The sequence below is a fragment of the Danio aesculapii genome, chromosome 23 (assembly GCF_903798145.1).
Source record: "Danio aesculapii chromosome 23, fDanAes4.1, whole genome shotgun sequence".
Lineage (NCBI taxonomy): Eukaryota > Metazoa > Chordata > Actinopteri > Cypriniformes > Danionidae > Danio > Danio aesculapii.
In genome coordinates this window covers 37222527-37366705 of record NC_079457.1, presented here as the reverse complement: position 1 = coordinate 37366705, position 144179 = coordinate 37222527, and the positions used below count along the sequence as shown (strand labels likewise).

At 36.4% G+C, this 144179-nt stretch overlaps 4 protein-coding genes across 5 annotated transcripts in view; 2 read left to right on the top strand and 2 right to left on the bottom strand.

The window, feature by feature from the left end:
• Nucleotides 1-31781: 31781 nt before the first annotated feature.
• On the top strand, nt 31782-95658 carry myt1b (myelin transcription factor 1b). Its single transcript, XM_056449316.1, has 22 exons — nt 31782-32043; nt 45524-45624; nt 51549-51603; nt 54472-54502; nt 59848-60119; nt 63264-64169; nt 67578-67712; nt 67912-68002; nt 70157-70276; nt 73444-73658; nt 73848-74038; nt 82532-82795; nt 82879-83033; nt 83123-83185; nt 83369-83437; nt 83704-83766; nt 84436-84519; nt 85414-85635; nt 87045-87136; nt 87229-87332; nt 87641-87784; nt 90708-95658. Exons 3-22 carry the CDS (start codon nt 51549-51551, stop codon nt 90846-90848), a joined length of 3417 nt encoding a protein of 1138 aa, XP_056305291.1. The 5' UTR covers nt 31782-32043; nt 45524-45624; the 3' UTR covers nt 90849-95658.
• Nucleotides 95659-97455: 1797 nt separating this feature from the next.
• LOC130217307 (protein-L-isoaspartate O-methyltransferase domain-containing protein 2) lies at nt 97456-112820 on the top strand. The gene is made up of 6 exons (XM_056449393.1): nt 97456-97610; nt 103855-104216; nt 105589-105691; nt 105781-105952; nt 106896-107019; nt 109650-112820. The coding sequence occupies exons 2-6, from the start codon at nt 103910-103912 to the stop codon at nt 110129-110131; spliced, it is 1188 nt and encodes a 395-aa protein (XP_056305368.1). The 5' UTR covers nt 97456-97610; nt 103855-103909; the 3' UTR covers nt 110132-112820.
• A 4840-nt stretch (nt 112821-117660) lies between these two features.
• kif3b (kinesin family member 3B) lies at nt 117661-138380 on the bottom strand. 2 transcript variants are annotated; one of them, XM_056449096.1, is made up of 9 exons: nt 138205-138380; nt 133084-134607; nt 131530-131631; nt 131035-131157; nt 127738-127856; nt 124994-125110; nt 124783-124891; nt 123045-123262; nt 117661-120818 (listed from the first exon to the last, which is right to left on the bottom strand). In XM_056449096.1, exons 2-9 carry the CDS (start codon nt 134515-134517, stop codon nt 120710-120712), a joined length of 2331 nt encoding a protein of 776 aa, XP_056305071.1. In that variant the 5' UTR covers nt 134518-134607; nt 138205-138380; the 3' UTR covers nt 117661-120709. The 2 variants fall into 2 exon arrangements, with proteins under 2 accessions (XP_056305071.1, XP_056305072.1); XM_056449097.1 differs by having other exon boundaries at nt 124783-124888.
• An 847-nt stretch (nt 138381-139227) lies between these two features.
• pofut1 (protein O-fucosyltransferase 1) overlaps nt 139228-144179 on the bottom strand; it is a 12018-nt gene continuing 7066 nt past the window's right edge. Inside the window, exons 5-7 of the mRNA XM_056449947.1 lie at nt 143386-143578; nt 142039-142281; nt 139228-140306 (exon numbers count right to left, since the gene is read on the bottom strand). Of these exons, the coding sequence (XP_056305922.1) occupies nt 140112-140306; nt 142039-142281; nt 143386-143578 (631 nt within the window). The 3' untranslated portion in view covers nt 139228-140111. The remainder of the gene's footprint in view (nt 140307-142038; nt 142282-143385; nt 143579-144179) is intronic.

The window sequence follows — 144179 nt, the reverse complement described above, 5'->3', positions numbered from 1 at the left end:
TATATAGTCTCATAGACCAGTGGTTCTCAAACTTTTAAACCCGCGACCCCCATTGTAAGATCGTCAAGAACTCGCGACCCCCCCACTACCAAAGCATATACAAACAATAAAAATAGCTTTTTTAAGCTGTTCACAATTTTTTAACTATATTTACTATAGATTACAGGGCTCGAAATTAACATTTTTGCTTGGTAACACTGGTGATTCTAACTTTAAAAATGTAGGTGCACCAGCCAAAATTTAGTGGCTCCCACCAATTATCGCTGTTACTACAAGTTTTATAAACAGATTTATTGCATTTGAAAATCAACACTAATCAAAACTAACAAGCAAAAAAATAAATATGCATGCGTGAGGAAAATATGTCTCAATGAAATCCCGTTATCTCAAGAAAATACATTTTTATAACATAATTGAGTGACCAAAAGATACACGGACGGATATCCCAAAAGATATCCCACAGACTGTACAGTGAATGCTAGTTATTTTCATAGCAGACTTGAAGCCAATGGAGGTCTTTTATCCACTCTTCAATAAGTATAGCTGGTGGATTAACATTCAGCACATGATCAGTAATCAGATGTGCCAATATTTGTAGCTTTAGGTGTTTCTAAGACAAAATCTGTCAGTGTTGTTTTCATTCTCTCGTCTTCAGCGCTTTACATTTTCGCGGTTGTAGCTCCTGTCATCTGAAGACAGGAGGCGTTGACTGAGTGATTGACAGCTGATTTTAACCAATCATTCGTGTTCAGTTCTTAGCGCAGTGGGCCAATAAGAAGAGCGTGAAGGCGGGGCAAGCGTTGAAGGCTTTGTTTACTGCGGCAAGTTGACATGACAACAGTTTTAAACTGTTCCTGAGCGCTGCGTTCCAAGTACAAAGATGCATTCTGCCCGAATGTGTCCTAAATACTTTATGAATCAGTAATATCTTTTTAAAAATCTGAAAATATTAGCTTTCACTTGTAATACTGAAAAATATTTATTATAATCACTGAAAATTACACAATTTTTAAATAACTCTCGCTACCCCTTGAAATTATTCTGCGACCCCCGCAGGGGTCGCGACCCCCAGTTTGGGAACCACTGTCATAGACAACAGTTCATCACTGTGTCACTCATATGTGTGTAACACCATCATGGTATACAGGGACATGGTTTGGTATTGCATGACTAGTGTATAAAGTCCCATAGACACCAGTTTATCACTGTGTCACTCCTATGTGTGTAATGCCATAATAGTATACAGGGACATGGTGTGGTATGGCAGGACTTATGTATGTAGTCCTATAGACGCCAGTTCATCACTGCATCTCCTATGTGTGTAACACCATCATGGTATACAGGGACATGGTTTGGTATAGCATGACTAGTGTATAAAGTCCCATAGATGCTAGTTCATCACTGTGTCACATGTGTGTAACACCATCATGGTATACAGGGACATGGTTTGGTATAGCATGACTAGTGTATAAAGTCCCATAGATGCTAGTTCATCACTGTTTCACATGTGTGTAACACCATCATGGTATACAGGGACATGGTTTGGTATAGCATTACTAGTGTATAAAGTCCCATAGACGCCAGTTCATCACTGCATCTCTCCTATGTGTGTAATACCATCATGGTATACAGGGACATGGTTTGGTGTAGCAAGACTTGTGTATGTAGTTCCATAGACAACAGTTAATCACTGTGTCACTCATATGTGTGTAACACCATCATGGTATACAGGGACATGGTGTGGTATAGCAGGACTTGTGTATGTAGACCCATAGAGACAAGTTCATCACAGTGTTACTCATATGTGTGTAACACCATCATGGTATACAGGGACATGGTTTGGTATAGCATGACTAGTGTATAAAGTCCCATAGACGCCAGTTCATCACTGTGTCACTCATATGTGTGTAACACCATCATGGTATACAGGGACATAATGTGGTTTAACAGGACTTGTGTATGTAGTCCCATAGACACCAGTTCATCACTGTGTCACTCATATGTGTGTAACACCATCATAGTATACAAGGACATGGTGTGGTTTGGCAGGACTTGTGTATGTAGTCCTATAGACACCAGTTCATCACTGTGTCACTCATATGTGTCTAACCACATCATGGTATACAGGGACATGGTTTGGTAGAGCATGACTAGTGTATAAAGTCCCATAAACACTAGTTTATCACTGTGTCACACGTGTGTAACACCATCATGGTATACAGGGACATGGTTTGATATAACAGGAGTTGTGAATAAAGTCCCATAGACACCAGTTCATGACTGTGTCACTCATATGTGTGCAACACCATCATAGTATACAGTGACATGGTGTGGTATGGCAGGACTTGTTTGTAGTCCTATAGACGCCAGTTCATCACTGCATCTCTTCTATGTGTGTAATACCATCATGGTATACAGGGACATGGTTTGGTGCAGCAGGACTTGTGTATGTAGTCCCATAGACAACAGTTCATCACTGTATCACTCATATGTGTGTGTAACACCATCATGGTATACAGGGACATGGTTTGATAGAGCAGGAGTTGTGTATAAAGTCCCATAGACACAAGTTCATCACTATGTCACATGTGTGTAACACCATCATAGTATACAGGGACATGGTGTGGTATAGCAGGACGTGTGTATGCAGTCCCACAGAGGGCAGTTCCTCATGGTGTCACTCATATGTGTGTAACACCATCATGGTATACAGGGACATGGTGTGGTATAGCATGACTAGTGTATAAAGTCCCTTAGACACTAGTTCATCACTGTGTCACATGTGTGTAACACCATCATGGTATACAGGGACATGGTTTGGTATAGCAGGACTTTTGTATATAGTCTCATAGACCAGTGGTTCTCAAACTTTTAAACCCGCGACCCCCATTGTAAGATCGTCAAGAACTCGCGACCCCCCACTACCAAAGCATATACAAACAATAAAAATAGCTTTTTTAAGCTGTTCACAATTTTTTAACTATATTTACTATAGATTACAGGGCTCGAAATTAACATTTTTGCTTGGTAACACTGGTGATTCTAACTTTAAAAATGTAGGTGCACCAGCCAAAATTTAGTGGCTCCCACCAATTATCGCTGTTACTACAAGTTTTATAAACAGATTTATTGCATTTGAAAATCAACACTAATCAAAACTAACAAGCAAAAAAATAAATATGCATGCGTGAGGAAAATATGTCTCAATGAAATCCCGTTATCTCAAGAAATACATTTTTATAACATAATTGAGTGACCAAAAGATACACGGACGGATATCCCAAAAGATATCCCACAGACTGTACAGTGAATGCTAGTTATTTTCATAGCAGACTTGAAGCCAATGGAGGTCTTTTATCCACTCTTCAATAAGTATAGCTGGTGGATTAACATTCAGCACATGATCAGTAATCAGATGTGCCAATATTTGTAGCTTTAGGTGTTTCTAAGACAAAATCTGTCAGTGTTGTTTTCATTCTCTCGTCTTCAGCGCTTTACATTTTCGCGGTTGTAGCTCCTGTCATCTGAAGACAGGAGGCGTTGACTGAGTGATTGACAGCTGATTTTAACCAATCATTCGTGTTCAGTTCTTAGCGCAGTGGGCCAATAAGAAGAGCGTGAAGGCGGGGCAAGCGTTGAAGGCTTTGTTTACTGCGGCAAGTTGACATGACAACAGTTTTAAACTGTTCCTGAGCGCTGCGTTCCAAGTACAAAGATGCATTCTGCCCGAATGTGTCCTAAATACTTTATGAATCAGTAATATCTTTTTAAAAATCTGAAAATATTAGCTTTCACTTGTAATACTGAAAAATATTTATTATAATCACTGAAAATTACACAATTTTTAAATAACTCTCGCTACCCCTTGAAATTATTCTGCGACCCCCGCAGGGGTCGCGACCCCCAGTTTGGGAACCACTGTCATAGACAACAGTTCATCACTGTGTCACTCATATGTGTGTAACACCATCATGGTATACAGGGACATGGTTTGGTATTGCATGACTAGTGTATAAAGTCCCATAGACACCAGTTTATCACTGTGTCACTCCTATGTGTGTAATGCCATAATAGTATACAGGGACATGGTGTGGTATGGCAGGACTTATGTATGTAGTCCTATAGACGCCAGTTCATCACTGCATCTCCTATGTGTGTAACACCATCATGGTATACAGGGACATGGTTTGGTATAGCATGACTAGTGTATAAAGTCCCATAGATGCTAGTTCATCACTGTGTCACATGTGTGTAACACCATCATGGTATACAGGGACATGGTTTGGTATAGCATGACTAGTGTATAAAGTCCCATAGATGCTAGTTCATCACTGTTTCACATGTGTGTAACACCATCATGGTATACAGGGACATGGTTTGGTATAGCATTACTAGTGTATAAAGTCCCATAGACGCCAGTTCATCACTGCATCTCTCCTATGTGTGTAATACCATCATGGTATACAGGGACATGGTTTGGTGTAGCAAGACTTGTGTATGTAGTTCCATAGACAACAGTTAATCACTGTGTCACTCATATGTGTGTAACACCATCATGGTATACAGGGACATGGTGTGGTATAGCAGGACTTGTGTATGTAGACCCATAGAGACAAGTTCATCACAGTGTTACTCATATGTGTGTAACACCATCATGGTATACAGGGACATGGTTTGGTATAGCATGACTAGTGTATAAAGTCCCATAGACGCCAGTTCATCACTGTGTCACTCATATGTGTGTAACACCATCATGGTATACAGGGACATGGTTTGGTAGAGCATGACTAGTGTATAAAGTCCCATAGACACTAGTTCATCACTGGGTCATACGCGTGTATCACCATCATGGTATACAGGGACATGGTTTGGTATTGCAGGACTTGTGTATGTAGTCCCATAGACTCCAGTTAATTACTATGTCACTCATATGTGTGTAACATCATGATGGTGTTCCAAGACAAAGACAAGTTACCAAGACTCTAGTGTGGACCTTTCATTTGAATTTAAGAAAGAACTTACAAACAGCTGGTGCAACCCTACCCAGTTCATCACTGTGTCACCCATATGTGTGTAACACCATAATAGTATACAGGGACATGGTGTGGTATGGCAGGACTTGTGTATGTAGTCCCATAGACACCAGTTTATCACTGTGTCACTCATATGTGTGTAACACCATCATAGTACACAGGGACATGGTTTGGTATAGCATGACTAGTGTATAAAGTCCCATAGACCAGTGGTTCCAGTGGTTGATACGGAGCGTTGGTGGTCGCGGATATAACCCAGCCATGGTTATATGGACGCACCGACCCTGACGATAACGGTGCTGTGTTCTCACAGGTAGTGTCTGATATTGCACAGATGCTTTTGACATATACCTTATTATTTGCATATGTCATTTTAATAGTAATACCGGTCTTTTCATGAGCTGCAATATTAGATTAATCTTAGTGGGTGCAAGCCTGTTTGCAATGGTGTACGTGGTGTTATATTTTACATATAGCTGCCACTTGTACGGCTGACGATTCTGGCGATTAAATGAAGGATTAAACAAAAACTCCTCTGCTTAAATGTGTAGATGTGGCAAACAGTTACCTGAAAATTCCATCTCACAGAATTTACAGTGAATGCTTTAGTTATTTTCAGAGCGGACTTGAAGCCAATGGAAGTCTTTTATCCACTCTTCAATAAGTGTAGATGGTGGATTAACATTCACCACATGATCAGGAATCAGATGTGCTATTATTTTTAGCTTTAGGTGTTTCTAAGACAAAATCTGTCACTGTTGTTTTCATTCTCTCATCTTCAGCGCTTTACATTTTCGCGGTAGTAGCTCCTGTCATCTGAAGACAGGAGGCGTTGACTGAGTGATTGACAGCTGATTTTAGCCAATCCATTCATGTTCAGTTCTTAGAGCAGTGGGTCAATAAGAAGAGCGCAAAGGCGGGGCAAGCGTTGCGGGCTTTGTTTACTGCGGCAAGTTGACATGACATGTACAAAGATGCATTCTGCCTGAATGTGTCCTGAATACTTTATGAATTCATCAGTAATATCTTTTAAAAAATCTGAAAATTTTAGCTTTCACTTGTAATACTGAAAAATATTTATTATAATCACTGAAAATTACACCATTTTTAAATCACTCTCGCGACCCCTTGAAATTATTCTGCGACCCCCACAGGGGTCGCGACCCCCAGTTTGAAAACCACTGCCATAGACACTAGTTCATCACTGTGTCACTCATATGTGTGTAACACCATCATGGTATACACCATCGTGTGCTACAACGACATGTTTCGGTATAGCAAGACTTGTGTATGCAAATCCATAGACACCAGTTCATCACTGTGTTACTCATATGTGTGTAGCACTATCATGGTGTTCAAGGACATGGCTTGGTATAGCAGGACTTGTGTATGTAGTCCAACAGACTCCAGTTCATCACTGTGTCACTCATATGTGTGTAACACCATCTTGGTATACAGGGACATGGTTTGGTATAGCAGGACTTGTGTGTGTAGTCGTATGGACACCAGTTCATCACTGTGTCACGCATATGTGTGTGTAACACCATCATTGTATACAGAGACATGGTTTGATATAGCGGGGCTTGTGTATGTAGTACCATAGACACCAGTTCACCATTGTGTTACTCATATGTGTGCAACACCATCGTGTTCTACAAAGACATGTTTCGGTATAGCAAGACTTGTGTATGTAAATCCATACACACCAGTTCATCACTGTCATTCATATGTGTGTAACACCATCATGGTATGCAGGGACATGGTTTGGTATTGCAGGACTTGTGGATGTAGTCCCATAGACACTAGTTCATCACTGCGTCACTCATATATGTGTAACACTATCATGGTATACAAGGACATGGTGTGGTATAGCAGGACTAGTGTATGTAGTCCCATAGACACCAGTTATTAACAAATTAAGAGTATTAACAAGTAGTTAATTCATAATTTAAGCATTAACTCTACTTTAATATACATTTGTAAGCAGTTTACAAATACCACTGCAAATTTATTGCATTAATTCATTTTTTATATTTAGAATATAACTGAGACTTTAATTGTCACAAAACTACTTGAAGTCGTCAATAAAGCACCGTGAGCATACAGTATCTTGTTACAATTCATTCATTCATTTTCAGCTTACTCCCTTTATTAATCTGGGGTTGCCACAGCGGAATGAACCGCCAACTTATCCAGCATATATTTTATGCAGCGGATGCCCTTTCAGCCGCAACCCATCACCGGGAAACATCCATACACACTCATTCACACACTACAGTCAATTTTAGCATACCCAAATAACCTGTACCACATGTGTTTTGACTGTGGGGGAAACCGGAGCACCCGGAGGAAACCCACACGAACACGGGGACAAAATGCAAATTCCACACAGAAATGCCAACTGGCCCAGCCGAGGCTCGAACCAGCAACTTTCTTGCTATTAGGCGAACGTGCTACCCACTGCGCCACCACATCGCCTTCACGTTGCAATACTTTTTGCATAATTCACTTTCTATTTTAAAATTAAGTACATTCAATTACAAAGCTATTGTGTGGAAATAGGAGAAAAACAATTATATTGTAGATAGGAGAAAGTATTTCTGTAACATTTTTGTGAAAAGTGTTGTGAAATGTTTAGCAAAAATAGATCTTTTGATTTGTTAAAGTATTTTTATTCTTTATTGTAAATGTAAAATGTGCATTTACACAAAAAAGAAACCTTTTTTTTTTAAAAAAACATTGTTTAAAAATGTTTTTGATGTTTGATATTTACTGAAAGTAAGTTGACCCATGATTTTGGATATTGCAAAATGCCTTTAAATAATTCTTGAAGAAACAGATTTGACACTGTTAAAGTACGAAGTGTTTTGTCACTAGTGGTACCTTCATGGATCAGATTTGTACGTTTGATCAAGGTACAATATTGTATCTGCATGTTATAAAAACCAAAGGTACATTTAGTTTTCTCATGGTACAAATCATGTCCTTAAAGGTTCAAACTGCAATGGTACAAATTTGTTTCTTTGTATTAAAATACAATTCTGTTCCATAAAAAGTGCTGCCCCAGTGACAAGGGACAGTACCTTCTTCGGTACAACATTGTACCATTTTTTTCTGAGAGTGCAGGCCAGGGTTACATTTTTCTATTTTACTTTTTTGTCCATTTTGATGACACGATAAGGTACATTGCCCAAAGAGAAGATTTGTCAAGTTTTCAGACACAATTAGTTCTGTAGTCCTACACCCCATTTAAACTAAGGACACCATTTTATCTTTTGAGTTATGATATTCTCTGTCTATTCCAATCTGATATATTGTTTTGTCAAAATAACACTATGATATAGGCAGGTCACAAATAAAGCATTTACTTATTTTATTTTTAAAAATCTTATTTTATAATTTAATAGTTGTTGGTCTTAAGGTTAAACACATTTATTGTTATGATTATAGATTAAAAAAATGTAAATTAAAAACTGATCTTTGACTAAACAAGAGTTGTTTTTGTGCATCTGCTTCTATCGTCTTTGCTCTTGGTCTGACTCAATGGGAATTGTGGGAAAACCAAATCACATTAATATTAATGAGCTCATTACCGTAGGTATTTCGGTAACACTTTATAATAACTACACAATATGAACCATTTATTAAGCATTAGCAAATAGTGAATTCCTTATTTGTTAGGCATTAACTCTACATTAATAAATGTTAGTAAGGAGTGTATAACTGCTGATACAAATGCTGTATTCTTGACTTACAACCACATTCATAATGTGCTTAATACTTGGACTTTCCTACTTTGTTAATGATTTATTTTTCATTACTTAAGTAAGTATTGCATTATTTACAAACCATTTATTTAAGAATAGTTGGTGTTTTTTTAAAGATCATTCAGAATGAGTTAGTAAATGATTAATAAACTATTGAAATCAACATTTATAAATCTTATTATTCAGGCATATACTAACAGTTAATTTATATGTTAATAAATTAATGGCTTCTGTAGCCAAAACAAATTCCTTGTGTGTGTGAAGCACACTTGGCAATAAAACCGATTCTGATTCTGATTCTGATTCTGATATATATATATATATATATATATATATATATATATATATATATATATACACAGTAGTCAGCACTTGAAGTGGATTCAATTGGTTGTCTTAAATTCTTAATTAACTCAATTTTATCCAGTTTTGTGACCTAATCTAAAGTGAGGACTATTCATGCTTTATAAATCCCTTATAAATGACAATTAAAGGCTCAGTGATATTCTAAACAGGAAAAACAAACATAAACAACATTATTCATTCCTATTCATTTAAAGATGAACAAATGAAACTGTATAAAATAAAAAATAAATCTCTGCAACCTTGCGTGAAATAAAATTACTGTACAGTTTAATCATTGCATCTTATTATATTGTTAAATTACTATATTGCTGTTGTTTTATCCAATTTTATGTCGTATTTTGACTCCTGTTATTCAGCAATGTTTAAACTTTACAGTAATTTTACTTTTTAGATAAGTTTGCAATGATGATAGTTCAATTGATACTGAGCCTTTAATTGTCATTCATAAGGGATTTATAAAGCATAAGTAGTCCTCACTTTAGATTAGGTCACAAAGCTGAATGAAGTTGAGTTAATAAAGCATTTATTAATATACAAATTAACCATTACTATATACCTGAATAATAAGATATATAAAAGTTGATTTCAATAGTTTATTAATCATTTACTAACCATCAACTATTCTTAAATACAACTGGTTTGTTAATAATGCAATACTTAATTTAGTAATGAAAAATAAATCATTAAAGTATGAAAGTCCAAGTATTAAGCACATTATAAATGTGGTTGTAAGTCAAGAATAGATCATTTGTAGCTGCAGTTATAAACTGCTTACTAACGTTGGTTAATGTTGAGTTAATGCTTAACAGATAGGGAATTCACTACATGCTAATGCTTAGTAAATGATTCATAGTGTGTAGTTATTATAAAGAGTTACCGGTATTTCTACATGTAAAAATGATATTTCTAGATATCTGCAAGAATAATTTTACTAGTTAAAATATCATTGAAGATATAAGTAATTATATTTTCACTAGTTGTAAAGCTACATTTTGATACTAGTTGAAATGTTAAATCTTGATACTAGTTAGATGTATTTCAACATGTTAATTTGTTATTTCTGATATCTGAAAATGGATTTCTGATATGAATATAAATTATGATATCTAAATTGTCTTTCTTACTAGTAACAATTGCATTTATGATATCAGAAATTTACATTTTCACTAGATCAAATATTACAATTTTTACTAGTAACAATTCAATTGTTGATATCAAGAATAGACATTTGCACTAGTATCCATATGTCAACTGATATCAAAATCAAATGCATTTACAAATAAGAATTATATTTCTGATATGTGAAATTAAATTTTTAACTAGTAAGTAATCAATTCTTGATATCAACAATTAAATATGAATGGCAGTCTATGGTGACATTTAACTAGTGAAAATACAATTACAGATATCAAGAACTATAATTCTTACTAGTTGAAATTCAGTTTCTGATATCAAGAATGAACATTTTAAGGATTAAATGATTGTTGATATCAAGGATTAACATTGTTACTAGTGGAAATGCAATTCCTGATATCAACAATTCATATTCTGGATATTAACAATTAAGACTTCGGATATTTTGATATCAACATTTTAATTCTTGACAGGAACAATTCATATCCGGTGAAACAATAAAAGTAAAAACGGCTTGCCAGAATACTTTTATAAATGCTTTTATTGATAACAGGATATAAATTCAAGAATTAAATTGCTGATATCAAGAATCCGAATTCCTGATATCAACAATTGTATTTCTGCGAATGGTGACATCATTGCTGATATCAAGAATTAATATTGTTACTAGTTGAAATGTAATATTGATATCAAAAATTACCTTATTTGATATCAAGAACTGAATTGTTGATATCAAGAATACATATCCTAAGAATGAATAAAAGTCAAAACAGCTTGTCATACTCCTTGTAGGGAAAAAATCCCTATATTATAGCCAAGAGCACCAAATGTGCCATAGTATGAACATTTTTTTTTTACCAATTTTAGAGCATTTATAATGAAATTAATAATAAATAAAAGTAATAGAGGACTATAGGCAAAGAACCAAGATTACATCATTTAAAACAATGGCAGCATCCATGGTCCAAAGTAAGTGCATATTTCACACAGAGGCATCATTTACATTATATTAAGGCATACATGCCTTGATACCCACGGTTCATTTTAATGTCTAAAGGAAAAGTCTAAAAGATGTCATTTGGACAATTGTACTTAGTCAGAATGTGAACGCTGTGAACAATTTCCACTTTTCTAAATTTAGATTCCTACTTTTTAAACATTTTTAAAATAACAGTTTTAAACTCATTTTAAATGTTATACTATTTCAGTATTTATTGGAGCCCTTTCTATATCTGAGCATATGAAGTTAATTTGAAATGACAAGGGTAAGATTTTTTTTTCCTGCTATTTGTTATTGTTTACAAGGTTTTGTTTTTCATGAGTACATTTTGATTCACTGTTGTAACAGGGTTTTTACTCATGTACGTCAAATGTATGATGTACTTGATGTACTTCAGTTTTAACATTTTTTGCCTTTGCATACTGTTTTTAGTATTCAGTAAGTTTTGTGGCAGCTTGTTTTTATTATTACTTATTATTGTTATAATGTTATTATTACTGCAATTAACTCTTTACTGAGATTACTATGAATTAGCACATTGTGTGTACATGTAAACAGCAAGTATGTGTATCACACGATGTTTATCAACGATGTTTAAGAAACAATTAAAAAACTTATCATTCATTCATAATTTTCTTGAAGTATGCATCTAACCCCAGTCAGTGTTTTTGTTATGTTACTGGTCCTGGTAAACCATGTTTGACCCTTTAAACCACTTTGCTTGTTGTGTATAAATGATTTACACAAGCAGACCCTTTAAACCTGTGTGTCCCAACAAACCATGATACAGATGACCCTATAAGCCTGTGAAAAAACAGATGTAATTTTTCCACAACTCCATTGTCATAGGTGGTTTTTTTAAGTGAGATGTATCTTAATGAGGCCATAACAGATTGTTTGATATATAAATTTCATTTGTAGGTTGTAAGGAAAGGTGTGTCCCCCTAAACCACAGTGGTTACATGCTGTCCCTGTAAACACTATATACCTGTATGTGTGTGCGTGTGCGTGTGTGTTCAAAAGAAGAAAGAAACTCATGAACATTTAAAACCACATGAAAATAAAGGATTTAAGTTTTTTGTTTTGTTTTTGTAACTCACAAAAGCATTAATTTTAATAAATAAAAGTAAAAACTAAAGAAAATAACAACTAAAATGTAAACTAAAGTTCAAATTAAAACACAAAAAGTACAAAAAACAGATCAAATAAGAAAACATCAAACTTAAAAAAAAATCGTGATAAAATTAAAACAAAAGTCAATCTAATAAATATACTAAATAAATTATTTATCAAAAATATTAACAATATTAAGCAATTAAATTGAATATCTTAAATTGAAGTCTTTCAATTGATGTTAGCAAAAATTAAATAAAATGAATATATTTTTGTGTAAACTGTTTTGTTTTATTACTTAGGATGAGGATTAAATGTGAAATGGTTTAACTATCAAAAATAAAACAGTAAATATATTTAATTGAAGTTAAATAAAAATTTAAATAAACAAAACAAACAAACAAACAAACATTTAAATAAGGATATTTTACCCCCAAAAAATCATTCTCTATGAAATATTAGATAATGGATATTTTAAATTTTCAACATAGCAATATAAAAAAAAACAATGAAAGTGAAAATTAATGCAAAACATTTTTACTTTTAAATAAAGAAAAAAGTTTAAAGTAATAAATTAAAATATATATTCAAATAAAATCTACTTATTTTGGGATATTTAATTTAGTAATTTTCAAAAAAATAAGAACTAAAATGTAAACTTAAACTGAAGTCCAAATTAAAAAAGAAAAGGTTCATTTAAAAAACATCAAACCTTTAAAAAAAAGGCTGATAAAAATTAGAAACAAAAGTCAATCAAAAAACATTCTAAATAAATGAACTTAAAAATATTAACAATATTACTCAACTACATGGAACAGCTTCAATTACAAAATTAGGTCTGTCTTTTTTTGAGTTGATATTAGCAAAAAAAATTTTAATTAATACATTTTTGTGTAAAATGTTTTGTTGAATTACTTAGGATTAAATGTGATATGGTTTAACTCATTCATTTTCTTTCCGGCATAGTTCCTTTATTAATCCAGGGTCGCCACAGCGGAATGATTATCCAGCACATGTTTTACGCAGCGGATGCTCTTCCATCTGCAACCCATCTCTCAAAAACATCCACACACACTCATTCACACTCATACACTACGGACAATTTAGCCTACCCAATTCACCTGTATTTGGATTGTGGGGGAAACCGGAGCACCCAGAGGAAACCCAGAAATGCCAACTGACCCAGCCGAGGCTCGAACCAGCGACCTTCTTGCTGTGAGGCGACAGCACTACCTACTGCGTCACTGCATCACCATATGGTTTAACAATCAAAGTAAAACATTACATATTTTATTTAAGTAAACATAATTAATAAAACAAACAAACAAACAAACAAACAAACATTTAAATAAAGATATTTTACCTCCCAAAAAAATAGCCTCTCTTAATTACACTTCATACAGGCTTGGAACAAGTGTAAGAAAAGTAAATGATGAGAGAATTTTGTCGTGGCTCATCATATATTTCAAAGATGAGCAATATTTGTGGAATTTCAAATATTCAACAGCAAAATAAAAATTAAAAAAAAAACATGAAAGTGAAAAATTATGCAAAACATTTTTACTTTAAAATGAAGAAAAAAAGTTTAAACTATTAAATTAAAATGTATATTTTAAATAAAATCTTCTCAACATTTGTTTTTGGGGAATTTAATTTAGTATTTTAGAAATTTAAATGCAACTCTCCGCCTCATTATTAATATTCTTTTAAACATGGGAGAGAGTGTGTGTGGCGTATGTTGATGTCGGGAGTGCAGTGTCCTCCACAGAGAATAATCTTTGATTCGGTGTCTGGACTCATAAAGGACGGCTGTTTTGGGAGGGGGGTCTTTAAAACAAGCCTCCTCCACGGCAGGACATGTGCTAAGCTGATTTAGCAGGGCTTAACAGCGGCCCACCACAATCACGCAGATTAACAAACAACAGCACACATTTCTGCCTTTCACCACCTGCTTTGTGCAGCAGCTCACAAACACAGACTATTGTGTCCCGACATATGAACACCTCAGTATGGCCCGACTCTGACTGTCTGAGCCTCTGAGCCTCATCTGTCACGATGTCTGTCTATATTTGTGAACTTTTTTTCGGGTTATGATTTATATGATTTATAAATAAAAAAAAATATGATTTCATACTTTATTACAAACAAAATTAAGTTATACCAAGACTTTATTACACTGAAACGTCAACCATCAATCATACTTATAAAGTAATAATGATGTAAAAGATGTCAAAATAAATTAATTAATAAAAAATAGAGAATGGCAGTGAATGACACGGTAAAAGTAAGGTAATTTTGTTATGATTTTTTTCTTTTTTAAATGTTTCTTAGTGTACGTATTTTAGTTTTTTGTTACTTAAAATAAACGTGTAATTATATTATATATTATTATAATTGTAACATTATTAAAAATGTATTATTTATTTTACTAATAATAAAATCAAAAGTAAAATAAAATAAATAAAAAATATGAAAAATATCCAATTATATTTACACAAATAAATAGACAAAATAATAAATCATTAAATATTTTTAGATTATCTAGTTTATAGTAACATATGTAGTTTAAATGGATAGCACTGAACTACTTAAAATTAAATGAAGTACTAAATTATTAGAAATGACACATACAATACTGAGCAACATTTCTTTTAAAATCTTATTAAATTGCTTTAATTAAAAGAAAATGTTATTCCAATTATGTTATACTACACATCACATTTTTAGTTTTATACATTTAATGAACATCTCCTTTTGTAATTTTTTATGTGTTTTATGTCCCTTTGTAAACCTTTTGTGTTAATTTATTGCATTATATATATATATATATATATATATATATATATATATATATATATATATATATATATATATATATATATATATATGTAAATGTAAATCTTATTGTGCATTTAAAAAAACAAAAAAAGTTTAAAAAGTAATTATTGTACCAAAAACAAATTAGAAAATTAAAGTAACTTGCTTCCATTTCCAAAAGGATTTCATATTAGCTACTCTTGACAAATTTTGATGTCCAAACCCCTTTTGATATAAGTTTTGTATCCAAACCCCTTTGGGCCCTATATCATACACTTGGCGTGATGTGTTGCTATTTTCAGAGCAGCGCAACAGTAATTTTCCCGTTTTCCACCACGTTGTTTAAATAGCAAATCCATTTGCGCTGCTTTATGGACTCATGGGTGTGCCGGTCTAAAACAGAGGTGTGTTAAGGCGCATTGTTGACGCGTTACTATTTTGAGAAACTGAAAAAGACTGTGCCATTGACCAAGTAAAAGCAGGTCTAAATTCCAGTTACAGAGCGCGTAAGTTAAGTGCCTAAAACACGTACTCATTGCTTAATACACACAGGATGTACAGCAATATGCAAATATCTTTACATATGAAAAAGAATTCAAGGATTAAAATATTACAAAAATAATTCATTTCTTCATAAATATAAAAACCACTGCCTCCATGCCTTTTTCATTGCCTTTTTTTTCAGTTTATTCATGACAATTTGCTTTTATAGAATGTTATTATTATTATTATTAGTAGTAGTAGTAGTATTTATTATATGTATATTTTTATATGTTTGAACAAAAACAAGCTTAGATTTGTCCACCTCTATGGTTTTGGATGGGGCATAGGACGTGTGTTTGGATCAGCCTGATCTCACAAGAAAATGTAAGTATTTTACGTTTTGTGAGTTTAGTGGCTAATTCGTATGAATTCATTTTTACAAATTTACAAATTTGTGCGATTTTTAAAAAGAAGGCATGGCACCTAACCCCACCCCTAAACCCAAACGTCATTGGGGTTTGAGCAAATCATACTAAATTGTATTAATTAGATTGCACAAATTCATACGAATTATCAACTACATCAAAAAGTTATGAATTGCCGTGAGATTGTGTTGGTTTGGATATAATTATATTGTTCATTTATTCATTTGCTGGAAATTAGAACTGAATTTAGAAATAGTTTTGAAACAAACCTTTGTGCTTAAACAAAATTAACTATGTAGGCTAATGGATGTCTGTGCGTACAACACTGTTTCCTTATCCAGGAAAGTAAAGGAGTAAAGTACAGAGTAAAAGAGAAAGTAAAGAGGCCGAATGGAGGAGGCTCATTCTCCATTTACAAATTCCACCATGTAGATAACAAATGTGCCATGGCGTGACGCAACTCACTCCCAAAGGGAATGTGAGATGAGACTCTGATTGGTTTAATGCACATTATTCTCAAAACACACCCATACTCATTAAGAGAATAAGCTAAAACCTGTTAGACCATGCACCATGGTGCAAACCTTATTTTTCCGTCCCTAAAATAGCAAAAGTGGATTCGGACATGCCCTTAATGCTTTTGCTCCATGCGCTTTAGACTTTGTGCCTAGATCATTAAAATAGAGCCCTATGTCTCTTAACACAAAACTTTACATCTGATCTTTTTAACACTGAAGAAGACTGAAGAAGTTCTTCTTCTGAGAGATGTTTGGTTCAGCATGTTCTGCCAAAAAGTTAGTTCAGTCTCAGATCTATAGCGTAATCGAATGTCAAACATTCAGCAAGGAACGTATCATTTGATCCAAACACAGCTCTTCTCTCTCTTTTCTTTTTCTAGTCCATCTAAAAGCTTACCTCAGCAAAAGAGAAAGGAGAAGTGTAAGACTGTGTCATACTTCTGTGTCAACCTGATTTCCAGAGTGCGTTAGGGTATAATGTGATATCATGTCGAGTCATGAATCGATGTTGATGATGATAAGCTCTGGAAAGTTTTACTTATCATTGATCAATCTGAGAGTCAATCACACAGCAGAAATATGCCACAACAGCTAATCACTGTGTGTTTATTCTACCCCATAAAATCAGACACTGGACAGACATAAATAATCTTCCTGGCAAATATAAATAAATAAAATATATATATAAAAAAATAATAATAATAATAACTTTATTTTTTATTAAAAAGAAGTACATATTGTGTGCCCTAGTTACACTGAAAAAAATGATGTCTGCAAAATTGTTTTAAACCATTTATATGTGTTGGATTTAAAGCAATAAACTAAATTTAGTAATCTTCTTAATTTGTTTGTTTAAATTCAGCCCAAATAAATTGTTTACAACTAAAAAAAGAACAAAAAAACGAGTAAATCCAAAGAATAGTCTTTGAATCATTTTTTTAGTGTAGTTTTTTATTTTTATTTTTACAATTTGCACTTTATCTACTTCTTTTAGCGTTAACCAGACACTGTAGACATTGAAAAAACAGGGAAAAACTATTAAAAAAGAATCTTTACAATAGTTTTACGTTTTTACATTTCTCACATTTACTTTCTTTTACATTTTTTTGTCACAGCTTTTAATTTTGAATTAATTTTATTGACTTAACATTTAAGGCCATATGTCTAATCTCTTCTCATTAAGAAATTACACTTTAAAAATGTAATTAGTAAACCCTATTACGTCTGTGGCTTTAGTCATTTAATTGAGATGAATTGTATTCCAAAATAAAAGTTTGTATTTACATAATAAACATCTGTGTACTGTGCATATATAATTAAATACTTGACAATGTTTATATATAAAATATTCATTCATTCATTTTCTTTTCGGGTTAGTCCCTTTTTTAATCTGGGATTGCCACAGTGGAATGAACTGCCATATATAGAATATTTTATATTATAAAACAAATGATAAATAAATATGTATATATTTCTGTTTTCGTATATTTTTGTATGTTTTGTGTTTATTTTAGTGCTGGACGTGATTAATCGCATCCAGAGTAAAAGTTTGTATTGATATAATATACATCTGTGTATTGTGTATATGGTACTTATTTAAATACTTGACTATATTTATATATAAAATATTTCATATTATAAACTAAATGATAAATAATTATGTAAATATTTTAGTTTTTGTATATATTTGTGTGTTTTGTGCTTATTTTAGTGCTGAGAATGATTAATCGCATCCAAAATAAAAGTTTGTAATGACATAATATACATCTGTGTACTGTATATATTTATTTCAATGCTTTACAATTTTTACAGTCATAATTATTAGACCCACTGAATTATTAGCCCCCCTGTTTATTTTTTCCCCAATTTCTGTTTAACGGAGAGAAAAATTTTTTCATCACATTTCTAAACATAATAGTTTTAATAACTCATTTCTAATAACTGATTTATTTGATCTTTGTCATGATGACAGTAAATAATAATTTACTAGATATTTTTGAAGACACTTCTATACAGCTTAACGTGGCATTTAAAGGCTTAACTAGGTTAATTAGATAGGTTAGGGAAAATAGGCAAGTTATTGTTTAATGATGGTTTGTTCTCTTGACTATGGAAAACAAAATTAGCTTAAAGGGGCTAATAATTTTGACCTTAAAATGGCTTTTAAAAATTAAAAACTGCTTTTATTCTAGCCGAAATAAAGCAAATAAGTATTTCTCCAGAAGAAAAAATATTATCAGACATACTGTGAAAATTGGCGACGCAGTGGTGCAGTAGGTAGTGCTGTTGCCTCACAGCAAGAAGGTCGCTGGTTCGAGCCTCAGCTGGGTCAGTTGGTGTTTCTGTGTGGAGTTTGCATGTTCTCCCTGCATTCGCGTGGGTTTCCTCTGGGTGCTCTGGTTTGTCCATAGTGTATGTGTGTGTGAATAAGTGTGTATGTGTTTCCCAGTGATGGGTTGCAGCTGGAAGGGCATCCGCTGCATAAAACAAATACTGGATAAGTTGGCGGTTCATTCCGCTGTGGCGACCCCAGATTTATAAAGGGACTAAGCTGAAAAGAAAATGAATGAATGAATGAATACTGTGAAAATTTCCTTGCTCAGTTAAACATAATTTGGGAAATATTTAAAAAAGAAAAAAATTCAAAGGGGGGCTAATAACTTAAGCTGTATATATAAAATATTTTATATTATAAAACAAATGATAAATAAATAAGTAAATATTTTTGTTTTTGTATATTTTTGTGTGTTATGTGTTTATTTTAGTGCTGGGCATGATTAATCACATACAAAATAAAAGTTTGTTTTGACATAATAGATGTGCTGTTTATATTTATTATGTATATATAAATACACCTATGCATGCGTATATTTGACAAAAAAAAGTTTATTCATATTATTTATATTTATATTATTCATATACATATTATACATAAATTTGAATATCAATCTAACTAAATAGTTTTGTTTTTATGTATGTATATCACATATACATAATAAATATACTGTATATAATACACAGACAAACATTGTGTCAAAACAAACTTTTATTTGGATGTGATTCATTGCGTTTAATCTTTGCCAAGCACTAGTTAATTTATATATATTCAATAAATATACGCACATACAAAATAAATACAAACTTTACTTTGGATGCAGTTATTCACAATTAATAATTTATCAGCACCAATTAAATACATATTGTTATTGATTAATATGGGAGAAAAAAAAGGAGATGGAGATTACATTTTTGCCATATCGCCCAACTCTAGTGTGCCGTGACAGCTGGGCCTGCTCTGTTTCTCTCTCCTTTCACTCTCTTTTCTTCTCCTACACAAAGCCTATTAAGTATGCCAGTCACTTAAAGGCCCCCGAGCCTCCTGCGGCCACAGGCTCCACCCAAAAGTGTGGCAGCCCTTTGTGATTGTAATGAGGCTGCGAGTCGGGCCTGTGTTTACTCATCATCCAGCCATCCGGACAGGGGGGGAATGTGGTGTTTTTTGGGGGTGGTGGAGAAGGACGTGTGATGGAGGAGGGAGGCAGACAGACTGTAGCTCTGTGCCCTCTGGCACCTCTGACCCTCCTCTGACTGGCGCTGGGGTGCAGATTCTGGGAGAGCCCATGACGGTCATGTAGGCTGGCATTCAGAGCGCATTGGGGTTTGTGAGTGTGAATGAATGTGTGTGAGTGAAGGAGGAAGGGGGGATTTTGCAAAGCTTGAGGCGAAAAAAAAAGAAGTCAATTTTAGCCTGTAAGGATTGGATTTGGGGGAAATAGACAATGGTGGACATGGAAGTTAAACAAAGAGTGGACTTGTTTTTTGGAAAGGGCAAGGACTCTGTCTCTTTGTGCATGTGTGTGTATGTGAGCAAACTGAATCATAAATAAGGTTTATATATATATATATATATATATATATATATATATATATATATATATATATATATATATATATAATTTTTTAAAGCAAATATTTCATAACAAATATTGATTCTGAATTTAAAACTATCATGAATCAGAAAAAAAAAACGAATCCCATCATTATTTATTTACAAACATAGTTTAATGATTCTGTTTCCCAAATCCATCATTCCCATAACACCCCCCAACCCCCACTCCCTCTTGACCTATTCCTTTCCAACACTTCACCATCCACTTTGCGTCATTTTGAAAGTTTGAAGTCGTCTTCCTCACATTTTATGTAGTTTAAAGTTGTTGTTTTTAATACAGTTCAGTTTTAAGTCACTTCAGACTGACAATTTTGCTCCCTTCTTAGTGCACTCCAAAAACATTTATGCTATTTTGAACACAGGCATGGCTACGGTGACTTTTCATTTGCAAGCACAATGTGTTACAGCTTGGAATGGTTTTAACATTAAAAGGAGGCCAATCTGTTTTGCATGTAATCTACATTTCTGCAGTCTTTTGAGTATAATGTAAAACGGTAAAAAGTAATCAAAATAAAAGTCATATGTAATTTTATAGACAACAGTTTTTAACATGTCTTTGTTTGCCCATATATTTGATTTGTAGATGAGATTAGAAAGTCTTTTTGTGTTATATTTACAAGAGTACAAAAAAAGTATGGAAAATTCTCAGTATTTGTAAAAAAAAAAAAAATGTATTAAAAAAAGGAAAGAATGGAGGAAAAAAGACCATGGCAAGCAAACAAGCTATTAACAAGCAACTAACTTATATTGGATTAAAAGTAAGTAAATTAAACAATTGTAGAAATGTTTGTTGTTCTCAGATCTCAGACTTGGTTTGAATTATGGATCTCTGACCATTTGAGAAATGCTTATCACTACATAGTTTATTTCCTCTGTATAAGGATATGTATATTGTCTCTGTTAAAATTTTAAAAATGTAATTTTGTGGTCAGAAGTGTTCAGTGGGCATGTGCAAATACTTGAAAACAATGGTGAAACTTTGGAAAGTAACATGATCAATGACTGGCCTGGCATTCAGAACACAGTGTTTTTAGTTTTCATGGATCCGTTTTGAGTTGTCACTTATATACAAAAATACAAATGTAAATCTTTTTTAGTACTGCACTGTTGCCATCATCCAAAACTGAAAACAGGATTTTTTTTTGATGAAGGATTCAAGTCACAGAAAAAAAAACTGTAGCACCATTAAACCCTTATACTGTATTGACTTTGTTCTTCACGTGCTGTACGAGTGGGCGCAGCCATTTGAATCTTTTTGGCTTGAGACTTCTGCACTGTAAAAAATGTTAAGTCCATCCAACAATTTAAAAAAAATCCTTAATTCCTTTTGCTTTTTCTTGTTCACATCAGTTGCAGTGACCTAAATGTCTGAAGTTGAGTGAACAAAAAAAATCTTGTGAAAATTGGTACTAAGAATTAAAACATTATCAGAACAAACAAACATAGTTAAACTAAAAAAAAGGAAGACATGCTTCACATCTGAAGCATTACAAAGCATTTTTCCCTGTTTGTCCTGCCATGTTTTGATCCTTATCTTGTTTACCGCTGTTGTTGTTTTGCCTCCTGTCCTGTTTCTACATCTGTGTCTAATAAATGTTTTGTTAACATTTGTCTGTTTTAGTTTTTTTTTTTTTTTTTCAATTGAACTATGGTTGTTTCTTTTGATCATGTATTATTTCTTAGTACCAATTTCCAAAAGGTTTAGTGGTTAGTGCATCAACACATGGCACTCTGGTGTTCATGGTGACCCGAGTTCACATCCCACCTATGCCAATCCTTCCCTTCTCTCCTCGCCCCACACTTTCCTGTCTATACTCTCTACTGTCCTATCAATTAAAGGTGAAAATAATATTAATAAAATAAATGTTGAGTACACGAGAAAAAAATTAAAGGAAATATGTTTTTTCTTTATTTACTCAACTTCAGGCATTCCAGTTCTGCAGACAAAAAGTGTTCAGTTGGCACAACTTAAAAGGTTTTGTTACAGAGTACAGAGTTTTTTCTTTTTGTATTACTGACAAATAATTTGAGGTCAGTAAAGCTGATGTTTTCAAAAGTTGAGTGAACAAGAAAAAGTGAAAGGAAATAAGGATTTTTTTTGTTGAACTGACTTAAAATTGTTCTCATTTTTAATGTTTAGACAGTAAAAACAGCTCGATCTGCTGTTTTATGTTCAGTCATTCATTCATTTACATTCGGCTTAGTCCCTTTATTCATCAGGAGTCACCACAGCGGAATGAACCGAAACTTATCCAGCATATGTTTTACAAAGCGGATGCCCTTCCAGCTGCAACCCATCACTGGGAAACATCCACACACACTCATTCACACACACTACAGACAGTTTAGTTTATTAAATTCACTTATACTGCATGTCTTTGGACTGTGGAGGAAACCGGAGCACCTTGAGGAAACCCATGCGAACACGGGGAGAACATACAAACTCCACACAGAAATGCCAACTGACCCAGCCGGGATTCGAACCAGCAACTTTCTTGCTGTGAGGCGACCGTGCTACCCACTGCGCCACCGTGCCACCACGTCACCCTACTGACAAAATGCGCATGAAAATCACCTTCAATTAATCTCCAGGCCTAAAATTGATTGATTGGGCCTGTGAATATTACACAATATAACATTCATTCATTTTTGGCTTAGTCCCTTTATTAATGATTTCACCGCGGAATGAACCGCCAACTTATCCAGCACATTTTACGCAGCGGATGCCCTTCCAGCCGCAACCCATCCCTGGGAAACACCCACACACACTCATTCACACTTATACACTACAGACAACTTAGCCTACCCAATTCAACAGGACCGCATGTCTTTGGACTGTGGGGTAACCGGAGGACCCGGAGGAAACCCACGTGATCGCTGGGAGAACATGCAAACTCCACACAGAAACGCCAACTGACCCAGCCGTGGCTCGAACCAGCGACTATCTTACTGTGAGGCGACAGCACTACCTACTGCGCCACCTATAATATAAGATTATTATGTATTTCTACTAAAAATATAGAATTCTAACACCTAATATATGTCTATTTGTTGTATTCAAAACTGCTTTGATGCCAAGCTATGAGATCATTTGAAAAAAAATATTACAATTCCAACAAGAGGTACAGACTTTAACGTGCGCCACAGAATTGTCATGAATTGCAATACAAAAAGCGGTTGAAAACAATCGAAGGGCTTTGCTACCAATTTTTTTTATAACAATGTGTTTTAAACTACTTTTCTTTATCTTTATCTACATTGCAAGAAAAATGTAGTGTTTTCCGCAATAAAATTTCATAAACCCCAATAAAGATCTTCCAGCTCTTCATTTAGGGTCAGATTCATTAGGGTCGGACACTGAAATTCATGAAGACTTTTTAGTTCTGCACTATTGCCATACCCTAAATCTAAGTCTCAAAAAGGGGAAAAGTTTTATTTATTTATTTTTTTTTTTTTTTGGTGAATGATTTAAATGACAGAAAAACCGAAGCACCATTAAACCCATATACTGCATATAGGCAATGTTTAAAATACTCAAACCCGCAGACGCGGTCCCTACGTTTAATTGATCAGTTGTCTCACTGTAGCTCACTGTATCCACACACTCAGCATCAGACTGCAGTTCATCAGCATCATTCTCTGTTGTCAGCCTCAGCAGCTCTGAGTCATCTGTCCAGGCCCGTCACTCGCTCATACTCATGCACTTTCCAGGCTGTTCATGCATACGTTCACTTCTTTCTGCTCTTCTTTTTGTGCTGCCGCAGACAGCTGTAGGGCACATCACGGTTCAGCGGCGGTCTCTCCAACTCTCTCTCATGCGCAGCAATGATGTCGACAGGTCGGTGGGGGTCACAGGCGAAGGGGTGCGCAGACCCTCCAAGCCCGAAAGGAGGGGGTCATGTAACGAATTCATAAGTGAAAGGGGGGGAGGAGGCAGTCATGAAGTTAATAGGTCAATGAGTGTATGCCGTAGTACAGAATACAGCAGGGCGTCTGGTAGTCTGTGATAAAAAGAATCGGGCCTGCTCTTCTCTGCTCTGCCCTGCTCTCTCTTTTTTTTTAAGTGGGAGCCTCTCTTTGTCAGAAGGCAAATTTAATAAGCAGCAAATGCATTACATGTTCTCTGCCGGCCCCCTCGCCATGGCAACACGGAGCCGGGGCATGGAGATGGGCCTAGAGAGGACACGATTATCAGAGGAGCCATCTGCTAAAAGGAGAGCCCAGACCCTGCCAAACCCACTGGGGGACGTCCACACCCTTCACTCGGGCTGCTCATTTCCCTTTCGCTCCATTCAGATGCTGTTTTTCCAGGACGTTTGTTTGTTTTGAGCGAGCGGGTGCTTCACATTTAAAGGAGGTCGGAGAGGTATGCGTTAATGATGTAAGAGAGTGCAAGAAACCAGTCGGCGAATTAGGGAAGGGAGAATTCTTTTTTGGCCCAAAGGAGGAGTTGTAATTCCATTGAAAAACACATAATCCCTGCTCTCGGGCTGCTTTCTGTTTCCCACAGTTTTGCTGTGATTTAAAACATGGCTGTGAATTAACGCTTGGGTTTACTCGCTCTTAATGCCTCGTGAAGATGAAATTCGGTCTGGGAGGGAAACGGGGGGCCACACAGAATAGGCTTTTCCCTAAATGCCGTGCTTAGAAACATTTAGGCTCATTGATGCGGCTGCTTCTGCTTTAAGTTACACTTTTTACTTTCTCATTTCTGTGGTTGTCTACATTGTAAAAAATATCTGCACATTAAGTTTCCGTATTTTTTGTGAGGTGTTTTCCCTGTATTTTACGGTTTGAATTGCATTATAAAGTAGGACCTTGATCTCTGCTCTGTCGACTTTTGATGTTGAACATTCAACTCTACAGTTTAACAAAGTGACTTTTATAGACATTTTAGTAGTTTGAAATAATATAATGTAAGAAATAATATAGAGAGAAATATGATCACACTTTATTTTGATGGTCCGTTTGTTGAATTTAGTTACATTGCATTTACGTGCCAACTAATTGTCATTAGATTATAAGTAGACTGTTAGGCTGGGGTTAGGGTTAGTGTAAGTTGACATGTACTTGCAAAGTTTCTTATAGTCAGTTAAATGTCTGTTGAAGGAGCAGTATCAACTGATATTAAGCAGGCAGTCTACTAATAATCAAATGGACCATCAAAATAAAGTGCTACTGCAATAAGTCTGTAAAAAAAAAAACTGAAAATGTACTGGCAGTTTATAGACCCCTTTCACAAGACTGTTATGACACGTTTAATGGTTATCATAATTTTAAATCCTTGAAAGTTTTTAATTTTTAGATTTTTTTTAAAACGTATGAATGTTTATATGAATATATTATATCATCTTTGCATCAAATTACAAAAAACAAATGATCACTTATGCAAGGTGTTTCTAATGCAGCGTCTATGGGGCATGACAGTAGATGTGACATTATTGTCTCCTCTGGTTGTCGTTATCAGTCTCACACAATTTTTTTTTAAACTTTTTTGAGTCTTGATAACATCATCGTGGAGTTTTTCTTTTATTATTTTAGCAAATAGGATTGTAAAAAAAATATTTGCTGTACTCTCCCATTCACTGCGCTCTAAGTTTGCCCAACCATGACGCCTTTCACAACTGAGAAACTCAAAAATGTGAAAAGGGTCTATTACAAGGTTTTAATACTGTAATATACAACCCAACCCAGACAATTTATCACTTTAAACTATTACAAATGTTAAATGTTAAGTTGCTTTTTCAAACTTTTCAAGGTTAAATGTTGTTAGGAGAAAGGTCAAGATCCCATAATGCAATTCAAAAGCATAAATAAACTAAAATGATGCTAATTTATGGATATTGTTTATCTGTAATAATCCTCTAAAAGTGGATGCATATCAATTGTATTCAATGATGGATTTCCCAAGAGCATTCTTAGCCAATTGTGATGACAGTTTAATAATTAAACACATATTTCAGTTTAATAATTCTGTCAAAATGAATATGTAGGTCTAATGAACATTTGGAGACAGACAGTTTCCTCCTAATATATTCTCCTTTTAAAGAAATATGGACTTACATAGAACCATGAACTTGCCCAAAATATGATGACTAAATTGTACAGTCGTCAACATTTGAAGTGGATCATCGCATTTCACAAAAGTAAAAGACAATTTAGATTTTTTAATTCACTTTGAATGCTGACTACTGTAGTACAATCTACATCTTTCATTCTATACACATTTCAATCTGCCTCTTATTAAATAATAATAATGATAATAATAATAACAATAATAATAAAGAGAAATAACAGAACTGAACCATGAAGCATTGATGTTCTGTTTGTCAAAAATAATTTGATGTTATTTCGATCTTAATCTTTTTTATTTACCACAAATTATTACTCCTGAAATGCCTGAAAGTTGGTCATTTTCACCAAAGTGACATTTTTAGCACCATTCTGAGATTCAACATCATTTTGTTGCTGTTGTTTCATTTATACTAAAATTAGTTTTGCCATTTATTTTTTTATTTATCATTTAATTTAATGAATATAACTTTTTGTGTGTACTTTTTGGCACATTTTGACAATAAAACTATTTGTTTGGCTAATTTAACTTCATTTTTCTTTCTGTCATATATTGTGTTATATTGCATCATATGTTCTTCACTGACATTGTTGTCTCTCTATAATAAATAAGTGCACTAACTTTGATCTTTTTTAACTTTATGATCCCACTGGTGCTCTGGTGTTCAGTCATTTTTGACTGAAAGTGTACAGTTTTACTTTGGAGATGTTTGGTATTGTGCCCTAACAAAAATTGAGATCTTATTTTTTAAGATGTCAATTTTAAATATGACAATTGTTTAGATTTATAGCTTTCACGTGTTTTGGAAAATATATAAAAGTTTGAAAGCTATTTCACTTTCTTCACTTTTTTTCAGCAATAATCTTTCAAGCATCTTCTTAAAAAGGAGACGTAAAAAGCAATCAAGGTTTACAATAGTTTAAGTTCAATCTCATCTTCAGGTCTACTCAAACAGATCATAAATGGATTAATTAATGCATAAATATAATTTAGCACCATAAAGATATTAATTAAAATACATGATTAAACTAAAATGCACTTAACTGAAATAAAACTAATAATTAAAATGGATTTAATTTTGAGCATTTTGAAAAATGTACATTAATCATTTTAATCTGTTAAAATTTTATAAAAAAATATTGTTTTGTGTTTTTATGATGGACTCTCCTGGTGTTAGACAGAAATACAGTGGTACTGAACCGAATTAGGAAATAAATAAAAAAAGTATGTTTTAATGTGACTTTTATAATCATAAAAACATGTTGTTGAGGAAGTTTTCTTCAAATGTATTCACTCAATACACTGCTTGTTTTTAATTTTTAAATGCACTGTTTATTTCTTGTACTATAATGTGCAATTTCTTAAATAATGCTTTTCCAGACAAGGTTGTAGAGTAATTGTTTGAATGTTTTACGTTGTTAAATGTCAGATTAAATGTCATCCACAGATGAATGGAGAATGCTTAAAACTATTAATGTCGTGAGGGAGACATTTGTTGTGTGTGCGTGTGCGTGTGTGTGTGTGTTAGTGTGTGTGCTTTTGAGTGAGAGTGAGTGTATGCGATTGACAGTGAAGCTATTTATTTTCTTTGAAGCATTAAATTAGCTATATATTATTACTGAAGACTTTACAACATAAATAAAATGAAACATTTATATAGAATAAAAAATAGTATGAGTTTTAAATATGCACATGCATTAATTTATTGCAGAAAAATTCACCAGAATGAGTCTACTTTAAAGCTTTGATATAGTGTGCATGTTTTTGTTTTGTTTTTTCCTTCTTTTCCTTCAGCATTGTTTGGAAACCTGCTGAAAGCGCCCAGCTGCCTGTAGTTTTTCTGTTGGCATTCTACATGCTTTGTTGTAGAGAACTGAAGACAATTGTTTCGATTGGCCGAGACTTTTGCAGCGGTAGGGTAGAGTTACCCTCATGCTGCCCTCTGATTGGCTGGCCGTGATTGTGACGTCAGAATGCACCCCTCCTTCGCTTCTTTCAAAGAGAAGTTGTAGTAATTTTCTCCTCAACTTTTCCACTCAAGTTTACTTTCTCAGGACTTGCCAGACGCTTATGGGAAACTCGGAGCAGCAACTATGAAGCTGTGTGGCACCTTTTTAGGTCAGTTAAACCAATTTGACTATTTACCTGCACGACGAAAACGAATTAACAGGTGTTTTAAAAAGTTGTGTAGACTGTTTAATAGTACTTTATTAGACGCTGTTTTCGTATTTATTACGCATATATGAGCCGTGTGTTTTCGTAACAAAAATCTATCAGTATTTAAAACAAAAAGCCTTGAAACTAAATCTCATATCATAGTGTGTATCCTGTTTATAGGGATACCGATCAGATTGCGCTTTGTTGTTGCAAGGCTACACTGTTCTGTCGCTTGAGGCTTGTGTTGAAAGCGTGTAGTATTAAAATCTCTATATAGCACGTCAACACAAATCATGGGTTCCGTCTAGACCTTTTCTAAACTTCAGAGCTGTTGAAGTGTTTTTAGACAAAGGGTGGTTTGTTCCCCCGGGGACTGTGGCGGACACAATACCAGCCCAGAGGCGCTTTCAAACTTTCTTTCTGTTGTCGTCTGTCAGCTTGTTCCATCTGTCAAGGCCATTCGCAGAGTTTGGGGCCCCTCGGGCCCGCTCTCTCAGCTGACTCCCTTATTCAATATTTATGTTATATTATATATGTGTTTCAGAAAGACATTGCTGTAAAGAATGTGTAGGTTTTTTTAAGCTGATCTGCAGCGCGAATATGCGGTTATAACAGATGACGTTATTAAAGCAGATGACACTAAACAATTTAGGTGAGTTTTGAATGTTTTAATATTATTTTACACAACTGGCTTACATATATTTATGATGCATATTTACATTAACTAGGCTGTGGTTACCGTTATAAACACTCACGTGTATACCTCTTTTAAACTAAGCTACACTGATGCCTTACATTTTGAATTAAAAGTGCTCACATCGTTGTAGTCTGCAACACTTTTTCTACCACTTTGAAATGACTACATTAATTATGAAACTATGCAGAAATGAGTGTCACGTGAAATCAATGCAGGCATAGTGCACATGAAAACATTTTTCTAAGTACTTGGAACTGCTGACAACTTTCTATAATTGTCAACCGTCGGCTCTTTATTGGCATTGAAGGATCTATGAATATCATTTCAAACGTTTTCATTTATAAATTAAATTGATTCATTAATGAATTTTTATTTATTTAATTATTCATTTACTTATTTATTCAATGAGGGGGCTGGGGGGAGATGGTTCTCCTTTGGAACTTTTATTTAAGTGTGTTTAAAAGTTAAGGATAATTGAATCCTGATAAAATATTTGCACAGGTTTCTTGCAACTCGACTATTATTTCAGTTATTACTACAACTACTATAACCAACTACAATTTGAATATATTATTATTATAAAAAAAATACGTCACGACCGTAAAGTTCCTTATAAAAGTTTCGAGAGAGGGAGGCAGAGGTTGAGAGAGATGAAAGGTGTCTTTTCCTCCAGGTTGCTGTCCATGGTACTGAGCCAAAGCGCTGTCTGGGGTCCTGAAGCTCAGTCTAGCGGAAATGTTACTCTGTTTACTCTCACTATTTACTCTCAAAGTTCGCAATGAGACTACTGAAGAAACAATCACGCGTGTCCCATTCTCGCTATTGTGAATCTCATTTGAGTGCTTCTGGCAAGGAAGTGTAACTTATTTTTTAGGTGTGTATGGTTTCTCTTCTGTCTTTTGTTTATTGGATTGTGTCTCGGTTAGTGAGGCAACTCAAATCATATTGATGCAGCGTGGACACTTCGTGATTGATTTCAGCTCCAATGCATAACAATAGGACAGCAAAAAAAGAGCCTGCCGCAAAGAGATAAGAACTTAATAGAATTTCTGAAAGGCGAAGGTTGGCTTTTTGAAAATTCCCCCCGTGCGCAGCATGGAGACAGCAGATAAAGAGTGGCATTTGTGGAGAATATTCTCAAATGGCTTGTAATGAATGGTTGTCATTTTCACTAATGGTTACAAAACAACAAAGCACAACAGCGGTGTGTGCAACATTTAGGAGTCATTCCAAGTTACATTCGTCTGTGTTGAGCGAAGAAGACAGAACAGTGTTAAAATCCCTTTATTTTCTTTTGATTTCAAAGGGTGTGTGTTTATAAAATAAACCTCACAGTGGACCAACGCAAATGACCCCACGATAAAAATAACAGACTATGTTAAAAGCAAAACTTTGTGTCCATTGTTGTAGCGTGTTGTCCTAACCCATACCTTGCCAAAAGTATAATACATTATATAATTTTCACCAGTGAAGTATTGCTGTAAGTGTGTTGTGTGAATCACTGGACAGTACCATTCAGGGAAAGTCGGGAGGGAGGGTTCAAATAACACCAGCGACATATGCATGCTTTTGTGCAATATTAAAGATTAATCACTGGGCGTAAAATAAGCAGCTTACGCTATTTGAATTTAAAGTAACAGCGACCCCGACGCGCACTCTTAACTCTAAGATGTATTTGATGTTTTAAACACGCATGTGATACTTATCCGCCAGCGTTTTAGTGACAATCTTGAAAATAAAGCAATAGAGGAACTTTTAATTTTGTATTTCTTCTGAAAAGCGTTTATACTAGTAAGCCTCTGTTATATCATGAATGTTTTCAATCAACAACATAACTAACTCAGTAACCATATAGAGCAAGCCACTGAGGAACCTTTTTGATTATCTTGTTTCTGGCACAAAGGAGAACTTGTATAAATCCCCTGTATGTGCGTGGGTGTGGGTGTTTGAGAGAGGGAGAGGGCGAGCTATCATGTGTGTGTGTGCGCGCGCGCGCGCGCGTGTGTGTGTGTGTGCACTGAGAAAGACAGAGTATGAAATAGAGTGTGCATGGCTGTACACATGCCCGCTGAGTTATTGCGGGGGGATATTCAAAGCCCAGCCCATCGATGTTGTAGGTTTTACTACAGCTTTCGTGATGTCATGGCAAAGGGCGGAGGGAGGAGGTGGGGGACAATGGCTCATGAGGGAAAGGTAAGTCAATATTACGTTTTCTCGCTGACAAAGGCAAATGAAGCCATGTTTTTGCTTACAAACAAGTAGCGTTCATACCGCCCCGTTCTGGATCCTCGTTCGTCCGTAGCAGCACCAGCCGAACAGCCGATCCTCATCCCCGCTTGTCACCGAATCTATCGGGATACTACTGAAGAAGTAGAGTTTAGTTTTCTTTTAGAAATAATCTATAAATGGGATATTTTACCCCAAACTGTCTCACAGCGTACTGAAAAGACGACGAAGACGAGTGAAGCGCCTGCAGAAGAAGCTTTCGGGATTATTGTTGTTTTCACTCAGGTAATCACGATTCGTTTGGATTTGTATAGGTTGTTAATATAAACAGTTTTGATTGTTTTTGTTTATTATCATGATATGTTGATCTATGAGCTGCGATGCTAATCTTTAGATTTAGAGTCATGATTTGAGTTGTTGGAAGGTTTAATGAATGTTTCATGTTGTGTTATTGTAATACTGAAAGATCTGTATCTAGATCTTCCCGTTTTGAGATGCCCTAGAGATCAAGGTTAATGGGTTTTACGGTAAAGGGTGTCGGTTTTATTTTCGTTTTCACTTCTCATCGCGGTTGGTGATTGATTTTGGTAGTCTTTGGAGTATGAGGTTTGCTGGACTGTTTCGGAGAGGATAGTTCGAGTGTGTGCCCATGCTTGATTGCTAGAAGAAGCTCCAGCGGAGAGTGTGTGGAGTTGACATGGAAAAAGTGATGGAGAAAAGAGTCAGATATGGCGCTCTTGTAGCTACGAACGCAGCGGTGCCTTATTTATCTTCTCACTTTGGCACGGAAATCATGCGTGCGTTTGATCCCCGAGATGAATCGGGAACGCCGTATCAATATTCCTACGCTGCCTTCTCATTCTCGCGCATAAAATGCTGATTAATGCGCGCGGCGTGCGTTAGTCAAAACTGTTTATTTCCTAATCCACTTCATCGCTTTTATTCGCGTATGATGTGTGCTTGTGTGTTTACAACTCATCCGTTTGTTGGACTCGGCTCTGTGAGGGCTCACTGTCATGTAGTTGTATAAAATCTCCATCTTTTGGCACACATACGGAGTTGCATCCATATGGCTCTGTGTAATTAAGGTCGAACAATGGGCGTAGCGCAGGACTCCCGGCCGAGTGCACGAATGGCGTGGAAGAAGAAGAAGGAGGGGTGGCCATTTGATTTTCTGCAGCAGAAAACAGAGTGGAGAGATGCTCTCTTTAAATGTCAACCGCCCCTGGTGAGATGCGCAGAAGAAAAGTCATGAGAGTTGAAGCAATAACGCCCATCCTCTGCATTCGTCCCCCCGCCCCTGTTCATATCTAATGAGTGATTAGTCCGTACGTGTGTCATATTGCTCAGTATTCCGAAGCTAATGTGTTAGACATCTACTATTGTATGAAGTATAATATCAAAGCACCTGCAACCAAGATGGTGGACGAAGTGAACGTGAATGTGTTTTATCTGAGAGCCAGTGATCGTGTAATCACAGTCAATCTAAATATTAAGATATTCATTCGAATTGCAGTGCTATTGTTGTTGTTAATTATTAGTATTGTTTTACATAAATGTTTTTAAGATAAGTGTTGAACCTCTTTGAGACAAATGCCTCATGCTATTGGAAAAGTAAGTGGAGTTTGTGAGCTTTAAGTGTGACTAACTTCTCACAGTCTGAGTCTTCTGGCACTGTAGCAGCCAGCGCTTCCACTATCAGTGGTGTAGAGGAGAGCTGAAGCGCTGTAACACAGGGTGAGGTGTAACTCCATCAGTTCAAACCATTAAAAAATAGTTACTGGGGTAAAATCGCCAATGTACATGAGCATCACTATCATGAGGCGATTAATATAGAACATATTCTCCAGGCAAAAATATAAAGAAGTTACAAGATTAAAAAATAAATAAAGATTTTGTTAGTCGAAGTGTTGGTATCACAGAAGATGACAAGTTATTCTGTTTACTTTGGCATTGCTCAAAAATAACATGGCAGAGCAAACTTGGAGGCTTGGAACTCTTTCCATCATATAATGAACCTAAAAAGATGAGACAACGTATTGGCCACACATGGAGAGTGACTATCACCCAATTTTACGCATTCCTATATTTGTTTTCAGTTTAATTTGAAATTGTAATCAAATATTTTCCACTGTGAATTAACATGTTTATAACGAAATGAGGTGTCATTAAAAAGTTTATTTTGCTTTAAACTTTAAACATTTTAAAAGCATTAGTTTTGTTAGTGCTGCGACGTGGCTTGGTGCTTGACATAAGTTTTATGACTATAGCAAAAAAAAAAAGGGTGGAAAATATATAGCTTAATAGTGTGATGTACATAGCATGAATGGTAACACCACTTCTCAGTCCCACCACACATTGCAGATAAATATTGCTGCTAATGTTGTGTCGGCTGCCTACCGCGTTTTAGCGACATCCACTTGTCATGATATTCAGCACTGCGTACAGTGAAGGTCACCTGAGCGCAACATTGATTCATGGAGTCGTTTATTTTATCTCGCTCGCCTAGGAACTGGTTTTGGTAATAACTTCACAAGATCCTATCTATCTGTTTGCGGAAATTGCGCAGAATTGCGCAGTCGTCAGGAACCTCCAGAGTTTAATAAAAGAAGATGCTGCTGCTATCTGTGCGATGAGGGGAATCCTTGCAAGTTTTTCCAATTATTTCTGAGCCGTGTTAATATATAACCGAACAATGTGCTCAGTCTTATACTCAAATGAGACTATAGAGGATCATCTGGTGCATGCAGACGCTCTTTTCACCCGACTCATGAAATCTGGGTCTTTACAGATCGCCGTTTAATCTTATCCGAGGATTAATTCCTATCATATTCAAGCAGGGTTGTTTGCAATATACTAACGTCAACGTTCATTTTGCTTGTCCAATGGCGCTAAACGCTCGCTTGTTTATCGCTCAGTCCATAGGACAGGAAACTAGTGATAGAAAGGTGGGGGGAAATAAATAAAGATGCAGCGCTGCAGCAGGTGCCGCGGGTTCGCCGGAGAGGAGAGAGTAATAAACATGTGGAATGGAGCAGCTGGGCCAAATTGCGCTCTTCTCATTCAAAGCACAGCAGAAAGCCACGCCACCAGGGCTGAGGGTCAGGGTCGCCCCTATCATTAGTGAAGAAAGGTGCCATTTAGAGCAGCCTTTAAGCCTTGAAACACTGAATTGCAGGCAGTTGAATTGATCGGTGATTTAAAATGCATGTTTGTAATGTTTTAGAAGTGCGCTACAAGCGCGCTACTGTTTGTTTACCCGGAGTTTTATTCGTTGTAGCTGTTTTCTTCGGCGTTTTAAGGACAGTTCTAAGTTAAAAAATTTAGTTCACTTGAGTTTTTTTTTTTTTTCAAAAGCATAACACATTTCCTACTTTTATATACTCTTATTGAGTCGTGCACTGCAAAGGCGCCTGGTGGCGGTGTTTCGTTCGGTGTTTTAAACAAACCTTTTAATAATAATTATCTGCACTCTGCGCTGATTCACATTGATTCACTTAAGGTTTTCACTTTTGAAACAAGTCACGTTCTTCATTTTAAAGAAGTCATGACATTGATTTAAAAAAAATCATTTTAATGTGTTCCTTAATGTTCACTTATAATGCTAAAACGATTAAGTCATAGTCAGTGACACTCGTCGGTCACCCTTAAAGTGATAGTTCACCCAAAAATGAAAGTCTACTCACAATTTACTCTGATTATAATTCTTTGTGTTTTATTCTTCTGTTTAGCACAAAAAGATATTCTGAAGAAAAAATAAATAAATAAAATAAACTACTAAAAACATGTAACCATCAACAACAAAAAAAAACAAGTCCTATAGTAATCAAGGATTACATGTTTCAGCTTTCTGCAAAATATCTTATTTTGTGTTCAACAGAAGAAAGAAAATCAAACAAGTTTGGAAAAAGTGAATGGAGAGTAAATGATGACAACTTTCGTTTTTTTAAAGGGTGTTCTATCCTTTTATGTGGTTACAATTATAAGTTTCCATCTTCTGGTGAACTCAAACATAGATATTTAGAAGAAGGTTAATAATAGGCAGCCAATTACATCTAGAGTAGGAAAAAAATACAAAAGTCAGTGGCTAGTGGTCTCCAGCATTGTTCAAAGTATATTTTTTTGTGTTGGTCAAAAGAAAGAAACTTAAACAAGTTTAGAATAAGTGTTTTTATTATTATTTTGAACAATCTTTTTAATCAGTAAATGGCTTTTGAATTGACTTCCTAATGTCATTTCTTAGCTAATTGTAACAACACCTTGCTTTTGCACAAGTTTTGACAGCATTATCTATTCATTCATTTTCTTTTCAGCACAGTCCCTTTATTAATCCGGGGTCACCATAGTGGAATGAACCGCCAACCCATCTCTGGGAAACATCCATACACTCTCATTCACACTCATACACTACGGACAATTTAGCCTTTCTAATTCACCTGTACCCCATGTCTTTGGACTGTGGGGGAAACCGGAGCACTCGTAGGAAACCCACGCGAACGCAGGGAGAACATGCAAACTCCACACAGAAATGCCAACTGACCCAGCCGAGGCTCGAACCAGCGACATTCTTGCTGTGAGGCGACAGCACTACCACTGCGCCGACATCATTATCTATATAAAACGTTAGTTCATATAGTTTCTAAATTGATTATTTACTATTTGAGATCTTGCCATTACACTGTGGCTCATTTCTTTCAATCTGCAGTCAAATTTGCTGAAAAACAAACAACATATAATCTTCTTCCATATAATTGCCAATATATGCCTTTGTGATGTCAATTTAAGAGCTTGTCTGTTTTGAAAGCTTGATAAAATAAATGCTTGCTTTATAAATAGGAAGATGTTTAAAGCTTTGACATTTTCAGGATGTTTTATTGGTACAAAGAGCTCTTATATGTCAAAATATATGATTTCTGATCATGATCCCTTTAAAGTATTAAAGTATGGTGCTTAATCTTTTTGAGTCTTGTGCTCCAGCCATCATTGTTTGTTTGTAAGGTTTTTTGGATGGCGGTGGTTTGGTTTGGTGTTTTAAAAAGAAACTTGCAAAATAATTCCCCTTCCCCTATGTGTGCTGATTTACATTTAGCCTCCTTTTGCAAAATCCCAATGGATTTCCTTCTTTTAAAGTTGAGTGTTTGGACTAATCTTGTACGATTTTTTTCTCGTTCTCACCTATTTCTTGACTTATATTAAGAACTTTAAAGATTCTCTTTTTTGAAGCACTTAAACGATTTTCTAGTTTGACTTGGAAAGGCAAAAAAGATGGATGGAATATCCTAAACAAACACAAGTCTTTTTTGAGTCTGACTGCACTAGCATACCTTCAATTCGTTACTCGTGTGACTTGAGCTAATTATGTTTAAACACTTTATAGTAGACTTGTAAACATTTTATAATTGTAAGACTCATTAACAAATTTTGTTCCTTTTCTTTTTTCATCTGTTGCATGAATCATTGACGGATGCACTCATTTAAAGTTTGTTGCCATCTACTGGCGTAAATATGAATCTAGAAGCGCAGTCATTCAGATCAAGTTCGACTCAAGTTGCTGTAATGAATCTGCTTTCGCATAACGGCATAAGTACATCTTAACAGGTGTTTCTATACAGCACTTTTGAGCAGGAAATTTGAACATTGATAGTCAACCTCTTAACTTGTCCATAACCTTGAGAGTGTTTCAGTCTATTTAAGAATGCCAGACAAAAGCAGATTCTGCCATTGCTCCTTTAACGCGGAGTCACTCTCGAGTGGGCCTCTGTCTGCTGCTCATGGTTGTCATGGCGTTTTCCGAGGTGCGTCATAAAGAAAAACAGAGTGCCTGTAGCTCTCAAAGGCACTTTGACTTGTTTTGACATAAAAGAGAGTCTAATTTTATTACTGGCTGCTGATTTTTAGGCACAAGTCAAGGTTTATACAATAATAATACAATGCACCACAAATGTTAAAAGGATAGTTCACCCCAAAATAAACATTGACTTACCATTTACTTGCCTTCAAGCGGTTTCAGAACATTTTTTATTTCTGCTGAAGATATTTTAAAGTTAGTTGGAAACTGGTAGGCTTTGAAATCCATAGTAGAGGGGTTTCCAACATGCTTCAAAATACTTTTTTACTGTTCAGCAGGAGAAAGAAACCTAAAGGAACACTGTCTTTCACACAACTCTGTCAGAGTTCAATAGTTAAGTTTCACCATTTTTTAAACCATTCAGCCGATCTATGGATCTGGCAGGAACACTTTTAGCTTAGCTTAGCTTTTAATATCCAGAAAATAGCAACTTTTTCATTTAGAGTCTGTCTTAGTACACAATGTAACTACAGAGGAGTCAAGCTTTAAATAGGAAAATTACCAAAACTCTTCTGATCCGATTCAGTGATTTATAAGCTTAGCTAAAAGTGCTCCAATCAGAACCAGAGATTGACTGAATGGATTTAGAAATGGTAAAACTCAACTGTTTAACATAGGAGAGTTGTGAAATGAGCCTATTTTAATACAGGGTATATGCAAGTATCCTAAAGGTAATTTCAACACCATTTTAGGACTTTTTAAAGACCCTCTCAGAATATTTTAAGACCTCATTGCCACTTTAAGTTCTAATCAGTATCAAACCTTAATAAACAATTGTAGTTAAATAGATTTACGGAGCACAACCATGCAACAAAACTCAGATAAGCTCGGAAGAAACAAATCTTGAAATAATAAATTATGCGGTTGTTTTCAGCAACAGGCTTCAGCCACTGTTTAAACTCGTCTTTCTCCAATCAGGAGTTTGCAAACTTACATTTTCCCATTTTGCTGTCTGTTTCTCTCTATGGTTTTGCTCTATCGTCGCAAATTACGTGACATCACCCGAATGGAGGAGCTTGGCTGGACGCTCTCTGGCCCAAACCAATCGCGTGGATTGAGCACGCCGTTGTTAACATTAGGAGGAAAATAAATATATTTTTGGAGTCAAACACTTTGAACAACACTTGAACAGAATTTAAGACCTGGTAAAAACGTGATTAAGACTTTTTAATACCTTTTAAGGGCCTTCATTTTCTCATAATTGATTTATCAATTTTTAATACTTTTTAAGACACCGCGGACACCATGTAGTATGATTGGAACAAGTGGAGGGTGAGTAAATTTGTGGGTGAACTGTCCCTTTAAACATAATTCGGTATTAATGTTTTATATATACAGTTGAAGTCAGAAGTATTAGCCCCCCATCTTTTCTCTTTTAAATATTTCCCAAATGATGTTTAACAGAGCAAGGAAATTTTCACAGTATGCCTGATAATATTTTTTCTTCTGGAGAAAGTCTTATTTGTTTTATTTTGGCTAGAATAAAAGCAGTATTTAATTTTTAAAAAAACATTTTATGGTCAAAATTATTAGCCCCTTTAAGCTATATTTTTTTGATAGTCTATAGAACAAACCATTGGTATACATTAACTTGCCTAATTACCCTAACCTGCCTAGTTAACCTAATTACTCTAGTTAAGCCTTTAAATGTCACTTTAAGCTGTATAGAAGTGTCTTGAAAAATATCTAGTCAAATATTATTTACTGTCATCATGACAAAGACAAAATAAATCAGTTTTTAGAGATGAGTTATTAAAACTATTATGTTTAGAAATGTGTTGAACAAAATCTTCTCTCTGTTAAACAGAAATTGGGGAAAAAAATAAACAGGGGGGGCTAATAATTTTGACTTCAACTGTATAAATAATAATAGTAATTACTTTTGCGCACGTCTCGCCAGCCAGCATCATTCTTTCACCTTTGCTCTTGTTAAGAGCTTTCCGTTTGTTCTCTAATCACAAAGTTGAAGTGAAATCCAGCTTAACTGGAGCTGAGAGTGCAGATGTGTCACCCGTGGATTACGGTGAAGGCATCCATCGCTATTTAATCTAAACTATGGATTTACGTCTGTCTCAAAAGCATCACTATGATGGATTTCAGCCACATGACATGATTTTCTTGATTTGTTTACACTCATCTCCATCTCCTTTGACAGTCTGGCTGTAGCAGAACTATCACAGATCATTCAGTAATCTCTTGTTCCTCTTGCGGTGTAACACTTTAAAGCAAACAGTCTCTCTAACCTGTGTGTAAATGATGAGCTGTTGGGCTTTATGAATGTTCAGAATGAGTGGCACCTGAGCCGGCGAGGTATTACAGAGCCCAGAGGATGGATTAATGGGGCCGTGGCATTTCAGAAGGCCCCGAAAATGTGGAGTCGGCTCTACGGCCCCGGTTTATGGTGAGATTTTAAAGAGCCCTTTGCGCCTCGCAGTTCTGTTTATTTGGCTTGAAATTTGTAGAATGAGAGAAAGCGAGAGCGTTGAGGGGGGAAGGATGCACAGTAGTGCTGTTGTAGTCACTTTTTAGAAGAGGCCTGAAAGTTGATAAATAAGCGTTTTGTTCGTGTCTGCGTGGGAGTGTGTGTGTGTGCGTGTGTGTGTGTGTGTGTGTGTGTAAGGGGCATTGGAAATGCTTTTACTGACAATGCCCTACAGCTTTCTAACTCTGATGACTGGCATCCTGCCTGTCTTTTTCTGGGTTATTGCTGCTGCACGGAGTTTTAGGAGGCAAATCAGATCTGCCTGCTTTGTTTATTTTGTGCTTGCTAAGAGAGAAGGGCAGATGTTAGAGCGGGAAATGAGAGAGAGAGAGAGAGAGACATGTTTAAAGGCTCTTCTTTTACTGACAGCAAACTCTTTCTCTTTCGCTCTCCTGCTCTTTAACTCTCTCTGAGAGCACGAGGTGAGTTTTCCTGGCCTAAAAGAACAGATGGAAGCCTCCCTTAAAGGAAGAAAACGCCAGATTGAGATGAAGGTAAAGGAAATAAAATAAAAATGAGGACATGAAAGAGGGGAGAAGAGGCAAAATGAGGAAGGCATACGTATGGAGTCAATCTACGGCAAAATAAAAGAACGTTTTGCAAAAACTACTAATAAATAAATGCAAATCTCCAAAAATCGCAAAGCGAAAATTTATTTTTGAGAAATAAAAATTTATTTTGCTGACAAAAATAAAGAATTACAAAGGGGAAATTAAGTTTTAAGAAATAAAAATGAAATTTGCAAACAAAAATAAACTGCACATAAAAATCAAGCAGTGCAAAAAAACTAAAACATTGCAATTAAAAAAACTATATATATTTGCAAAACATTTTTATAGCATTACCTTTACAAAACCCGTCTAGTCAATTGCCATGCTCATTTTGATTTGCTTTTTTGTCAACCATGAGTTTGCACTGCTGTTTTCACTTTGCGCTTCACTTTACTGCACGTTTCACTTTGTGGCCATGATTTGACAATGGGGCGGAGTCAAGGGAACTTGGGCATTTACGGCAGGCCCGGACCTACTGGGCAAGACCACCTCGGTGATACTGTGTCTCCAGGTGATGACGTCGCTTAAATGGAGGCATGTCCGGGCCTGTCTTAAATGCCCAAGTTCCCTTGACTCCGTCCCCTTGTCAAATCACTGTCACAAAGTAAAAGGCTAAAAAGCAAATTGACTGGACGGGTTTTGGTAAGGCAATGCTATAAAAATGTTTTGCTACTGTATAAACTTGATTTTTATTTGCAGTTCTTTTTTTGTTTGCAAATTTCTTTTTTATTTCTCAAAACCTAATTTTCCCTTTGCTGTTCTTTATTTTTTTAGCAAAATAAATTTTTATTTCTCAAAAACAAATTTGCGCATTGCGATTTTTGGAGATTTGCATTTATTTATTTATTTATTTTTTGCTCAATACTTTATTTTTTGTTTGCAAAACTTTCTTTTAATTTGCAAGTATATATGGCCCTAGATTGACTCCATACATATGTTTCTTATACCAAAATAAAACAACATATCAAAACATAAATTTCTTATGGAGTTTTCATGATCAAGGAAGTGGAGATGAAAGGTACTGTATAATGGCATTTGTTTTGTAAGTGTTTTGGATTATGGTTAGATGGCAACATGAACAAATTTTTGATGGCAGAAAATAAATAAATAAATAAATAAATAAATAAATAAGATAAAATAAATACAGATAGCTTCTAAAAATAAAAAGTTTGTGTATACATTAGTACTGGAAAAATGACAAAACATGTATTATAAAACCTTATTTGACAATTATTTATAAATTTTATATAATATTTCAGCATATCGTCGTGCTGAAAAAGTAAACTAAAGTACCAAACTAAAAATAAAGTCAACTAAATAAACGTACATATAATATAACACTATAGTTATAAAACATAATAGTTATAATATATAATTCTATAATATTTAATTACTGTAAATATAAAAACTACACTATCAAATATAACTATTCCTTTTTTAAAACTTAATATAGGAATATAAGAATATAAGAATATGTACATAGTCTGTGACCAGGGCTGGACCGATAAACGATATTATATCGAATCGCTATAAAATTTATGCCAATAACAATGATAAGCTCTGGACTTTTTTACTCTATATTGATCTAAGAGCCAATCACACAGCAGAAATGTGCAACAATAGTGTGTTGATATTAAGAGAAATTTTTCCACCGAAAATATGTTATGCCATTTAATGGACCCTCTAATTTTTGTGGCGTCAGTTATTGTTGGGGTACTCTTTTAAATCTGGAAGCATTAACAACTTATATCAAAATATATGTCGTTATCGTTCAATATGGAAAATATTTATCGAGATAGCATTTTTGCCATATCGCCCAGGCCTATACATTGTGGTATTGTTGACTTAAACACAAGTCTCAGCTGTGAGATTTCACAAACAATGGCTGATCTGTGCTTGCTGATGAATGTAACGATTAGTTTAATACACCCTACGCTTGATAGCACCGGGAGAATTTATTCTATATTTTTTTGCATTAAATTTTATTGGGATCCTCTTTTATCATTTTATCACACACGTCTATCACATGTGTGCTGGAGGGGGGAGGTGAGAGGTGGGATGGAGAATGGCTTTATGGAGAGATGGACTATTACCCTGATGAAAAAAAAAAAGAAAGAGGAGGGAGAAAAAAAATCTGATTTATGGTTGATTCATTATTTACTGACCAAATTCCCTCCCCCAACACACTCTTGTCTTTGTGACCCCTCCTCTCTCCTGCACTCCTGCCTGCTAAAAGCTCAATAAAAATGCACAAATGTGATTGATTCTAATAGCAGACTGACAGAGCTTCCAGCTGGGGTGCTTTAGCATGCATATGTATGCACGTATGTGCGAATGTGAGTTTTTTCGAGTTCTCTCTTCTCTCTTTAATTAGAAGTGCAGGGGTCACATGTGTAAAAGGCACAGCCCCCATCATGACCTGTCAAACTGTCACTTCACGCATACCACTCTGCACACCTTTCAGTCAACACATAAACACACCGTATATGTGCTGTCAGTATGTTCTATTAGTTAATGCATTTAAGCTCAAAGATAAATGTCACTTTTTATTTATTTATTTTATTTATTTTTGGTGTATATGTGGGTCAGTGACACTTTTTGCTAATTAATTTGACTAAAATATGTTTAGAACTTGAATTTGTTTTGTCGCTTGAATTTTGTAGGTCATGAAGACAGAAAATATTAGGTAATCTGTTTTGTTAGCATAATGATACATTTTTAATTAGCTGTTTAGCATCTTTTATTATTACTTTTTCAAATAAGTATACATATTTGTGTATTGTGGTGTATGAAAGAAATTAAGACACCTCTTGCAAATTATCTTACTGTATTTAGGCAATCTTACTGTAATCTTTTTTTTATTCAGTAATGAAATTTCTTACTAATTTCAAACTAAACAGTGTAATCTGGGCAGAAATTGAGAATTGGTCAAAATAATAAATGTTTTCATTTCCTGTCATTAAATAAAATGTTTATTCCACCTAATATATGTTTTCTTAACTCAAAGTTAACTGAAGTTAAAAATTGGTATTCCATTCTCTAAAAATGAAAATAGAAGTCCTTAAGTTTTGTTTATTTTTTGCTTAAACTTCCCTTCAAAATTATATTAAAACTAGGGAATGCACCGATATGGACTTTTGGGCCGATATCGATAACTGATAACTCTTTAGATTTGGAGGCCGATAACCGATATATAGGCCGATAAATATAAATATTTCAAAATTGTATATTTTTATAGCATAAACAACTGATTTTATTTTAAAAACTTCATAAAAGTCTAAACTGATCTTAGAATATCCTACTCGCAAGGTGATTATATAGACCTGGCGATGCAGTGGCGCAGTAGGTAGTGCTGTCGCCTCACAGCAAGAAGGTCAAGCCTCGGCTGGGTCAGTTGGTGTTTCTGTGTGAAGTTTGCATGTTCTCCCTGCGTTCGCGTGGATTTTCTCTGGGTGCTCCGGTAGTGTATGAGTCTGAATGAGTGCGTATGGATGTTTCCCAGAGATGGGTTGCAGCTGGAAGGGCATCCGCTGCATAAAACATGTGCTGGATAAGTTGGTGGTTCATTCCCCTGTGGCGACCCCAGATTAATAAAGGGACTAAGCTGAAAAGAAAATGAATGAATGAATTTCACATAAATCAGCATGCCAAAAAATAATACATACCAAATTAACATGCAACTGGAGTGTTGCATAAAAATAATAGGTTAAATAAAAAAACAGGATTTAATTAACAAACAATTTAAATAATTATATTTTAAATAAAATGAAAACGAAAACTAAAAACTGAAACCAGCTCAAATGTTGTCTAATAAAATGTGTTACAGTAATGTACAATTGTTTGTCGCTGGGTCATATGACACTTTGATTACCACACGCCCACAAGATTTTCTCATGCTTACACAAAGTTATCTTTCATTTATACACATGTAATATTTTTCCTATGGCAATTTAAACCAAAATACACGATGACTCTCTACCAAACATTTCTATAATGATAAGGAATATGGCTACTTACGAAGTTATTAACGAACAGCAATACCACACAAACTTTCTGGGAATAGACTTATAGTGCACTAGACAAGTGTGACTCACGCATGCGTGAGGCAGGCAGTGCAATACGTAATCTATAGGCTTAAAGATATCTGCCTAGTTTTGATATCAGACTGATAAATATAACATTAAAATTAGCATTCATCGGCCGATATAGATATGGCCACAGATATATCGTGCATTCCTAATTAAAACAAATATAAAAACATACAGTACTTTCTTCATCCATTTTCTTTTAGGCTTAATACCTTTATTAATCAGGGGTCGCCACAGCAGAATGAACCGCCAACTTATCCAGCATATGTTTTACGAAGCAGATGCCCTTCCAGCCACAACCCATCACTGGGAAACTCAGTCACTCCCATTCACACTCATAAACTACAGACAATTTAGCCTTTTAGAAATGCCAACTGACCCAGCCGAGGCTCGATCCAGCGACCTTCTTGGTGTGAGGCGATCCACTGCACCACCGTGACGCCTCACTACTTTCTCTTTTTTTTTTCATTTAAAATACTTTGTTTTTCTTTACTATTACTGTACTTTTACATCATTGCCCCATGCAGGTGTGTGTTTGTCTGGTTGTGCACTTGTGAGTGTGTGTGTCGCTGTTGGGATGTTTGTTGTGCTGAGGCTGCTGTATTCAGATGCAGGTGGACAGGTGATGAGATGATCTGGCCATTTCACTGCTGAATCAGTGCGTTACAGCGTCCTAACCCAACGCTTCTTTTACCCTCACTCCGCAAAACTCCTCCAACTGCCAGCTTGGATGCTGACATGACATGTCTTTTTCCTTCATTTTCATTTTCTCTTTCTTTCTTTCTCTCTCAAACAGAAAATGAGTACCGGGGGAAACTCCTGAACCAGCGCTGGACGCGAGGAGACAAGATCAGCCGCTGCCGGCCCTCCCTCAGACTGCAGAGCCGACCAATCAAAGTGAGTCTCACCAGCCAATCGGCACGCACAAACACGGGCTTCAAGCCAAGCTGGCACAATTAGGGGCAAAAGAGGACTATACGTTTATGACATTCATCAGTTCTGTCTGTCAGCACACTGTGAAAGGAAGTCGGCGTTGTATTACCGCAATGTGCGCAGTTCATGCCAGCTTGACCTAGAATGGGTTTTTGGCAGAGCAAGCTAAGCCCCCTCTGAATGAGCTGAGGTTTTTAAAGTGTCCTGCGTCCTGTAATTATGAAGAATCGGGCTGTTGGGCTCAACCTAATTTCATTTTTAGAGCTTTCTTGCATTATTTAGGAAAAACTGGAGAGGTTTGAAAGCGGGGATGTCCTTGAGCTGCTTTTGTTTGCTATCTTTCATCAACATAAAAGAAAGTCTCTCTCTTTATCCCTCTCTCTCGTGCACTTTCCTCCCCCCTTTGCTTTTTTCTGCTTAGGTGTATGTTTTTGCCTTTAAGTGGATGCATCCCTTTTTCTCCTCATTCACTCTTTCTTCTCCATGCTTTTTATTTGGAACGGGCCACGTTTTCCACCCATCTATCTCTTTCACTTTTGCATTGGGAAATTCATTGGAAGAGATTTCTAATGGGGGCGCCGGGAAAGAGAGAGGGAGAGGAAAAAAAAAGCGAGAGAGTCTTCGCTCTCTCCCGGGGACCCATAAATGTAGTTTTTTTCACTCTGATGGAAAGAGTTCATCTGAAGCGATTGATTTATCGATCTAATTTGAAATGTTTAAAGGGTTGCAGTTGCAGGCAGCGCTTTTAAGAGCATCCAATTAGATAATACCAAACTCCGACTGATCAGCGTCATCCAACTGTGTGCAAAGGAATCAGAGCCGAGCGGCTTATTCTCATGCTACCACATGCTCTTAAAAGAAAACACACACACACAAGAGAGAGAGAGACATGAGCATCGCGCACAAATATAAACCTCTCTCGCTTGTCAGTCAGGCTGTTAACTCCACTCTCCAGATGGATGGCTCAGATCTCCTTGGTGACCGGATCGGCCTTCTTTAATTGGCCGATGTTTTCCGCAGGTAATTTTGGAGATGTCAGTAGTCCTGTCACTCCAGTGACGGTTGCCACGCCAGGCCTGCTTGCGTCCTTTTCTTGTAAATGTGAAAATGAATAAAAGCCTCATTTATGCGCACCGGAGGAGGAGGGGTGACCTTCTTTGTGAAGTCATTGCCCCCAGCCTGCAATTTACATAGAGCTGTCAGAAGAGCACGAAGGAGCGACTCCGTCCGCTTGTATGGAGAAGAGAGGGACACAATTAATAATGTAGCACACGGCCCGAAGGGATGCGTGGACGCTCTCGCTCTCTAAGCCGTAAAATAAAAAAAATATATGTAAATAAAAAAATAAAGAAATGTTGGCTTTATCTTAGCACTCTCATTTTCCTGCCAATTTCTTCCTGTTCATTTCGATGTCCCTGTGCTCTTTTTCCAGTTCTCCCTCCTTCTCGCAATCGCTCACTCGTTTCTCCGCCAAGCACCGTAATTAAAAACGCCGGGGAAGGACAGGTTTGAAAACATTAAAAGGCCTTTTGAACGCTATTACGAAAGAAAGATGACACCGTCTTGCTCGTCACAAACACCTTCGCGTGCAGATTTAATGAGGCGGAATTTGAAATAAAAAAAAGAAATGTGCTCACCTATTGGAAAGAGATGCGTAGCTATGGTTACACAAACATGAAAGCGGTGCGGGCTCCCTTACGGCCTGTTTGATTCATGTGTTGACACTGAGGAGATGCCAGTGAAAGACTAGGGGAAGCTACAGTGGGGAAAGAATAAAACGGCACGCATCTGCCCCTGGCTTTTGTGCCTTGGGGTCAGAGTGGTCACGAAGCTAGTTTGGGAGATACAGAGAGGGCATAGAAGGCTAGCAGATGGGCCAACCCGTACAAACACAACGCTCAGTGTTTGTGTCCGCCGTCTCCCAGGGGCTTTTTGATCATCTCTGTGAGAAAACTTTTCTCTCAGGGTTGAGCTTGGAGTATCGGCTCGCATAAAGCAGGCTTGTTGCTTGAACTTGTGTGTGCTTACGATCAAAACACCCCTGGGAGAGGAAGAGAGACTGTCTGTGCACCTGTCTGTCCGGATACACACACACACATACAGCCAACTTCCATCGGCAAACTCCCTCAAATCAAACACAACACACTCATTATCCACCCGTGCTGAAAAGTCGGCAATCAACAGGAAGTGGCACTGCCAGAGAGTGTGCAGGGATAGAAAAGCAAGAGAAAAGGAGCGTGTGAAAGAGAAACTCCTCTGTGGAAGTGCAGTGTGCCCTTGCCAGCTCCAGCGCTGTATTAAAGGCAGCAGCTGGGAGCAGGGTGAGCAGCACTCGCAGAGGGTCAAAAGGAGAGAGTTTCGTGGATTTTCAAGGATTCCGTTCCATTTAAATCGCAGTAAAGTAATCAAAGCTAATGGCACCATTGTGCCGCCAGAAAAGATCCAATGGCTTTACAGTGAGCAGACTTCCCTGCGTCTCTCTCTCTGTGTGTCTGTGTGTGTGAACGAGATTGAGAGGGATTGACACCTGCTCCTTTTGTGCCAGAAAGCGCAGCAAGCGTAGCGATTGGGGACTCTGTGCGGGAGGAATTACAGTGATTTTGAGTGCCCGTGTTTGTATTATTTCTATCGCTGTGGTTAATATTGCTATTGTAATTACCACTCGAGCTTGCCATGAGGCCGTGAACGCAAATGGGCTCCTCCGGCAGATGCCATGCACTGCTGTTTCACTCTGTGTCCGTCCAATCAGATTTATTGTTTAGAGCCTGTAAATTAAAGCTGATGAGGGGGAAGAAGTCACTCCAGAATGTGCTGGTTTCACGGTTATTTTTATTTATATCTTCAGGAAATTTCTCTCTATCTATCCGTTTGTCTGTCACTTCGTCTGTTCTCCTTTTATATATCTGTACCATTGAGTATGTTTACATGGACACCAATAATCGGATTTTAATATGATTAAGACAATACTCTGATTAAGAGTCCAACATGTAAACAGCGATTTTTGAATAATTTATTCCGATTAAGGTCATAATCGAACTAAAGAGAAATCGAATAAAAACATGTGGAGTATGCCGATTTTAGTCGCATGAAGTGCAGTACAGGCATGTAAACACAGCAAACAAACTATTACCGTCACGTAGGATTTTCGCCACATTTTGTGACAGGACATTCCATACACACTAGGGATGCAACGGTTCTCAGAAAAAAAATGTAACGTCCTGTTGTTCTCCCATGGTTTGGTGCGCCCTGTGATCTGCAGTTCAGAATATGCATTATTATTATTGGTTTGTTAATAAAAACAACTGCAACTACGCTTCCGATTACCTGGACACAAAAACATAACAAATGGCGTTTTTTGTTGTTGTTGCAAAAATAGCCTAGATCAATGGTCACTAACAGGTGGATCGAGGTCCGTGTCCAAAGCCAGAAGCGTCCCATACAGACGCGGACATTCAACAGGCCTGTTACTTCAGTCCTGCTCCTTCTGGGTGTTCTACCGCATCAGGTGTGCATCTGATCACTCCTGCTATTCACTCTGTTTTCCCGCTATCTGCTAAGTTTTCTTAGCAGTTTTCTTTAGTTTTCTTCTCGACTGACTGTTCCCGCTAAAGCCGAACACTCTCTCTTTGCAAGTTTCATTCACTAGGATAGTGCAAAGTGTAACGGAGCTCTCTGGAATCATAATAAACTCATAAAGAAATTATAAATAAAAAAGCATTGTTGCCTTTGTTAAAGCAAGCATAATGTACAAAGAAGTAATCAATATTTTAAAAGTCATCAATTATTTATCTGTATTATCTGCATAATTGGTTGAGACTGTTGAGTCAAGATGTAATAGAAAAAGGGGAAATTTAAGCTTATTTTCTTTTTGAACATACAATTTTCTTACCCTATAAATATGTTTATTGTTCTATGAATTGTTTTGTTGGCATTTTTTTCTAAGCAAAGCACAGACCATACTGAAACCGTGACCCTAAAACCGAGAAACAAACCAAACTGTAAGTAGATTGAAGCGTTGCACTCCTAATACACACATGGCTGTTTGACAGTATTCTCTGCACCTACAGAGTCAGTGAAGCACCACAGACAACTGCATCATGAAATGCGGATGTTTTTTTTCCCATTTAGCGTGCGGTATCAAATTCCATTAAAACAACATTCTTCCAGCAGTTCATACTCGCATCCAATATCTCGTTTGTCATGGGGGCATGCATGAAATGTTCTTGAACTAAACAGAACGAGCCAAACTGCAGTTAAAGTCAACAAATTAAAAAGGAAACACCTGAAATTACAAGAAACTCCGGAGGAAATGTGAATAGCGTGGTGACTAGGCTTGGGCGGTATCCAAATTTTGATACTGTCAAACCTCCTCCCAATTTTACCTCGGTATCCGGTATTACCGTGCATAAAAAAAATGATGTATGGCGCAGACAACGACACCAAACTGTTGGCTTGTGCCTAAACCATTCAGAAGCTGAATACTGTACATGCGACCTTAGGTTCGAAGTAACCTTTTTGTATTGCTCGTATTAGAGATCTGCATGGGATGCTCTCTCTCATTCACACACATACACACACACAGACAGCACCAAGCAACGCACAGCATCACACACACTCTTTCCCTCTCATTCACACACACACACACACACACACACACACACACACACAGAGAGAGAGAGAGAGCACGAAGCGATACACAGCATCATGCTCTCTCTCTCACACACACACACACACACACAGAAACAGCATGTACGCGGATGCAGTCATGCTCGCTCGCTCCCGTTCAAATTACACCAGAGTTAGCGACCGCTCCCGCACTTTATTTGGAAATTTATTCCTGCACCGCAAGAAATCTGGTCGGGTTCTGCAGCTCCCGCAGTACAGCAGCGGGAATGCAGACCTCTAGTTCGTATTTCCCACGTCTCCCTTCTCGTTCGGTCGAAACCGGAAATTCTGCCAAACTGCAGAGGTTGTGTTCTTTTACGAGACACTTGGTGAACACCTCGCCATCTTACCTGACCTCTCTCTCTCTCCTCCACACTGTCCCGTGATGACAATCACGCATACGCATTTTAGGCATTAAATAAATAAAATTTATAATTTAATACTAGTCTCCTATATAAGTGCATTGATTTTTATGACGTTATAACATATAATATATATGTTATAATATAACAACGTTGCTATTTTTAGATCCCGCAGTATACAATATTACCATATTCCCGTCCAACCCTAGTTGAGACGCAATGACTATAATCAAATTATGTGCTATAACATGTAAAACGGGATCATGAAAGGAACATTCGAAAAAGTCATGTAAATGTACTCATGTAAACATCTTAATCATATTATTGTCTTATTCAAATTAAAGCAAATAATTTGATTACAAATGTCCATGTAAACATAGTCAGTGCCTGCTTATCCACCCCAGTATTCACAAGAAAACTTAACTATTTTATGTGCTGTCATAAAAGTAGCAAATATTTGTATGAATTAATACAATTTGCATGAAAATGTACGATATTTGAAAGGAGACATGCTCAAACCAAACCCCTACCCATATCCCTCACTGGGCGATGAGCAAACTGTACTAAAACATAGGAATGAGGTTGTAGAAATTCATACGAATTGGCTACTAAATCAAAGAGTTACAAATTGCATTGGTTTCTCCATCTCTCTGTTCATCTATCATTCTATCATAGCGTTTGCAGTATAAAAGGAAAGATGATCTCAGTGAGTATTTACATGAATGTGTGCTTTTTATATATTATTCATGACTTCTCATTAACCTGAATGTATGGTGAGTATGTGTGACCCTGAGTTAGCTTGTGTGTGAGTTTCTCCTCTATATCGCTGTAGTCTTAACTCTCTCCATTTCTCCCTGACAGATGAGTTTGGATACTGATGACAAGCGCACTCGCACGCGGTCCAAAGCAGGAAGAGGTTAGTGAACCTCAGCTCTCTCTCTCAGCTCTTTCTCTTCTTCTCTCACCTCTAAAACTCATTTCTTTCACTGGTCAGCTGAGCATGTCTTATATGTTCGCTCTAGGCATATCTAATATTTTAGCTTCTCTGAAATAATCCTACTCTTGAAGTCTCTGGAGGTCCTTTTGCAAGAAAATCCTTTTCGCTATGTAGCCATCAGTGAGTTCAAACAGAGCTTTTTTGAGAGAGAGCAAACGCAGTGTCGAAAGTTAAAGAAATGCTTTGAAATGGTACAGTTTTATATGCATGAGCAGATTAAGCAAGGGTTTGTTTTTAGAGGAATGATTTGGGTTCAGTTAAAGTTCAGCTTTGTGGACACACTGTCAGTTATCACCATCAGCAATTCTGACTCATCCCTCAGCTTGTAAAAAATGTTAATAATATTACACATGCAATGAAAGTCTACAGGTTAAGGCATCCAGGAGGTTTAAAGCCATTTGATTTATTTCTGCCATACAAAATGGTGTTTTATTTGAGTTGTTAAGCTGTCTGAACCGTCCTTTTAGCAGAAGGGCTTCTGTAGTCAGATGGATATCTGGTTATCAATTATTAATTTATGCAGGTGGAGTTTTGATGCAAAATACAAAAGTCCTGTATAATAGTGTTTTGAGAATGGGATGTATTATGCTTTATAGCAGAGATGCCCAAAGTAGGGTCTGCAGGTAGACCTGTCACGATAAGGAATTTTTTGTGCAATATAATGTCACAGAAATCATTACGATAAGCAATATTATTGTCATTTTGAGATCATTTTATGCCACTGATTATATAACAGCGTAGTAATGCAAATAGCCATAAGCACTTTAAAATATTTATCATTCTTAAGGTTATTTAGATTCTATAACTTGATGTTAAAAAAGGTAAATGTCTATTAAAATGTAATATTAAATGTCCTATTAGGGAAATTTCCAATTATAAACTTTGACACCGGTGAGGTAGAATGTAAATGTCATTGTAAAATGGCTTTAACATTATCTGTAAATTTGTAAATGTATTATGTGACAGCAAAAAATATTGAGGCCATCTCCAATTGTCTCACAATAAGTCAATATATTGATTATTGTGACAGGCCTACCTGCAGGCCAAAGTTGGCCCATTCTTTGATTTGGCCCACCATCCCATCTGAGAAGAGAGTGAGGAGGAAAGAGAGGGTTGGGGCGAATGTCTTTAAAAGAGATCATTATTTCTAATTTGACGTTACCTTATTTTTTTTGGTTTGTTTTATTCAAGCACACTGAAATGAAAATTTCAATTAAATGTTGTAAATAAATCAGATTTTTTAAAAAATGTAAATAGTGTCACTTGACGGATAGAAGACTATGCATAAGACATTGAGCAAATCAAGTCAAAAGTAGTGTAACACCATGCTGTTATAAATTAAATGTTTTTTTTTTTTTGTTTTTACTTTAATAAGTTCATAATAAAAATGTAAATATGTAAAAAAAAAAGAATAATTATGCCATATTAGTTAATGTTTTCTAGTTATTTTTAAATATTCTTAAATAAATTAGTAAATTACTCATGCAACTATATTTACCTTCGATACACTAGCCTCAATCAAGATTTTTGGCCCTTCATAGTACTGGGCGATCAATCAAAAAGTAATCGAAATCGACATTCAGAACCTATAATCGATTCATTTTTTCCAGGTCAATTTTTTCAGTTATTTTCCCTACTGCATATTTTCCCTACACGTGACCTCGCACTGTTAGGTATGATTTATACTACACGTCGAGTGCATGCGTATGGTCCGGTGCAGGCTTTGTGCGATTGTAAACCTGTTTACCTTTCAAAAAATGTAACTACACGTCACACGTTTGCACTACATTGCCGATGATTGGAAGCTGCGCCCAAGATGCCTTGAGATGGCATATTTTCCATTACATTAAAGTTATTATTTACATGAACATATTTGTTAACAGAGGATGCAAGAAATGCACTGTTTAAAATATTATTACAGGATATATAAAAGTATTTAGAAGAGATACTGCTTACTTTCTACTTTTAACCTCCGCTTCAGTTGCCTATGGGAGAAATGACTAGGAATAATAAACGTCAGAAAACGGTCAAACTACTTGCTCTACAAACAGGTGTTTGCATGAAAGCACAATAATATAATATGAAAATATTAGTTTGCAACTTCAAGCAGTTCAAACAAGCTGTTTTTAACGTCTAAAAATGAATGACGTCTATATATATTCATATTTAACGTCTAAGAATGAATGAAGCAAATGAGACCGGAAGTCTCGAGCCAAAAATATTCAAATGGCTGCACCCACTCGTACGCGAACAATAAGGTGAATAGTATCCTATCCTGGTACAAATAATTTAAAAGCACTTTAAAGTTATATTTATGCTTTTATTTAATCAGTTATTTTAGTTTAAACGCATTAAATGCAGGCCATTCTTTTAAGGTAGCATATTTGCACTCATTTCTTCGTTGCTTTGACCGCTTTTATTGTTCTGAAATAAATTGATTAGAGAGAGCTTGTTTTTTTCTTAAACGTTTGCAGTTTTGCTCTGATTCCACCACTAAACTCAACTGGGACAATTAATCATATTTTCGTGCTGATTCGTGCATATTGTACTTTTTTTCCATCATCAAGGCTTGATGCTTTGGCTGACTCAGGTGTTTATGTGTATGTATGTATATGTACTCTGCGTGTGTGTGTGTGTGTGTGTGTTCTTGGTAATGCAGTCATGAATGTTACTGCATACGGCCTCCTGGGGTCTTCATGTATTTGTGATTTATTGATTGTGGTTCTATGCAATTATTTTGCGGCTGTAGATTTATTTTTCAGCACCTGATTGTCTCTCTTTCTGCAGTTCCCTCTGAGATTGTTGGACAGGAGCTGAGGTAAAATGAATTCTGTATTTTCGTCTGCAGCGTTTTTTTGTTCTTTACGTTTTAAATCCATGTTTGATCATGTTCTTGGCTTTATTTGGTGCACAATGCATGTGCTTTACGAACAACTCATTTAATGTTACAATCAAACTCATTTTCAATACTTATCAACATAATGACTGACGTCAACACAAATCTACTAACTGTTAAGAGGCCACGGGTCTTTTATGCATGATCATTTGGTCTTTTGAGTAATTGGTTCAGAACTCCAGTATTTAGACCCAAGTCTGTGTGTGAAGGATTTGAAAGCATCATATCATCAGCTGGTGAACTTATTCTCCGCATTCTCCTCTCATGGTCAAGTGCGCTATGAAGTTTACAAGAGTGGTATTTATAACAGCATCAAACACACTCTCTAGTCGTCAGGGTCACTGAAGCTGTTCACGGCCGTTTTCTGTCACAGATCTTAAACAGAGCTCTCCTCAATAGACTGCTGCGAAAGACGCTTTTATACTTGAGCAGAACAGAATTATAAATGCTTCAAGGCATGATATGACATGGACCTAGTTTTATATTTGCTATTGATATTCTTTGTTTTTGTAGTTGTATAGGCTAAAAGCAGAAATGGTTTTTAAGAATCAAAACTGTTTTTAAACCATAGATTAAATGAAATGCGTGATCAAATTTTTATCTATTTTTATACTATCATACTATATCATACTTTTTACCATTATATACTGAAGACATTGATTATAATGTAATTCAGTGTAACGGTAGTTCTTATAGCAATAACTGGTCAGCAGTGTTGGGTGTAATTGTTTGCAAAGTAACTAATTGTGATATTTAGATTACTTTTCTGCAGAAAACTAAGTAAGGTATTACCTTTCATTTTTAGGTAATTTAACTAATAGTTACTTATAATGTACTTGTCTTAGATACTGTTAATAAATTCAACAGTTCTGGATAAAACATTTCAGAGACAACAGATTAATTGTTTTTATATTATATTTTTCAGCTAAAGCAGGTTTCATTTATCAAGATGATTAATTATGCTTAAGAACAATCAATTGAGTCAGACATTTATGTCAATATATCATAAGGGGGAAGTAGTGTGTCATTGCATTGAAATGTTCTGTGTTTTGATGCATATAATGCTTATTATTCTTTGTTATATTTCTTAATAAAGCTAAATGATCCTGTTTGGCTCAGATTTAAAGAATTAAACATTTTTGTAGTAGTGTTAAGCAATTAAAGGCTCTATTTTAACAATCTAGGCCAGGGGTCACCAAACTTGTTCCTGGAGGGCCGGTGTGCTGCAGATTTTAGCTCCAACCCTAATCAAACACACCTGAACAAGCTAATCAAGGTCTTACTAGGTATACTTGAAACACCCAGCCAGGTGTGTTGAGGCAAGTTGGAGCTAAAACCTGCAGGGACACCGGCCCTTCAGGACCGAGATTGGTGACCCCTGATCTAGGAGCAAAGTCTAAAGCGCATGACGCAAAAGCACTAAGAAGGTGTCCAAAACTATTTCTAAATTCAGCTTTAATTTCCAGCAAACGAATAAATGAACAATAATAACGAACAAGTTATATCCAAACACATGTCCTAGTTTTATGCCCCATATGGTGATGCATAAACCCGATCCAAAAGGTGGACAAATCTAAACTTGTTTTTATTAAAACAAATATAAATATGCATATAATAAATAATACTGCTAATAATGGGCATGAAGGTATGCGTGTATTAAGCATTTGAACCTGCATAGGCGCATAACTAATGTGCTCTGCGCTAGACTTTAGACTAGCTTTTAGTTGGTCAATGGCGCGGTCTATTTCAGTTTCTCCAAATAGCAACTCGCCAACAATGCGCCTTAACACACCTCTATTTTAGACCAGAACACCCATGAGTCCACAAAGTGGCGCAAATGAATTTGCCATTTAAACAACTCAGTGCAAAATGTGAAAATTAAGGTTGCGCTGGTCTGAAAATAGCAATAAATCGCACCAAACACGTCTTGCGCCTTATTGCGCCGGGTGTATGATAGGGCCCTAAGTCTCTTTTCAGACACAGTAATTAAAAAATTAATTTAAATGCAAATTTAATTATGCAATTACTAATTAATTACTTTCTGAAGTAACCCAATACTACTTAAAATGGTGAAGAGCTACCACACACTTACCGCTAGCTGAAAGCATCATCAAATGAGCCATTTGTGTGGAAGTTTGTGAATGATCATTACTCCAGTGCATATGCATGTCCACAAGAACCATACATCATGATGTATACACATCAGCCAACTACACGCGCACAAATAAATCAAATTTGAACACCTGTGAGCTTGAAGATAAGATTTGGTTCAAATCTCAACTCCATTTGCAGGTAACAAACAAGAATGTCAATGAAACAAATTGACAAAATACCAGGGATTGTTGCAAAATGCGGAAGGGATTTCATGAAACGAAAGGAGGGCCGCAGCAGGAAACGAAAATCGATCACAGCTCTATCGTATTGACGAAGCAATTATTTAGCTAAATTTGAAAATCTATGTTTGTTTGTTTTATGCTGGCCGTAGAAAAGCAGCTTCTGATGAACTATTTAGCAAACAAGCACAACAAAACTCGCAAATGAAACAAAAGCATCTCTAATTTGACCCCCCTCTATCTGTCCAGCTGCCCCACTCCAGGATGCAATGGCACAGGCCATATCAGTGGCAAATATGCCCGACACAGAAGGTACGACAGATGACATGCCCGTGTGGTGCTCCGTAGCCCTTGATTCACCTCCCTCTGCGGACACGTAGCCTTTCCTGATCCCGACCGCCGTAGACTAGATCATCTTAATCTTCATCTCTTTCTCTGATAATGACAACCTCTCTCTCTCTTTCTGACTCTCTCTCTGCCTAATAGAGGTCTTTAGGCAGAGTATTGATTATTGGAAAGATATTACAGTTATGTTTATTTACACGTGTATACATTCAGGAAGCCATTTGAGAAGCTTCATGTTTATAGATCTATCTCCGCTGCCCCGTGCGATAGCGAGGCTTTCTAGGTGAAGGCTTTATTGAATTCCAGCCTCCACTGCTCCCTCCCTTCTCTCGCTCTCTCTGTTTCTTATTTTATTGTGGTATAATTAAGTGTTCCAGTCAACTGGCTTTGATTTATAAAGGCTTTTAGCCAGCACACTGCCCTCTACAGGTCAATATCCAACATCATTCCAGTCCTCATCTCAGTTTCCATACACTCATCCCTCTTAAAAATAAAGGTTCCTCATTGGCATTCATGGTTCATGAAGAGTCTTTAACATCTGCAGAACTTTACGTTTCACAAAATGTTGTTTAGATCAGGGTTACTCAACCACATTCCTTGAGGCACACCAACACTGCATATGTTAGATGTCTCCTTTCACTGTTACACCCATTACAGGTCTTTCAGTCTCTGCTAAGGAGGTGATGATCTGAATCAGTTGTGTTGGTTAAGGAGGCATGGTAAATGTGCAGAGCTGGTGGTCATCCAGGAACATGGTTGAGAAACACTGGTTTAGATCATTAAATTGTTCTTCACTCTGAAAAATAAATGGTTCATTCAAGAATTGTGGGCTTCTGTATTACTTTGGGGTACCACAACTGTGAACTTGGACCACAAAACCAAAAGTCTCATTTTGGAATAACCAGAAATACAGTATACTGTTTGGTCAAAATTATCGATTTGACTTTTATGCCAAAAATCATTAGGATATTAGGAGAAAACCATGTTCCATGAAGATATTGTGTAACTTTCTTACCATGAATATATAAAAGTACATTTTTGATTAGTAATGTGCTTTGGTAAGAACTTTTGAACGTGATTTTCTCCGTATTTAAATTTTTTTGAACCTTCAGATTGCAAATATTCTTCTCAGCCATATAATATCATACCCTAACAAAGTTTAGATCAGGGGTCTCAAACTCAAATTGGCGGGCGGCCATTTTAGTGACTGACAATTCAAAGGAGGGCTGTTTTAACATTCAAGCACACAAAAAAAGTGGAAACCTGACATAATTGATGCATCTTATGACAACAAATATGAGGTTTATATTTCAAGTATTACCTATCATCAGTGATAATGCAAATCAGCATGTTTATCGTGTCACACATCAGCTGTTGAAATATATCTGTGATTGTTGTGTGTATGGCCAAGCGTTAGACACACACTCAGTCACTCTTCCACAGAGTATATGCAGTCAAAACTCTAGCTTTTTGTTTCTTGTTGTACATATTAAAGAGGTAGTTTAAACTGCTATGAAAATATTACAAATAATAAGCATAATTATTATTATTCTGTCCCAACCAATTGTATTGCCCCTATAGCGTAGGAACAGCAGAAAGCAGATTGGGTAACTTAAGTGACTTTACTACCAATTGCTCTTCTCAATATCTTTCTCTTTTTTTTGTTAAACTACAACAAAGAGTGGAAAAGTATGTACATATTCACATTTACTTTAACAAGTTCAATTCAACTAGCACTACAATTTTACCAATATACATAGTTTTTATGCAAATGTTAATTAGCATATGATGAAAATCTATTAAATGAGACCATTTGAATCGAATATTAGCAAAATTATCATATTTGTTACACCACCAGCATAACATGTAAGCCATGAAGAAGTGTTTGTACAACAAAAAACAAGTGGAATAAAACTGATAATAATCAAACAATGCTTGAATATTTACAAAAATAGAGCTTTAGCAAAAATAGAGCACTTACGGACATATATTTTAATTTTTAAATCAGCCACAGAATTAACATGCATGTGTGTCACTCTTGACCATACACTGAGAGAAAATGAAAGTAAAACTAATCTGAATGCAGTACTTTAAATGTCGACTAGGTGGTGGGTCAAAACCACAAGTGGCTAGACGCGGCTGCACAATTTTTTCTTTCTTTTTTAAATATTTCCCAAATGATGTTTAACAGAACATGGGGCTAATAATTCAGACTTCAACTGTATATGTTTTGGCAAGCCGAATTTCGTTATATTTTTGACGTCAGTTGCTGGCTGGAGGGAGGAGTAGGCCGGTCTGTAAATGGCTGGCAGTTTGAGACCCGTAGTTTAGATCAATGGAAAGCTTATTTATTTAGCTTTTATATAATACTTTTATCTAAAATTCCAAAAATTGTCACAAATGGCTCTTCTATGGCATTACTGAAAAAAATCCCTCTTTTGGAACCTTTATCTTTATGAGTGTTTAGCATGCTTGGCTTGCATGTGTGTAGTTTGCATGCATTCATTATTGTTCCACTTATACTACAATAGTCCCTCATCTTGTATTTCACATCACATTTTCTCATGTCATCTCCTCTTTCTCACACAGTGCTCTGAGTTGCCCATTGGCCAGGAAAAGGCGTCTACAGGAAGCAGAGTCAGAGCAACCCTCCTCCAAGAGGAAGTCTCATCCGCTGAAGCTGGCCATGGATGAAGGTTTCAATGCAGAGAGTGAAGGAAGCGGAGAGGAAACTGAGTTAAGGGAGGAAGAGGAGGAGGAGGATGAAGAATGTACACAGCAGAAGCTTGAAGATCAAGAGGAAGAGCAGCAAGCAAAGCAGAACACAGAGAGCACCAATACAGAGGAAGAGGGTGATGAGGGTAAGGATTAAAACTGACCAAAAAGAATGTAATGTGTATATATCGTGTATGGCCATACACCCAAATCACTGGGGACCACCACCACCAGTGTGCAGCATCCACTTGGATGATGTGAAGGCAGCCACAGGACAATGGCACCAGTGCACTTACCAAACTCCAGCTTATAAGGTGGAGTGAAGAGACAGTGATAGAGCCAATACAGTGGATGGGGATGATTGGGAGGCCATGATCGGCAAGGGCAGAGGGAGCGAATTTGTCCAGGATACTGGGGTTACACCCCTACTCTTCACGAGAAGATTTTTAATGAACACAGGGAGTCAGGACCTCGGTTTAACGTATCATCTGAAAAACGGTGCCCACTGACAGTATAGTGTCCCCTTCACTATACTCGGGCATTAGGACTCACAGACCACAGTTTTGAGCACCCCTGCTGACCTTACTAACACCACCTCAACAGCAACCTAGTTTTCACATGTGTTCTCCCATCTAGGTACTGACCAGGCTCAGCCCTGCTTAGCTTCAGTGAGTAACCGCTCTTGGGCTGCAGGGTGATATGGCTGTGGCATAAAATATACATGGCTGTTCATTGATACACTGACAGAATTTGTATGCAGCGGTATATAGTAACATATTATTATTACTTTGCCTAAGCTTATGCATTTTATTACAGTATTTTTATTTTGAGAAATTTTACTTAAAAACTTACTTTACATTCCAAAACGAAGTGTCATATTGTTTCATTGCATTAAAATATTGTTTCTTTAATTCATCTCTCTGAGATATGACAGCTGTGTCTGTTTTGTGAATGAGCCTTTTTGCTCTAATTGCATGTTTTTGAGTGAACAGCTTACAAAAGTTCCAGTCAGAATGGGTGTCCAGTTTCGATTTACTGATTTAAATGATAGTCAGAGCAGATACAGTCAGCAACAAACTGGTTTTATACTTCGTACTTTTAGACTTTGACTGATTTAATGTTTTGCTGTAATCGTCTTTGTGTAATATTTTGGTATACTTCATCCAACACTGTTAATTTGTGCTGTCTTGAACTGCAATCACATTACTGACATATGTATGACAAGTGCTGTGTACTCGCTAGGTAATTTTGCTGTCAGTTGCTATAGTCACTCTCTCAGTTGTCTATAAATGCCAGAAAATAAGGTATTGTGTAGTAAGAAAGTGAGACTTCTCCTGTCAAATGTTGAAGGAATGGAAGAAAAAAAAACCCGGAGAGTATTTATTGATTACCGGAGAGTATAAAAGCTACAGAACAGTTTAGAATATGACAATAAATATTTGTTTTATGGACCTAGAAATATCTAAGACATCAAAATATCTTCTTTTGTGTTCCACACAACAAAATAAAACATACTGGCTTACTATGATAGTGGGAAGTCAATTATGACTAGTCCCACACAGAATCCCGCAAGTTTTTTGGCAAATAATTGAGTCTATTTATATACGTATGTAAATGTGTGTACATTCATATTTATTCAGTTTTTTTATTAATTTTTAGTAATATTATTGAGTAATATGAAAATATTCATTGGATTTATTTACAATACAGTTTATAAAATAATAGTTTCTGTCTTCTAGTAGATGTATCATATGATAGACTTGCTTTGTTTACCAAATAAGTGGATCTAATTGGAATTGTAAACATTAAATAAAAGTTAAAAAGGTATTATTTTTTATTTCAAATATTAAGTTTTAGGTTACAATACTCCCAAAATAATTCCACATAAATCTGCAGAATTTTTACAAAATTCTGCGCAGAAATAGCAAAAGATGTCCGCAGATTCAGTTTGGCCATAACTATGACCATGTTCAATTATGGGTTAACTGATCATTAATTCATCCTGCTTTCTATATGCATAGTACTATATGCAATAAAGAAAGACTAGCATTTTTTCTGGTGCTCAAAGACACTCTTCATTCTGAAAGTTAGTCGCTAGTTCCAACTTTTTTATGACACCACCCATACTGTTAAATACTGTACAAGCTATGAATGTTGGATAGGTTTCCAGTACATGAAGAACTTTGCATCCAATTCTCGAACAATGACAATCATAACTAGGGTTGGGTCAATAGCAGATGCACTCGTCCATCGGCGATTTCGATAGACATCACGATGTGAGCCGGCATCGCAATCCTCCGCCCCGTCGCAGCAGCAACCCGCTCGTAAAAAAGAAACAGTTAGGCCCTGTTTAAACTAATACGTCTTAGTTTTAATGCCATTTTAGAGCAAAAATGATTCACGTCCATACTGGCATTTCACCTAGCATTTCTGAGAAGCCCTCCTTCCGCTAAAAACGCACATCATGTGACTACACACACAAACACACCCACATACACTCTGGCATGCACTCCAGCAGTCAGCAGGTGCTTTGAGCACAAAACCCAAGAGAACAGTGCACGTCAGACAGTTTATCAGGGATGTACTGCTGAATCGCGTCTCGCTATAGTTGTTAAACGTGATATTTAATTAATCTTGTCTCCATCTAACGACTCTTTGGTCTTTTGAATCTATCAGGTAACGTGTCTCAACGTCAGTACTCCGATTCAATCCTTCGCTTTCGCTTGTACTTAGTCATTTTAGCAAAAACCTCAGACACTGTTGGTTGGTTCAGCACCTTGTTGGTTGTGCACCTTTTTTACCAACCAAGTTTGTCGAGGCTATTATAACGATACAGATCACTCTGCTTATTCATGCCAGAGACGCGTGGAAAAAGTAATTGACATGTGGTAATTTGTGTGTAAATAATCTTTATTTATTTATGATTTGGTTATTGGTAAAACAAAGACCATGTGGGTCAGGTAGTTAAAACGGTAGGCTACGAATAATTAATTCGTTATGAATTCATGAATTATTTATAAATAATGAATTCACCGCTGCCTACGACGACAATGTCATCGTCTATCGCAATGTTTCACATTAGACATCGTACCAACCCTAATCATGACAGACAATAGTATTGTGCAGTCTGAACCCAGAGCTGTAACAGGTGTTACTTGGATACTTGTCCACAGAATTCAGTCCAATTTAGTTTGCTGTATTAAGCTCAGGACTATATGAAAGTCGAATCTGAATGCGTCCTTGGAAAATGACACATTTTAAAAACTATTTTCTTTTTTTCTATCCCACAGAGGAGTGTATCATCATTGAGTCATCCAGCACAGAAAAGCCCAAGCCTTCACCTTCTGAGGATCTCTCCAACTATCAGCACATAGTGGCCAACTCAATGACACACCTCAACAACCACAACAATGGTGCCATGTCACCCCAACAACCGCCTGTCATCATGGAAACACAAGAAAAAAGTCCTTTTAGAGAAACAGAGGAAGAGAAATATGAAACAGAGGAAACAAGAAGCCAAGTAAGAGTTGTGGTTTGTAAAGAGAATGGAGTGAAGCTGGAAGAAGAAGAAGAAGAAGAGGATAGTGAGAGCCAGAAAGAGTCAGACCACCAGTATTTCACTGAGGAGATGCAGACACAACAGGATGATGAAGAAGAAGAAGATGATGATGATGATGAGGGGTTGAGGTCTGAGATGCAAAAAGAGGAGACGTACCACAAGGAGTTTAATGAAATTAAGTGCGAAGAAGAGGAAGAAGAGGAGAGAGAAACCGTCCGTTCGGTTATCACTGCCACTCAGGGATCCCACATAAGGGAAGATTATATTTCCCACAAACTCGCATTGCCACAAAGCTACAGCTCCAATAAGGCCTCCACAGCATCAGCTATGCTTATTGATGTCCAGTCTGAGGGGTCGGAGAGGGACGCTGATGTGGATGTTGATGATGATGATGATGATGATGATGATGGGGATGACGACAGCTTGTCTCAACGATCAACGGTGGCAGATGAGTCTGAGATGTTCGACATCATGCGGGGGAACCTGGGGTTGCTGGAGCAGGCCATTGCTTTAAAAGCTCAACAGGTTAAAGCTCACCGTGAGCTCAGTCGCATTCCTGAACACCACCGTTTCTTTGCTCTCGACGACCGGGCCGGCAAACACATGGAACATATCCGCAAGAGCTGCTTCGGAAAAGGTAAGCGCTACCAAACGTGTATGATTTTGGTGTTGTTTAAGAAATGTAGCCAATGCAAATGTTTTAGTAATCATTTTGCTATAAAGACCATTTAGACATGCATGCTATTGCAGTTCATTCAAAATTATTGACAGCTATGTTGAGACAAAACTTGTTAACAAATCATTTGGTTTCAAACTGTTTTTGAGCTCATATGTACTAACCCAGTGGTAGGGAACCTATGGTTTCCTATGATTTCCATCACTAGAAATCAGTTTCCTAATGAAAATATAATTACAATTCCCAATTTTTAAATGCAAAATTTATAAAAAACTCAGTTTACAATAAAAGGAAGTTCGACTAATGCACGCATGCATTGCTGTAAATAAACTTGAACTATTGGTTACAATAGAAACGCAAGTTGTTTGCCCTTTATTTTCTCAATAATAGTAAAATATGAATTTTGTTCTTTAAAAGTAGCCAAAATTAAAATTGCTGTATATTTTGTTTTGAACTATTTAAAGTAACTACATGTTTATAGTAGTAAAATGTTTGTTTATTTTAAATTGTGTTGCTTTTTTATTTATCAGGAATTGAAATAAATTGTCCTTTCTTCCTTTTGTCCTTTCTTCCTTTTGTCCTTTCTTCCTTTTGTCCTTTCTTCATTGATGTTTATTTTTGAGTTGCACATAAACATAAACAAAGGTTTTGTTTAAACCTGTATTTTATTTTAAGTATAGTATAGTATTTATCTGTATTTTATTTATAGTATAGTGTTTATCTGTATTTTATTTATAGTATATACAGTTGAAGTCAGAATTATTAGCCCCCCTGTTTATTTTTTCCCCAATTTCTGTTCAACAGAGATTTTTTCAACACATTTCTAAACATAATAGTTTTAATAACTCATCTCTAAAAACTGATTTATTTCATCTTTGCCATGATGACAGTAAATAATAATTGACTAGATATTTTTTAAGACACTTCTATACAGCTTAAAGTGACATTTAAAGGTATAACTAGGTTAGTTAGGTTAACTAGGCAGGATAGGGTAATTAGGCAAGTTATTGTATTCACCTTATTCTTTGTGTACGAGTGGGCGCAGCCATTTGAATCTTTTTAGCTTGAGACTTCTGGTCTCATTCACTTCCATTCATTTTTTGACGTTAAAAACAGTTCGTTACACTGCTTGATGTTGCAAAACGATATTTTCTTATTATATTATTCTGCTTTGTCTGTATAGTCATGGACACACTTGTTTGCAGAACGAGTAGTTTGCCCGTTTTCTGTGGTTTATTTTTTCTAGTCATTTTCTCCATAAGGAGCTGAATTCAAAATGTTCTAAAACAAATCGCAAACATGAGCCCACTTCTGCATTTAAGAAAAAGGTCAATAACTATGGTTTGTTCTGTAGACCATCAAAAAAAGTATAGCTTAAATGGGCTAATAATTTTGACCATAAAATGTTTTTTAAAAAATTAAAAACTGCTTTTATTCTAGCCGAAATAAAACAAATATGACTTTCTCCAGAAGAAAAAAATATTATCAGACATACTGTGAAAATTTCCTTGCTCTGTTAAACATCATTTGGAAAAAAAAAAAAAAAAAAAAATGAGGGGTTAATAATAAAAAAAAGGGGGGTTAATAATTCTGACTTTAGCTATATATATATATATATATATATATATATATATATATATATATATATATATATATATATATATATATATATATATATATATATATATATATATGAAATGGCTGTTTGGTAAAAAAAAAAAGGCCCCTGTACAGTTTGACCTGTGAGTTCAGTACTGCAATAGTAATTCTTACATAATTTCCTGCAATTCATATTTTAAGAGGAAGACATACTTGTATTATGTAGATTGTTGAATCAGTGCAAAATATTTTTTTTAATATTTTTGTTAATTGTTGCAAAACGCAGATGATACAATTCATATAAGGATGATTTCATGCAAAAACTACAGATTGTTGCACATCCTCCACTCCATTAGACAGACAACAAAATGTATTCACACATAAATGGATTTACCCAAATCTGTTAAGACGTAACTATGTACACAGTATTTTAGGCAAATCATACTCAGCTTATATAAGAATGCAGAATGCAGCTTGAAAAAATAAAACTGTTGCATTAAAATGACAATTTACATTATGGTTATATGAATTACATTGCTGTTTGTTGTATATTGTTGATTTATTGACCTCACAAAGTCCATATATGGTCTCTAAACCATTTCTTCTCATTAGTTGTCACATCTATGTGAAACTGTACATAACTGTTGAACATTCGGAAATACTTCCCACTCTCGATTAAAGACTTGAATATATATATACACACTCCAATGCAAGAAGCCATTTCCTAAGTGCACTCAAAGTGCTATTTAAACATTGCACATATGCAGTTTTCAACCCACCCTACACAAGTGCTCAAATATCAACAAATTCTCATAAATAAACACCCACACATGATTAATCAGAAAGAAGATTAAAATGGCAAGCTCTCGCTCAGGCAAAGAACTGCAAGATTAATAATGGGGGAAGCAATCTGGAGAGTATAAATGGGTCAAATGAATTGGTTTCCATAGATAAACTCCAGCCTTAGTCTATAATTACTGAAGCACTTAGAAAGAGAGAGAGAGTGGGAGAGAGTTGAAGGGGAGAGAGGGTGTGTGTAATTAGATTGGTTTGGCACGTGTTTATTTGTTTATTGGTTTTGTTTGTGGTGTTGTTCTGCTCTCGGTTGGCACTGTGCCCGGTCCGTGTGGCGCTGGATTCAGCCGAGCGCTCGGTAGGGCTCCACACCCCCTCTATAACTGGCCTCCTCACGCTCCGACCAGTTTTAATTAGGAGGTGCATGTCTCGTTAACATTTCAACATTTAATTAAGGAGCCACTGAAGCGCACATGCAAGCTCTTTCTCTCTTAACGTCTCTCACTTTCTCTCTCTCTCTCTCACTCTCTCTCTCCTGTCTTTTTTTTCATGTTTTTTTCCAGTTTTGCCTTTGTCCTTGTGCCTTCTTTCATTTACCTTGGACCCCACACACTCTTTCTCACTTTGTCCTCCTGTATAATATGGAGATGTGCTTTGCCAATGGTGAAGTCTGTTTAATGAGCTCCATTTTTCAGTAGATAGTCCAATAAACCCCAGCGCACCCTCACCGAAGATAATAATCCGTTATGGAAACATCCACCTGCCCGCACGCATAATGACCATAATTATCACCATAAATGTGTCCTCTCACGGGTCCAGAGGCAACTTTAACAACTTCCAGAGAGCATGAAACTGGAGAGCGTGTTTGTGTCTAATGTGTGTGGTAATATGCACGTCTTTTGTACGTTTCTGTCCTGACAGAAGTGATAATGTCTTCAGATAAGGCTTGACTGACAGGTGTTTTGTTGCCTACAGAGAGTTCTAGATCAGAGAAGCGAGAGATCAAATGCCCAACCCCTGGGTGTGATGGAACGGGTCACGTGACCGGACTCTATCCCCACCACCGCAGTCTGTCAGGCTGCCCACACAAAGATCGGATCCCTCCTGAGAGTGAGTCAACATCAAACTACAGACACATCTTTTGATTGTGTGATCATTCGCAGCAGAAAAGACAAACCGTGCCTTCGACATGTACTTTAGATGTGTATTATTATGTATTTCCTTTCATAAAACGGGTGGCTTTTTGGGGTCATAAAGATATTCCATTGGCTGACGCATTGCTTTCTGTTCGTTCTTGGTTTGTACTCAGTTTTGGCCATGCATGAAAATGTCTTGAAGTGCCCAACGCCGGGATGCACTGGTCAGGGTCATGTCAACAGCAACCGCAACACACACCGCAGGTACAGTCTCTTTTTTTAAGAGTACCTTTCCTTTTGTTAACCACATGGTAGATCCCCAAATCTTTCTTGGTGCATAAGGTCTACACGATGACTATTCTTCACACTTAGGGGGTGTAACGGATCAACATATGGATCACAACCCACAGTTTGGAACACACGTGACCCGCAGTTTAATAACTTTTTTGGAACTTGTAGTCAATCCAACATTTATAACAATTGCATAAGGGATCGCCTCCCACATCATTCAAATCACCTGTATGAAAGCATTTTGGCTTCCCTGTGAAATATTATCATGATGGAAAAAGGTATGGTGGGACCTAAATGCTTGCTTAGATTATTAATTAAAGGTGTTTTTTTTGTCACTGTTTGTTTAGCCTGAATTAATGCATTCAGTGTAAAGCTGTACAGTTAAACATTAAAAGATTGTGATCTCAATTCAAACCCGCGCAATGAAAATGATTTGCATTTGTTTATTAATCCTTTGAATCGTTTGATCGAGAGAGATTCAGTTTTTACACTTTTTTCAGTTAGTTACAAACAAATAAATCACACAGAAGTACAGGGAGAACAGTTTATAGTTCAGATATAAACACTGATGTTTATGGTAAAGATTAAAATCGCTGTTTAATGGAACTTGAGCTGGTGAAAGTTGTATCAATTGTTTAACCAATAGGTAGCGATAAACAACCATCAAAATGATGTCACTGAATAGGTTTTCAAAAATGATCCACCTGTAATGAAACATGAAGTTTTATGTGTGAATTGTTGAATCATTAATTAGGGTTTCTGCAGGTTTCACCCGGTCAAATTTAAGAATTTTTAAAACCATCAAGAATTAAATTTTAGACATATATAGTGATAAACACTAATGATTTTTTTTACTCACCCCATCAAAAACTAATTCTAATTAGTTATTTTTAGCCACGTATTTTAAATAATGAGTCAAGACCCTAGTTGTACACATACTAATAAAAAAATATTTAAACATAAAACCTTTAATAAACTAAATGTAGGCACAACAGACTGTTATAATATTAGACATAAAAAGAGGATTGCTAAGCGTTTTATTAAGATATATTGTTGGAGATTGGATATTTGTTGAATCAATTGAGTAGCTTTACATAAACAAGTGAAAACTAAGATCTGTTTAAAATGATTTAAAAAGACCTACAGGACAATATTTCAGTAAATGTAACACTTTTTAAGTCCTGATATTTAAGACATTTTAAGACTTTTTAAGACCCTGCGGATAGCCTGTTAATTGAAAATAAATGATATGTTGTACAAGATTTCCATATTTAGCATTATCAGCAACATTCCCAAAGATCATTTTTGGTATCGAATATTTTCCTTTTTCAGGTGGTTCTTTCTTATTTTTATTAAAATTAAAATTACTGGTTTTAAGTTATGTTTGTTAAAACCAATGGTTTTTGCAATAATATTATTGTATAAATTGAAAGCAAATGACATTTGTCTCCTCCCTTTTTTGCTGATCCGACCAATAATCCGTGACTCAAAAATCATAGCGTGATCCAAACCGCAAGATTTGTGATCCGTTACACCACTAAAAGTTCTGAAGGGATTTTCATAGCTTTGCTATTGATTAAAAATTGCGGCTACCCAAATATCTTTTGTTATTTTCTTACTATGGGGGCGTCACGGTGGCACAGTGGGTAGCACGATCGCATCACAGCTAGAAGGTCGCTGGTTCAAGCCCCGGCTGGGTCAGTTAGCATTTCTGTCTGGAGTTTGCATGTTCTCCTCGTGTTCATGTGGGTTTCCTCTGCGAGCTCCTGTTTCCCCCACAGTCCAAAGACATGTGGTATAGATAAATTGAATAAGCTAAATTGGCCGTAATGCATGTGTGTGAAAGAGTGTGTATGGGTGTTTACCAGAGTTGGAAGGGCATGCGCTGCATAAAAACATGTGCTGAAGAAGTTGGCGGTTCATTCCGCTGTGGCAACCTCTGATTAATAAAGGGACTAAGCTGAAAAGAAAATGAATAAATGAATGGATTTTCTTACTGTGAAGAATAGTTCAGTCATCTGTAGAACCTTTTCCCCACTATAAAGAACCTTGTAAATGTTCAACAGAAGCATTAAGAATTACAAATATTTTCCTCAATCATTCTGTGATGTTTTTTTCCTCTATTAGTTTGTCCGGATGTCCCATCGCTGCTGCTGAAAAGCTCTCAAAGGGCCATGACAAGCAACATCTGCCCCAGCCCATGGGCGAGCACATCAAGGGCAGCCCAAACTCTGACCGTGTACTCAGGTGAGCTCTAAACCCTCAACAAACAAACCCTGGAACTGAAAACATCAGCGTTTATCCCTATTTATCCCAGCAACAGCAAACTTGCCCCGCGCTCGGTCTCCTCCTGTCCTTCAGCTTCTATGTCAGCAGTATGTGTCCATCAAATGTACCTGCTGTGGTTGGTTAGCACAGCTGTCAGTCACCGCAGGACTAAACTCACTTACCGCAGCATGATTGGTCAGGCTCTTCAGCATGTCGGCCCTTCCATTCCTTTGCCCTTCTAATAGAGCACAGCCTGCCATTTCATGCTGGGATCGGGCCTCAAACCTGCTAGTCTAATTACGCCACTGATAAGCTAATTATGGGACTTACAGGGCATGGAGTATTGGAAAAATAATTACTTTCCTTCAGGAAGCATGTCTGTGGTCAGACAAAGCAATGCGGATTATGAAAATAATAAGCAGTCCTCTCTTATTAGTGTTATTCTGATTTAAATGAGCGTCAGTTCGTTGAGAAAGCCCATTAAGGGAAGATGTCGACAATGAGAAGTCACCAGAGAGACCTCTGGCAGCTCCGCATGTCACCCTTGCTAATGGGATGCAGTGACTAATGAAGAGACAGGAAGCAGAGGCTAATATACTTTACATGCCATTGTCACGCAGATCATAACACACGTAGGTGTGTGCGTGCATGTTTTCCTTCAAACGCGTTCTGCTTTACGCCTGAAATCTGCTAATGATGTTAAATACAGAACACAGTGTCATAGTCCACAATGGCACACACCCACGTGCTAGCATTTTTTAGCTTGTTTCCAAATCCTAGCTAGCAGCCTACTGCCTGCTTCTAAAAGTTCATAACCATTAATGAATTCATTTATGACAGCAAACACACAACATACTTGACTTGCAATTGATTTTAGTGGAGATTGTCCAAGAAAAGTTCACTCAATGAACTCATTGCCAAAAATTGCAATGCCCCAGGCCAGCTACTACAGTTATGTTTAAAGAAAATCAGTAAACAAAATAATTAAAACTGTTTGTTGGACTTACATTTCATATCAGCAACAGTTTGGTGGTTTGGGCAATCCCACAAATGTAGTCTTCTTAAAGAGAAATAGTATTCAGTGTTTCTCCTAGGCTTACAGTTTAGGGGGGGGGGGGGGACGTATCTGAAGAGCGGGGAGGAATGCGGGACAGATTTGAGGACCGGGCCGTAGATGCGCTATTTCTGGGAGATTATCATATGTTTGCGGGCATCCAGGAGTCTCTATGCATCTGCTGGAGACTCTTGGAATTTCCGGGAGACTTCGCATGTCTGCATCTGTATATATTTTAGCTGCTGTGACGCGAGCGCAGAACAGAAATGACATGCTGTTGTGTAAATAAGATATTACACACAGTTGTTTAGCTTGTTTATTAAAAGAATTTGTGATCTGGCGCTATATAGATATTATATTATAGAATTAACGTGCCTTCAGGGGGGCGGGTAGCCGTTGGGAGGGCGGGGTGCCCCCCTTATATAATGGTAGGGGAAACACTGGTATTAAACATGCTTATTTCATGTTGATCCAGTCAATGTTTATGTGCGATCCCAAGCACCCATCTAAACTACTGTTTCGGTTATTCAGTTACGCAATGACCAGTGGCTGACTGGTTCTTTAAGGCTGCATTTACACTGCATGGTTCAAGTGACCAAATTCAGATTTATTTTCTCCTATGTGGCACAGATGGGATTTGGCCCATGTACGTGTAAGCAGGAAAAAATCACATGGATTCCGATTTAGTCAAATCAGATTCAGGCCTTGTTCGTATGTGGAAATTTATCCGATATGAATCGGATTCGCACCCTTGTGTCTGCAGGTAAATCGGATTTTTACTTGTCAATGCGAGTCACGCATCATTAAAAACCATAGCGAATGACGTCAAGTCTGATGCTTTCCTTTCAGAACAGACTTTAGCACTGAGTCGCAAGCCTTAAATCTCTTAAATCTCATACTCAACAAAGCTTTTATATTGTCATATAGCACAAGTATGTAAACATGTTAACGAGAGAGAGAGCGCAACATCCGCCACGTAACCAATATAAACTGAAATAAAAACTATCATGTGCTATGGACATGACATTAAAATGCCTACTGGTTTAAAAAGGCCTAGATTAAAAGAAGATGGCCAAATGAGAACTTTTCTGTCATAAACTATAGTAAAACAACTTGTCAAAAAGAATTTAAAAAATGAAACCCTGCAAACAGATTAAATACAGGAATAAAGAAAATGGCGCTCTTTTATTATCAGCTGTCAGTCAGCACCCGCTCTTTTTTTCTGGTCATTGCGTTTTTGCCGTGTGCTGTGTAAATGCAGACAATCGGATACGAATCACTTTTAAAAGATGGTGTAAGCCAATCGGATACTGTGCAGCCTTATAGTTGCTGTGTTCTATTTCAAGAAAAATTGGTGAACCAGTAAAAGAGCAGCATTCTAATAAACAACAACTACACAGAACACACAAACACTAAGTACTCTAACATTTCATGCTATTTCTCACCATTGTAATGCATTCTGGGATTGCTTTTTTCTGTGAAAGATCAGCAAAGCACCTTAGTATCAGACTGTAATGTGATATTTTGAGCTGTGTAATTAAGTTGACTTCTTTTTTAAGACATCAGAAGCATCTACAACACATTAAAATGCTGCTTTAGTAGGTTCTGGAATATGCCAAATGTCTTTTCAGAGTTTTTCTTCAGAACAGAGAAAGGGCCGCAAGGGCTCACGGTTCTTGAGGAAAAGGAGTCGGTTTTAGGGCTTCAATTCCATGCTATATGATATGCTAATGTGCTCAGTGCTGATAAGACACTATTTAATCCTCTTCTCCTTCAGTCACCCTGCTTTAAAACCTCTCTTTCTCACTCTCTCTCCCTTTCCCATTTACTCTTTTACTGGCTATTTATCTGTGGGACTTTTCCTTCCTTTTTCTTTTTCACTGTATCTCTGGCTCATTGTCAGTCTTTCAATTCCGCTTCTCTTCTGCTGTCTAATTCCAGCCCACTCTTTCACTCTTGATCTTTTATGCTCACTTACACTTATCCTTTTATGCTTCTTTTTTTCTTCACTGCAGGGATATTGATTCTTTTGTAGAGGAAAAATGACGGAACCTTCTCTCTCTCCCGCTCTCCCTTGCTACCCTTTTTTTAGGCCCATGTGTTTTGTGAAGCAGTTGGAGATTCCGCCGCATGGCAGCTACAGGCCCAGCCTCGTCCCCGCCACGCCACGCGCTAATCTGGCCAAGGAGCTGGAGAAGTACTCCAAGGTGTCCTTCGATTATGCAAGCTTCGACGTGCAGGTGTTCGGCAAGCGCATGCTCGCCCCAAAGATGCACACCAGCGAAACTTCACCCAAAGCCTTCAAATGTGAGCCGGATTAGTCACGCTTTTTGAACGCTATGTATAATACACTCCTAGCAGTGCAAACTTGTGTATAAATGGTGAGCTTTGTGAACAGTTCAGCAAAGGTTCACCACTCTTTATTGTCATACAGCAATGTTAACGGTAAGTGAGTGCAGGGTCTTTAGTATTAACTCTATTCTCTTTTGCCCACAGCCAAACCTCCATTCCCCAGAGTCTCCCCCCCAAGTCCCAGCCTGCACGGTGTTTATGGAAAAAGCTCCTCCAGTGGCTATGATTATTCTCATGATGCCGAAGCTGCCCACATGGCTGCCACTGCGATCCTTAACCTGTCCACACGCTGCTGGGAGAGACCAGAGAACCTCAGCATCAGACACCAAGATAAGGTACAGTCAGAGCTGGTTCACACAACACAAGTTGCAGAGAGCCCCCTTGGCCTCAAGGTTTATATACTGTATAGGTATATAAAGGTAAATATTATAAATTATTATAATTATTATAAATTATTAGCCCTCCTTGAATATTTTTTCTTTTTTAAATGTTACCCAAATGGGCGACGCAGTGGCGCAGTAGGTAGTGCTGTCGTCTCACAGCAAGAAGATCGCTGGTTCGAGACTCGAGGTCGCTGGGTCAGTTGGCGTTTCTGTGTGGAGTTTGCATGTTCTCCCTGCGTGCGCGTGGGTTTCCTCTGGGTGCTCTAGTTTCCCCCACAGTCCAAAGACATGTGGTACAGGTGAATTGGGTAGGCTAAATTGTCCATAGTGTATTAGTGTGAGTGAGTGTGTATTGATGTTTCCCAGAGATGGGTTGCGGCTGCGTAAAACATGTGCTGGATAGGTTGGCGGTTCATTCCACTGTGGTGACCCCGGATTAATAAAGGGACTAAGCCGAAAAGAAATGAATGAATGAATATTTCCCAAATTATGTTTAACAGAGCAAAGAAATTTTCACAGTATGTCTGATAATATTTTTTCTTCTGGAGAAAGTCTTCTTTGTTTTATTTAGGCTAAAATAAAAGCAGTTTTAAAATGTTTAAAACCCATTTTAAGGTCAAAATTATTAGCCCCATATAAGCATTTTTTTTGGGGGGGGGGGGGGTGTAGTCTATAGAACAAACCATCATTATACAATAACTTGCCTAATTACCATAACCTGCCTAGTAAACCTTATTAGCCTAGTTAAGCCTTTAACTGTCACTTTAAGCTGTTTAGAAGTGTCTTGAAAATATCTAGTTAAATATTATTTACTGTCATCATGGCAAAAATAAAAGAAACCAGTCATTAGAAATGAGTTATTAAAACTCTTATGTTTAGAAATGTGTTGAATAAATCTCTCTGTTAAACAGAAATTGGGGAAAAAAATAAACGGGGGGTAATAATTCAGGGGAGCTAATAATTCTGACTTCAACTGTATATGTTGTTCTTCCTATATAAACTCCAAAACACCATGTAACGTCAATATGGTTGTCAAACCTGCTCGATACTGATAAAGAAATGCTGTTGCCCTGATACTGATAAAGAAATGCCCTGATTGGCTGTATATGCGATGTGAGAAGGAGACAAGTATGGGCAACTTTGGGCTTTTGGTGTGTACTTAAATGCATAAAAAATGTCAAAATGTCTAAAAATTCTTGTTAGTATATACAGTGCTCAGCATAATTGAGTACACCCAAATTTAAAAATGAATATTTTTTATCCATTTCTCAGTGAATATAGGCTATGTATTTTGGTGCATTTAAACAAAACAGATTTATTAAACAGATATATTTATTAAAATAATATCTTAGTCACAGAAGATTCTTAGAAATGGAAAGATAATACAATTTAAATGAATTAAAATTCATGCAAAATATTGGAAAACTACAACCTTTCAACAAAATTATAAATATTTTTAGTTTTTCTTGATTTTTGCTATTTTTGAAATGTTATTTAATATTTTTCCCTAACATATACATTTGGGCTACTAATTTTTGAACCATTACTGTATGTTATATTGTTAGATAAGCTCCAGATTTAAATATACTGAGCACTTTATCTGTGCATTTGGTCTTGAAGTATCATCTAATATCAAACAAACAAGAGAATAAAAAAAAAAATCAAAGAGAATTATTAAAAAAGAGAGAATCATTCACTACTCATCACTTTAATAAAAAAAAAATCTGTGTATATCTGTATACTTACTGTGAAGTGTGATAACACTTTACAATCTAACTTTTTATATTTTTACATTTTAAACTGTTATATTATGGTAATATTTTGGTTTAATGTTAATATTGTTAATAAACCATGTTTTTTAGTCACAGTTCATTATATTATATGTCATGCTTTTATAGCTTTAGGTCTATAGTACATTAAAAATCTACATTGTGTGTGTTACTACAGTCAATCATGGTAGAATGAACTGTTTCAGATCAGCTGGTTTGTGACAAGTATTGTTTACTTCTTCTGATACTTGTTTGCTGACTAACTTGTTTAATTACAAAAGGCATATTGTACCAATACAAAACTGGCAAATATTAGCATGCACAAAGCTACGGCCAATAAGTCTATTGTTGCCAACTAAAATATTCATTCATTTATTTTCCTTCAGCTTAGTCCCTTATTTATCAGGGGTGGCCACAGCGGAATGAACTACCAACTATTCCAGCATATGTTTTACGCAGCGGATTCCCTTCCAGCCACAACCCAGTACTAGGAAACACCCATACACTTTCACATTCACACACATATACACTACGACCAATTTAGTTAATACAATTCACCTACAGTACAGCGCATGTCTTTGGACTCTGGGGGAAACCGGAGCACTGGAGAAAACCCACACGAACATGGGGAGCAACTAAAATATTGATGCTGATAACTGAATAAACACATATGTAGCTTATCTGTTTTCATAATAGAGCAGCTATTAGCTAACAAGATAACTTTTCTGACTTAATATTGGATAACTTAAACATGACTTGCAAACAAACTAGCAATAATCATACATGTTCTCTAACGAGGCTAAGAATTTTTTTTTTAACAATTTGGATCATTTGGATGTTTCGTTGCAACGAACCGACTCGTATGACAACTCATAAATTCATCTTTGATCTGAGTCTTTGATCAAAAGTGTTCTCAGAAGTCCCTATAAAGAATTTCACATCTTTCTGTAGTGAAATCAAATGCAGCAAATGATTTATTTATTTAAATGAGGGTGTTTTATAGTTTTATTATCTAAATTTGGTCACTCAAGCCACATTGTTTCTGTTGTGTCGCAATGAATGCTGCTCTGATCTACTATATATTATTTAGCATAAATAGATTAGCAAGCTTGGCTTTTAAATGTTTCCACAGCATTGCTAAACACACACACACACACACACCATACAGAGATGTTCAGTAGCAAATAATAGCAGTTTGCAATGATAAACATCCATTAACTGAAGAAAGTCTGTCTGCGCACAGTTGATCTTCAGCAGAGTTTTTATCAGATGAATGTAGCGATAGTGTGAATGCGTTTGCTTGCTGTTGAGATCTTATTGCGTCATCTCCCCTCCCTTTCATCTGTCCCTCCGTTCGTTTCATCCTTGTCTCCTCTTCATGTTGTTATTGCATTAAGTTGATAGTGAGCTCCCTAGATAGGGCAGGACCAGGTGCTCTGTGTTTTTTTATTTAATATTTCCATGGCTAACGCTAATGAGGGCATTTCTCTCTCGTTTCCATTCACCCAGTTTCCCCTCTTTACTTTTATTTTCATTCTTTTCACTCCTTGTCCCTGCTCACTCCCAAAAATACAATCTAACCGCCTTCTGCCCCCCTTCTCCATCTGAGAACTCTGGGGTCTCGACTGTAATTGGAGAAGCTCTGTCCTCGATATTGTGATTTTTTTTAAAAAAGCTTTCTCCTCAGCCCAGGGAGTGACTACTTCATCATTTTTCGATTTCCTGACATGTTTTTAGCAGGAGGGGATAAAAGGGGAAGATTAATGGGCAGAAAGGCCCAATGGCTCAACACTAATCAGACTGGGACTGCTCTGGGATCAGTGCCTACTGTGTGTGCACATCTCCAATTTCATATGCACGTACTGTACATACAACTTGATCAAACTGGTACTAATCCATGCATCATCTATTAGCACACATCTGCATACACAGTGTGTTACAATAGAATGTAATGAAAGTGTTTTAATATAGGGATTTGTTGTTAGATGTTTATTAGATAATAACTTCACAACAGAACCTTAGCAACTACACACAACATCCTACCAATGTGCTGAAGCAAAAAATTACATAACACCACGACAAAGCATTGGCAATCATTTTCAAGACCCTAGCAGCAACAAAACAATGTGCTACATAAAAACATACATCGCGGATCCTGTATTAATGCTTCGACAACTACTCACAACATCTTATGCTGAGTTCAGACTATGCCCGATTTTGACTTGCCGACAGGTTTTGAGAAATAACAGACAAAAGCCTGAAGTCACAGGCAAATCGGTGCTGTAGTAGCAATCACGCAGTGTGAACTATCAAAGACGCAATCTGAGAGAATCGCTGATGAATAGCCGACACCCGTAAGATATTTGGCAAGCTAAATATCTGGACCTGTCGGAGATTCAAAATCATGCCGTGTGAAATGTGTTCTGTTTGAAAATAACATCTGCGATTACCTACAGCCAATGAGAGCAGCATCCACTAGTATATGCACTAGTATATCCACTAGTATGGCCTGGTATCTGCAGGCCAGCGGGAGGTTGAGGAAGATGTGCTTCTTTTCAGTCTATTTGGACCCAAGAAATGAAAAAAAAACGAGTGTAAATTTGGCTGTCAATTTAGATTTTTCCTTTTGTAATGTCATGCAGTGTGAAACCCCCTGTCGCCAATCCATCTTGCAGTGTTAACAAAGACGAAACGCTAGCCCAGAACTTAAAAGTCATGCAGTGTGAAAACACCTGTGATTCGACTACTTTAAAAATCGTGCAGTCAGAACTCGCCATTAGCAATGTTCATACACTGAAAACAATGATGTCTGCGAAACTGTTGCAATCAACTTATTTGTGTTGAATTTAAACAAACAAATGAAATTTAGAAATGTTCAACTTAGTTTGTTTGTTTAAATGCAGCCCAAATAAATTGTTTACAACCACTTAACTTAAAAAAATTGAGTAAATCCAAGGAATCATCTTTGAATCAATTTTTTCCATGTACAAGACTTCTGTAAAAAGAAAATATATATTTAATAAAAGTTTTTTTTTTTTCTTCCTGTAATTATATGCATTTCATCACATCTTCACCCACTACACCCAAGCAACCACACAGCAACACATTGGCATTGTAAACAGTTGGCAGTGTACAGATCGTTCTGTAGTTATCACTGTTGGGAAGGTTATTTTGGAAATGTAATAAGTAGAGATGCTCCGATCGATCATCCAGAGATCGGTATATCAGCCGATAATCACATCTCATGACTCGATCAGTACTCGCTTATCTGACCGATCTTTTGAACCATTCAAAATAGTTTGTTTACGAGTTTACAAGCAGATGACATATGTCTTTTCAACAATATTGCAAGTTCATTAAAACCTGGCTGGAAATATTTAGGAAAAAATATATTCATTTTTAACTGGAATATTAAATATAACTTATCGCAATATACTCATTGCGATAAACAGTAGTTTACGGACCTATTTCCTTTTAGTAAAGAAGTAATGGATTTATAGGTGTGCATTTTAACTTCTTATGCATCAAATATGCGCTCCAAACTTCTTTGAGACAAATGATGAATTCTTCTTCCATCATTTGCAGTGTTTCCAAATTGCTTTGTTAGTGATGTCTTTTACCAATTTTTTAAATCTGTTTTATCTATTATTTTCTGTAAACCTGCTTCTGACCATTACATGTCCACACTAAATGGTTATAAGAGATATGTCCACTTAAAGGGCACCTATGGTAAAAAATCTACTTTTCAAGCTGTTTGGACAGACATATGTGCATGTATGGTGTATAGACCGTCATATTAGGGTGATATAAACACACCCAGTGCTTTTTTTTTTCAATTTACCAACATAAAAAACGGTGGACCAATTGGAGCTGTTTTCAAATCGACCACTACTTGACGTAGGAGAGCGGTCCCCCCGCCGACCAATATTGATTGACAGGCGCGTCATCATATCCTCAGTTTGTTAATTCACGTCCGCCATTTTCAGCGTGAGTCGAAGCAATATCACTAAAGGAACACCCTAGCTCTATTTTTAGATGCAAGGCTCATTGGGCTCAACACAAGAGCAATATTCTCCACATTATCGCTCTAATCGGAATTATTGGTTGTATCTTTAGGTAGGTTTGCAAACTTGTGTACTTCTCATTGAGTCTACCTTATACTTTAGCTGTTTGCATTTCTCGCGATCCCAGAAGCTCCCTGTGATCTTAACTAGCATGCGTTTTAGAATTCTAAACATAGGTTTCTATCAGGGTACACTCAAGTCGACGGCTGGGCGCCGCGGACCGCTGCAGAAACCTGTTTAGAATTCAAAAATGCGTGGCGCGACGATTCGGGACACTTCATGCTTCTGGTGCGCCACAGAGAGTGTCTGGTGTGCCGTGACACATGACACATGACACTTTTTAACACATTATAATAAAAAAATCTGAATTATGTTTTGAACTGAACCTAAACTGGCACACTCAGAACAACCATAATATTAATATTCAATCATAAAAAAGAGGTAAACTATGTGCCCTTTAAGTAACATACTCAAGGAGGGAAAATGTGCTTTATGCATTATAAAGCTTAAAGCATCAGAATTGGTACTTGGTATCGACCGATCACCATGACAAGGAATTGACACTCGATATCGGCTGCAAAAATTCTGAGCATCCCTAGTAATAAGTTACAAATTGCATGCTATCATAATTTAAATAGTGACATTAATTACATTTTAAATATGACTTTAACTTGAATTATATAAATGTAAAATTATAAAAATGTAAAAATGATTCCTAAATTTCTAAAGTGTTGTCAATTGTTGATCGTTTTCAACCGTTTTAATTGTTTTTAGGATTTAAACAAGGCCAAGTATGTATCGCTGCAGCCCAGAAACCTCTGTGTTGAAGGAACTTAAGGTTAGATGGGGTTTCAGTTAAGGTTAGATTGAATACAGCTGTGGCTAACGAACATGCGCACAGTAATATAGGATCAATTTTGTTATACTTTTCAACAATAATTATTGTTTTTGCATTATTGTAGGGACTAGGTTTAGGTTTGGAGTAGATGTTCATAAAACACAATAGGTTAATGTAAGGGGTAGGTTAAAGGTTGGGGTGTAGATGTTCTTTAAATGAAATAGGATCGACTCTATGTCAGGTATAAGACATTATATACAATTATACAATGCATGTATGTTTACTAGGGGTGTGACACAACGCTTACTCCACAAGACGAGACATGAGATTGGGTTCACGAGAATGAGATGAGATGAGATTTTTACACTATGTTTAAGAGATCTTCAATGATGAAATACATGAATGGAAAATATTTTATTCAACTGAAAAAAAAAATCGCTAATTGAAAAACTATTTAGGTGCTTTTTTAAATTAACTTGTAATTAATGTTATATAACTTCTATTTTAATGAATTCTGTACAGTAAATGACATGTAAACACTGCAAACTATTTTGCTAATAGCCTACATGAATGGAAAATTGTCTATTTATATAGAATTTAAATATTAGCCAAATATTTGCTAATATATGAATGGAAAATTGATTTTTATTTAACTAAAAAAAACATGCAAAACTATTTTAATGAACTTTCTATTTTAATGAACTCTATGCAGAAAAGGGCATACGAGATCTTGTCACATCCCTATTGTTTACATATACATATTAGGGTTGCACAATATATCGTTTTAGCATTGAAATCGCAATGTGCGCATTGGCAATAGTCACATCGCAGGATATGCAATGTTGAGTCTATTATAGTTGACCAGGAGCCACAGAACACATGGGGTTTGTAGAGTCACTGCTAAGTTTAACCAAGAAGTAGTGAAAGTTTGTTCTTCACATGTGTTTTTAGCCTTTGACTACGCATTTCAAGAAAGTTTGGGCACAGAAAATATTATATTTGGTGGTGTAACAAAGATTAATTGTATTTAATTATTTTTATCATTTATGCAAAATCATTAGTTTTGTTTCAAGTCCAAATATCTACATTTCAAACTGAAAAACAAATCATTTTACTTACTCCACTGGCAGATATTTTAGATTGTTTTAAGGAAAAACAAAACAATTCTTGAGCTACAATAATTTGTTGATATCTGTAAAAGAAACTAGACAAAGCAAAGTAGGAAAAGCATTTTTGCATTGTGATTATTCAATTTCTGTACTTGTATACTGTTACCCAGAACAAATGTCAAACAGAGCTATACAAGATCTGATTTTTCCAATATCGCACACCCGTAATACATATATATTATACAATACATGTATAAGACATTAAATGCAATCAAGAAGAATGTTCAACCCACTTGGAACTCAAGTGCCAGCCATTTGGTGTTGACCTACCCAACTCCGCCAGGCCAGGTTAACATTACAGTAACACTCAACACTGAGTACTGTCAGACTTTCCAAATCTTTTATCACTTCAATTAAGATTATATTTATTGCATTTTAAAGCACACCCACCGATGAGTCTGACTATAGCACCTCTTTATAGGTTAAATACAGATTTAGAAGTAGCAGCTACGATACAGTATTTCGAAATCAATTGTTTGCATAGCTATTCCAACCAGCAATAGCTTACCATTTTGGCGAAATGTTAAGTTCTGTAACACATCATTGTGATTATCAGCCCATTTTTTGAATTATAAATGCAACATTTTTTGTTTTTTTCATTGAAGAGTATGGAAATTGAGGTTGATGAGAATGGCACCTTGGATTTAAGCATGAAAAAGCCTATAAAGAGAGAAGTGGGCATGTCATGCACCAGCCCTGAAGTGCGTTCCCCCGATCTGTCTTCATCATCTTCGTCATCATCCACATCTCTTCACCATGGCAACAGCAGCATCTCGCCTCATTCTTTGCACACCTATAAACAAGAGGAATGGGAGGGGCCTTTGGACTACACTAAACCCAATCGGCAGAGAGAGGAGGAGCTAGAAGAGGTAGACCATTTGCCATGTCCTGTTACATTAGGAAATGCAGATGCTGTGCCAACTGATTTAATATACTTTCCATCTTTGAACAGATGGACCACAGTGCTCCGTCTTTTGCCTCCTCTGACCCTGAAGACTGCGACATGATGCAAGATGGCCTGGAGGACAGGAAGTACCCTGGAGAGGTCACAACCCCCAGCTTTAAGGTCAGGTTCCAGCCCAAGGACAACAAGAAAGACCTCCTAATGTAAGTTCGGATGCATTTCTGTGCACGTATTGATATTCAGCAAAATGCAATGGTTTCACTCAGTCAGGCTTTTGTTTTGTCCTATGCAGGTGTCCCACCCCGGGCTGTGACGGCAGCGGACATATTACCGGAAACTATGCATCCCATCGCAGGTACATTGTGTTCATGGGTCAGAGGGGAAGCATGAAATAAAACAAGACATCGCATAGATGCTATCTTGCTCTTGCTTAACTCTCGCCTGCTCTTTGCTTGTTACACTTCTGGGGATGTTCTGGGATCTTTCGCTTTATCTTCTGCTTTCTCTTTCCCCCCTTGTTTCTTCTCAACATTTTTAGCCTGTCTGGGTGTCCTCTTGCTGATAAGAGTCTTCGGTCCCTCATGGCAGCACACACAGCTGAACTCAAGTATGTCTGCTCTATTTCTGCTCCTGTTCTTTATTCTTGTTCACTTGGGTCTGCCTTGCTAAACGCTGCCTGTACTCTATTCTTTGGATGTTCTCTACCATTTTCTTTAAAAAGAAAATGTTCAGCATTTCCTTAATGCCTTCCATGTATGATATTGCTTGGTCAAGCAAATATATACTATGGGTCAAAAGTTTAGGGTTATTTTTTAAAGGCATCGTATCGGTATTATAACCCATAACATTTAACATTTGACTACACTTTCCTAGATGTCCAACTCCAGGATGTGATGGTTCAGGTCATATCACTGGCAACTACTCGTCTCACAGAAGGTATGGCCCATCGAACCACATCTCCATATCATACATATCAAAAACATACACAGGACAGAGAAGTTTAGTGATAGCTGTATATTAGACACACACATGTATCTCACACTTCATTTATTAACCGTCCCCATTACTGAACAATATTTTAGATAGGAAACAGACCCCAGATCTTGTGCAGTTTTCTTAATGCACATAATGGCAGCATCTATCTTTATCTAAAAGCTTGCTAAGGTCACAGTTTCCTAACCAGGCATGAGACATCAATCTGAAACGTCTTCCATGTAAGTTAGTGCCAAAAGATATTTCATAGATTCTATTTTTGACATTGCATTGAGTACCTCACTCTCTCATTGGTCCAAAAACTTTTACTGTTGACAGATTTGGGTAAATGGGCCACATTTTGTAATCAATGAAAAATGTGCTAAATTACCCAAGTTCAGCTTGTATTATACATCAAATATGTTCCAATTGGCTATGATTTAGTCACTTTCAGTAAAAATTGTTGAAAACCCATTGCATCGTGCCTGGTTAGGATATGGTGTATGCTTGCATCTTTATTAATAGTTTTTGAGTTTGGTTTCTCCTACATTGCTTTGGGTCAGTTGTGCTGGATCCTTATTGTTCTGCGTTTCTGGCGCCTCTGATCATGAGCTGCATACTCTCTATTTTCAGTTTGTCTGGGTGTCCACGGGCCAAGAAAGGTGGAATAAAAACAACTCCAATCAAGGACGACAAGGAGGACTCCGAGCTCTTAAAGTTCGTAATGCATAGAAAGCCAAAGGCTTTTCCCCCTTTTCCTTTACGCTAAGAAAACTCACATTTTAGGCGGGAATATTGTAGGGGAATAATCAAATGTTGGGTAATAGTTTTGTCCAACCACACTCATTTAACAACAGTGTAAAGCAGTTTAGAATTCCCCTCTTCATTCAGGTGAAAGTGATTTAATCAAGCATTGTGATAAGAACCACTTGTGATCTCAGATACTGCTTGTGTTCTACTTTGTTAAATATCACCTTGGCAACTATCCAAATAACTAGCTCATACATGAGATTATGAGTCAGTGCATTAAGAACCACATGGCCATTTACTGCTAGTACTGCTAGTCAAATTTCTTTGGGGAAAGGCCTTGTGTGTTTATCCTATTGTACAACTTCTAAAAGCAAGAAAACAAAAACGCCGTGTTACACTGCTGAGGATATAAAAACTGTGAACAATATATTACAGCACAGATGGCTCATGGGGTATTAAAATATTGTGCATGTTTTCTTAGTAAGTCATCTGCAGTGCAATGTGTGGGTTTTTGTCTTCTTGTTTTCTGTGACTGCCAAGCGCAGGAGCTTTTTATCCACATAATTCCACTCCAGTCAATGAGCAGCCGGCATATGGCGGCACTCAAGCTCCCCAATGTGTAAAAATCTCCCTTTTCAGCTTATTTCAATGTTGTAATATTCACAGTCACTGTTGGGCAAAGTATGTAGCTAAATATGGTCCTCATTACAAAACTGAATAGAGACTTGAGTGAGACAGAGTAAACAGATGGGAACTGAAGTAAAAAAAAAAAACAAGGTGATATTTCTAATGGGATAAATGCTCTTATGAAGTCTAACCAAACTCATCGGTTTTACTATCATCTCTTACTTTGCCTCACAGATGCCCAGTGCCAGGTTGTGACAGCCTGGGCCACATCAGTGGAAAGTATGCTACTCACCGCAGTGCATATGGATGCCCGCTGGCTGCCAGGCGGCAGAAGGAAGGTTTGTTGAATGGCTCTCCATTCTCTTGGAAGGCGTTTAAGACAGAAGGCCCCACCTGTCCCACACCGGGATGTGATGGATCGGGACATGCCAACGGCAGCTTCCTCACCCATCGCAGGTACTTTAAAAGAGGAAATGTAGGTTTGTTTGCTGCATGAATTTTGAAAATAGTGGCACAAGTTTGAGGTGGAAAACCTGTTTGCAAACAGTGATTTTTTTTTTAATTCATGCATTCGCGCTAATTTTTTGTAGAGGGCATCAGTAGTGTAGCAATGCAGCATGGTGAAGTACTGAGCTCAATTTCAAATATACTATTGAATGCAACAAATTCCTGTGTTCCTAGTTCAACAAACTGACAATTTTTGGCCACACTTGTCGCTTGCACGAAACTGATGCATCCAACACAGGCTCATTCTAAAAAACGTAGCCCTATATACATTTCTGGCGAATTATGTAGCCAGAAGTACGTATGGCTGCATATCACCTTTAAAAACAAATGCTATGGGGCGGTATGTCACCGTTCCTTTTCATAATTAGCAGCTGACCGCTTTCATCCGTGTGGATCGCTTTTCAGCTGTTACTAGTTTGTCCCGTTAGCTTGCCACATACGTCGGTGGACTTGAGATGCAGAGAGGAGCTGACCACGATGATGGGGTTCGAGTTTGGCGAATAATGGTTCCAGAAAGTGGGTAAGACAAAAACAGAAGCCAAAAAACAAAATAAACAAGTAAATACCAAGGTGAGAATGTGGTAAAATCTGAAAATGTGATAAAAATCATACAGGGGCTTTTCTTTTTCTGGATTGCTATTTAAATCTGTCGGTTGGGTTTAGGAAAGTGGGTGGGAGGGTGGGTGAGTCGATCGGTCAGTCAGTCAGACAGTCAATGTTTCAGTCAGTCAGTCGACAGTGGCCTCTGGTGGATTTACATGAAAACAGCAGGCGAGAATGGCACTCCTGAGAGAAATTTGCGATCTCAAAAAGAGCATACAGCGACCTCTGGTGGATTTGCTAAAACAAAAACTGCAAAGAAACATACTCCTGGAATGTATTTGGCGCTCTCCAGAAATGTATAGCGGTACATTATTAGAATGAGCCAGGGTTGGATGCATTTATACATTTTGCAGGTTACATTTTAAAAAATTGATTTGGCCAAAAATTTAATTGCCATCATTGTGCATCAATTGCCTCTTGTGTTATTCCAGTCATTTTAGATTACCTTCCAAACACAAATTAGGATATTTGTATCAACATGAAGCACATCACATATGATAAACATGAAAAATGTATGATAAAGCTTGAAAAATAAAAAGTAAACACTGAAACTTAAACATTGGTTACCATGTGATCATACCTCTTCACAAGACTTGTTTAGGAGGGCTATGCTCTCAATAGCAAAGATATGACATAATTTACGTCTAGGTTTAATGTTATTTGCCAAGTCCGAGTCATTATGGGACTGCTCATGAAGCAAATGTGCTGTTGAGTTTTGTGATGATTGATGATGAATCGATTGTGTTTGGCCCCAGTCTCTCTGGCTGCCCCAGAGCCTCCCTCAACAAGAAGAAAGCCAAGTTCCCTGGAGAAGAGTATCTCAGCACTAAGTTCAGAGCCAGTGACGGTGAGACAATCGCACACTTTCCCTCCATCATCTTTTCTAATCTCATGATCTGTGAACACTTAAGATGACAACTTTTCTCTTTCTCTTTGCAGTGTTAGACAATGATGAAGATATCAAGCAACTCAACAAAGAAATAAATGAGCTCAATGAATCCAACAATGAGATGGAGGCTGATATGGTGAATCTTCAAACACAGGTTAGCCACACGTGCCTTCTAAAATTGACGTTTTGTTATAAGAATAAATATATAAAATGTATTTTAAAAAACACAGCCTTGAAAAGTATAAGATCTTGTTACTCCAGTTGTTTTAGACCCTAAATTTTTGCTTAGATGTTCCAAGTGATACCATGGTGCGACAAAATGTCTTTAGTGTATCAGTTCAATTAGCTGACTAGCTATCAAATTTTTATCTACACTGGACAAAAAGATGTTTAGCCAGTTGAAACATGCATTGTCAAAAAAAGTGCCTAGTTAGAATCATCTGTTTTTGGGGCTTTTTTTAGATCACATCCATGGAGAAGAACCTGAAGAACATAGAGCAGGAGAATAAGATGATTGAAGAACAGAATGAGGCATTGTTTATGGAGCTTTCTGGACTCAGTCAAGCTCTGATACGAAGCCTGGCCAACATCCGCCTGCCTCACATGGTGAGTTAAACAGCAGCTCCCATAACTTTACTCAGTACCATTTCTAAGCATAGCCAAACTAGGCAGTCACTAATGAGGACGCTAAAGACCACAGCCTCTAGCATCTGACATGAGAACAGAGAAAGCTAGACAACTTCAAGCTGTTGTGGTCACGCTGTGACACCAGTCAAGTCAATTGTAGACACTACAATTTGTCAAGCAGGTAATGATATTATTGCTAACAAAGCGCCCTCACCGAAAAATACAATTGCATCATCTGTATTAAATAAAAAAAATAATCACTTCCTCTGATGTTAAAGTGAATAAAATACCCTTAAAAGCAGCCTTTGTTCTCATAAAGCAAACACAAAGCAATATCTGTGGGAGGGGGGCCTCAGAACATTTTTTTTAAATTTTCATCTTTGCCCCATCTGAATTTGTTGGTTTAATATTACATGATTATTGAAATAATTAAACATTGTCAATTACAATGTGCTTTTTTCTGTTTTTTTTTTTTTTTTTTTTTTTTGGCAGGGTTGGGGGGCAGGGCTGCACGATTCCAGCTAAAATGAGAATCATAATTTTTTTTCCTAAAATCAAGATCAAAATCTACGATTCTATAGATTTAAAATAAAGGTTAATATGAGTAGGCTTTTATTATTTCTCAAACATACAGTAAAACAACAATAATTAGGCTTATGTGTAGGTCTACAGTTGGTTAAAATGCTTAATTTTGTATAGACTTGGAATGGTGACTTGAACAGAGTTTAAATATGTCTTGTTTGTTAATGCACAGTAAAGTGATGACATCAGAATACAACCATTCACAATTCTAAAGTTGAATATTTATGTTTGATATATATATATGCTTGTCATTTGTCATTGACAACATTATTAGACCATTTTTTCACTGGTAAAATAAAACATTTGTCATTATCAGATTCCCACTTGCATTTTATTCAACATTCTATTGGCCAGAGTAGTTATAGGCTACGTTCACACTGCCAGGCTTAGTGCTCAAATCTGATTTTTTTTTCAGATCTGATTTCTTTTTGCATGGCTGTTCACAGTGAAGTGTGAACAGATCATGGTCCTAAACTGACCCGCATGCGCAAAAGTACAGTTACAGACAGCACAAAATGTCTAATTATGCACATGTGATACTGTATGAAGTAAGTACGTTGTCAGATCATGCTTATATGATTATTGCCCTTTTCACAGACAACCGTGGTGTATTTCATCCAGTGTAAAGGATTCTTCTGCTACTACTAATATGTATTTCAGCATTTGAAATCTAAAACTAGTCACTTGTGATCGAAAACACTGATCATTTGTGATTTATGACAACCACGGTTCGCGTTTATTTGACCACCGATGTAGTGAACTCATCAAGGGTTAATGAGCAGCCGCAGACTGAACTGTGAAGGCGGAATTGCTTCATCTCTGTTTGCAGAGTTATTTCATTTTACTTCGTTATAAACAGCAGACACGTACAGAAGGGGGTTTGGGTGCTCGAGCACCTGTCCTTTTTTTTCTCGGAGAAAAAGTTCTCCCTCGTTTGCACACGGATCCCCTATCCGCAACACGCACGAGGCTCTTCACCTTTGTGATCAACCCGTGCCTCAATTGTTAACAAGCACCAGTTTAGCCTCCAAAATCTTTTTCAAAATGAACAACCAACTTTCTGTGGTAAAGTAATTGCCATGTGTGCTATTCTACTATGATGCTGAGGAGTAGAGGATGTTTGCAGCACAGAATGATGACGCATGTCGCTCGAAGATTATGTAAAAGTCACATGAAATCCGACATAACCGTTCACACTGCAGTCGCATTGCAAAACATCAGATCTGTGTCTGATTTAAGACTACATATGAAAGTCAGATTCAGGCCACATTTGGCTGCAGTGTGAACGTAGCCATAGTGACCCAGTGAACATTTAATTTTATGCACAGCACTTTGTGTTTACTATGAAAGAAAAAACATATCAAGTGCTTGTCATAATCATAACTCTAAAATGGGATATGATCATTTAAATGATGTACGTGCTTTCTGTTTCAGTTTCACTGCCGAGTGCGCTCATGTCATGGCTGTCGTCACTTTGAGAAAAAAAACATATATGCAAATCATACTTCTCACGCGACTCCCAAACAATCGCTCAGTGCAACAAACTGAACATTATTTACAACTTGTTATCCACAGCTTATACAGGTTCTGTTCACTAAAGCAGACATCATTGGCAGGCACACGTGCCCTCTCGATAGTAAATAAACAGTGCGTCAGCTCATGACTGATTTTGCGGCCGCTAAAACATCATTGCATTAAGACAGTAATTACATTTTTGGGTGAATTATACCTTATAAATACAGTATGTGACACTTTTTTTAAGGCCATTTGGAGGTGTCCTTGTTGCTGAGCAGCATATATAATACAATGTGAAGACTTGTGCAACCGTCTTTACGCTTCTCTCCTGAACTTGAAAATATATTTTTAGAAAAGGTTAATTAAGATACCTGCCAACACTCCCGTTTTTCCCGGGAGTCTTCCGTATTTCAGACCCATCTCCCGCCACCCTCCTGTTTTGTTATTTCTCCCGGAAAGCTCCCGTAATTTCACCACCCCGGTCCTCAGCTTTTTGTTACAGTCTGTATTACCCGCGGTTGGTATAGTACTTTGGTATAGTATCTGATCGCAGCTGCCACCTAAAACCCTGTACATAGTATAGTTACTTACACCACAGTACAGTTACTAACCCGGTTCTCAACAGTGTTATTTAGACACTAAATGTAGACAGAGGGTCCAATCAAGATCGTAATCTTTTTCCGATTAATTGTGCAGCCCTACCTCAGAGATACAGAGATACTTACCTTGGCAGGGGGTGGAGGGTGATGGGGTCCTAAAAAGTCTAGCAACAACTCTTACTTAACTTTTATTTGCATTGCAGCAGGAGCCAATCACAGAGCAGAATTTCGAGAGCTACGTGAGCACCCTGACTGACATGTACACCAATAAGGACTGCTACCAGAATCCAGAGAACAAGGCCCTTCTGGAGACCATCAACAAGGCGGTGAAAGGCATCAAGGTCTGACTAAGCCAAAAGACAAGGATGAGGAACAGAAGTGTGGAAGAGAAATAGAAACATGAAGCCGTGGGAAGAGATACAAAAGACACACAATAAGGGCATTCAGGTTTTTTTTGAACAACAATCGAAACCTTCATCCCAGGGAGCATTCTGTGAGTTCAAAAAGAGGTATATAATATATATTACTATAAGGACCAAAATCCACAAAAGCTGCTGGATTGAAAGGTCAGGATGGAACCAAATCCTTAATTTACAAAGAAGAGGAGAGTCGCAAACCTAGTTTTCTTTACAGTTTCTGTTGGTTTTATATTCAAATGGTGAAATGTTTTGGAAGAAGAAGAAGCTTGGAGTGGAACTTCCAGAAGATGTGCAGCCCTGGCTTTAGGTGAAAGAGAGTGAGGACGCTCCGAAACAACACGTGATGCTCCAAATACAAGTGATCCCTACGTGAGCCCTGGAAGAACAGACATATGCAGTATTTTCTCATCTCTCCCCGAAGAAAATGAAAGAGTTTTTGAGTCGTGGGGAAAGAGAGGATGTTGTACTAGCATACAAAGTGAGCGAAATGCGTGTGCAACTTTATCAGTGCCATGCGGTTGACTCTGTAAATTTCACCTGTTGAAACACTAGTTTATCTGTTGGTTGGTTTTCTTTTAGAGCTTCACACAGGAGCATTAGCTCACTCTCCCTCATTTGTAGTAGTTACACTGTAGGTATATTTACCCAGCATAGTCATATCTATTACATATGAACAATGAGTTGCACTTCATTTCAGTCCATTCAACATCAGACAAGATGTTGGTTTGTCACTGATCTATTAATTATAGGAAAATGTCCAGACGCTACTGTAATTTATTTATATTTTGCTATAATTTAATCTTAACTGTATTATTTATTTGAATTCAGCTATTTGAAGATTTAAAACCCTTTTTTGTTTATTCAAATGTCACAAGAAACTTGCCACATCGATATTTGGAAAGAGTGAAAACAAAGTATACCACTAATTTTTATAAATTCTTTTCTTTTAAAGATAGAGTTTTTAAACATTTTTAAGTGCAAATATTTTTAACCAACAATGTTTTGATAATTTTGTACATTTTCGTTCTCTTTCTCTCTACCTGTACTCTGTCTCTAGCAGTTTCGTTGAATTTATTTATTGGTTTTGAATTTCAAACACAGCTGAAGGAGAAATATCATCTCTATTTATTATTTATTTAATATTTATGACAAAATTATGAACTGTGATACGGTTGTAATGTATATTTATTTTGTAACGTCTCTGTGTGTTTGTGAAGTCTTAGTAGTCTTGAAGAAGAACCTTTGGAGATATAAAAATAAAGACAAAAAAACATGTTTTGGACTACAGAATAAAATATTATCGAGGGTTTTCCTTATACCAGCATTACTTCCAATAGGAATGTAAAGAGAAAAGAAAGCAATTCCAGTACTGTGGAAACCTACAGCTTTGACTCTTGCCCCGTCTGTCTCGACAGGAAGAAGACGTTCCTCTGGATTTCTTGTGCTTGTTTTTTTTGTTTTTTATACCTCCTCAAGCTCAGTAGTGGCCAAAAACTGTTCCCCTGAACAATCCTAATGAATTGCAAATGGATTATTTTTGCTTTCTTGCTAATCCTATCTTTATTGGACAATGGGAATTGGGCGGGCGGGCGTTATTGCAGCGCGGGCACAGGAGACGAATACCAACCATCCTAACGAAAACTCTTAAACCACAATGTCCTTACTCAACTAGTATCAAACAAGCATACACCCGTGTAGCCTTATACTAGATTTTTATTTCTTCGATGCACAAAGTGCCACTGACCTGTGCTTTCGTTACCAACTCCGCCCATTCAGCAACCACACTACCCTCGGGTCATGTGACCGGGAAATAAGTGGGGATTGTTACAGATGCCTTTATTCCTTTGCCGTAATGGCCATACCTACACAATATATTCATTCTGTATTTAAAAAGAAAAAAGAAGACAAAAAACTATATATAGTATATAAACATACATATATTTTTACAGTGTAATTGTTAACTCTTTTTCTCTAATAATAGCTAAACAGAAACAATATCTTTCCAAAAGCTGTGAGTACTACTATCCATAGAAGAATAAAAAATATAAAAAAGACAGACCCAGTTTACTGTGGTTGCAATGTGTTTTATAATATGTAAACGTACATTTCTAAAGCAAAGATTACGAGGGTGTTTGTAGAGTTTTTTCCTATTTTCTGGTCCAAACTCACTGGGCCTCTGTGTGTATGTCAGCCGCATTAATGGGACAATGGTTAGCAGATTAGTCTTAGGCTGTAATCGTTTAGACACATTGTAGTGTGCTGAAAGTTCTCCTCGGTGGATCTGTCTGTAGTGTTGTACGGTGTTGTGCAGTTCTAGTGGGACACGCCAACCCGATCTCACAGGAAAATGTAACTATTTGCCGAATTAGTGACTAATTTGGACAAGATCATTTGTCGAGGATTTTTTAGAAAAAGTAAACATATCACTGAACAAACTAGACACTAATCCACAAGAACACGAATAGTTATGATATGAGATTGTGTTGGACACGCCACACTGATGATACGTGTGTAAAATGCCAATCATCGCAATGACATCTGTATGACTCATAATAGCGAGTTGTGAAATGAACATTGTGCCTCTATTCAGCCGGTCATTTCGTTAAATAGTACACAGCGGTCATGTTGTTCATTTGCTATTATGGCAGCAATATTGTGATGGACAGAACATTTGTGCACTTTTCAAAAATCTTGAATGCCAACTAATGACCTTTCAACTAAAAGGTTTTTCTTCATGTGCGAGCAAGTGAGTGTGTGTATGGGTGAGTGTTAGCGGAAATTTTTTTTTGGAGATTTTGAAAAAAGAGGTACTATTCATTGCACCAACAGCATTGGGATAAAATATCGCAAATGTCTTTGACTTGTTTGTTGTTGTTTAATGTGAATCTGTATCCTGTCTGAAATGTCGAATGCCCTTTGACTGAAGTTATTCTGACATGTTTTTGCCTTGTCACTGATATGAAAGCCCTTATACGTTCAAAATATCAGCTCTGTTTGCTGTTGGCTACAAGCCCTTCGTTAAAACTGGGGAAAAAAACAACGATGTGAAATGTGTCTGAGCGTTTGCACCTGAGATTGTCATTGGCGTGCCCTCACACACAGAGAAATGAAGGAGACGCTAGTTGCATAAATCTTTGTCCATTTCCACAGAATGTCAGATCCTCTGCCGGCCACATTCCCCTCGTTCTGTGTAACCTTTCCGCAGGAAAGATGTGTGCGTTGCATTTCAATACCACAGCATTTGGTTTTGCTTTAAGAGGACCTTGTCTATCTGTAACGGCAGAATTTTCATTAGAGTTCTTCCTTCTATTAAATTGTGTAGAGGGAACACTCACTACAGATGTCATATTGTCTTATTACGATGGGAGAAACATTTCTATCTGCTTATTACTACTGACATGAGATAGCCTAAAGCATGTGTGAATTATTCTTCCTCGGTGCATGCTTCTTAAACGCCTGCTGTCGGTGATGATGAGCAGCTATGAATGTTGCGCGGTGAAGTTGAGGAGTGAATCTGCCTAATAATGTAGCATGTTCTCTGAAGCAGTGTAGCATCTGCAAATGCAAGTTAGTATATGTACCCCTCCCCCCACCCGTGGAACCAAATAAGTGTTTGTACCTGTAGGGTAACCGACTGATTTAGCACCTTGTACTTGAGAGTCCGGCCTTTCCGAGGTGTGTGCCAACTGTAGGTCAACTAAAATGGGTTCCTATGTCATTCCATGAGAAACGATAACAGCTAAAAAGTCGCCACTGTTTGTCCCATTAAGCTGATAAAACCAAAACGGCCCTCATTCTGTAGGTACTGTAGCTTACAGCTCTGTGGTTTTCTCATGTGTGCCTTTTCTCGCTTCTGTTCGCTGCAGGAAAGGGTGTGTTTACATTTAAGGACTGGGTTCAAATCCCACTCAGGACGCCAACTTTTTTCTCCTTTCTGTCTTTCCTTCCTTGTTCTTTGGGGAGGAGAGCTCATAGAAATTCAGCAAAGTGGTGAACACCAAGAACAGATTGAATTCGATATTCAGCGAATCGTTTCGAAATGAAATAAATCACTAATGTAACACTATTCTTCCCAAAACTGTGATTCTGATTCAGGTATGAAATTGTGTGGTGGGTCATTTCATCCAGTCTGAAATAATCATGGGATGTATCACAGATGAAGCGTTTATGCACAGGGCATTATTCTGACAACAATGGGATTCTGTACATTTGTAATAAAGGACAGTGTTGTTGTATTAAAGAATATTTCCAAGTAAATAACAAACAAAAAACAAAAAGAAAAATCTTGTATTTTAACCCACGGCCAAGGCTTGTCCTCTTGCGTCCTTTTTACAGAGATCAGCTATTTTTACTGGTGATTTTGTAGCCACTAAATGTTTCTCCTTTAGAAAACGACAAAAAAAAAAGTTGTACTTCCAAAAAAATAACAACAATAATAAGCACTTCCACAGTGATAGATACATATTTTAGTCACTTTTGTAGCACTGGTAGTTTCCTTGCTGAGGTTTTTATTTCTGTAGAGCAGGACAAGCTATGGCTGTGCGTGATTCGAGGTAACTTTGGAAATGAAGTGTGTAGTTGGTTTTGGACTGTGACCGTGTTTGTGTATCCTTGTACCTGTGCTCATTGGTATCAGTGTTAAAAGAGAACAATAATGTCTGTTTTGTGGAGGTATCGTTCATTTCAGTGTTATATATGGAAAACATAAATAAAGTCAATAATGTGATCTTTCTGAGTATACACTTTCTACATGTGTGTTTGTTTTTTTGCTTGTTAAAGTTACATGTTCGCGTACATTTCGTTCATTATATGATTCAGTCTGGCATCGCGGTGGTGCAGTGTGTAGCACGATCGCTTCACAGCAAGAAGGTCGCTGGTTCGAGCCCCAGCTGGGTTAGTTGGCATTTCTGTGTGGAGTTTGCATGTTCTCCCCGCGTTCTCGTGGGTTTCCTGCGAGTGCTCCGGTTTCCCCCGCAAGTCCAAAGACATGCGTTACAGGTGAATCGGGTAAGCTAAAATTGTCCGTAGTGTATGTGTGTGAATTAGAGTGTATGGGTGTTTCCCAGTGATGGGTTGCAGCTGGAAGGGCATTCGCTGCTTAAAACATATGCTGGATAAGTTAGTGGTTCATTCCGCTGTGGCGACCCCAGGTTAATAAAGGGACTAAGCTGAAAAAAAAATGAATGAATGATTCAGTCTGTTATTGATGTATTTGATTACTAATATAGAATTAATATACAGAATTTGTAAAGAATTAAGTCTTAACTTTCATTAAAGTATTTTATCTTTGTCAGCATTACAATCCTACAGCTGTGATTAGAGATTTGTAGTCTTTTTTTAGAGAGAATTACAGCTGTGTGACTGACAACAAACAGCAGCGTTTGCTACTATTTCCAAATGAAACCTTTTTACATACTGACCTCTGCTGGAGAAAATAAGACACTGCCATACGAAACCACGGTGATGGAGGGGAAAAATACTTAAATTTATAGTTTGCTGGAAGCATACATTTGAGCTAGGATGAAAAAAACGTTAATTAACAAGAAAAAGTAGCAAATAGGATCATAAGAACTGAGTGCTTATAATTACTAACGTTAAATCATGATCGAAGGATTTTCAACTTTGGAGATTTACGTTAAAACGTGAGCAAAACTCATGTTATACAGTTGATTAATCTTTTTAGCCACCCAATATGCATAAATAATGTGTTTTTGACTGTTCTCATGTTTTCTTACCTTCAGCAGAGAGTGTGAACTTCGTGAAGTCGATGAATCTGCGTTGGACTGAAATAAAGTTGTAGGGACTGGCGGGAATTCCTCGAACAATTGCTGTCTGTGCCGACGCGGACTGAACGAGTCGCAAGTTCATCACGTCACGTCAATCTGACAACGAGAAAATATACTATATTATTATTATTATTATTATTATTATTATTATTATTATTATTATTATTATTATTATTATTATTATTAATAATAATAATTCATTAACAAAAGCGAAGTTGTAAAAAAGCTAAATCACCATTCACAATTTCAATTATTAGTACTTTTTATTATTTACACCGATGTTGTCTTGCTTTAGAAACAGAGGAAACTATATTTCAAAAAAGAAAACCATAAATCATATATAAATCTTTGATGATTTGTGTTGATTAAACATAATTTGGTGTGACTTTCATTAGTACAGTTAAGTTTGTGTTGACAACGTTTAGGGAAAAGGGGTCTGCGTCCACGTACAAAGTGGTGTAGCTCTACTAAAATATAACGAAACAAAACTACAAGTGTAAACCACCCTTAAAAAGTCTCCCAATAGGGTTGTAAAATATAATAAAATATTAAGAAACGAAAGTTGAATTTATATTTTAATGTAATTTAGTTAATTTAATTTAGTTTAACTTAGTTTACTTTCATTTTAATTTAAAGCATGAATGAATGATTCATTCAAGTGAATCTTTTTTTCTGTGAAAAGACTCAAAAGCTCCGCGACACGAATCGAATCTCAACAAATCTTTTGACGTCGATGTGCGTGTGACGTCAGCGCGTCAGCTGGTTTATGTTTACATCGCATCTAATATTCGCAGTCAAGTTAGGCGTTATTGTGCTCGGATCCAAACACACGACATACGCTTTAATGTGATCGATGGACATTGTTAGTTTGTACGAGACAACCGCCGAGGCCCGCAATCACACGGTAAGATGCTGACTGCGCAGCGGGAATGAATGCGCTCAGTGTGACCGGAGACTCTTTTGTTTATGTCGGTGGTTGAGCAAAGCTTGCCCTCGTGCACAGACAGACTGCAATTTACTGTTGTTATAGATGTGACCTAAATATGACGGTTACTCGGTTACAACATGTAGAAAGCGCGCGTCCACATTCCTCTCTGCTTTGTTCTCTAACGTTACAGATGTTTGTTTGCGCGATCGGGTTGATTCTGTTGACTGAATGTGATGTTCGGTACTGTGTGTCGCACCGTGCACGGTTGTTTGTTTGTTATAAATAGTTGATGGATGCCATCACGTCATTAGTAGTTCAATACTGTAAGATTAAAATGCAAAGTGATCGAGTCTGTTATATAATGTGCAGTATATTGAGAGTTTATTTTTCTATTTGGTACGTAAAAGTTGACGAGCTACCTATTTCTGTATTCCTGATATCTCAGTCTGTTGTATTTTTTATGATTTTGTTAGCCTGGTGAAAGGGATGGTTCACTCAAACTGAAAATTCTGTCATCATATACTTGCCCTTCACTAGTTCCAAACTTGTTTTTCTGTTGAACACAGAAGAAGATATTTTGAAGAAAGTTGGATACCTGTAACCAATGACAACTTTTTTCTACTATGGAAGTCACTGGTTACTGGTCACAGGTGTTAAGCTTTCTTCAAAATAGTGTTTAATAGAATAAAGTAATCATAAATGTTTGTCACCATTAAGGGTGATTAAATAGTAAATGTTCAGCTTTTGGTGAACTATCCCTTTAGGTTTGTTTATTAGTTAGACTATGTGGCTAGTTCAACATGCTGTGATTTTGTTTCAAAGAAAAGTAATTATGTTGTTGTGCGTTTATCTTTTATGATTCTCTTTGATTAGTCCATCGAATCATGCCATGATTTAAAAATAATAGTCAGTCTGACTATATGTTGTATTTCTGGTCAAATGTGTTAATGGTTGGAAACTGTCAGGTGTAATTAGTAACAAAGTATTAAGTAGTTCTGTATTTAGATTACCTTTCTGCAGAATCAATTTTTAGGTAAATTAATTACAGTTATTTTTAATGTATTTGATTTTGACAGTAATACAATTTCAGAGAAACAGAGTATTTGTGGTTTTTGTTATATAAATATATTTTGCATAATAACTCTATTTTTTCATTGCTTTGAAATATGTTGTTTTTGCATATATTGTTTGTTTATTACTCTTTGTGTTATAATCTTTAATTATCTTTGAAAACTGTAAAAACAAAAGTTTAGTGTCATAAAAACGGCATTAAATAGAAATGATTCAACAAGGATGCATTTAATTGATCAGAAGTGACTGTATGTCACTGTATATACTGTAAAAAAGATAGGAAAAATTATTTTTTAAGGTACTTTATGACATATTGCCATATGGCAACAACATCCAACAATGGATCCTACTTGGAGATTTCTAATTTAGAACTTTCCTTATAATTAATAATTGTGTTGTTTAAAATGATTTAATTGGTGTTGCAGTATTATAAGCTTTAATACACAACTTATAATTGACACCTTATACATATTTTCCAACAACTCATATTCCAACAGCTTTCATTTATTCCATTCTTTTTTGCTGAACATTACTAAAAACATTCATAATGTTGTATTATCATGTATACTACATAAAGTGGATATAAATATTTTCTACAGTAAATATAACAAATAAATAACAAGTCTAGTATATCCAGATGCTTCAGAATTATGTAGCTACTAGCTAACAATGTTTATATTCTATATACTATACTACGCCAGTCTTATCTGCCTCTGAGCTAACTTACCTGAACTGTCTCTGTCAATTGTGCAGTCTGCATCATTGTCATGGTCACTAAAACCCATCCCTTCCTTACTTTCATCTGCAGGAAGAGTCAGTTCTGTCCTTTCCTTCTTTCACTTACCATAGAAAATGGTGGTGCTTGCTAATACAGTGTTCTTTGTATTATATTCAAAAGTAGTATTGCCATTAAAACTAGATTTTATCCATAATGCAAATTCCATTAACATACAACTAATCAATATTTTATTACTAGCATTCATGTTGTTATTGTTACAACCTAAAAGTTAACAGCTGACCTTGCTAGCTAGCTAACCCATTGCAATATTGCACGTTCCACTGTTGCAGAGTGTTGCCATTTGGCAGCACATACATTTTATCGATTTACAAAAAGTAATTTGATAAAAAAAAAAAAATTGAGTAGTGAATATGTCATCATAAATCACTGGAAGTGACGTTTCAGATTTTTTTTGTGGATCTGACATCATTTGATCCTTTGTTTATATTGACGTTTACATTTGCATGCAGCATCCACTCACAATAAACATCAGTTTGTCAGAAATCACGCTACAGAAAAACACAGCATGTCATGTGGCTTAACCAAAGCACATCTTTGGCTACACTAAGGTCTTCTCTTTCCAACAAAATAAATTAAATGTTGGTCTTAAAGAAACAGTGGCAGGGAAATGTATATAAATATCATGTTGCCATATGGTAACACCATGCGGTAGAGGTTTAAGGGTGTAAATCATGTATAAAAATAATAATAAATAGTAAGCAAAAATACTTAAAGTCAAATAAACAGTGCTAAATGTTTTTCCAGAAAGTCAGTGGCATGTGGTACCCCTCTCACTTCTCTTACACTTCTAGCCCATCAATAACTACGCCAGTGCGGAGAGTCAAACAGTATTCAGGTAAAGAAATTGAATAATAAAATGTAACATAACACTGTATTAATTCAGTAAATTTCTCAGTACTGGGTTGTGGCTGGAAGGGCATTCGCTGCGTAAAACATATGCCGGAATAGTTGGTGGTTCATTCCACTATGGCGACCCCTGACAAAAAAGGGACTAAGCCTGAGGAAAATGAATGAATGAATGAATAATTCAGTAAAAGAATTCCTCATTAAAGTTACAAATGTGCTTTTTTTGTGCCTAAATACTTTAAATGCCTTTAAAACATGCACATGATAATTTTTCGCTAGTTATGGTTATACTTTGCAATGACTCCACAAATCTCATGTATGCTCAACTATTGTGCTGATTAATTAAAATCTCAACTCAAAATTGGCAGTCAATGGTTATATTTTCAGCTTTCTTCAAACCATCTTTGTGTGTGTGTGTGTGTGTGTGTGTGCGTGCGTGCGTGTTCAACAGAAGAACCTCATAAAGGTTTATAACCACATGAGGGAGAGTAAATACTTAAGCTTATATTTAAATGTGTCTCCACTATACCCCTGTGCCTGGCATCCGCTTGCCAGACTGACATTTTAACAATACTCTGTGCCAACAGTTGAAGTCGGGACACAACAGCATGCCACTTTTTTTTTTACTTGGCATTGTCTGACCTCTAAAAATAGAGAGTGAGAAGTATATTATTGTCAGGTTTGTTGACATGTCTGTTCAGCTCAGATTTCTATCATGCTGCTGTGTCTCATTAAAGATTTAGCAGTCTTAAAGATCATTCGTTGCTTTCTTGCCACCTGCTAGACCGCAAACCGTTGGAGGTGTCATTTACAACTAAATAAAAACTCATTTTAAAACCACTGCTATAGATTCATTGTCTTTACACATTGTATGATAACTAGCCTAAACTTCATATTGATGTTCTAAACACAGATTTCATAAATTATGTATGATTTATGATTATAAATAATTAAGAAACGACAGTAACTCGTTCACTTTAATTTTTTTGTGCTGTTGATTTCGGAAGTCACTTTTCCCCTAATAGAAAAATAATGTCTGATCAATTCAAAAGTCATGAAATAAATAACTAACTGCATGGTAATTACAAACTTTGATTTTAAGCAGGGAAGATGGGAAAATCAGAAAAAAAAAATAATATGCAAGGCTGTGTAATAGTTCATTAGTAGCTTTATTTAGGGAAACTAGAATACAGTACAATTCCATGAAACACTGTAAGCAGCATTATATCAAATTTAATATGAAATGTAGCATATCACATATACAAAAAATATATTTTAAAAGACGTTTATTTTTAAGTTGAAATGAGCTAATTAAATTACAAAATAAAAGTATTTTGAAAGTTTCTTAGCATGCAGTTAAATGCGCATTGTTCCTTGCAGAGCTAATTTGCTTGCGACTGTCTGATTTGTGCCTTTTTTTTTGCACTTCATTATAATGTAGGCTAGTTTATCACCACAAGTTTAGCTGTGAAATATTTTATGCTAAGCTAAGTTAACATATGTTAAATGTATACCTTGGATGGAACGATCGGCCTCTTTAAAGGAATAGTTCACTCGAAATTGAAAACAATACCATCATTTACCCTCAAGCCATGCTAGGTATATATGCCTTTCTTTTAATATGATGAACACAATTGGGGTTATAAAATATTCTGCCCCTTTCTAGCATTTCAATGGCAGTAAATGGTGCCCGAGATTTAAAAGCTTCAAAAAGCATATCCTTCCAACATAAAAACAATCCACTGGGTTAACAATTGCTTTCTGAAGTGATTTGAAGGGTCCAAAAAGTAACTCAGGGTTATACAAAGAGTGGCTAACACAAAATCCATACATTCCATCTACAGTAATATTTCACACTCAATACTCTACAATTGCTATGGTATAAATTCAACACTACAATATACAAGAGAGAGAGATCGACTCAGAAAGTCATTTACCAGTTTAATAATGATTTGATCAGCTGTAATTAGAAATTACGCTGTTTTAAACTTCTAAAGGATTATTATGCGGTCTCTGTCGCATAATAATAAACAATTACATTCTTGACTAAAAAAGCCTCAAAAGTACATTATGTTGTCCAACAGCAGCAATATTTGTCAAACTGTAGATATATATTTCAGAAGACATTCATTAATCCACTGGATTCAAATGGATTTAGGGCTGCATGATATTAGAAAAATGTAACATTGTGATATTTTTTTATTCTCCGATATGAATACAATTTTACTATTTGGAAAGAAATTATGATTTTAAAATAGCTTGGGATGATTCTGTGCAGTTCATCTGCATAAAATATAATAAGCAATCTACAAACAGATAAATTCAGTAAAGAAGAAGATACTAATTAAATAAACAGTGTTTTACTGTTTACCAAGAAAACTAACTGTATTCAGTCCAATAGTTACTGTATTCAGTTATAAAGCTTTCCGTTTAACTGTATTCAGGTAGTACTTGAATAATCAAATGTAAAATGTCTTTGTTGAATAAGCAATAAAATTAATTATTATTATATCTCCAAACAGTACAATTTCTTACGCATGACTGCTTAAAAAATGATCAGTTATAATCCAGACTCATATTCTGTGATGTGATTATTGCCAATGATCAAATTGCGATATTGATGCTGAAACAATATATTGTGCAGCCCTATATGGATTGCTTTTGTGCTTAATGGATGCGTTTTGGAGGCTTCAAAAACTTGAGCACCGTTCACTGCCATTATAAAGCTAGAAAAGCCAGGGTATAACATCATTTAATCTATCAGAAACAAGAAAGACATCTACAAATGAAGAGTTCAGATGCAAAAGCCTCTAAATGTCATCTGAAAATTTTCTCAGGCACCTGTGTGAAGGTTCAGTTGTTTGACATTTATGGTGATTATTAATAGATTTTTGCATTGCTTTTAAAATGAATACCTCAAATAAACATATTTTAGAGCAGTGGTTCTCAAACTGGCTTTATTCTAGTGGTACGCGGAGAAATCGCTGAATAAATAACTTTTAAAAGCACATTTTAATTTAAACGTTGATGTTTTATTTATCTTTTTTTTTTTCACCTGTATGCACAGTGCAGTGTTAATGATCAAACTTTTTATAATGTTTAAAGTGGCTGACAATAATAAATATTCATAATAATAAGAATAAATCTGCCTGGTTTTTGAACCATGTAGAGCTGTAGCTGCTTAATTAGGCCTACTCCCCTACTGTATTTCAATACCGGTCATTATGGTGGTACTTGGAGAGACAATTATTTTCTGAGGTGGTACTTAGTGAAAAAAGTTTGAGAACCACTGTTTTAGAGGAACAGTTCAGATGGCACTTAGAGGGTTTTCCATCTAAACTTCTCACATGTCATATCTTGAGGGTGAGTCAATTCTAATATTATTTTGATTGAACTATCCTGGTAAAAACTTAAAATTAATACACAATAAACTAATCGCACTTTAACAATAATTCTCTACTATTTCAGATGTTCTGCATTGAGATGTTTTGCTCTTCTCTCCAGACAGTGATCGGCTCTCCTCCTCAGGACTGTCCTTAAAGGCTCTTCTGCGTTGATCATGGGTGGAGCTGTGAGCGCGGGTGAGGACAACGATGAGCTGATTGACAACCTGAAGGAGGCCCATTACATCCGCTCCGATCTGGTGGAGAGGGCCTTCCGAGCCATCGACAGAGCCGACTATTACCTGGAGGAGTACCGTGACAGTGCTTATAAAGACCTGGCCTGGAGGCACGGAAACCTCCATCTGTCTGCTCCATGTATCTACTCAGAGGTGATGGAGGCTTTGGATCTGCAACCTGGCTTGTCTTTTCTCAACTTGGGCAGCGGGACGGGTTATTTGAGCACTATGGTGGGCCTTATACTGGGTGAGTGTAGTTATACTTAAAAAAAAATAATGATAATGAGTTAGTTCACCCTGAAAGGAATATGCTATCCTTGTTTATGATTTATATAAGGGTGAATAAATGATAACAATTTTCATTTAGGCATAAACTAACTATATCTATACATACTAAATATTATTAATCTGCGTTTTCCCATGCTTCACCATGAAAATGGCCAAAACCCCTCTAAAACCAGGCTGGTCAACCAGCCAACCAGCTTAGGCTGGTTTAATCTGTTTTTTTCAGTAGAGATTTTTTGGCGGTTCAATCCGTTGTGGCGACCCCGGATTAATAAAAGGACTAAGCCAAAAAGAAAATGAATGAAGGAATGAAAACAGTGGGTTTAGCTTGTTTTTTTTTCTACTGCGAGCGGATTGGATGTAGTAAAATAGGCATTTCATTCAGCAAATCAAGAGAGTTCTTACATCCTAACAGACATTTCCTCCTCACCATTTCTGTTTGTTGACATAGTGCTGCCAAAATTGACAGTTAAAGAGGCATGGTATGTTAAGTAAGTATGTTAGCCACGCCCAATACATCAGACAGAAGTAATCGGAGAACTTAACTGAAAACAGGAAATGCATTTTCAGATTTTAGTTACAGATTACAAGGGCAAACATTTTTTTTCCTTAATGGCATGCACGGATCAATTGTTTGCCACAAAACTACCAACATTCATTCATTCATTCATTTTCTTTTCAGCTTTGTCCCTTTATTAATCCGAGGTCGCCGCAGGGGAATGAACCGCCAACTTATCCAGCACATGTTTTGCGCAGCGGATGCCCTTCCAGCTGCAACCCATCTGTGGGAAACATCCATTGACACTCATTCACACTCATACACTACGGACAATTTAGCCTACCCAATCCACCTGTACCGCATGTCTTTGGACTGTGGGGGAAACCCACGCGAACGCAGGGAGACCATGCAAACTACACAGAAACACCAACTGACCCAGCCGAGGCTCAAACCAGTGACCTTCTTTGCTGTGAGGCGACAGCACTACCTACTGCGTCGCCCAACTACCAACATGAGCTAACAAAATCCAAAAAGTTTTGATGTTAATTTTGAGCGCAATCTGACTGTGGAAAAAAATGATATATTTAAGAATTATTTTCTGAGAATTAGAATGTTTTTTTTAATACTGTATTTATTTGAAATCAGAGTCTTTTTTTATTACATTTTCCTGTCATTTTAGTCAGATTAGTTTATGCTTGCTGAATAGAAGTATTAATTTCTTTACAAACGGGAAGAAAAATAGCTATTTTGTGTTCTTCCAAGCCTAGATTTACATTTAAAGTGAAAGTGCATCTGAAAATGGACATTTAATATAAATATATGGATTTGTTATCAGGTCCGTTTGGTGTGAATCACGGTGTGGAACTACACACAGATGTGGTTGATTATGCCTATCAGAAACTCGACTACTTTATCAAAAACAGCGACAGCTTTGACAAGTGAGTCATTTCCTGCGCAACTGCTTTAACACTTTCATTGTCAGACTTTTCTTTCTCAATGAATAGGTTTAACAGTTTGAGTTTTGCAGGTTTGAGTTCTGTGAGCCGACCTTTGTTGTGGGGAACTGTCTGGAGATTCCTCCGGAGAGCCGGCAGTACGACAGGGTTTACTGCGGTGCAGGAGTTCAGAAAGAGTATGAGAACTACATGAAGAACCTGCTGAAAGTTGGCGGGATATTAGTTCTCCCCCTGGAGGAGAAGGTAGGTCATGCTTATTCAAGCAAATCATACTGGTATTGCACAGTAGGTTTTAAAGACCACTTGAATATGTTTGATAAGTGTAGTTTTAGTATTTAATTGATTTTAATTGCAGTAAGTGTGTGACAAAACCGCCAGGCAGCTAGCTCTCTGCAACTTTCACATGGTTTCCCACTGAAGCTAAGCAGGGCTGCACCTGGTCAGTACCTGGATGGGAGACCACATGGGAAAGCTAGGTTGTTGGCGTAAGTGGTGTTAATGAGGCCAGCAGGCGGCGCTCAACCTGCGGTCTGTGTGGGTTCTAATGCCCCGGTATAATGATGGGGACTCCATACTCCTCAGTGAGCGCGGTCTTTCAGATGAGACATTAAACCGAGGTCCTGACTCTCTGTGGTCGTTAAAATCCCAGGATGTCCTTCGAAAAATAGAAGGGGTTTAACCTTAAATGTGTCTATTGGCCTCCTAACCATCCCCATATCATAATTGGCTTCATCACTCTGTCTCCTCTCCACCAATCAGCTGATGTGTGGTCTGGTGCAATATGGCTGCCGTTGCGTCATCCAGGTGGGTGCTGCACACTGCTGGTGGATAGGGAGATTCCCCCCTAATATGTAAAGCGCTTATATTACTTTTAAAAGTAACATTAACCAACACTGTAAATCTTATATGTGTGTATGTTTGTTAAAATATACTACCTCAAAATATATTACATTGAAGCTATCAAATTCAATGAAGAAATAAAGGAAATAAGAACAATTCCTGGGGTCCTAAAGAGGATTTTGAGAGCTAAATTAAAATGATTTAATATTTAAACATGTAATTAAAAATGTAAATTAATCAGACAGAATCCGTGTACTTGCTCACAGGAAATTAGTATTCCCATAAGATGATGTATAATTAGTGTAGTAATTATTGTCTTGAAGGCTCATTAGATGCTGTTTTGCAGTTGACCAAGATCACCCGCACAGGTCAGAGTTCCTGGGAGACCAAGAAAATCATCGCTGTGACCTTTGCTCCGCTCGTCCAGCCCAAACAGAATGTCAATGGCAGACCTAGAAGTGTTCCTTTACGTGAGTACACTGGGGAATCATCTGGCCACTGTACTATTGATATTTCAACTATTTAAACGTATGAGTTTCATTTAAATAAGTGAAAATGTTAAAGTTGTAATTTAAATTAAAGGGATAATTTATCCTCGAGCAAGATATATATGACTTTTTTTTCTGAACAGAACAACAATTTTAAAAAGTGTTAAAAGGGTTAGTTCACCCAAAAATGAAAATTCCGTTATTAATTACTCACCCTCATGTCATTCCAAAATCCTGAGACCTTCATTCATCTTCAGAACAGAAATTCAGACATTTTAGATGAAATCTGAGAGTCCCCTCATCCTGCATAGACTGTAACTGTCCTGACTTGTTTAAAAATACTAAAAAAAAAAATCTCAAAACAGTCCATATGCCTTCATCTGTTCAATTGTATTATTATGAAGCTAGCTATGAGAATGTTTTGTGCACACCTAAAATAAAAAACATTTTCCAGCAGTTTTTGGCCTCCTCTGTGTCAGTATAGGGTGCGCATTCACAAGAGTTACACAATGCGTGTCGTGCTCAGTCAAGCTGCTGACTTACACCTTGGATGCGCCTGTGCTTTGTTTTAATCAGAGGAAGTCACAAACTGGCATACAGGGTATACATCAGTGCCTCATGCTCATAAACACGCAACCTACACTGACAATAGGGAGAAGAAACCGTTGAATAAAGTCATTATTTTTGTTTTATGTGAGCACAAAAGTAAATTTTGTCTTCATATTATTCCGTTTAAACCACTAAAGGCATATAGTCTTTTTCTATTTGATGGTTTTTGGTACCTTTTTTCTGAACTAGTCTGGACTAGTTATTGCTGTCTATGGAGGATGAGGGAGCTTTAACATTTAATCCAAAATATCTTAATTTGTCTTTTGAAGATAACCAAAGGTCTCAGGAGATTGGAGCAATGTGAGGGTAAGTAATTAATAACCGAATTTTCATTTTTGGGTGAACTAACCTTTAACTGTGATTAAAAAGCAAAGTCAACAGCTACTTGTACTTGCCAAAAACAAAAATATTACAGGCAAAGCATATTTTATAACCGTGGCTCCTGAATGATATATAGAAGTTGTATTAAGTGAAAAAAATTGTCTATGCATGATAATGGATATTATTGAAACCATCAAATAAATAATAACATAACTGATAGCATTATAACTGTGATGGTTACATCAGAGGAATTATGTTGCTGGAATAATGTTTAGAATATTTTTTGCAAACTAATGAACAGTTAATAATAATATTTACAACCAAAGATTTTTCAGTTCTTATAATATACATATAAAACAACTAGTGAGTGTTTTCACCAGTGCATGCTTGTAATAAACAATAAACAAATAGTGCATGCTTATAATAAGCAGAATGCTTATTTTACAATGATGTGGACGCTGATGTAGTCACCGAAGTTTATACACTACCTGACAAAAGTCTTGTCATCAACCCCAGTTGCAAGAGCAGGGGTGGGCAAACTCGGTCCTGGAGGGCCGGTGTCCTGCATAGTTTAGCTGCAACACTAATCAAACACACATGAACATGCTTATCAGTGTCTTTAAGATCACTAGAAATCTACAAGCAGGTGTGTGTGATTAAAGTTGGAGCTAAACTGTGCAGGACACCGGCCCTCCAGGACCGAGTTTGCCCACCCCTGTGCAAAAGCAACAAATAATAACTTGACTTCTAGTTGATCATTTGGAAAAGTGGCAGAAGGTTGATTTTTCTGTTGAACTGCATCTCAATCATCACAAATACTGTAGAAGACCTACTGGAACCAGCATGAACCCAAGATTCTCATAGATATCAGTCAAGTTGGGTGAAGGAAAAATCATGGTTTGGGGTTACATTCAGTAAGGAGGCGTGCAACAGATCTGCAGAGTGGATGGCAACTTCAACAGCCTGAGGTATCGAGACATTTGTGCTGCTCATTACATTACAAAGCACAGGAGAGGGCAAATTCTTGAGCAGGATAGCACCCCTTCTTCAGTTCCTGAAAGCAAAGAAGGTCAAGGTGCTCCATTATTGGCCCGTCCAATCACCTGACATAAACATTATTGAGCATGTATGAGGTAAGATGGAGGCGGCAATGAAGATGAATCCAAAGATTCTTGATGAACTCTGACAGTCCTGCAAGAACACTTTCTTTGCCATTCTAGATGACTTTATTAATAAGTTATTTGAGTCACTGCAGTCATACACAATATTAATTCTTTTTCCACTGCACCATGACTTTATATTTTATACTGTACATTATTTCTGTTAAGTGACGCGACTTTTGTCTCATCAAAGTCAGACCTTACTGTCCTAATTAAATAATTCAAAATCAAGGCATGATCATATTTTATTTGGGTAAAATAAGCGTAATCTAGAGGCCTTTTCCTTCCATATAAGCCACTTCTGATACTAAATGATCAACTAGAAGTCATTGTTATTTGTTGTTCCTAAAACTTGGATAGGTGACAAGACTTTTGTCTGGTAGTGTTGTATAGTTTTGCATCTAAATAAATGGAAGTTTGCAGCACTAGCTAATAGAACAACAAAGTAAAACCAGACATAAAATCAGCAAGTTAATAAAGTTAGCATCTTCTTTCCTCTCCTACTTGTGTTCTGATTTGCAGCCATTTTTGAGGTGCGGACATTGCAGGACTTGTCACGGATTGCCATCCGCCACACTCTGCGGCAGCCTATAGCAATGGGTGAAGGACGCACAAAGAGACGGGTGTCTTTCCCAGGGGCCCGGGCCATGCACCGCTATGGGCCCCGCTTCGAACGGCGCCGCTTCTGCCGCCGCTTCTACCGCCAATGCGTCAACTCTGTGGTTCTCCACGACTCCATGATTCCCACAGCCATGGACGATTGCAACTACCCTGGAGGAGTGGAAGAGGAAGAGGAGGAAGTGGAAGAGGAAGAAGAAAGGGGCTGCCGGCGAGTGAGAGAAGACCTGCCTGAGGAGGACGAGGAGGGTTCTGGTGAAGAGGAGAAAAGCAAAGGCGGCTGCGCTCGTGTGGAGCCTCCTGTTAATATTCTGAGGGAGAAGATCCTCAGACTGCCATTACCTGAACCCCTGAAGATGTATCTGCTGTATTACAGGGAGAAATGAGACGTGGTCGGAGATCAGACGTGCGGCGTAGCGCTAAGACGATTAGACATGAAGAAAAGCCTTCCTCCTCCACCTCTTCTCAAACTGGATTAGCATGACAATTAAGTCCTCAATTAATGGCATCACGATATCCATGTCTCTTTGAGAAGCAAAGCTCCTTGATTGGGGATGCACAGAAAGGGAACTGAAGGACTGAGCTGGCTTCCAGAATAATCAATGTCGCTTGGGTTTATCCGGCTCTTTTTGTAATTCGGTATTCCCCTCGATTGAGATGATCAAACGTCAACATCACCTACGACACATTGTCCCTGTGGGAATTGCTTGTTGCTGTGCTCTTTTAGAGTAGCGCTGCTTTGGGATGTGGCTTAGTTTGATTTGGTGGATTGAGTATTTTTCAATAGCTTTAAGGTGTGGTCACGTTTTCCGTTGCTTGGCGAAATCCAGTACTTTGGTTAGAATATGAGCAACTGGAAGTTTGACTTGACGAAATGTTCTTCACTCAGATTTTGCTCATGTTCAGGCTGCTCACATGAATTTAACTATTTGAAGCTTTGCTTGGGAGTGACTTCTGTGTAATTGGTGCTTCATGGTTTTGTGAGAATATGAAAATGTGATTCACGCAAATTTGATTTGGGCTGCACTATAAATCACATGCGATTGTTGTGTATATTTGTCAGTAAAGCCCACTCTAGTAATCAACTGTAAATCTCCATGTTACAACCTCCTGGCTCAAGAAAGTAGCAACAAAACCAAATAAAGATCCACTTCAGAAAATCAAATCAACTTAAATATATTTAATAAAAAATTAAGTGAAATGATGCATAAATATAAACTCCAGAGCTGAAGAGGGAAGGATGAACACCCACAGTCCTGTTCTCTTGGTCTTTATCCAAACGCACATCAGAGGTAACACTCCGCACCTGGTCCAAACGCAATCACGGCAAAACATTGCACCTGTTCAACACTCCAGAAGAATACCAGATCATGGAACACCTCCATCTAGTGGACACTGGTTAACAGAACCTTACGACCGTCACACTCTAGCATATGGGAACAGATAAAGCAGTGTTTACTGTATAGAGCCATATGCTTATTTCACGCGGCCGCTATTTTAAAGAACCAAAGCGAGGCTGCGGTGGGAAGAAACCCGGAAGTATAGGATCAGCACTGTACACATTGCAACAACATGCTATGGACTACAAATTTCCAGCTGTTGCTGCGATTTCAAAATGCAGAAATGGTGTAAACATCACTTTAATATAATTCAGTTCAGTTTAATTTAAACAATTAAAAGCATATTAGACATCAAACAACATCACAATCTCTTTAAGAGTGTCCTCCTAGGCTTCAGTTCATGGCACCAGGTAAACACTGAGGAAGCTTCTCTGCTTTAGCCTATAGTAACCCAGTGAACAATTAAAACAATGCAGTCCTCTGTAGCACTAATAGTTTTGTCCCGGTGCTGAAGTTTTAAAAGCGTCCATTTCCTGCTAACATTTAAGCGCTACTGAGCGCGTTCTTAAACAGCTGATTTGCCATAGTATTCACTGCTCTTCACAGATTGCAAACACTGATATACACGGACACTGAAGCGTTTTAAAGCCGTGAAGATCAGACGATTCATCAAGCGGATCGCTTGTTTGCACTCGGTAAACATCAGTGAAGTACGATTAAACTGATGACCTTCACGGCCAGTCACAATCATTTCTGTTGAGCACGTGAACACAATGGCAAATCAGTGCTGTTTAAGAACGCCATCAACAGTGCCTCAAATGTTAACAGGAAATGGACGTTTTTTTTTAAAATTTCAGTACCTAAATTTTGTATCGTGACATGTCTAACATAGTAAAAGAATCAGTTCATTAACTTGAGTTTGATGAATGGCATCTAAAACGTGTGTTTGGCAAAGAAAATGTTAGCTAACTAGAGCCATTTCCCTTAACTTAGCTGAAAACGAGGTCCGATATCCTTTTTTGTTTTCACTATTCATTCAGAACAGACCTTCGGGTCACTCGGGAGGTGGTAAAGGTATAAATTTGTGTCACTTTCTCTGATAACTGATTATACAGCCAGGTACACAACATCCTGTGTGACTCAAACGATACTTCGAGGTTTCTTCCCACCGCAGCCTCGATTTCGCCGTTTAAAATGGCAGCCGTGTGAAATCAGTCTATAGTTTGCTGTCAGGCTACGCTAAATACCACATCAAATTAGGCATGACACGATAACCCGTTTCAAGGTTTACTGCGGTTTGGAAAAGTCAAAGTTTTAAAACCTCTAAAATTTTCTTCTATACCGTTCCTACAGCATACTTTTTATTTATGTGTTTTTATGATTGTTTTATTTAATTTTTTTAGGGCAAAGCTATTGGTCAGGCCACGATTCAGAATCGTGAACAAATCACTTATAAAACAACATCCAAGTATGCTATAGAGCTGTACAGTGCAGTGGCTTTATTTTATATCCAAAGAAAAGAAAGATCTCCAAAGATAGAAGATAGAAACTAATGAATTGGCAGAAGTCAACGATTTAGTTGAATTTAGAGGATGTACCGACTATATTTTTTGCGGCGCGGGAATAAATTTCCAAATAAAACGCGGTAGAGGTCGGTAACTCTGGTGTAATTTGAACGGTAGCGGGTGGTCTGACAATATAGTGCTCCTGATAATATATGATTTGATATATGAAACACAATCAGTAGTTGGGAAATATATTGAGTGAGTATATGTTTGTAATTCTGAATTTGAAAGAGCCTTACCAGCCACAAACCTTACCACACGTCACGCAGCACTTATGTCTCATCACAAAGGGGCAAACAAAACTGACATTTAGCCTCCAGTCCTTGCACAACCTACACTTTTATCTGTTATCTCTCTCTTTTTGTGACCAATTTTAATGCGAGATTTTGGAAACCAGATCTAAATTTAGCAGGAATGGTCGGGTCAGGTAGAAAACGAGGCAGGTCGGGCAGCAGGTGAACAAAGACTGAATATACAGCGGGAGCGGTCAGGTGCGGAATAAAACCTGGCGGGACTATAAATTCAATCCCACACAGATCTCTAGTTGAATTATTTAGTCTGACATATTTACTCTTCCAGAATATTTTAAATGTTTATTAAAATAAAATATGTTGTGTTTAATGGGGGGAAAAGTTGTTGTTTTTTACCCCAACATTTAAAATGAAACATATTTTAGAGCAGTAATCACAATACTGTCATACCGTGAATCCGTGATATTTTAATCCAAGGTTATTTATAGCTGTTTGCGTACTTAGTGAACTACAGTGCTTAGTAAATGTTGCTAATGTTAGACCTGAAAGGACTTGTAAATATCACATCACACATGACATTATCACACTAAACTCACATAACTTCAATCGAGCGTTTGAAATATATCCTTCAGTGAAATGATGTGGTGATATTTCTATAGTATTCTAAGCAGTGTCAAAGGCATCATTGCATACTTTATCTGAGTTCTTATTATACATTTCCTGATAATAAACCAAGGCTGTGTCCGAAACCGCCTACTACTCAGTAGGTAGTGCATTTGAATTTAAACATACTACTTGGCCGTTAGAAAAGTATGTTCTATACAGTATGAGCAATATGAATTCGGACGTACTATATCCGCCATTTTGTCATGGTCACATGACCTACCCGTCTCAGTTGCGTCGCTTAACTCCCATTCATGAATTCTCTCTATCATGGGATAGCGTAGCGTGCATGGGATACGCACTTCAGAATCTCGCAGTAGTCGAAGTAGTAGGTCATCCTGGTACTTCTTTCATGCTGATTTTGGAATTCTATGAATTCGGACATACTACTTGGCTCGCATATACTATAGTATGGAAGTATGCGGTTACGGACGCAGCCCATATGTTTGTTCTCTGTGGAAATCACTGTAGCTTTCTCACATGATGTGCAAGACAATCGTAGCATTTGCTAAATCATAAATGTCGATTTTTTTTTTTTCATGTCGATTTATCGTTCAGCCCTAGTTGGTGCAAATTTCGGTGTGAATACGAATTAAGCTCCTAAAACCAGTTATACAACAGGAAGCTGGTTGGTTTGACTTGCATTTGTATTGTATCTTTTTGCTGGCAAAAATCGGCTAAAGTGACCTCACCTTTACACAAGACCCCAAAGTCGGCCCTCCACTGTTGAACTTTATTTTTTCTGGCCTCTGCGGTGTTCCCCAAAAAACAGTAACGTCTGCATGTGTACTGGCGTAGTGCACCCACTTTTTGTCAATATTGGAGTTTGTGGTGGTATGATGCGCACTTGACATCACGTTAACTGAACTACCATTGCTGGCAGCATTATATATTTGATGTGGCTTATGCATTACATTTGTACTCAGAAGTCAGAAATTCACAGTTTTTGAAAGGATTTTAGGATTCTTTGGAATTCCGACTGGGAAACCACAACAAACGGCTCCTTCGTGCACTGACAGACGTGGAAAAAGTAGTGTATTTTAGTATTTCTATTGTGTCTCTTAAACACAGTAATGCATTTCCAACCTCTGAAGTCATACTTCACTGCAATATACAGGTTTTTTTTAATCCACTGGTGTTGCTATCAATGGATGTGGATATTTTGGTTTTCTGACTTGTGTAGTGGAACGCAGTTAACACGCATGTGACGTCAACTTCATTCTCTTCGTTCTGCGACTTCAGAGGCAAATGGAACACAACATTATTCTGTACTTGTATGAAAATAGACATCGTTTTTTGCATCCAGTTACCAGCGAATCATGATCTGGCAGGATGATACAGTGATTTATGTTTTCATTATGTCATATTGCAAGCTTTTGAAAATAGGGAAATGTAAAATGATATTTATTGGAAACTGCCAAATTTAGTTCCCATCAGGTACATGAAGCACTTGGGTATTTCTTTTTTAGAATCTGTAACGAACACACTCAGAATTTTTGGCCCTACTCAGGAATACTTTAGGATTTGATGTTATTTTTAAACTCCTTCACACTGATGCTCAGAGATCAAGACCAAAACAATATAGGACCTTTCTATTTTTTTGACCAAAAATACTGAAAAGGATCTTTTGCTTTTTGTATATCACAGTGATGGTAACACAACCTCTGTACAGGAAGACTATTCTGAGCATCCCAGGTCTGATTTCCACACATTTCACTTTAGTTCTCCTTGATGAGACGAATGCTTAGATAGCCCTTCAAATCCAGGATATTATAAGAAAAGCCTTTTATTCCTCTGATGTACAAGCATATCGAACAAGTTTTGCTCAAAACGACTGTGTGCTTGTAGGTAACAGAACTTTCAATAAAGTTTGAGTTTGCAAAGTGGAAAGACATTTTTGTTTTTCATTTTTCCGTCTTGTGCGTGTGTGCGTGTGTTGTGCACACAATGTGTAATGCATTTCAAAATCCTTCGATTTAAATAGTAATTTGAATGATTGCAATTAAAGTTGTTGTTTTTTTTAGGTATGAAAACTAAGAATTGGGACGTTTAGCTAAAGAACTACGCACAAATCCTTTGACCTAGTGATCTTTATTTTTCAGCTCTATTATTAGGCTATATGATGGACATAACATTTATTTTTGCTACCATATAATGTGCACATTAATAATTATATATATATATATATAATTATTTATATAATTGTGTTGCTTTAAATATATATAATGTCTAGTTCTCGAATCTGATTGGCTGATAGCCATGCGATATTCCCGTAATAACCGCATTCGTACAGCCTCCTCACGCTTCTGTTTTACTCCGCCCACATAGAGTGACAGCAGATCAATAAACTCTCAACAGTTTGACAAATTTTGCAGCTGTTGGACAACATAATGTACTTTTGAGTCTTTTTACTTGAGATTGTAGTTGTTTAGATTACAATTATGCAATTTATTTTTAAGGATAGTGCCCGTTTTAGGTATTTCTAATTTCTGAGAGACAGCAAGTCGATATTCATCAGCCTGTCATTGAGTAGAGCAAAGACGGTTGATGTTGTCCATCCACAAGATGGCGACAGACTGCATAATAAGCCCTTAGAGGAGAAAAGATCGGCGTATTTTCAAACTACAGTTTATCAAAACATTAAAAAATTGGTAAGTGACATTTAGGTCAACCCCTCTCTTTGTATGTTGCAGTGCTGTATTTAAACCAAAGTAATTGTAGTTGTATTGAATGTGAGATGGTACTCTCATATCAGGAATGTATGTATTTTGTGTTGGCCACTCTTTGTATATCCCGGAGTTATTTTCAGTTGGCCATCTGTTTGTTTCTAATGAGTCTCCTGTTTTGGTTACTGCAGAGTAGTCTAAAACGAAAGAAGAAATGCTCGCCTGTTTCGCAGTAATCTGGTAGTGATTGCGTCGCTTTGGCTTTTTCAGGGTTAATTATTGTGATCTCCTGATTGCAACAGAGAAATACTGGGAAATCTCTGTAGACTGATGGCATTTCATGTCGTTCAGCCATATAATCTTAATGTCAGCAACATCACCCATTTTGTCATCACTTTAGACATTACGCTAGAGAATCATTCAAATACTAGCTCTAAAGTGATGTTTGCAAAGTAGCAATGGTTTCTGCTGTTCTGACGTTAACTGCAGATGTGAAGGAATGGTGGAAGAAAGTAGTTCCTCATACAAAAGGGTTTGTAGACTCTCGTGTTTGATTTTATTTTTAATATACATGATTATGTCGTCATGTTGTATAAACGCAATATCACACTTGTAGCAGTGCGATATGGCTGTATATCGTCACGGTCATTCAATATATTCAACTTATTTTATTTGAATAAGTACTTTAAATCACTGGTTTGTAAGATAAATTAATGAAATATGGTAGTTTACCATATAAATTAAAATTATTTTACAGTTTCTAACGTATTTTATAGTAAAGTTCATGGAATTTTTGTGTGTATGCATGCAATGACCTTTAAATTTAGGATATTCTGTTCTCCAATTTTGATCTCAACATTTGTAACTTCTGAAAGAAGGTCTGCAATATTGGGAAATTGAGTTTATCACTTTGATTATTACTTAAGCAAGTAATTTTCTGAAGATATTTTGTGTGATACTAGTACAGATTTTTCTTGTTGCATGGGTATACTTTTGGCCAAAGGTAATTTTTTTTGATAAAGATCGTAATCTATGGCGTTTTCTAAATTTCTTAATGTAAAGGTATGAAAACCCAATTGTTGATCAGTAACATGCATTGCTAAGAACGTCATTCAAACATGAACAAAGGTGATTTTCCTCATTTTTTAACCTTCACATTCTTAAAATAATTGTATCTCTGCCAAATATTGTCTTATACTAACAAACCATTCATCAGTGGATATTAGGTCAACTTTTATAAGATGTAAAAATCTTAATTTCCAAATACTTTTTTGTGATCCAGAGTGACATTTTGGCCTAAAAGTAAAAATAATTAAATCAACTCAAACAGATAATCATCATCCTTTAATTAAAAGATGGTTAAACATTGAAGACATCCGCATACTAAACTCACAGATTTGAAAACATTTTAGTAGAAAAAAAAAACAACATCTGTGTGAACTTTAAAAGTGTGTTTTCAGCGTGAATGTTTATCAGCACTAAAATCATGCATGACATGGGAAGATGATAACCGTGTAGAATTAGACTGCAGACATAGTTCCGTTGAGTCTTTAAATGCTTTAGATGTTTAATGTCATGCTAAAACTAAAAAAAATAATAGCGACTAGAGGTGTATGCAATAATAACATTGACATGAATATTGATTAGATGATGCACATTTAAATGAGGAAAAACTTCAATGGGAATACCAGCATTAGGATTTACAGTACACATTCTGACAATCCAAAAGCTGTACATTTACCGATTGGCGTAACAGTGACTTGAGTGAAAATGATATTTAAATCTCATCTGCAAAAATAAATTTGTACACAACTTTAAATAATACATATTCAAAAAAATAAACCATATAAATCTAAGCAAAGAAAATAAGACCGTTATAAACTATCTACAATTGTTTTAATATAAAACCGACTAGTATGGTAATAAGTTAAGCATCTTAAATGTTCCTATAAGACTGCATTTACTATTATTTTAATACAACTGCAATGATAATGCAGATTTATTTACTAACATGTCTCTCATAAACCATATGCTATGTCACGAGGGCTAACAGAACCCTACAGTAGCAGCAGGCAATGGTTCACTAGCTCAAGGAGGGGTAGTCAAGTTCAACAGACAGAAATAAGACTTTAGTCAAACCCGTTTACTATGAAAGCACATTTCCACCATAGAACAGCAAAAAAGATAACTGTGAGTTTGCAGAGAATCACAATTCTCAAATTGTCCCTTCAGTACAGCAAAAACAAATATTCTTTCTTGTGATTTTTGACATGTAAAAAGCCAAATTTTCCCTCAATCCAGCTGAAAAAAATATATAATTTCTCAACATTTTTGAGAGCCTAGATTGTGAGAATTTGCAAGAAAAATATTTGTGGAACTCTAAGGGGAAAAAATTTTCAGAATTCTTCATTTTAAGCCTTTTCAAGATTTAATATTTACCTTTTTTGACTTTGAGTTTTGACTTTATATTTTTAAACTGCATAAAGCAAAATAGTGATTAATTGATTAGTCCTGCCAACATATGTTTTTAATTCATTGTAACTTATTAAACTAAGTTAATCATGTTCTAACTTAATTTTTTAAGTTGTGCAATCTGTTTTAAGTCAGTTTACCATAATATAAAGTTCTCTGGACTCATAAAGTTAATTTGATTCATCTTAAAAATTTAAGGCAACCAGGTAATTCAGAATAAAAAGACGGAATAGAAAGTTGTAAATTAAAAGTTCTTAATCTAGCAATTCTGAATATTGCTACTTGCAAGCTACTGCTTGTAATTCTCAGCTAATATCTTCCAATTCCACTTTTTTTTTTCACTGAATTGCAAGTTTTTATCTCTAACCTGCCAAATATAATCTCTCAATCTTAAGTTAAAAAAAAATAAATAAAAAATTACTTTTTAGATGAACTTATAAGATAAAACATCACAATTACCATTTTTCTGTGTCTATTCAATGGTAGAAACAAGCATCCACAGCTTACAGGTCTGCGTGTCACATTTGAACATTAAACACGAGCCTGACCAACATAACACATTCAGCGTATGTTGCGCTGCTTTAAAAGAACATTCAACTTTTGGGGAAATAGGCAAATTTTATCATTTTATTCAGTCCCCTGGAGTTAAACAGTTGAGTTTTACCATGTTTGAATCCATTCCACCGATCTCCAGATCTTTCAGGAGAACTTTTAGCTTAGCTTAGCATTGATCATTGAATCCAATTAGACCATTAGCATCACACTCAAAAATGTTTGGATTATTTTCCTGTTTAAAAGATGACTTGACTCTTGTGTTCTAGATTGACGGAAAATTTAAAGATGCCATTTTCTAGGTCAATATGATATTAAACAGCACCTGAAAAGTCCCCAGTTAGGCAACTAGGTAACAGCACTGCGTTATTGTCATTGTGCCAGTTATGACAGCAAAGTTTCTTGATTGTTACTCCAAAATGTCAGTACAGTTCCTAGCCCTATTCACTTAGAATATAGCACTTAATTTCCTTTCTGTCTTTGTACTGCAGAAGAGTCAAGCTTAAAATAGAATAATTATTGAAACTTGTTTTGTTTTTGTGCTAGATGCTAATGGTCTAATCCGATTCAATGATTTATGCTAAGCTATGGTAAAAATGCTACCACCAGACCAGGCTAAATGGATGCAAAAATGTTCAAACTTAGCTGTTTAACTCTAGAGACATAAATGAGCCTATTTCCAAACAAAGCGAAGTGTTCCTTTCAGAAAACATCAACAGGAGCTTTGACGTGGAATTCTGGATCCAGTAATCAGGTCAAGGGACTCTCAGACCAGCATGAAACCCACTTCAACACTCGATGAGAATCTAAGGCACCTTGGAATCCTGATATTCTTAATGTGTGATGACTTTTAAACCCCTCTACTGAATACAGCGCTGAAAATGATGTTCAAGAACCTGTTTTTAGCCAAAGAGACTCAGAGATTCTTCCGGAAAGGCTTACAGGCTGTTTTGGGTCATGGCCAATGACGTAATGTGCTTACTCACTCTAGTCAAACAATACAGTGCTTTTGTGGCCCGAACCAGCATAAATCTCAACCTCAGCTATCTCCGTGTAAGAAATTTGTTAATCCTAGAATTGGAAAACGTAAATACAAACACACAATTACATCCCCACAATAACATATCACAATCCCGAGACCATCTGCTGTCTCGATGAGCTCACACACACAAAAAATGTAACATTAGAACATTTCGCTTACATCTGCGAAGCTTCGTTGTTCAACTGTAAGACTTTGAAGGTTGCCAAATGTCATTTTTTGTGCAATAAAAATGGGATGTCAATAGGACATCAACAAATAAGGTAGTTTGAAAGCTCAAGCATTAAGTTGATGGGTTTAAATAACTCAACAAGACTCTACTCCACCGTCTTTAATGCAACGTTTCATGCCTGGACAATAATGCCAAAGCAGGTCAGTTTGTGTGGGGCAGTGAAGGTTTTCACAGAGGGCTGGTGTCACTTTGGCACAAGGCCTCGGGATTGTGGGTAAAGAGGAGACCCTGAGCCGGACAGAGGGCTGTGAGCTGAAGTTGGAGTGCTCGCCTTCTTGCCTGTTTTTGGACGGCTGTGAGAGGGATTGTGGAGAAGAAGAACAAAAAAAAATCAATTAAAAAGGTAGGATAAACAAATAGGTGGAAAATAAATTAACGTAGAGCTGCAAGATATTACAAAATGGAGATATCTATACTGTGATAAAACAAAATTGTTTTAGGGGGTGGGGGAGTGAGTGCAAAATAAAATACAAATGAAAAATATTTTGTTTTGTTTTTTGTTTTTTTTTTACTTGCTTTTTTGTGTGAATCATGCTTTTAAGACTTCACAATTTGGGATTTTGAACATTTAAATGTGCACACTTGAATTTTTCCTTCACAAGAACTTGCACAAACCTCTTTTGTTACCCAAGTTGTATTAGTATTACTATTATCAAAGACTTTAACTTTCATTTTTTGTTTACATTTTCTGTTTTCTTGTTAATTTCCATAATTTTGTTGTGTGATTTTTTTTTTTTTTTTTTTATATGTATGGTTTAATTTTTATGTACATTGAAGTGATACGTGGGGAAGTTTTTCTTTGGCATCTTACTAAAACATTTTTCTTTTTTTTTCGTTAAAGGGATGGTTCAGAGTGTATTTATAAGGCTTGGTTGTTTTTATAAGATGCAAAGCAATGTGTGCTCATGCTTCACTAGTAGAAAATCACGTTTTTTTATATATATCTTACGTTGATTATTTGCAGCTACTCAGCAAACATAAAAATGACCTTCATATTTCCTAGTTCCACTGAAAGGCCCACCCTCAAGAGGCTCTGATTGGTCAGCTAACATAATGTGCTGTGATTCGCAGGTCGGCTTCACGTCACATCCCTACAAGCATGTGCTTTTTGCGCTGTGTAAACAGAGAAGCTGTTAGCAGTGTTAGCTGGCTGAATCAGACAGAAAATTGAAGAGCACACAGCTGAACATCATGCCTGCTCTCTGAGATAAAATCTGGCAAGTGTCTTTTACAAATATTCGGAATAAGCATGTGTAAGTGCACAGAAAGCCACCGCTTAGAGAGACACTGCACACGCTGCTGAAGATTGTGGGTGTTTACAGCAGTTTGACTGATAAATATGAATTTGTAGCTAAATTGTTAACGGCATTTCTCGTTGCTTACATCCTTGTTTACATCCTCGCTACAACATACCATTAATGCTAGAAATTATGCATGTAATTGATCAATTTAACAAATAATAATACTTAGGATTGTGTGGCTCACAATCCACAGCTTTGTCAGTTGGAAGAGTTTTAACCGAATCCAGCTGATAGAGATTCTGAAAGCTGTCCTTTGTCAAATGCTAGCTATATACTTTTTAGAATTCTCTGGAACATAATTAAAATTAAATTGTAAGCACTTCTCTCTTTTTGTCGTGTCTTTTAAAAACCTAAATACAAAAACAGGACAAGCTATGTGAAAATAGCAGCATTTGGACAGCATTTTAGCTTTCTCTGCAATAACATTACAGCGCCTCTGGCCACGCCCCTTCAATGCGCCAGGTGTGTGTGCTTGGTGAATGCTCGTATCTGGAAGCCTTGTGATCTCACTAGCCCGGATGTATTTTTTGTAGTCCCCAACTTGGTTCGCTGTAGGCTTTGCTAAGCTAACTCTGTAAAAACAAATGTCTCCCTTTGCATTGAACTTTGAAGGTATTACATTCAGAGATGTTGTTAATGTTCACACAGCTTTAAAATTACAACTAAACAAGAAAAAAAAAAGAAAAAAACTTTCAAAAGTTAAAAATGTAAGCTTTTATTTAGATTGGTTTTTATGAAAAGGATGCATGAAGTGCATGAAGTGAAAAATAAAAACATTGGATAGCTGTATCCCATGCTCATCTACCAGGATGAAATTGCGAAATTGCAGAATGGAATTGTAACCCAAAAGGCTCCCAAATTGTGAAGATGGTTCAGGGGAATCACTGTCACACATGATTTGACCACCATAGAGGCCTTAACCCTGCTAAAATAATTCTAGAATCTGTTGTTTTGAGTCTCCTGTTGTCGATACAATGTCTGGGTGAAGATTATTGTAAATCCTGGCCCAACAACAAATACACACATCTAAGCTAAAGGCAGTCCAGCTAAATACCAGACTTAGCAACTTTTATTTGGCTAGGCAGTGTATATTCCAGTAGTGCATATGCGTGTTAAATTAAACAGCAATCAATCTGACAATCCCGCTAAGTCATATCGCAACACTGATTTAATGTCGACATATATCGTGCAGCCCTAGTTGGAGGGACAATTTCTCACCCTGACTTTGGTTTCTTGGAAAAGCCAGCAGCTGAGGCACTGAGGCCTGGACTGGAGCCCAGGCTGGCATGAAAACCAGAGGCGTCCACCTGGATCTCGTCCTCCTCCCTCAGAGCGTCCTCCAGAGCTGCAGCTACTTTAGGTGCGATCACTGGCCCCTCGTAGTCTTTTGTGGTCCGGGAGGGCAAATCTAGCTCCAGCAGCAAGATATTCTCAGCCTAAAAAACAGACAAAGAGAATATAAATATGAAAGTCTTTAAGCATTCTGGACGCACGTTATGGATGTTTGAAGTTGTTGATTGGGTTCTTTATAAGATTAGTTCACCCAAAAAATTTAACTATGTTATCAAAGAGATACAGTAGTTCACCCAAAACTCTCATAAAAGTCTTAATCTTCACTTGTTCCAAACCTGTTTGAGATTCTTTTTTCTGTTGAACACAAAAAAAGATATTTTGAAAAATGCTGGAAACCTGTAACCATTGACCTCTAAAATAAGAAAAGCAAATACTGTGGAAGTCAATGATTATAGGTTTCCAGCATTTCTTCTGAATAGAGAAAGTACTTGAAAGAGAGTAAATGGTAAAATTTCATTTTTGGATGAACTATCCAAATAAATATGGCTTTGTTCCACTTTGTCTTCTATTCCTTGTTAAGTTAGGGTGCGCGTTTACTAAAGGCGATATGTCGTATTGCTATTACAGTAGGGCTGGGTGATGTCGACCAATTTGCCATCGTACGATGTCTAATTTGAAAAATCGCGATGAACGATGGCATTGTCGTCGTAGGCAGCGGTCAATTAATTATTAATGAATAATTAACTGTTTAAGCTACCTGACCCGCATGGTCTTTGTTTTTATGAATTATGAATCTAAAAGCCAATATAAGAGCAACAATGGATCATTTACCTCAGATTCTAAAAAAAATATATAGAGCACACAGGCCAACACCCAGAAGTGGTAATTTTGTAGACAAAGCTCTAGAAATTTCCTCGCATGATTGTCTTAGTTAACAGCTACAGCCTGATGACTGCATTTGACTTAGGTGACTGCCAGTTGGTAAGCAGAAAAAGAATACAAAGGCACTGAAAATAGGCTAAAATAACAGTAGGAAAATGTGTGAAACAATGTGATTACAAAAATAACACAGTACAAAAAAAAGTTTTTGTGATAAATTAAATCTACATGAAATTTTTTTAGGCTTGAATTTAAAAAACCAATTCCCTGAATGTTTTTTTAAACGTGCCTTTTAAAATTCATTCCAAAAAATAAATAGTTTGGGTCCTTGATTCTGATTGGCTGAACTATTTGAATATATTTTAATTTACTCAATAAAGACACACCTGTTACTTAAAAACCATTCCAGTATTTGTACTGAGCCAAAGAAACTATGTATAAGTACTAAACGATTAACAATGCTAAAAGGTTTATAAATGCAATACAGTGAATTTATAACAGGTGTATTTTAGGCACTAACACCAATTGGCTGTTTTAAATTTACTGTAAAGCATGACTTCATTGGGCTTATTCCATTAGTGTATATGACAATATCAAATATGCCTATTACCTTCCAGAAAATCAATAGAAACCTCACTAAAATAAACAAAAGCGACTAAGCAAGGATATGTGTGCATTTGATTCCCCTAAGCTCATCTGTGTCGCTGTAAAGAGTGGGGGTGTATTGTTACTGAAGCCTTTGTGTTGTGCCATGTGGAGGATTATGGGAACAGTGTCAGCATACCTTGTATCTGACATCAGGCCGCATCAACATGGCCATACGGGCATGCTGACTCAGAGGCCGTCTGTAGCCCACTGCAGAAACAGGCCTTTTCATCATCTGATGATCACTGCTGAAAATATTACAGAGAAAGAAGAAGCATTCAAGTGAAAACAGGAAGGATGCTGATGGTCTCACTTTCTAAATACGTTTTACATTTCTAAAGCTGACATACTTTTGAATACGGGTGATGGGGGTCATTTTCCAGAGATCATCTTCTTCATCAAATGTGGCTCTAGTCACAATCTTGTTCTTCTCCTCCATTGGGATGAAGTTCTCTATGATCAAGTGTCTGGTGGATACAACGCAAATGTTTGTGTGTCAGTAACGGCAATGTTTGTTTTTTCATCTTTATGGCAGACACTGCTAATTTACTTATTTCATAATTAAAATGTATTTGTGTACATATTGCTTAAATTGGAGCGTTAAAACTAAGACTTTAAAGTTTTAGGAAAAAAAAATTATTTAAAAAAAAAAAAAAAAAAAAAAAACCCTTAGAGTGCATTCACACTTGGGTCGATTGCCTGGTCTGAACCCAAGTTCAATTGTCCCACATCAAACCCCCCCAACCCCAATGAGTTCAAAGACATCGTTCACACTAGCTAAACGTACCGAACTCTGACGTCAAACAAACCTGGATGCAGACCAAAAGTGCTAGTGTGAAAGTACCCTAATGGCCCGTTTCCACTAAGTGGTACGGTACGTGTCTGTATGGGTCACCTTTTTCAGGCTTGCATTTCCACTGCCAAAAGGGTACCAATAGCATGGTGTACAACAGAAAGTTTCAGTCAACATCATTCTCGCTCAAGGAAATGTCAAAGTAAAGCTGTACGGATCGTTCACATATCAAATGCGAAGCACTTTTCACAAAACAGATGCTTTATACACATAAATACTTGCGTATAAATGTTCATTACTAACCTTTCTATCAACATGATTTGATTAGAACTGCAGATCAATGATAGCCTAATAAACAGCCGACTGTAACGTCTGCAATTATATTAAATTAATAAATAAATTCAACATATATGAACACATACAGCCCCTTAAAGTCTCAGATATGTTCCCAATTATAGAAAAACTACACACAGCATACATTTAGTCCTTATTTGGGTTCAAAAACAACACGCAGCATACCATATAGCCTACAGTCAGTGCGAACCTCTCATCTGTATATGTAATCTTCACCAGCACATGTAACCTCTTGTTAAAAAGTAATTCCGTCATTCCGAGTTCATAATAGTCCAAAAGGTGATGATCATAGTTAAACTTGGCAGTTTGTTTATGTTTTAGGTTGCTAAAACAATCATTTGCTCCTTTGTTTTTTTGCGTGTCACTCTCGCGTTTGTTAGTTTCTGAAAGAATCTCGGAAGAACTTCAATAACCACACGCATGTTATTATCGCCAGCTCAAGAAGTTTGTTATTTCAAATATAGACGTGCAGTGAGCGATCGCGAGCTCTCTGGAGAAAGTAAAACCGCTCGCGCTTTAGATGGCCTCGTACACAACAACACATGCAGATTCTGCTCTTCTTCTTGTCTTTGTGGCTGGTTATCAAGATGACGACAAGGTTTGTTTGAGCTTGGGTCGACCATGGCTTGTTATTATATGTATATATTATTACAATGTAATGTCTTGACTGTATTTAAAAATGGCCCTTCCTTTGTTTTATTCTCCTGTCTTGTGCATGAGTTAGTGACATCTCTCTGTAAACCAATAGTGTTCAGCTGCACGTCTCGCTCCGCCTTTTGGTACCCTTTTGTTGTGCTAGATACCGTTAGAAAAAGGTAAAGTGGTGTGGTACGGTTCGCTTGTAGGTACCTTTTGAACATGGAAACGGCTATAAAATCCAACCGAACCATACCGTACCATACCACTCAGTAGAAACGGGCCATAAAAGAACTACATTTGAAATTATTTATTAAGACTTAGTTGCGATATTTTGGTGTATCATGTTCTTTACTATCTTATATATTTGTAACTTTATGAATTATTATTCATAACGTATGTTAACAATTTTAAGGGGTATTAATATTAAGAGGTATATAAATAAATGTCTATTGTGAAAAACTGAACTCTTTTTGTGTGAAATATTACACTCTTTTTATGATAAAACACTGGTAATTGTGTCATTTAAAAATCTATATAAAGAAGTCTTAACATGGCACCGTTGTTCTTTTGTTTATTTTATGGTATTTTTATTGTTTAAATGTCATCAGTTTGCAGAATAAACTAAATATTATGTTATATAAAATTATTATAATATTTTTATATTAGCTTAAAAATTGGCATGTGTTTCTGTGAGGATTGGGATTGGGGGTAGAGTTAGGCCAGAGACAGTAACCTGGTATAAAAACAATAGTAGTCTACGCAATGTCCTCACTAAGATTGTGTGTGTATATTGCAATATTTTTGAAAATGAAGCTGTTCTTATAAATTGTATACAAGTTGTATAAAACCACGTGTAACCTACACAATCTTGGCACAGAAAGAATTGTAGACAAAACAAATTACAGCGAATAATTTATCTTTCCTTTATCTTGAACATTAACCCAAATTTCATTCTGCCAACCGCACTCAAAAGCAGCCTGCCAGATAAATCTTCCTCTTAATAGACACTCTTCCTCTCTGGCCACCCACAGTGTTCTCAGTGTGTATGTGTATTAAACTGTTGACATCTGTAATGTAGTAGAGCTGAGTCCAGATTTCCGAGCAGTTTGTCTCATCAGCGAGACTTAATTAGGTCAGAACGTTTTAGATGTTACTTTTTTAAATTCAGCTTCCACATTGAACCAAACACAGACCACTGAAATTCATCCTCTGGTGAACCTAAAAATGAATACCCATTTCACATAATGTGAAATATTATGGTCCCCAAATATCATAATACAAATAATAAGAGTTTTATGGTTCACATACTTGAGTTTAAGCTCTCTGGTCAGTTCGTTCTGAGTCTGTTCCAGTTCCTGTCTGTATTTCACGTGTTCATCCTGGGCATCCTGAATCTCTGACTTCACAGACTGAAGCTTGGAAAAGAGCTATAGGAAAGACACAAAAACAAACAAGACATGATAAAATGAGGCTCTTCATAGGAATAGGCAAGGCATTCGCTTTGTAACTCCAGCTAAACGAGGTCAAATTCATTCACGTATGGATGACTTATAACAAGGAGGATGGAGATCTGCCATGAGAGCTGTCCCACTATTAATGACTCCAGAGAATACAGCTAGACTCTAATAATACATCTGATCACATACAGAAGCCGTTTTCATAATGTAATTTTACCAAGATATAATTAGACAGATCATATACAGGGCCTTGTGATTTGTGTGATGCATAAAATATGAACGGAATCATAGAATCCAGTCACAATTTGAAATTTGGCAAAATGTGAATAATCATTTATAAGGCTGGATATGTAATAAAATCTCAATGTGTGCTAGTAGTTCTCCCATAATTTGCAGTTTAATCATTCTCAGCGAACCCAAAATGTACAGGTAGGTGGGTTTTAGAACAAGCTGAAAGAATAGAAGTTATAGAAGATAATAGAAGATAATATTCAGTTTCTTGAACAGACCTATTGTTTTGATTCATAAGTACTAAATGTATTGCCAATAGGAACAATTGTAATATTTTTCTGTATATGTTTTTTTTATTTTTTATGTGTTGGTAACCCTTGACTTACGTTTTATGAATCAACAAGTAGAGGTCTGCACGGGACTAAATATTTAGTCCCACTCCCGCTAGGTTTTATTCCGCACCCGACTGCTCCTGCCATATATTCAGCCTTTGTTAACCCACTGCCTGCTTCGAATAATTTTCTACCTGACCCTACCATTCCTGTTAAATTTAAATCTGGTTTAAAAAAAATAAAGTTTAAATTAGCTACTACCAACAGAAAAAGATAACAGATAAAAATGAAGTTTGTGCAAGGATTGTAGGTTAAAAGTCAGTTTTGTTTGCCCCTTTGTAATGAGACATGAGAGCCGCGTTAAACCTAAGGTTCCAGTCTTGTGACTGTTTAAGGGTAAAACTTTGAGGTATTATCACACAACGCAAATGGTAATTTATTTCCATGAAAAAGACTCCCATACTTCAGACTTGCCTGATGTGAGTTTCCTAACAGTAAACTGACAGTTTTCTAATGCAAGATTTAGGAGAGCGAATCTTCACTTTGCTCTCTCATGCTGGTAAAGCCCCCTCTGAGGACCGTTTTGCAGATGATGCACATTATGCATAGACTGTGTGAAAAAAAAAGCATGTGCAGAAAGCACTGGTCATGCCTTTATCATGTGTAACAGTTGTAAGCACTGGCTGTGCCGGTGCTAAATAAGAATGAGGAAATCACAGATTTGATGTTCCGAAATAATTTCAGGACTCGGGAAAGCTATATTGCCCACTCCTGTTCAAATTACACCAGAGTTACCGACAGCTCCCGTGTTTTTTATTCGGGAATTTATTCCCTCGCAGCAAGAAATCTGGTCGGGTCCCAAGGTTCCTGTAGTACAGCTGCAGGAATGCAGGCCTCTATCATCAAGGACCATGGTTTTATTCTGTTTATTTCTACAGTTTGCTAGGCTGAAGAATAAAATAAAAATCACCTGCCTTAAAAGTGAATAAATTAACAGTAAATTTTCTTATTTGGATGACCTACGCGTTTAAAACACTTCTATTTAAAAACGAAGTTTACATGTTTCCTTTGCAAATTGATCCAGGCCTGGATGATTAATCCATGGCAAATTCCATGTGCATTTTGTCAGTAAAGCCAGCTCCAAGCCATGCTTTCAGATGGAGCAGCATTTACTACAAAGAGTTGTAGTTCACTGACAAACTACACAGTATCGCAATCATTATTGCAGCTAATTTAATGAGATTAACAATTATAATCGTTCTATGATAATGACAGATATTTGACAGCTTCTAGGTGAACTATTGGTGCAACTAGGGCTGGGCCATTAAACAATATGGAATTGCGATAAAATAAATTTCAATAACAATGATAAGCTCTGGACATTTTATTGATGTAAGAGCCAATTACACAGCAGCAATATGCGACAACAACTTATCAGCATGAAGTCAAAAGACCATTTCCTACCGCACTTTTCAAAAAAAAAAACTCAAGACGGCAAAAATACAGAAATAATGAGTGGAAGCAGTGACGAAAGTAAACTAACCTTGATTTATTATCCAGAAATGATGACATTATCGACAAAAAAAGGCAGCAAGAATTCTGTTATATGAAAGTGGTTTGGCTATCTGAAGTGTGACAATTAAGGAGCAAATTAAAACGATCTGTAAAGTATGTCAATGGTTTGTGAAAACCAAGTCTGGCAACACAACCAACCAATTTAATCACCTAAAAAAATATCACCCAAAATAAACCCTAATAGTTTTACAATCTGTGTGAACTTGCTGGAAGTTGTACTGTATATGTTTATTGTTTATGTCTTGCACATTTAATTTAGCTCGTAATGGCAGATTAGTCTTTTTAAATGTATTCATTCATTCACTAATTTTCTTTTCGGCTTAGTCCCTTTATTAATCTGGGGTTGCCACAGCGGAATGAACTGCTAAGTAAAGAGTAAAGATTTACATTCAATCATTTTCCATTGGCTTAGTCCTTTTATTCATCAGTACTGGAAAACACCCATACACACTCATTCACACATACACTACGGCCGATTTGATTTAATTCACCTACAGCGCATTTCTTTGGACTGTGAGGGAAACCAGAGCACCCGGAGGAAACCCACGCAAATGCAGGGAGAACATGCAAACTCCACACAGAAACGCCAACTGACCCAGCCGAGGCCCGAACCAGCGACCTTCTTGCTGTGAGGCGACAGCACTACCTACTGCACCACTGCGTCGCCCCATTTTTAAGTGTATTTTACTATTTAATTTTCATTTAAGGCCAAATGTGTAATAAGTCATGTGAGTTTTTTTTGTCACACTGGAACAACTCCAAATGTGGAGTTTCGACAAGACTTTTGAAAAACTTTAGAAAGCATCCCCTGGCCTTCGGAGATTTACTACTGATCACAGAACAGTCCTTCTCTGACAACTTGTGCATGACAATTACAGCTTTCGCTTAATTGTGTTTGAGATTTTTCAATTAAATTGTCCAGCCTTAAAATGAGCCCCAATTTTGTATATAAACCATAAAGTTCAACAATAAAAATAATGCATAAAACATTTTACAATGCCTAGCTGTACCTTTTTCAGTTTCTTGGTCTTGATGTCAACTTCCTGCTGCAGTGAACTGTATGTCTCTTTCAGCTCCAGTGTCTCCTCATCACGACACTCCATCTCCTGCTTCATCTCCCTTTCCCGCCTTTTCTGCTCATACACACACACGTTATAAATGTTTCAAACATCTCTGCTTTCAGTATGCTTATGGAACTGCTTATATATAGTTAATAACATTTCAACAAGGAAATTAACATATATTTTCAATCAACATTTAGCTATAAAAAAAGTTAAACCAGGCTGATACTTGCATTAGTGCATGAATCCAGCTCCAAATGAAACCAACAGGATAAACGAGGAATGCTTAAATCAGCGTTTCTTATCCCATATAAAACCCAGTATCCCAAAATATCCACATCACATCCTATAAGCAAGCTCAAATGACCAGTCTCCTTTGAAACAACCTTTAGGTCTGAAACTCCGTTCAGCTCAATCAATCAAGTGTGTTAATGGAAACGGCACCTGTTCTGCAATCTCCTGTCTCTTCAGCTCCAGAACCTTCTGCTGCTCGTTGGTATGGTCCACGATGTTCTTTCCTCCAACCAGCAGTTTGCTCTCCATGGCCTGAGAGTAATGATATGGTTTTAGACAACATATGTTTTTACCCTGATAAACATAGCTAATGTTAGGTATAAACCAAGCAAAGGTAATGACTACTATTAAATCCTAAACATAGTTCAAAGGAAGAAAACAAATGAATAGAAAGAGAAAGGCAATTATAAACATATGGGCTAGTTCTTTTAATGAATCAGGAAAAAGAAACACAAACTCAACAGTAATGATGTTTTTTTTTCTGCTTGCCTGGTCGAGCCAATCCTGACAACAGTAAACCCAAAATCTATCCATAAAAAAAATTGGAATTTTAAACCTTTTTCACCATTCACAATTGCAAAATTCAGATTTTAAATGTATCAGTTTAAGATTTATTTAATAAACAATATTTTGTATTTAATATATAGATTTCATATATAGTTTTAGATAAAATATATAGTTTTCCATCAAGAGAGAGAGAAAGTTGTATTCATTTTACTTTTACTTAATTCAAAATGGTTTTAGAACATTTTAGAATAATTTCTGATTAATTGTTCAATCATAATGCCAAAAATTCTACTTTTGCTATTTGAAAATTTAGCTTTGAAAATGCATATATCTGTTGGTAAAAATAATATTGTAATATATTACATATACATATAAAACTAATAATATTTCATATTATTGTTTTGGTGGCATTTCTCACTGTCAATTAGGGAGGTCCAGATCTGATCACGTTATCGAAAATTGGGCCTGATCACGTGGTTTCAGACTAGTTTGGAATCGGACGTTACCTCCTGATCAGGACTCGAATATATGTACATTATATATTCTCATTATTTTTTTAACACATCTATAGTTATGCAGTGGCACAGAGTTAGACCTCTTTCTTGACTTCACATAGAAACAGCAACATGTGCGCATTGACATCATTGTTGCAGAGATGCTATTGGTTAAATGCCGGAAAAATAGAACAAGGAAGCAGATTGAATCGGAAAGAGCGAGTATGTCTGTGATCTGTGAGGTATTATAAAGTTGTTAACGACAACATTGCCCTAGCAAACTGTGAGATATGTAAACTTGGGTTTGCCTGCCGTGTATCTTAAGGTGCTATTTGTTTTTATATTGTTTTATATAAAGTCCAAAAGTGAAGAATTTATGTTATTTATTACTTGACTGTTCAAGCTACCTCACAGAAGTGCTCTGTTTGTTAACAGTGTTGTTGAATGTTGAACTAAGGGGAATTAAATAAAAAAATAAGGAACATCCTGGATCTGTTTCTTCGCTCTTCTTTATTCTTTGTATGTATTATAGAAGTATCGGATCGGGTTACAGTATCAGTAGAAACTTAAAATCAAATGACTCGGGCTGGGACTCGAGGGTGAAAAATTCTGATCGGGACGTCCCTACTGTAAATCCAGATATTCTTCTCAACACCTTACAGAATATGTATTTGTATTTCATTCAAAGCTTGAAGGTTCTAACCTTAACTTTGGCTGTCAGCATCTCTGATGCCTCCTTCTCTTTGTGCAGGTCAGTCATCTTCCTCTCCTTCTCCTTCAGCAGCCGCTGTTTCTCCTCTGCCACCAGACTGTGGTCCTCCATGATGGCTCTCCTCTCCTTCTCCAGCTTCTCCTGTTGCTCATGCCAATAATCTGCAATGTTCTTATCTGCATCCACTCCTTCCTCTTCAGCATCATCATCATCATCATCATCATCCTCTTCATCTTCCCCATCATCAAACTCCTCTCCTCCTTCTCCAACCCTTCTTCTCCTCCTTCTCCTCCTCTTCCTTCCAGACCTTTTTTCCAACTGTTCTTTCAAGCGGGCAATCTCCTCCTGAAACTCCCGGAGAAGGGCATCCTTGGGGTCTTCATTGACACGGGGTTTGTTCTTGATGTTTTTGGCGCGGTTTGCATAGCGTAGTGTGGTTAGAGTCTCCTCTACATTGTAGGAAGCTGGTCCAATGTTGGCCACCATAACCGTTCGGGCGTTTCCACCCAAGGAGTCTTGAAGAAGTCTTGTAAGCTTAGAGTCACGGTACGGGATATGGGTGCTTCTTCCGTCCACCAATGCTGAGATGACGTTTCCCAAAGCTGACAAGGAGAGATTGATTTTAGTGGCTTCTTTTAAGCGTTCACCTTGAGCACCAGTTTTAGTCTGTCTTTCACTTCCTGCCAGGTCAACAAGGTTAAGCTTCCCAACTCGGATATGGTTCTCTCCATCAGGACCTAACTCACTGCACTCAATTGTGATGACAAAGATGGCATGAGAGCGAGAACTGTGTTCATTCATGTTTGTTGCACCAACTGAGCGGTTCTGGTTCCCCACATTCATCACATGCTCAATCTCACGAACACTTTTAGTGACAAACGAAGAGAGGTCTTTAACATAGACTCCCGTGTCTGGCCGTTCTTTGAGTTCCAATCGGCGTGCTTGGTCCTTTGACAAAAGGTCTCTGATCTCTTCTTGATAAATCTCCAAATATGAAGCCCTGACCAAGTATTGCTGGTTCTGAGAGCGGGAGATGTGCGTGAAAATGTGTTCAAATGAGTTTGGAATCACGCCCCTTCTTTCCGGGTCATTTCGTACCCCTTCCATTGTGTAAGTCTTTCCAGTGCCAGTCTGGCCATACGCAAAGATGGTCCCATTGAAGCCAAACAGTACAGAATCCACTAATGGGCGGAAGGTCTCGTCGTAGAGCTCCATCTGCTTTGAATTCCAGTCATAGACTGAATCAAAGGTGAACACTTTTGGGTGCTCATGGGAAGATGCACCTCGAGGGTTGCACACTGCCACTTGTCCTAACTTCACATCCACAGATACCACCCTATTGAAGTTAGCGACTCGCTCTTTCTCATTCATGGGGCGACAACGCACCACCACCTTAACAGATTCAGAGCTCTTGCTTTTAGACATTTTGACAGCTTCTGTAGAGCTTTAGTTGACCTGCTAGATTCTCTGAATGAGCCTGTGTTTATTTCACAGTGATGGTGCCAGCATCAGAGCCTGCAAAACATGATGCAACTCCATGAAATGACATAAACATGTCCAAAGCCAAGAGATAAATATGAACACACTTGTGTTATGGTTAAAGCAAACAAACATGGGAAATATTTATTTTCTTAACCTGGCAAGCGAATTAAAGCCAAACTCATTTACATTTTCAGAATGATGTGACATAAAAAAAATAAGAAATCATGAAATAAGTCCAATTGATGAGTTATAAAGTCATAATTATGACATAAAAATAATTATGAGGCTTAAATGTTGAAATGTATGTAATGAGCAGAAAAGAGAAGTTGCAAAAAAGAAAACAAAAGAAGGAATAAAAAGTTTACGTTATGAAAAAGTAAAAAAATAAACAAGAACAAGCATTTTGAAAAAATGTTACATGAAAATACTTTGTAATTTTCACCGATAGAGGGTTCATACTCAAAATAAACAAAAATGTATTGCTGCGTCCCAATTCGCATATCTAAATCGTATTCGAAAACAGATTTAGTATGTCCCAAACCATAGTACGTTGAAAAGATATGCCAAAGGTTCCCGAATGGTTTACTATTTCAGGTAAAAAATTTGAAGTGTAGAGGCGTCCATACTCTAACCGCTAATATGGACCACATTACATTGTGCGTTGAACGTGAAATTGATTAGAACTACAAATGCGGGTGAAAAGTGTAAACAAACTACAAACATGGCAGACACAAGAGACCAAGTAGAGAGGTTTCAGTAAAGATGCTTGTATGACTGTTATTCAATATCTAGCCAACTGGAACATATTTAAACAGCATTTTCCGTGTTATACTTCATCTGCAACAACAATGTGAACTTATAACAAGATATGTTTGGACATTAACTTCTGAATGCATAATTATCCAAAGACCTGAGGAGATTTCTCTGCATAAAAGACCTGCAAATGGCAGATTAACCTGCTGCTGCTTTCCAATAAGGTAGGAAATTAAATATGAAAGAAATATGGATGATGTGTGCATCATTGACGGAACACGAAATAACGCAACATCTGTTAACGAGAAAGCAGTATGTCCCAAAGCTTGCATACTTTTCCTTTACAAAAAGTGCATACTTTTAGGGCGTAGTATAAGTATGTGAATTGGGATGCAGCATAAGACACTGTGATTGAGTGCGGACTCATGGGAGTTGCATCCTACAAAGCATCCTACAGTACTCATGTTCACGGATGAGCTAAAGTATTAAAAACTTATTATCATGAAACGGAGTAAAACTGAGAGCCACTGAAGTGAAACAAAAACACTGAAGCAATTGCTGATGAGAGATGAGCATGATGTGGCATGAAAGCAACAGAGTTTTTCATCAGATTGTGATCATGTTGGTAAAGAAGCAGTGCTATTGTTGTGTGTATTTTCGTACTAAATACATTTTAGTGTTCTGCTATATTGCTGCTCTGTGCAGTCTAGGGATACCATAAATTCACATTGCGAAACTATACCAGCTGAAGTATCGTGATACCAAGAAGTATTGCGATACTGTAATTCATAACTCAAATCTATGAAATACAGAACATTTTCAGAAACACTATATATTAAAATGTTATAATAGACCTACTTGAATTGAATTCACAATTGTCTTTTTATTAAAAAAAGTATTTGCACATCACTTCCTCTAAAATACATTAGTTATTTGTGTTTATTTTGTAGATAACTAACCTATAAAAATACATTAAAATAAAGATACAAATTATATTGAACGGAATTTGTTACAAAAAGAGCAAATTAGGCTATATGAAGAGGTAAAAAATTGTTTCAAAGTTTCCTGTTGCTCATTTGGGCTTTTATCAGGTAACAATCCAAAGTAATTCAAAATTTCACTTTGTGAGTTGTTCTTTTAAAGAGATTGTTGCGGTTGTTGTAGCTACTAAATCATATTAACAGGAACAGAAATTAACTGTTTCAGATGTGCGTTCGAACTGAAACGTCAGAAATTGTGCAACACAGTAGGCTACCATAAAAGGTGTAAATTCTACACAGTTTTGCAACCACAGACTATTAAAATAAAATGGTCTATTGTTGCACAAGTGTGTGAGCATTTTAGAGACTTTTACACATGCAACATTATGTATTGTTGATAGACCGTTAATGAAAATACTACCATTTACAAAGTACAGTGGCACCGGCAGTATTTTGGAGCCATAGTATTACGATACTACCATAGTAACAGTAAACCATGCGACCCTAGTGCAGTCTGATAAAATGTATTAAAAAAGTTTGCTGTTTTCATGTTTTTTAGAAAAACCAAACCAGAAAGAGAGGGTGTGACATCGTTACAATGAAGACAGAACACAGCCCACGAAATTGCTTATTTCTCTAGATTTGAAGATTCGAGATATTAGAGATAATGTAAATATATAAGTCAGCAAAATATATAACACTGTTATATCGGTTGTTGGAAATTTTAATAAAACATCTTGTTGTACATTTAAGTCAACTTTGATGTTTTACCAAACATGTAGCATCTACAGGCTGACAACAAATGGCTTTGAGCATACTGCTTTACAGATCCATAATAATAATGATGATGATGATGAATTTTTTTCTTAAATAGTACAGTAGAACAGTACTTTAAATTTCAAAGTAACAAATGTCATGATACATATTTATTATTATTACATATTAATTGTGTCCCATAATCAGCTATATCAAAGTCGTGTTAAAATCTGTTATAAAACATTAGATGTTTGTTATGTCTGTGTAGAATATAGTTTAAAGCTGACCAAAATAATCTTTATTGCTGGTCTTGCAGCATTGAAACTTGATGATAAATCTAAATCAAAAGGACCTGCTTTCTACATTTCTTCCTACAAGTCGTTTATTTTGAGCTAAAGTTGATAAAGTATAAGGACAGTTAAATGAACGAATGTGCGAATATAAAACCATCATTTAAAATAATAATTGAACACAATGTAACGTAATATTACATCAGTTAATGCTGCTTGTAGCCAGTCTACTTACTGTCAAAAAAACGAACAATCTAATAAGGCTTAATTGTATTTAACGTTATATTATTATTTGGTTGCTAAAAAACCTACTACATTTACAATCAGATTGTAAATTGTAAACAGACGTCTGAAATAGCTTGCGTTATTCTTAAATTACGAACATTTTCTAATAAAGACATGTAACGTTAAGATAAATTATACAGCAAAGACAATACATTACAGCTAGTACTTAATGTATTAGCTGTAGCAACAAGATATGAACGGTAACTTATATGACATCATTTACGTTAATCCCAAATATGTTTAAATCTGTTTTAATTAACGTTATGTTAACGTTCGTAAATCTCAGTGTCCGTTGTCATGTAAATTAACGTTAATGTAGCAAAAGATATCGACGATAAACAATCGAGCACCTCACAAGAATGGTCTGTTTTGTTGAAACCCCCATTGTTTGGACAAAAATCATAACGTTACATTAATAATAAAATTCACTAATATTAGCTGGTCAAGATATATAAACGGATCAATGAAGCTCCTCGGAGACTCAAAACAAGCGGCCTGGCAACCACAAACAAACCGTGTCATTTATCCAGCATTCACTGTACATGTACATATATAATAGGGCTCACCTCTGCTCTCCCGACCAATTTAACCAGCGAATTCGGTCTAAGACCGCCGTCGCCTTCATATTCATCTGAAGCACAAACTTCTCAAATCCGCCAAGCGTCCATATGTGTAAAATTACCCGTGTCTCTGCTCCTGAGCTCTGTCAGCCATGACTGTGTGTGAGGAGGAGAGAAAGGGATTGAGCTCTGATCCCCCTGCAGGCCGGGATGGATCTAATGCTGCTGGATCAATCCTGCCTTCCAAATTTCCGTGGTGTTTTGTCATCACAGCGATGTAATTACAAGAGTCCTTACAAAACAGTCTATTGCACTCCTGACAGCAAAGAAACCACGTAAATAATAAGAAAAATATATGAATAAATAAACAAAAAAAAATAGATATGAATATTATTATTTTTTATATTATAATAATTATTATTAAATGTACATATACACACACATGCAAGGTCTTCACCTTGTTGAACTAAAATGAAAATTAATATGTAATAAGACAACATTTACCATTTAAACATTTATATTTACTGGAATAACAATATGCCACATTACTACTTAGATTTGAGTCAGGTTTTTGCTTTTTTTCTTCCTCTTTTGGTCCAATAAATTATTAGTATTATTATTTATGTTGATCAAATGTGACAGTAAAGACATCAACAGTGCTACATTTTATTTCTTAGAAAAGATGCACTAACCATCCTTGAATCCTCAAATAACATTACAGTTGTTTTAAACACTGACGAAAATTTCTTATATTATTTCTAAAGGAGACTGAAAACTAGGAGACTGTTTAGAAAGTGCAAAAAGAAACAAGATTTCAAATTGTAACATTACTTTTCAGCATTATCTGCACTTTAAATTTTGTATATTGGTATATTTTTGATTAAATACATGTTGAACTGGTGGCAAAACGAGCTATTTCAAAATTAGTTCACATTTTAAATGTTGTAAATAAGTAATTACTCCTTTATAATACATTTTAAACACACCAAAATAAATCATAAAAAACAAGGTACATAAACGCACAAAGAATTCTGCTGGTTATTTTTTAATGAAAATCGAACTTGAGGAATGTAATTTAAATTTGTACAAAATTACTAACAAACAGCTTAAAACAATAAAACCTTTCTGCTATTTGGTTTCATGTTTTCAAAAAAAGTCAACCTGCATTATTATAAGACATTGTAAGGTTTGCATACGATACATTCAAAATTACTTAGTGACACATTCCAGTCTTCATTCTTAGAAACCACAAGAGCAGAACATCATCTGGTGCTTAAACAGCCATAAAAGATAGTTCAGCCAAAAAAAAAATTTGATCATCATTTACTCACTTTTTAATAATTTCAAACCTTTCAGAGTTTCTTTCTTCTGTAAAACACAAAAGAAGATATTTTGAAGAAAGCTGGAAACCTGTAATCATTGACTTCCATAGTATTTGTTTTTACTATGAAATGAAGTAAATGGTTACAGGTTTTCAGCATTCTTCGAAATATCTTCTTTAGTGTTCTACAGAAGAATCTCATAAAGGCTTTGAATCACTTGTGGACGAGTGAATTTACATGTTTAGGTGAACTATCCCTTTCAGCTGAAAAGTGCTAATTCTATCCATTCAAACTATAGTTACTTAACTCTCACGGGGCAGTTTCTATCCCTCAAAATTCTACACAAACATTCCAGTACAAATAAATCATTGATATGCCACAATAAACCCTGATGTGTCTCTGGAAGAAACTTGGAGTAATATATAATGGAGAAATTGGTTTGATCGCTCAGCTAGTAGTGCAACATTATGAATCATCTTCTCCCTTCCTTTATGTACTTGAGGTGTATTTCCAAATTGTCTTGTTCCAAACCGAATGAGAAACATGCAAACTGGATCTTCACAGTTACCAAAACGTAACAACTTAGATTCATTAGAGTTCTTCGTTTCTCTTCTTTTTCTCTGGGTAGTCCAGTCCAAAGAAAGACGAGGGTCTTCCGTGAATGTTTCTCTCTCTTTTGACAAAGGCAGAGAAGGATGAAACACAGTTGCCGATGAAGTGATCAGCCTGTCCGAGGATGTACAGGTCGACCTGAGCAGTGTCCGGCTGCAAGCTCACCACTTTCACCTGCGCAAAATGTGTCAACGATATTATATCGGTAACAAGTTCATCTTCAGAGTTAAACATTTGAAACTGTAGTAGCTATTAAACAAATAGAGGAAAGGTTGGTTTTATAATCACACATTCTGACTTTTGCATTCAATAAAATAGTAAAGCAGAATTTAAAAAGGATAACACCAATTAATTTTCACGACGTACTGTTATGAGCACATTTTTTTCTTTTTTAAATATTTCCCAAATGATGTTTAACAAAGCAAGGAAATTTTCACAGTATGTCTGATAATATTTTTTTCTTCTGGAGAAAGTCTGATTTGTTTTATTTCGGCTAGAATAAAAGCAGTTTTTAATTTTTTTTAAAACCATTTTATGGTCAAAATTAATAGCCTCTTTAAGCTAAATTTTTTTCGATAACCTACAGAACAAGCCATCATTAAAAAATAACTTGCCTAATTACCCTAACCTGCCTAGTTAACCTAAATAACCTAGTTAAGCCTTTAAATGTCACTTCAAGCTGTATAGAAGTGTCTTGAAAAATGTCTAGTAAAATATTATTTACTGTCATCACAGCAAAGATTTAATAAATCAGTTATTAGAAATGAGTTATTAAAACTATTATGTTTAGAAATGTGTTGAAAATATATTCTCTCCATTAAACAGAAATTGGGGGAAAAAAATAAACAGGGTGGCTAATAAATCAGGGGATTTAATTATTCTGATTGCAACTGTACATATACATATATATATATATATATATATATATATATATATATATATATATATATATATATATATATATATGTATGTATGTATGTATGTATGTTTGTATATATATATATATATATATATATATATATATATATATATATATATATATATATATATATATATATATATATATACACATATATACATATATATATATATATATACATATATACATATATATATATACATATATACATATATACATATATATATATACATATATACATATATATATATATATATATATATATATATATATATATATATATATATATATATATATATACACATACTGTATACATACATACATACATATATACATACATATATATATATGTATTTATATGTATGTATATATGTATGTATGTATGTATACAGTATATGTGTATATATATATACTGTATATATATATATATATATATATATATATATATATATATATATATATATATACACTTCTCACAATTATGATTTCACATCCATATAAATCTTGAATTCACAGCTTTCCAGAATTGCAATTTATAAACACAAATTTTTTTCCTAACATTTAAGACTTAAGTAGATTTACAGGATTACAAAGTTCAGAATTCAGATATTCTCCCTCATAATTCCAAATGTATATCTAAAAGCTAAAGTGTATACTAAATTGTAAAATTTTAAATTATCTTGCAAATCTGACTTTTATTGCTAACTTATTGCTTATGAAATGCCAAGTGGAAAGAAATGAAGTCAGAATTGCAATACTAGAATTGGTTAGCACTCTATTAAACATTTTCCACTTAGGATTTAAAATCTGGCAATTGTGAGTTTACAGCTCATAATTATGGTATTTTGTCATCTTTTTCTTAAAAATCCTACATATCACGATTTCAATTTCTTTTCTTTTTTCAGGAATGCAAATTTAAATCTCACATATGCAATTTTATTTTGCAGTTATTTCTGTACTGGAAACAACTATTTCTATAAATCTCACCTTGCTCTTGAAGAGCTTCTGAATCTCTGTGGTGTGCGACTCTGAGTCTGTGGCGATGTATACAGACTGAGCACCTGTGTTCTTCACCCAGAGCTTCACAGCTCGGCGGATCTCCGTCAGATCAGGTAAACACATGTTCATGGTCAGCGGCAGAGCAGTCTGACGGTCATATCCTACACACTGTGGAGACGCCATGAAGTGTGGACCAGTATCACCCGCATTTAACAGCTTGCAGGCATTTTGCTGTGTGGAAAGGTAAAAGAGAATATATAAATGAACAGTCAAGAAGATATCATTTAAGGTAAAATCGATTGAAAAAATTATAAGCTAACAAAAATAAATGATGATTGGTTTTAGGCATCAAGCCAATGAAAGAGTACGGCCATACATTTTTGAAATACAAGAAAAACCATACAAGAATTAAATATTAAACAAAACTTTTATCAAAAATAAAAAAACAAGATTTAAGATCGCAGTGCAACACCAAAATAATTCATTGTGATTTTATATCTTCATACTTTACTTCAAACCACTAGGTTTGACCCATTTGTTAGCAAATGGTTTTTACTCATTTAAAATAAAATAAGATTTAGTATGACCATTTCTTTTGTTATGTTTTGATAAAAAACACAGTTGTTCATTTAAAACTTCACACTTATGACATTTTACTTTCATAATTGTTATTTGTTTTCATCAAGTTATATATTTTAACAAAAGGTTATACATAACTCAAGTTTGCTTACGCCACAATTAATTTAATAATTTTTATTGAAGACTCTTATGTCAACCAAGAATGTACTTATTTGATAAAAAACAAAGCTAAACATTAATATCGTGAAATAGTATTATAATTATATAAATAATGCACTGCATAATCTATTAATACATTCCTAAAATTGTATTTATTACTGTATTGGTGTTAAGTTTAATTAGTAGTTGCTGTGAAATGACTTATTATAATGTAACGTAATGTAAATAACTTTAATATACATGAGTGTACTGTGCATAATTTATTTGTAAGGATTAATTGACAACAGGTTGTTGAATGATTAGAAAAAATAATGCACATGAGCCAGTGATTTGGCCACAATGCAAAGGTGACAACTTTTCTAATAATTCAATGGCCTGTTGTCAATTATTCTACTTGCACTACAATTAATTACTACATCTAGAAATAGACCAAATTATGACACCTTAAAACATTCAAAATGTATGATGATGAAGAGGTCATTTTCATTGCCTTTAAAGTTAAATAACTGAGCATAAACGTTGAAAGCTGATAAGAAAATCTCAGATGCCACCTGCATTTGAACTCTTCAATTGTAGATTCAGACATGCAGAGCTCACCCAATCAGAGCCGATCCTCAGATGGATGCCCACATAGGGTCTGTTCAGTAGGTTTCTGATGTGACCTTCTCCTTCCTGTACAATTTTGTCAGACCAAACCACAAACTGCTGCAGACCAATGTGCTCCTCCAACACAGGAAACTGCGCCGGGGCTCCTGGAAGAGCAAGAACCGGATGCTCCTTTGGTGGAAACCTGACAATTTTGAGAATGAGAAATATAGAAGTTTGAGGCATGATAAACCAAATCACCTATATTTGCTGTGCCCTCCAATGATAATGGCACCCTTGGTAAATATGAGAGAAAAACTCTGCTTTCATTCAAAACTTGCAAATGCAACCTCTTTATCAAAAACCATACACCTTTGTTAAACATGCAGACTCGTAAGCTTATTCCAAAGTCAAATTTAAAGATGCTGTATGTAATTTTTGACTCTTCTAAAGCATAAAAATACCATAATATGTTTACAGATATTTCAAAAACATGCTAAATAAAACAATGCTAAAGCTAGATATTTTGCTTTGAAAATGTCTGTTATGTGACAAAACGCTGTCTTTGTTTTAGTTCTTTTAACCTGCCCACTGCCACTTGAGCCAATTATATTTCAGCACCCTGATTGCCTGATTGGAAAACCACATATTTTATTCATTCAGTCAGAAGGGCTCTCAAAGCATGCATCCGTGACCGAAATGGGACCTCCGGTGGACAGCAGATTCAGAGTTCCACATGAGGTGGTTATTAATTAGCAAATAATATAAATATTGTGAACGTAAACATTAGGTGAGCAGGTTACATT

Bases quoted from the DNA above. Each gene is read 5' to 3' on its own strand.
- kif3b (XM_056449096.1), bottom strand. From the start codon at position 134,517: ATGTCTAAAAGCAAGAGCTCTGAATCTGTTAAGGTGGTGGTGCGTTGT. The intron at 131,632-133,083 runs GTTAGAACCTTC...CATTACTCTCAG, and splicing joins TGCTGACAGCCAAAGTTAAG to GCCATGGAGAGCAAACTGCT. The intron at 120,819-123,044 runs GTGAGAAATTGT...TCCCTCTCACAG, and splicing joins TCCAAGAAACCAAAGTCAGG to CCGTCCAAAAACAGGCAAGA.
- myt1b (XM_056449316.1), top strand. From the start codon at position 51,549: ATGAGTTTGGATACTGATGACAAGCGCACTCGCACGCGGTCCAAAGCA. The intron at 83,438-83,703 runs GTATGTCTGCTC...ACACTTTCCTAG, and splicing joins GCACACACAGCTGAACTCAA to ATGTCCAACTCCAGGATGTG. The intron at 85,636-87,044 runs GTACTTTAAAAG...GTTTGGCCCCAG, and splicing joins AGCTTCCTCACCCATCGCAG to TCTCTCTGGCTGCCCCAGAG.
- LOC130217307 (XM_056449393.1), top strand. From the start codon at position 103,910: ATGGGTGGAGCTGTGAGCGCGGGTGAGGACAACGATGAGCTGATTGAC. The intron at 105,692-105,780 runs GTGAGTCATTTC...TGAGTTTTGCAG, and splicing joins AACAGCGACAGCTTTGACAA to GTTTGAGTTCTGTGAGCCGA. The intron at 107,020-109,649 runs GTGAGTACACTG...TCTGATTTGCAG, and splicing joins ACCTAGAAGTGTTCCTTTAC to CCATTTTTGAGGTGCGGACA.